Source organism: Atractosteus spatula, chromosome 9, assembly GCF_055471065.1.
Source record: "Atractosteus spatula isolate fAtrSpa1 chromosome 9, fAtrSpa1.hap1, whole genome shotgun sequence".
Classification (NCBI taxonomy): domain Eukaryota; kingdom Metazoa; phylum Chordata; class Actinopteri; order Semionotiformes; family Lepisosteidae; genus Atractosteus; species Atractosteus spatula.
In genome coordinates this window covers 44,720,947-44,852,810 of record NC_142714.1, presented here as the reverse complement: position 1 = coordinate 44,852,810, position 131,864 = coordinate 44,720,947, and the positions used below count along the sequence as shown (strand labels likewise).

At 35.4% G+C, this 131,864-nt stretch overlaps 3 protein-coding genes and 1 long non-coding RNA gene across 5 annotated transcripts; 1 reads left to right on the top strand and 3 right to left on the bottom strand.

The window, feature by feature from the left end:
- Positions 1-10,749: 10,749 nt before the first annotated feature.
- LOC148828636 (uncharacterized) lies at positions 10,750-13,777 on the bottom strand. The gene is made up of 2 exons (XR_016091618.1): positions 12,182-13,777; positions 10,750-11,392 (listed from the first exon to the last, which is right to left on the bottom strand). It is a non-coding gene; the product is annotated as an uncharacterized LOC148828636 (long non-coding RNA).
- Positions 13,778-47,626: 33,849 nt separating this feature from the next.
- On the top strand, positions 47,627-76,798 carry arhgap20b (Rho GTPase activating protein 20b). Its single transcript, XM_088924512.1, has 15 exons — positions 47,627-47,954; positions 57,325-57,407; positions 61,713-61,883; positions 62,365-62,514; positions 63,225-63,266; positions 63,678-63,762; positions 63,866-63,943; positions 64,559-64,625; positions 66,068-66,250; positions 67,182-67,354; positions 68,530-68,691; positions 69,118-69,227; positions 69,764-69,953; positions 71,186-71,303; positions 72,655-76,798. The coding sequence occupies exons 1-15, from the start codon at positions 47,874-47,876 to the stop codon at positions 74,376-74,378; spliced, it is 3,417 nt and encodes a 1,138-aa protein (XP_088780638.1). The 5' UTR covers positions 47,627-47,873; the 3' UTR covers positions 74,379-76,798.
- A 2,150-nt stretch (positions 76,799-78,948) lies between these two features.
- Positions 78,949-81,011, bottom strand: fdx1b (ferredoxin 1b). The gene is made up of 4 exons (XM_088925945.1): positions 80,839-81,011; positions 79,824-79,951; positions 79,435-79,564; positions 78,949-79,101 (listed from the first exon to the last, which is right to left on the bottom strand). Exons 1-4 carry the CDS (start codon positions 81,009-81,011, stop codon positions 78,987-78,989), a joined length of 546 nt encoding a protein of 181 aa, XP_088782071.1. The 3' UTR covers positions 78,949-78,986.
- Positions 81,012-84,897: 3,886 nt separating this feature from the next.
- msna (moesin a) lies at positions 84,898-125,899 on the bottom strand. Of its 2 annotated transcripts, none has more exons than XM_088924510.1 (13): positions 125,549-125,899; positions 108,190-108,273; positions 98,628-98,723; positions 97,895-98,169; positions 96,858-96,941; positions 95,438-95,584; positions 95,044-95,140; positions 94,173-94,336; positions 93,550-93,680; positions 93,105-93,265; positions 92,114-92,206; positions 90,138-90,368; positions 84,898-86,649 (listed from the first exon to the last, which is right to left on the bottom strand). In XM_088924510.1, the coding sequence occupies exons 1-13, from the start codon at positions 125,558-125,560 to the stop codon at positions 86,485-86,487; spliced, it is 1,740 nt and encodes a 579-aa protein (XP_088780636.1). In that variant the 5' UTR covers positions 125,561-125,899; the 3' UTR covers positions 84,898-86,484. The 2 variants fall into 2 exon arrangements, with proteins under 2 accessions (XP_088780636.1, XP_088780637.1); XM_088924511.1 differs by lacking the exon at positions 125,549-125,899 and adding an exon at positions 114,093-114,172.
- Between the last annotated feature and the right edge of the window lie 5,965 nt (positions 125,900-131,864).

Genomic DNA, 131,864 nt, shown 5'->3' with positions numbered 1-131,864 from the left:
TTTTAATTTTTTAATGCATGGAATAGAATATTCAAAAACTTTAAGACTGATCTTAAGAAGATGCATTAGCAGTCAAGGTGGTGTTGTAGTGTATGCATCTTATTTACTGATCAAATTAAAATTACTAATTGTCATGTGCTCATTTTGATTAACCGTTTTCATTGATTCGATCCTCCCTACTAAGAGTAAAAATGCAGATGTGTTACCTAAAAAAATGTCATTTTCAGTAAAACTTCTCAAATCATTAAGTGAAAACAGTAGAATAATGCAAAATGTCTTAGACTAACCAAAATAAATCTCAGAAATGCATTGATTACAAGTGTGCAATAATAGGTTTAAAGTTTATTCTTAATTTGGATGCAGAATATGAATTTTTCATTTGCAAAATATGAAACCCATGTCTACTAGTTTGTCTACTAAAAGTTTTGTATGCATTCTGAAAGCTCAAAATTGGATGCTTTACACATTTTACACATATACTGTACCATAGGGATTTCAAAGACTATTTCAAAGTTACCTTCTTCAGGTGTCATCAGGACACAGCTCCACAGCCAAAACTTTACACTTGTACCAAAAGGTAGCTGGCAAATGGTATTGAAAAAAAAAAGATTATTTTCCTCTCTTTTCAACATGGAATAAACCTTTACTTGTTCCCTTGTAGCCTATGCATGCTGATGCAGCTACCTACTTGAACCATAAGTGTAATGTCACGTATTTGCCTATGTGTATGGTTTAGATGTTTTTTATGACCCTTGTAGTTAAACATTATACTACTCTTGCAGTTACTGTATGTCTTGTACTTCATAGTGAAGAAACACTGATCAACATTTATTTTCACCATGTTGCTGAAACTAGAAGGCTTATTAAGCAATCCGTGATGTTTGAAATTATACTGCTCTATTGATATCTATGGGAAGGCCCCTTTCCTTTAATGAAAAGAAAAGGAGAACCTCCTTACAACAGTGCTCTTAATTTGTTTTTCTCATAGAGGGTTTTGTCTCATAACATTCACGCAAAGATGATGTTTGCTGTCATTTTACTTCTACTGTGTTCAGGCATGGGTAGGTATTGTTCTTGGAAGTCTTTACCTTTTGTCTATCCAGAATACTTCACATGAATGCACTGTAGAATAGTATAATTCTGCAGTAATGAAAAGTTGAGATTGCCATTTTTATCATCACCTGAATCTTGGTAAGTGTTTGGTTCATGTTTCTTAAAACGTGTTATCTTTTAAAATATATGCATTTCTTTAAGTTCAGTCTCAGAAATTTACGTTTCAGACGTTTTGGACAGTTGCTCTGCTTTTGTGAATTCACACAATACAGAAAATGTCTTTGTAGCTACAAATATCTTGAATTTCCATTTTATAAAAAATAGGTAAATTGCAATTCTGGACACTGAAGAATGTCATTGATTTCATTATTCTAATTATTATAATAGCTAAGAAATATTTTATGAAAATTAAACTTAATTAAAAGAATATTTTTTCCAATACTTCTGTTTTAAAATAAACTTACAAAATAAGTTTTGCATATTTTAACACATGTGTAACATAATACAGGAGAATTCATAGATAATTTGAAAGAATGTTTTCAGTTTTCATTTTTGTACATCAGTAAATGAAATAGTTTATCACATTTATTTTCAAAAGTAAAAATCATTTTCATGGCCTACTGTTTTAGCATCATAATTGTTATTTTTTGTAAAATACATGCAGATTGGATGTACAGTAACAATTTGTGGAATGAAAAGGTTCAAAATATATAATTGGTATTACTAACTGAGATATGATTCATACAGTAGGAGTATTGTAAGTGGTTTTAAAAATAAAATATGATTAATTGATTACAAAATGTTAGGTGCAATTTGAGACACCCTTTAAAATGATGAATCATTTTAAACTTTGAAGAACACACCCCTTTAAACACATCTTTATAATATGTATCTTAAAGTGAACTTCTTCAAGTTCTCAAATTCAATGTGCAAATATGCAAGATAATTTATGAATATTGTGACTGATTGCCTTATATATCAATGGATAGTATACAGTATATTACAGTATCCATGTGAAATGACCAGCATTCACAGCATGTTCACGTAGATAAACTAGTATTGTTTGTGCAGCAACTTGTATGGGAGTCTTCTGAGTCATGGGATTTTTCAGAAGAAAATATAAAGTGGTCATATACAATTTTAAGGGTATGAAATGTAAACATATTTGTAAGTGAATATTTTAATCAAAACCTGAATCTAAATCTTTCTTCCTTCATATTTTTTGTTTAGTTTGTGTTCTTTTGATCTCATGTATGTAATGTTATAATTAGTAATGTAGAAAATAATGTGAATTGAATGATCTACAGTAATTGTCTTGTTAACTAATCTGATGTGGTCTGCAATATCTGTTTTGTATTCATTTCAGCAGAAGAATTTTCCTCTCTAGATCCCTGCCTAGAAATAAGTACCGAACAAGGTAATCTATTAATGTCTTAATTGTATTTTTGTGACACCTGTATAAATATTTCCCTCTTAACGAAATGTAACTGAACACTGATTTTTTAACATGTTACCTTTCACAAAGCAGGATTTCATCTCTACTATAAAGTAGTAGTATTTGTCAATTCCTTATTTCGCAGTTCCTTATTTTTCGCTAATTAGCACCAAGGAGAAAAACATACAATACACGTTTACATTTTCTTCTTGAGAAACTATTACAAAGCTTTGTAGTATAGAAAGTATGTTTAGAACAGGATGCTGTTTTGTGCAGTTTATCACTGTTGCTTGAGTTTTGAAGGGTGTCAAAGGAGTTTGATGATGAGGTTTGGGTAATGTGATGATTTGTGGCTGCTTTGCAAACTTGCTTGTTTATTTTATGACACTTATTTTACAGTGGTACAGTATGTTCATCTTGCAAACAGTACGAGAGCACCTTAAAATTATAAATAGAATCACAACTAATATCTGTAGTGATGAAAAAACATTTTCTATTTCCTTAAACATTTAATGACAAATGTAAAAAAACATAGTCCTGTATGGTGATTGAAGCGTTTGCTGTAGAAAACGCATACACTACTGTACATTTCATCAGATGAGATGTTAAACTGAAAGTCCAGAGTACTTGGTAAATAATCATTGCATGTCACTTATCAAAAGTATAGGAATGTTAATCCTGGCAAATTTCTACTCTGGGCTTTTACAAATCTGACCTTGTTAACATTCTCCTTTAATTCAATTGGTGAAGCAATTTCTTACTGTTCTACATGACCAATAGTAGAGTGGAGCTGCTCGTCACTTTCAATAGCAGTTCATCACTAGTTCTGGGCTACAAGCTGTGTACTTTTCAATTAAAATTTCACAAGTCAAAATGCCCTTTAGCTCAGAAGCCACACTTGTTTGTATGCCAACTACTGGCTTCTGTTAGTTGCCTTGACTCTTGCTACTAATTTTCCATCACTTAATCATTAGATTTCTAGTAGAATTTAGCTGGAGAGCATAGAGGTCCAGTTTATACCATTACATATCAGTTCAGACCATTTAAAACCAGTTGCTAATATGTACTACTGATCAGACTAAATATGAGCTAAATGAATTCTTATTCCAATTATCAGTTCATTTCACAAATTTAGATTAGATGTGGAATGGACCACACAAATGGACCTTTACTGAGCCCTGAAGTCTTTTATAGAAATAATAAACTATGCAGTGGATAGGAATTCATTATATTCTAGGTTCTTTCTCTATTTGTATTATAATAGATTTATATTATATATAAATAACTATGCATAACTTATTGACAACAGTATTTTTCATTAATATTTTAGGAGAAATTCATTCCAAACTAACAGATTTGGTTAATGACTTGCCGGTGAATGATGAATGAAAAAGGTAAATATTGGAAACCTTTTATCTTACAAAATAGTTTTAACTAAAAAAATAAAATGTGTTGTGTAGCTAGCCAGTATATTAATGCAAGGATCCACATAAAACTAATATAATATTTTAAAGAAATATTTTGAAGAAAACATTTACAGAGTAACATCAGTGTGTCTACACTATTGCGAATACCGTAAACTTTGTGATTGTACCCAATTAAAAAAATCAAAGCGTTATTTTAGTTTAAGAGTGATCAATGCAGAGAAAATAAAATTGCATTATTCCCAGATTTGAAATGTAAACATATTTTTTTATTTCTTTCAAGGTAATACAGTAAAAAATCACTACAGTGGAAATGACATTGCTTGATATATCTAAGTACATCACAACATCTTTTTATCATCAGTCATTATATCATCAGGCATCAGTCAATTCAGTTGACAGTCATAATGGATTATCAGAGGGTTAGAATATGTAAGAAAGATGAAAGAAAGTTAATGCCATTACAGCTGTAGAATCTAAATTTTGAAGAAAACGTTTCGTGGACTCCACACACTTCTTAATATCTGCAGGGTAATTGTAATTACTTGTAATAACAATTAATAGTAATTACTAATTATGTAGTTACTAATAGTAGTAATTCTGAAATGAACCCACTTTCACATAAAATGCAGTAGGTTGAAAACCATCTTGTTAATTTCCTTCAAGTAGTTGATGTATATTTTCTTAGAATTACTCCCTCAATTTAACTAAAGAGTAGGCCTGAGTTTTGTTCTTAAAGCTTCATTTCTACCAACAGAGTTCGCTATAGAGCAATGTTTGTAGGCATTATTTCAAGTATGACTCAGCTTAATGCATCCTGTACTTAATGATTGCTATACAGACTGCTATACAGTAAATAACATGATTCAATAACCCATGTGCCCAAAATCCATGTGCCTTTTGTAATATTTTGATATAAAACTAAATATTTGACAGAATAAGTGTCATGTACACTTAAATAAATAAATATATTGGTCAGAATATCTATTTATTCTAAATAGCAGCTTTTCAATTGCGCTAACCTTGTAATACTATAATTGATAATATGATGCAGACCTCCTAAAGACCTCAAGCATAAAATCATTTTCCAAATGACTGTATGTAAAGCCTCGATTATAGAAAATATACAATTACTGTATGACCATCAACTGAATACTGTATACTGAACATCAAAACAAAGGTATCACTTAGAATTGCCACAAATTCACAAAGATATCAGGAACATCATAGCAATTATTTTGCAGCAGGTGCACTGACATTTTATTGAACAGACATGACATATGTAGATGCATTATGCTGATTGACATTTTTGTTCACAGCAGAGTTGATTGACAGGAGCTATACAACGAAAGTGTACTAGTGGTACTAGCCAGTAGCACATGTGACCATTGTTGGAAGCAATATCGCATTCTTATTCTGCAAGAAAGCAATAGTTAGGCATCAAGGGGCTAGGCATTGTCCTTCTGTAATGTTATGTCATGTCAGGACATTGACCATGTAAGGTCCCAGGAGCTGATCAAGATCCTGGGAAGGTGTTATGGCTTGTGATCTCCCAGGTCATGGCCTATCTTTGGGAGACTGCATCTGATTATTATAGTACATCACACCAGATGAGAAATTACACCCCAGATGGCTTGAGCAGGGACATGATACGGTATCTACCAGGCTTGCCAATCAGTGAGTTAAAAGACCTCTTTACATGTTACATGTTAATAAGTTTATTTAGTGCTTATAGAACAATCTCATGTATCTGACTGTCAGCCATGACCAAAATGGACACATTTTAGTTTCCTATTTTTTGGTATAAATACTATATTATAATATATATATATTATATTCATCCTTTGTGTAGTTGTTTTAATCTGTTTATTCAATAATTATGTTTTTGTTGTTATTTTCAGGAAATGTCTATGATATGGAAAAGTAAGTATGATTGTATACTGTACTGTTAAGAATGCAAATATTAGTACTAGAATGTAAATGTACAGTAGAAAAATAGCTAATTTTCTTCCACTGTAACTGAAAGACTAGTGTTAGCATTTTTTTTAAACCATTTTAAAAGACCTGTAATTTGGTGCCTTTCAATTTACTGGTGAACACTTTTACATTCAACATTTTCATCTCCTTTTCCACTCATTTATTTTTTCCTGTACAGGCCGGCAAATAACACAGAGTACTGTATGAATCCTGAGAACAGACCACTGTCTGACACAGCTGCAGGGGCTTTTCAACACCAATTCTCCCTTATTCATTAAGTATTCTAATTCACCTTGTTACACAAAATGTGTTCTACTTTATAGCCATTGAAATTGAGATGAGAGTGAAATTAGAATATATATATATGTTAAAATGTTTATAATTTAACTAAACAAAGAAGAAAGCCTCCTACATGGGCCATTAAAATAATTAACCTTTTTTTCTTAGCAAGGGAAATGGTTATTCATGGAGAAACCAAGAAATGAATGAATATTTCTAAGAATGAGTAGCACTAATTATTGAAATAATTATTGAAATAAGAAGTTTTATCACCAGTTTCATTAAATATTAATTAGGTTTTATTTGCAATTATCACCTAAAATCTGCAAACCTCAAGGATCTCAAAGACAGGAATCGACTATCCCTGATACAGTACCTGAATAAAACCATTTTGAACAGCGTGACCACCTTGTAGTCTGATCTTCTCAGAAGCTAAAGCTGGTCCAGCTCAGTACTGGGATTTGAGACCAAGGTAACTGATGTAAATGGTATTTGTGGACTAACAGGATACACATTCTCCGCTGTATTAGAATTTCCAGGGTCAAAGCCCCAAGGGAGTGACAGGGGACACTGTGTTATAGGAGGTGTGGTCAAAGGAAGAGTTAAATAGAGGTCCTGAGTGTTTGGCCATTAAACATTTCATGGCACTGAATCCAAGAGTAGGGATGTTGACCATGGTGTCTTTTCTAATCTGTGATCTGTCTATAACGTCACTCACCTGACCTACCCCCTAGAGGAATTGATAAAGCAATTTCTCACTTTTTCACTTGATCTGCTGTGTAGCTGAGCTATCGAATAAAATGGCTGCCATACATCACTTACTGTAGGTTGGTGCTGCATTTTCCATAATGGACGAAGGGATTCCCCTCAAATGTGTCAAGCTCTTTGGGATCGTTTCGGAATGCAAGCAAGTAATTATTATTGAAGTACTACTTTTAGGAACTTTAGAAGGACAAATATGAGTTAATATTACTGAAAAACAAATGTTTCAGTTACCACATCATTATTACTCTCCCTATCCCTTTCTACAATAAAAATGTGGGTAGTATTCCTTATTATTAGCATTGGTACTGTATTAGTGATGATTGTATCACTAATTAAAATTAAAAAAGTGGAAAATAAAATAAAATAAGTTAAAAATCAAATCGAAAACGAGCATCAGACAGTTTAACATTAACATTGTACACTTTATTCTGTTTTTCATCATTACAAACCATGACATTACACTCAGTCCTCACTTTAGCTTAAAAGAGACCATATGAAATATGAATACCTGAAGCATGCAGGAGAATGATTTGAGAAGAAATGTGTGCATATACAGCATATACAGTAATTACTACAGTATGTAACACTTGATCAAACTTTAGCTCATACAGTTAAAGAAACTGAAATTTAAACGGAAAGATTTTTTTATCAAGACCAGTAGAAATGAAAGGAGGAAGAAAGTTGTAATCACAACCCTTTGTGATGGACACACCCTAGATAAAGAATTCTGTACCATATTAAATCTACAGTTTCTGTACAAACACTAAAGCACGTTAATGTAGAATAAAGAAAACAGTGTACATGAATTAGTTCGCATGATGTAATTGGTGATTAAATTAGTAGTAGTATTATAAGTTAAGGTTGCACTATAATACTATTAGTTAATTGTATATTTTGCTTACATATTGCAACAGAGCAATCAGTTACAGTATATGAAAGAAGAGTATAAACTAATACTGCTCCTGCTTCAATAAATTATATTAAATGTAAGTATGGCTGCACAAAAATGTTTAAAGCTACTGTATGTCAGACATAGATGTATTTAAATGCTATGTATACTAATAATATGTCAGAAATGTGTTAATATGGTAAAACCAATAAATATAGTGACATGTCCAACTGACACTTTTTAAAAATAGTTTTATCGTAAGGCCCCTCCTATGGTTAAAGCAAAATGTATAAGGACAGCAAATTTAATCTAAGATCCCCACACTTAAAGCAACTTAGAGATTCAAAGATGCATTTCCCTTAGATTATCCTAAGATCCATATCTTAAATTATTCTAAACTCCCTGGCCCAAATGTGTGAATACATTGTTGGAGTTTGAAACCTTTTATTTAGATGGTTTAATTTTATTGCTGGTGATTCACATTATTTAAACTTTAGCAGCTAGTGGTTTGCCTCATGTCTCTGAATAACCATTAGACAAGTAGCCATGCCAAACACTGCTGACACATTTGCCATATATAGCTATCAGATCACAGGATATCGCACATCCTCTCTTACTCAAACCATATTCAGTTAAGAGGGGAAGTCATGAGGAACACTGACATTCACTGATAGCTTTACTAAGTTTTTGCAAATAACATGTGCTTACTAATATTTTTTAAATTTGTTGGTTTCATTTCAGTTGTGACTTAAAATGTCATTGTCTGCTCTGGATAAAACTGAGACTTTTTATAATAATACAAATTAATGACAAGTAAAATCTGTGACTTTAGGTTTATGTTAAGAATGAATAGACCACCATTTATTTTTTGTAGAGTTTCCAAAGTTCTGTTTTATTTTTAAATGTTATAATGGTATCCTTGTAACATTTTGTGATTTCTAATAGTTTCTGAGGGCTAAATTAACAGTTACACCTGCCTTGCAGTCAATTACCAAGGTTATTTCCCAAGGCTGGATCAAACTCATTCTATTCAAAGGACCTTAATAAAACTCATATAATTTGTATATGATTTACGATCCATTGTGATTAATTCGTGTTCTTAATTAAGAGACTACAGATAAATTATTATACACTGTTTTTTCATCATACAATTACCACTCTAAGTTACTCTTTTTGTCCATACTGATCTCCATTTAAGATCTCACAGCTTTTTACTTCAAACTGCACATTTTGTCAATTGAGTTTGTTTTGTTAGTTGAGTTGAGCAAATAGTATCACAGTCCTAATTTAAAGGATTCAAGAAATTCTCAGGTATGTTTTTTCAGAGTTCAGCATTTTTTCTATGAAACATTCTCCTTGGGGTAGTTTTTTGTTCTTTTTAGCCACAGAAAGATGTTTTGACAAGGGTGGCTGAAACAAACTCCAGCAAAAAGATATATGGAGTGAGAAAATAGATACCAAATGAACTTCTATATATTCTTTAGTAGGAGACACAAAATCCTCACTACAGTATTTGAATGTGCTCCCAAAGCCAAGGACTCACACTAGAAACGCACATCAGAACTCATGGATGTGCATTAGCCGTTGCAGCAAATTAATAAGTGCTTTAAGATTTTCTTAAGCATTCATTGCCACAGAAGCCGTAAAAACCATATCATAGCACATTATTTATGTGGCATCCCAAATACATTTACATTTGTCACAGAAGCATGAAACCCTCAGTTTCCTCTTTTCACGATACACAACAACTGTGTTATTCATGACCATTAATATCAAACTAACATTTCTGAGAGTAATTATTTCCCCGTAACATTTTCTCTTGCATTACTTACTGTACCTGTTGCAAACGATTTCCTGTTTTCTTTCCTGGTGTATAGTATTCTCTTTATAGACCGCTTGTTCAATGTTTGCTTTTTACCAGGTCAGCAATATAAAATAGACTTTTTATTTCATTTCTTTCTCTTCACATTTATTCAGATTTTCTAAGTTTGAATTGTTCTGTATCTATGAACCCCATAAGGGAGAGAGGACCAGATCCGTCCACAGCAATCAGACAGGGATTGAACTTTGGCAGGGACACTATTTGTATAGATTATATGATACTACTGTATATACTGTAGATTACTTTAAATTGACATTCTATTGCCTCCAAGCCACTATATCTGTCTTTAATTGAACCAAAAAAACAAAAAGAAGATTCAAGTAAGGTCTCATTTGACAAAGAACACATTTATGCAAATAATCATGATAGTTTTTTCACATAAGAAGATAAGAAAGGTTGCAAATGAGATGAGGCCATTCAGTCTGACTAGATCATTTGGCTGCTATAAACTAATCCATCCAAATATTTGTTTTCATCCCGCTGTTTCTTGTACAGGCCAGGGTATTGGCTTAACCAATACGGACCAATATAGACCCAGTTCCAGACCAGCACAGCACTTTTTGTAAATTGTGCCTCTTGTTCTCAGTTTTTAGAGTACTTTCTTGTAGTTTCTAAATGGATTCTCCTTTATTTCACTTTTTTCTATATGTTTTGTTCTAAATCTATGAATTCCGTTGTACATCTCATTATAACTATGTTTACTGTGAAGCTATGCTACAGTTAACCAAATGAACAGTAGGCAAATGACTCACTCTTCATGATATACTCATTTTGTACTTAATATGTCACAGAACAGGCTGTTTTTATGAGTTCATGCATCTTTCAAGAAACTCAGACATGAAAAAAATGTTAACAGCCCACAATAGCCTTGATCCTATGACTACAGGAAAAAAGAAACAGTACCTCTTGATTATGTATTGTACATAATTTGCATAAGCAAATTTTACTTCAGTGGATCTCTGGACCTATATTTTAGCCACAAAATTATTATTTAATCTTCACAAGTCTGTTATTTTGAATAATAAAAATTACGAATACAGTTACTGTAGATATAAATTTTATTTTGCTTAGCTCTCATTGTCTTTCATTTACATCATTAATATCCCAATATTCTTAAACAGAAAAAAAAAATATATTAACCAGTGTACAGGATAATACAATGAGCCGTATATACAGTATAGTAAGTTTCTTTATCAGAAATGCTAAGTCTTGTACTAAACACATAAAAAGGTACAAAAGTCAATTTAAATAAGCAATAATTTTTAGGTAGACAATTACTTATCCTTTCAATTTTATTCTGTCTTCTGTATACACAACATACACACATTAAAATAATTTCAATTACCTTCTGTTTTATTTTGCTTACATATTTTTTGCTTAAATAAAAGTCAAAATGGCTGAATATGCAACTGTTTAGCATCATTGTAGATGCTGAGTGCATAACATTTTTGCTTTATACTCGAAAAACGTTGTAGAGAAGATTACTTTATCTATCCTCTTAGATGCGAAGAGCTGTTGATTGAGGCACATGTGGACTTGGAGAACATTCAGATGTCAGACAGCCTCTCACTTGGGGTATTTGACAAACTGACACCCTGCTAAATTGAGTGTCGAACTCAGCTTGTCAAATACACTGAGTGGAAGGCCTCAAATTCAAAAGTAGAAATGGCCACCATGTGCAAAAACTTCTGGAAGAACAAAAAACACTTTGGTTTAATACAGAGAGGAAAACAACATACAGTCCATTGATGAGAGACTATAAATCATTGCATTAAACATTATCTTAACAAAAAACATCGTTGTATTTTGACTGTCTTATTGAAAGCTGCCTGCTCTGATGACTAAAGAAAAATCTACAGTTTCAAACTGCAGTGTCAGTTCTCTAAGTAGACAAAATCAACACAAAGGCCACTGAAATGCTAGCAATATTAGTCTGTGTACTTAATGCTTTCTTTAAATTTTACATGAATTTCTAAAATATAAGCAGGAGAACAAGCATTATACTTCTTTAAATGCTTTTTTTAAAAAATAAGAACACTGAAAGGATGGAATTTAATGTCTAAGTCTACATATTAAGTCTAATATGAAATTAAAGTGACCCCCCCCCCAAAATTGAGAAAATGTTGAGAAATAAATCTAACAGGACTGCATCAATAAAAATAAGATCCTTTTGGCATATTAATATCCATCATGAAATTAAGTTAGAAGAATAATCTAATGGTTACCAAGATTTATTAATTTTATTCAGAATACTAATCATTTGCATTTTTCAGAGCAGACAGATTGGGAAAAAAACATGCAATCCATAACCAAAGGCAAATTAATAGTAAAAACATTTTAACCCGCTTAATTGTCAAGGTCTTTCTAGGATAAACATTAACTTTGCCAAATATCTTTAGGACTTTTTTTTCTGTCCATTATATCACACCCTATAGTGACATCTATAAAAGTAAAAATACAAGTCAAAATGTACTCACAAAAATTGCTCGTCTCTTCATTTTGGGAGATCTGCATTATGTTCTTTAACTAGACAGCACAAATTTGTAACTCATCAAGTTGCTTTCAAATGCGCCTGACATTAACAAGGAGATTTATTTGCAATCTAAGTACTATTCTTTAATTAAAATCAGTAACTTTGTTTGCAGTGACAGTAGCCTAATGGAATAGCTAAGGCCCTTAACTTTAACTCACATGTAGACTCTTTTGATTCTGAGCCTACTTATAGCCACAAGCTCTTGCTGGGCTTCCTGTATATCAGACAGCCCTGTAGATGCTAAATGCGTCACATCTGATGTAAAAGAAAGCTAATTGTGAGCTTTGAACATCCCCCCGGAAAGCTTTCTACAGTCCTTCTGTTTTATCATTGTGGATTTATAGAGGTGAATTTGCTACAAAATGTCTTCGCTGTTATTGCTATAGGAAAAGTCCATTCCTTTTTTACATTATATCAAATTTAAATACATGAAAAACATTTCACTTTTAATCCTGAAATTCATACATTCATACTTTATAAGTTGAACCTACTATTGTTGAAGCTGCTTTACAAATTCTATGGGAGAGGTGGCATATCACAGTATGTTCCTTTCATTTTTATTAATCTGTTGAGTAACACGTACCACATATTTGTGTTCCTAGTATGATTAATTGCTTTGATCTCAACTTTTGAATTACTCATATAAAAAAATGAAATGTAAGAAATCTGTTTTTATCTCTAAGGTTGTGTGATCTGTAGAGCTCATTCATATATTCGTATACACAATATGTTCAAGTCTATCGAAGTTTTTTTTTTTTAATCTTGTAGCTGAAGACCAGTCTCATTCTTAGTCAAGTTGGCTAATGGATCTGGTATGGTTTTGTTCCAAGGAAAATATATATTTGTCATAGGTTCCCTTTCTAGTAATGTTCTTACTAATTACGAAAATGAGTTTGATTTTTTTTAATGTGTTGCAAATATATATCATTGAAAGATACTAAGTTTATTATCCCTTGATTTTTAATATCTTAAAAAATAGGAAATTGTAAACGACAGATAAACGTATTTTGAATAGGTCAGACTGAAGCTACGTAGCTGGCAATAGTAGAAAACAGAATATGAAGTGTTACCTTTGAACACTTTTCTTTTCCAAAATATTACCACTGCTGTTTAAAATAATTACATTTATACAGTTTTTGTCTTCTTTGTTTTTTTAATTAGTTTTTGTCTTCTTTGTTTTGTTAAAATAATCCCATGGATTTTTTACTCATTAAAAAATCCATGGGATTATAGACCTGGACCAGACTGCCTATGTGAAATCTACACACCTCTAAGTTTCAATTTCATTTATCAACTAGTGGAAAAAGATACAGAAGTATATTTTAACTATATTTTATCTATAACATGGCAGATCAGAAAACTGACCACAAATATAATTAATATAGGTAATATTTACAATTTCTAAGACATACAAAACAAGACTTGTATCTTGTACATACCTGTTTGGCCTTAACCCTGCCAGAAATGTTTGACCATTTCCATTAGGCCTCAGTGCTGAGGACAGCAAAGCAGGGCTTCATCTTTTGCTTGTATCAATGACAAGTGCAGTAAAGGCAGGAAGGCTGATCATTTTCAAGGTTTGAAATTGCTAAGAGGAAGCTGAAAATGGGGAAGATAACTGTGAGGTTAGCTAGCAGGAAATATCTGGGATTCAAGTGACAAAATGTCACAGTTGTGAAACACCCCAGAAGCTTTTAACTGTTTGCTCTGGTGTCCAGTTTACGGTATGTGCTAAAACCATCCCCCGGTCTAGATGCATTCATACATTACAGACAACCTCTCTTCCTCCTGTTTCTGGTATTTTTTCCAGACCTTCACTTTCTTAACTCTTTATTTAAAAGTATTAAAGCAATTTATAGAGTTTGTGAAGCATGTGTTAATTCATAACAGTGCCATAGCAGGTCAATACCGAAACATTTTCTAATATTTAATGAGTTAGAAGCAAGCAGCAATACTTCCCCAAGCATTTTATGAGTTTTAATGTTACACTTTTATAGCATTTACTGTATTAGAAAAGTATCTTTGAATTTCAGGCTTATCACTTCTAAATGTTTTGTCTTTAAGTATAATACTATAGTTGTAATTTATTTCATTGAATGCCATTACCTGTAAGGCACCATATCAGCAATTGCATAATTTTGATTCCTCTTGTGGAAATGGGAAAGCTCTTGGGAACGAGACCAGGGAAGAAGGACAGACCACAGTGGAGCTTGGGGAAGCTGCCACTTTGAGCACAACGATAGATTGGTACAATTGCCCGATTGCTATATTGTTGAGTTACAGCTGGAAGGCCTGGAGGCTACAGTACCATGGAATTGACCTGAGGTTTGCCTCTCTCCTGGAGAGTGACTCTACCAAGATCCAAAACGGTCTGTTTCAACCATGTATGAGTACACTGATATCAGTACTCTAGAAGTACTGATGCTGCTTATTTCTGTTCTTTATGTACTGTAGTTCTTTATGTAGTGTTGGGTTTTACATCACATTTGCAATGTAATAACTGCTATGCACAGTACATTTTTCAGAACTGCTAAAAGTATGATTTGTGGGGTAAAATGGCATTCACATAAGCCAAAGTAAGAAATGCAGAAACCAGGAAACCTCAAATATTATCTTGCATTGGCAGACAGCTCGTCGTGATGTTCAGGTAGTAATGCTGTTCATGATACTATTTCAGTTCCCTTCTATTCAGGACAGCTCACATCTACATATATGATATAAAAGAGAAGACAACAAATATAAAAAAATATTGTTTAATTTATTTGAAATAAACATGGCAAATCTAGGAAGAGTGAGCTTTTAACAGATGTAGTGGTTTACTGTATATTCAAGAAATATAGATTTGGTTCTAGGATATATTTTGTATAAAGATATTTGCAAAATTGCTTATTGGCAGTTATTTATTGTCTAATTTCAACACAGGATCCTACAACTCTCTTAGACATTTATAGTGTTATCTGTCATAGAATCCCTTCAAGCCCTAGGTGAACAATCATTTTCAAAGGCCTTCGGCATTCTACATTGGAAACAACTGTACAGTAAAACTAAGCCTGAATAATAAATTAGCTGGCACTACTCCAAGGTCACTGATAGCTGTGAACAAAATAATTTTTGCTACATTAGGAAACAAAATGTCCACATGTAAGACATTTTGTCCTGAAAGTCCATTAATTTAAACAATACAATTGCATGTCATTCTTGGGAGTCCTCTTGAAAATATTTTGAATGTAATAAGCAGGAGGCCTACTTCATCCATTTAGTTTCTAAACCACTTTATCCAGTACAGGACTGCGAAGTAAGCTGGAGCCTAACCCGGCAAGCAATGGGTGTAAGCCAGAATGCACCCTGGATGGGATGCCAGTCCATCGCAGGAGGCCTACTTCAATACAATTTTTGTTTTTACATTTTCGATTAAGGATGTGTCTTGCACTGAATCCCCTGGTTTAGTGTGTCAGGTGGGGTTGGTTGGTTCCTCATATTAGGGTGTAGGAATTTAATCTTTTATGGGTGTGAACTTAAAAAAATACACTAACCTCCAACTATTAAAAGGCTACAGAATATAATTTGGACCACTACACCACATACTTCCCTTAATCGACTGAGGTGTTGTTCAGAATATAACAGTGATAAGAATATCTTATCAGTTTTGGTTTTGCTGTCAAACTTTACATGCCAGAGTGACAAATAGTATTTTTCCAGCATGCGCCACTATGTAGCATAACCAAGTTTTTGCCTAAAAAATACAGTATTCTTTAGGGTTTGTGAATATTGTTCTCTTCCTCAAAATAAGATATTTTCTGTACTTTCCATTAGTGCATTGCTGTATGCAATGTGAGCACCATTCATTTCATATATGAAGCGAAACTATTTTAAATCAAAACAAATATCGGACCAACTATTAAAAATGTAGAAGAGTAATGTCTATATCTTAATTGTAATTTCACCAAGATGAGAGTTGTTCTTCGGTTTTTAAACTGGTTTGGGGCTGCACCCAAATTCCTTGACTTGTGAAAAACGTTTTCTTCCTTTCATTGAAATTGATTAATCTGAGTTCTATTGAATCACCTCCTGTTTATTTCCCTACATTTCTATCTCAAATACTCATTTCAAGGAATGCAACAATTATTTACTGTTAATGACTTTGTAAACTCAGAGCAAGGTCTAATTTAGCTTTTAATAATTGAAGTCAAATGCTACAAGTGGTTATTGTGACTTGTCATTCAAAAGACAAGGTGACAGCTATCAAAAGTGGAACTATTTGTATCTGTCTATTTGGATTAATAAGCTTTAAAGGATGTGAAAATGCTTTCTCTTTCTTTATAAACATCTAAAACCATCAGGGAGCCAATTTCAAACTTGAACATTGAATTTACACATAGCAATGGTAGCAGTAGTTCCAGATGAAGATTTCTCCTGACCCTCGTTGCCACAGATACTGTATATTCGGGATGTACTGTACATGAACCCAGTACCCATTTACACATGTTTTAAGAGTGCACTGTGATAAGGCGATTTTGGGTGTGGCTGTGTTGCAGAGTCCACAACTGCTTCTTCTCAATGACAATCTCCAAGATGCTCTCAATGTTCTGGCATGATGTTTTTTGTTTGTGCAGAAAATATTTTTATAGAAAGAAGAAAATTAGGTTATGTTTTGACAGGGCAGTCAGATGCATTTTCACATCTTGCAAATTTAGGCTCCTTTTCCACTTTTTAGAGTTTGTTCATTTTTGTGTTTTTTAGGTATGAAATTATTTTTTTATTAACTTAAATTGCACCTTTGACCACTCACACAGTATTCACTTCTGTGCAGATCTTACACACTTTGTATTGCACTGTTTTCACTTTCATTCAATTTTTTTCATCTTTCTTCTTTAGAAACATATTTCACACAACATTATGCCATATCCATGGCTTAATGGCATTCCTAAAGTGAAGCTTTAGCCTTTTTGTTTTAAGATAACAGTTAGTGCTAAATGATTTGTATTTTTGTAGTTGAAAAAGCAACATTTTAGCTTCATGGAGTTTTCAAATTAGCTCAAATTAAGGTGTTGAGATCAGCTTTTTGAAGATTATGATTAATGTGAATTAAAGACATCAAACGTGGTTTCTTCCCACCCAAACATAATTCAAAACAAATGAGTTGTTTTTAATATAGACACATTGCTGTAAACGGGTTTCCTTGAACCCTGCCAGAGAAACATTTTAATTATTCTTCCTGGAGCACATTTATGCACATTAGTTACAAAGAACCACAGGCAATATTGCAGAACATGATTTCTGATCATGTCCATGCAATGTGTAACTGGATTGCTAGATTGCACAACATTATGAGTAAGCAGTTATATAAGCAGTTTATGCCACCAGTATAGTGATGGGGACACTATACTGTAAAAGGACACAGTACTTTACATAAAACCAGGTTCTGACTCTCCGTGGTCATTAAAAATCTCAGGGTGTTTCTCAAAAAGAATAGGAATGTTACCCCAGTGCCCTGGCCTACTTTTCCCCCTGGCCTTTACCAATCATGGCCTCTTCATAATCCTCATCTAACAATTACAGTAGCTTTATTTCTCTGTTGTCCTCCCCAGTGAGAGCTGATGTGTGGTGAGCTTACTGGTGCACTTTGGCAGCTGACACATCATCAAAGTGGAGCTACACGTTGCTAGTGGTGGAGTGCCCAAAAAAGTGTTTTCTACTGTAAGTGTAAGAAATTATTATTAAAATTTTAAATATTGTTATGTCTCTGTTTTGTGTTGTTGCAGGGAAGAAAAAGAGCTAATTATCCACTCACATCATGTTTCTGTACATGTACAGTACAAACCCCTAATAACAAAGTATCTCCAAATAATTGAACATAATTTATTGCATTTTCACAACAGCTTCACATCTGTGGTATCGATAGCTGCCTTCTGCACAAGTTTCTGCATTATTCTCTGGTACATGCAGAAGATACAAGCTATTTGCATGTGTCCTTCCTCGTGTGCTTCATGTTGCACTACAGTAGATACACCACTTTGTATCGAGACAATCCATTTTAAGATTTTTACAGCATGTTAAATCCATTTATTTTAGTTTCATGTGTATATAGTTCTATCATCCATTTTGAGCTAAAATTTATATATTAGTCTTTTCATCTATTATGCATTGCTGAATGTAACAAAAAGCCTTGCACCCATTGCTTTAAAACTGCTTCTTTACTTTAACCACAGACACATTTTTGTTTGTAGTTATCAACCATTATTAAATCTTACTAGAACAGATTGTATGCCATTATATGAAAAGTGCTTTCAGAAAATTGTATAAAATATTATTGAAACTATTTGTCACTTTTTGTCTTTTACATCAGGATTTGTTTTCAGGTGTGGAAACTACTGTTGTTGTTTTAATCAGCTATACATTTCAGAACTTCTATGATCCTCTCACAGATCTTATGAAAAGCAATGCTATTGCCTTCTAACCCGATCTTGTCAAATCTCAGAAGCTAAACAAGTCTGGGCCTGGCCAGTCCGAAATTGGCAGACTCTTAAAAAAAAGGCTGCTGCTGTGAGAGCCATCAGTGGACCAGAAGGTGGCGCTCTTCCCTATGGACCAGAATTTCAAAACTTACTTTAGATTGCTTTCATATTCTAGCCTGGCTAAATGGTCTCCTTAATTTAATTGGTAGAGCAATTTCTAACTTCTCTACCTAATTTACTGCTACTATATGTGTCACACAGGTGGATCCTGCATTTTAGTTGTGTATGAAGTAGACTCCCGTCTTCTGTACTTACAAAGCAAACTTCTGGATCCCCTGGGTTGTCAGTCCTGTAAACACACTCCCTCATACTTTCTACTTCTTTAGTGTCTTTGAGTCCTTAATTTGACTCCTTAATATACTATTAGAACACTAGAACACAACAAATCAGACAGAGATCACAATCCAGTGATCTTCAGAAGACCTCTGCAAGAGTCTTCATCTTTCAGGTATCTGTTGGTAAGGTGATTGGAGCAGTAAATGACAAATGGGTCATCAATGAACTTTTAAAGGTCAAATATAAAAAAGGGGGCACCCAAAAATGCTTATATGTATTAAATATCCTATAACATCAGTTTCATATGAGTGATATTGAGATCAAATTAATAGAAAAAATAATTTTGTGGACATGTTTTTTTTTTATAAATCAGGATTTACTATATGGATTTTGACAAGTTAAGGCCAGATATAAAACTGTTCAACATGAAACATGAAAAAAGCAAAAGGGACCTCAGTAAATTTGAAAATTTCATCACTTTTGCTTTTAGTTGCTAAGTCAGTTTAAAGGGGAACTGCCTAACCACCACCACTCTCCACAAAGTTGCTTAAGAGAGTCAGTTTAGTTTTCATCAGCCTCACTGCAATGTGGAAATTGGCTTTATAACTATGAAACAAATGAAAGCTTTTAATATTAGAGATCAAAACCACTATGCATAAATTACATCTGGTTTAAATACGTCAAAAGTCTGTAAATCATGCTGTATGATTCTTAAATGCATGTAACGTAAATGTATTATTCCCCAAAAAATAAATCTATTGGTAAATTGAATGAGGAAATCTCATTAAATTGTTCCAAAGCAATTATTACTGTTTTCAGCTTTTGTTATTTTTAAAAACATAGTCCCATTGTACAAAATTTATGCAAAACAGAAAAGATATGGAAAATTGTTAGTCTGAGAATTTTCTAGTAAGTTAAATTTGAAAGCCAAAGTACAAAGCTTTACTTTAAGTACTAGGTGCCACTCTACAAGGCCCCAGGTAAATTAATTTGCCAACTTTTTACAATGAACATTCTATAACATTCGCAGGAATCATATATAATAGTAAAACTACACTTAACATATAAAAAGATCTAGGGAAAAAATCAATATGAAACGAATAATCTTCACAGCTACAAATAAGAGACTGCATGCATAGGAGAGACCTACTGAAACGGAAGGCTATATGTTTCCTTATTGATAGGTAGGTAGGTACTTTATTAATCCCATGCGGGAAATTCAAGAGCTACAGCAGCCAGGCACAATCAACACAGTACAGTACAAATGTAGTAATACAGTAATACAATACAATATTTTTTTTAATAGTCAATGTGCAAGCTGTTTTTGCAATCCACTGTTACACTTTATGCATTAGAGTATAAAAAGGCGTGAGCTGATCACTTATTATAGTGTTAGTTTTTCATCTCACAATCATCTTAACTCTCAAATGTTATTGTTATAAGTCTCTTTTTAGACATCTAACTCTTGCATCTGTGTGCCAGTTCTGTGTCATTTATCTATGAGGGTGAAATGAAGGTTGTCATTCTTCCCAGTGTATGCAAAGTACTCTAGGGGTTGGAGGAATATGAAGCAACTTTCCTAATCCATTGCTCAGTTGGATTGCATTAGAGCCCATCCCTTGATTTCCAAATCAAGATAGATATTTCTAGGGCTGCTTGATAAGATATTGCTGCTCTGGAATCAGTCCAGAAAAGAGCAACCAGATGCATTCTGGGACAAATCTTAACCTTATAAGTACAAAAATAGATTAGAGAAGACTATGAGGGGACTGATGCTAGTATTCAAAATCCACTTTGAATTTGTAACCTTTATTGTGTTCTTATGTTCAAAGAATATAGTCATGATTTTCCTCAATTTTCTTTTATGTATCCTACTTTGATATCAGTAACAGAACTAAAAAAGATTATTCAAAAAGGCCATATTGTTCATGCATTGTTAAATATCTTCTTAAGTCTTTCAGCATCAAAATGAAATGTTTTGCCACATTTAACAGCAAAATTAGCAACCAAATCCGAATTAAATTAAACAATATTTTTTTATCTATGGATATTACTTATCATTGCCACTGGCACAGATTTTAAGATTTGGCTTGAGGAAAGGTAAAATCTAAATGATACATTTATGATTTATATTCTGCTCTAGTGAGTCTACGTTGTTCCTTAAACGAGCATGTGAAATCAATCACAGCAAATGCCCCCTGCTGGAAATGATGTGAGTTTATCTAGACCACAGGAAGTAGTTCAGCATTTAACTCTAAAGTACTTTTATTTAATTTCAAGAAGTCAGTATTACTGTATAACCTGGTTTCTTGAATGATTTCTGGCCTTCATGAATAAAAAAATGCTGAAAAAGACAGTGAATAAAAGCAGCATGATGGTGGGTTTTAAGTAGAAAAGGCTAACATACATTACTTAGAAAACAAAAATACAGGAATTAAAGGCTGATTGCTTTGGAATCAACTCTCAGATGATAATTAATGATCAGTACTCCTCTCAGAGTGAAGTTTTCTCAGAAAATGACAGAAAGCTTTATCTAGCTTTGATTCCATTTCTCCACGGCCATTGAACTCTTAATGTTTATGTACTGTAAGCTTTGAATGACTGTCTTCTTTCACTGTTACTAATGGAATCACAACTTCCCTATAGCTGAAATCAAGTGATTTGATTTTATTTAAAGATGCCTCACACTAAATCATGTCACACATTTCACAACATATACTGCAAACCCATGATGTCCAGTAAGTTTGCATCTCATTTGTGTTGTTATTTTGTTTGGGAAACTTTAGGCCTCTGTACTCTCCCTTGACAGTTCTTTGGACTTTGAGGAATGTTCCCAGGCAGTTTTCTTTTTTTCAAGCAGTGTTCATGGGAATGGTGTCTCTACAACTGCTGCACAGGGGAAAAATAGAATGCAGAGTGACTTTAGAGGGCAGCAAACTGACATCAACAAAACTGCACCAGTGTTAGATAAGGACATTGCATGTTTAAGCATTTACCTCCTGTAGAAAAGATGGTTGCTTAAACATAAAGTTAATTTGATTACACATTGTAATAAAGTTTAAAGTCCTTAAATAACTGGCCAGTTATAGTGAAGCTTAATGGAAAATGAAAATGTAGTGTAATGTTCACACTTTAAAAGAATAGAACATACTATTAATTTTCCTCATGTAAAGATTAAGCCTTAATTTCAAACTGCCAACAAATCAAGAATTCTAAGCCTGAAATCTGATAGAGATTCATAGGGTTCATCTCATGGAAAGCATGAAGTACTGGGTTCAATTCCACGACCGATGAAGTGGGTCAAAAACCCGATTTAATCTGGGGCGTTTAAATAATACAAATATTTAGTAAAATATTTTTTTAAAGATGCTTCTTTGTTTCAGTGCAGTGAACAGGACAGTACATGTGCTTTGTGAGTCCCTTGACTTTTAAAGAGTTTAGAAGTCAAGGGACAACAAAAGTTCAGAAGGGATAACTGCAGTCAACTTCAATTGGCCTCAAATGTCCTTAACCGTAATCATTCCTTATGTCATTTTCTCAAATTAAAAAGATAAACATTGTATAAGCCCCTTCACTCCCTGACATTTGTCTCTTGCATCCCTCCTCCACTCCATCTCCACCTCTACAGCTGCCCTCTGGTCACTACTCATTCTGCAGGTGTGTCCCACCTTTCTCATCCTTTGCCCCAGAGGTTGGCCTTCAGCAACTTGTTTAAGCCAAATTTGCTATGAATAAAATGTTCAATAAACATTTTCAATGCACTTAATTTTAGAGTGTTGTTACGCCTAGTGAAATGCAATTACTATCAAACTGCCACCTCTTTTTTTTAGAAATACCAGGGCAAAGGAAGCTTTTAAAACCTTTACGCCTGTTGCTAATTGTTGCCGACCACCCCCAAAAAGCAGAAAGAGTTTCACATTCGTTTATAATTCAAGTCAGTGTCTAATAATAACCTGAAAGCAAGATGCAGTGCAGCATCGTACAGAGAATATTGTGTAAAAATAAATATGGAAAAAAATGTTTGTATTCAGCTATTGAAAAAAAAATTGTTTCAGATATAGGCTCTTGACTATTCTGTTGTTGTGTATCTACATTTGGCATGACATTAAATTCACTAACAGCAACAAACAAATCAGAATCAACTGTTCAGACAAAACACATTAAAACATGGAGTGGTTTGATGTCAGCATACATAGAGTATGCAGCTAAAATCTGCAATTATTTGTTCCAGTGTGAAATGTAATAATTTTCACATGTACATTTACTATACATATTGTATTTACTGTACATACCAACGATAAGTTTTGGATATTTTCTCTTGGTTTCCCAATTATTTTTACAAAACTATAGAGCTAGTATTGTTCAGGGGTACAAAACGTTGAGAATTGTCTTGTGCATGTCACAACAAAAGTCTGCTATGAATAGCAAACCAAATTAAAAGTTAATACAAATAAGTTAATAAATAAAATATAATAAAAAAGCTTAAGAACCTGGACCAGGGCTTCTAATATGAATACTATTACATTTCTACATGCAAGTAAAAAAGGTTTAAGTACTATGATGATTAAATATCTTCAAATTAATTCTGTAGCAGTCATGTTTTTAATCAGTCACCAACATCTACCAAGCATTTGCATAAAAACAAGGTTATTTTTCACTAAAATGCATAATTTGTGAAAATGAAACCTAGTCTGATGATACAACCAAAGCCACAATATGGAGTTCAATCCCAGTTTACAAAAATGCCACTGCAGCCTCATACAGTATGTTCATGGATATGTTGCTTTTAGTGACAGAAAGAGATCATTTTAGAGAATAATCCTACCTAATTTCACAAGGCTTTGCAGATTCTGGGTAGAAAGATTAACATGATGTTATTCTGTAAAATCCCAAAGGTTTACGGAAACAGGAAATTACATTGCTGTTGTGTAAACTTTGAAAGCTTAGCATTCTCTGAGGTGTTATTGATGTAAGGAGTATTAATGCAATGCAGTTGTAGTAGCAGGTTTTTCACTATTCTGCATATACATTTTCTCAATTTCTATGCCTTTGCTTTGCTTATATTCTTTTGTTTTTCCAACAGTATTTTGATTAGTTACAATAATAATCACTGAGGGTGATTAAGAATTTATCTATTGAACTATTGTTGTTCACTTGAAAATTAAAACCAGAATGCTAAAACCAGACTCCAGAGCCGTACTAAAATGAAATGTGTATAAATAGACAATAAAAAACAAAACAGCCAAAATGCCTATGAAGCTACACTACACTATTTTAAGTTACAGATTTCAACTTTATTTGTGGTTATGTCACTGTGTACTAAACACATTTGCTATAATGTTGTATTAAACTTAAGTTTGTCACTGTTAGAGACATACTGTACTGACAACTGAACCATGTTATAAAATTTATTAAAGAATCTAATTTAATTTTGTATGTACAGTACGACCTTAATACCGTCTCATTATTCTTCCTCTTTCAATGGGAAAGATTTCAAGCTTTTCATCTTATTTTTATTCTCGGGGGAGTTTCTTGTAAATCAAGATCTACTGTATAGGCACTCCATTAGTCTTCCTAGTCTGTGGGAAAGTTTATTTTAAAAGGATTAATTCTTTACATTATGAAAAGTGTTACCATTGTATATGCAGTATGTCCTGGAGTCAGCCCAAGAACAATGCAAATAATTCGAATGAAAAATATACGTTACAACTATTCTATACTGTAATAGTACAGTACATATCCTTTAACATGCAAACAAAAGGCTGTAAAAACGTATGTTCAGTTATCCCATTAACCAGCAATTGATGGATAAAAAGTTCAGTCCAAATCCTGTCTATACTAGTTAGTTTAAGCAGTACAAAATCTGTCTTTAATTTGATTCAAAAACAGAAACATAGTTCAAACAAAAATCTGTGTGACAGCTCAGATTGTGCTTAGCCCTCTTAAATATCATTTTGTAAATTTACATTTTTCTAGTACTGTATAAATCCAGTAGGTGGGGATTTCTGGAAAGGATTTTGGTGTGTGTTGCCAAAGAGAAAAGAAGTAAAAGCTAAGAGGTGAAAGACAAGTGGCCTTAATATGAGCCTGAATTTCATAAGGCAGAGTTAGAAGACTTGTTTTTTGTTCTGTTATTGTTTGGTTTCCAAATGACCACACAGTAAACAAACAACTAACAGCAAACAACAGTGCAGTATGTCAGTGCATTGCCTCTGCAAACACAATTGGGATTCAGTATGTATGATCTTGAGGAAATAGAGTTTTGCACCACTCTGTATTAAAACTTGTATAACTGGGTTCACGGTTACATGATTGGGCAGCCCAGCATAGTCATAGTCTGTTTTTGTCACCATAAACTGCTCAGATCATTCCAGCAATTTTAGAGGTGTCAGGGGAGGTTGAACCACAGAGTACAAAATGAATAACCTGAAAAAGAAAAGAGTTTCAGGGATATACACAAGCTTTAAATGATTAAAAATGTGTTTGTTACAGGACATTTCAGGCAACAGCTTTTTTCTTGGACCTTTGACACAAATGATCTAATAACTGACTTTTTAGGCATTTAAATACTATGAATTGCTCAGCAGAAAGCTTTTAAGAAAAAATGAAACAAATGAGAGGAGCCCATTTGGCCTTTTCTTCTGCCTTCTTAAATCAGTTTGTTATTGTTATTAATTTTAAATACTACCTGGATAGTTTTAGGTGTATAAAAATTGCAATAACACTCAAATGTTAAAGACTAATGTAAGTAAATGGAATAAATAAAATAATATTTTATCATTAGCACAATCTCAAAGTACTGAAAACCTAGATCATGGAATTACTTCATTGTACACAGACTCTTTTGCTTCACTTTTTAGCTTTGTCTCTTAAAGTGTTCTTCTTTCTAACATTCATCATTGTTGTGTTTATGACTCTGTTGAGTGAAGGCCTTGCAGCACAAAAAGCATCACAAATACAGCTTCAAAACTGTGAAAGACATAAAATATGCAATTTATAGAAAGTCATTTAATCAATTTCAAACTGCTTCATTTTAATTTGATAATAGTTCCATTAAATAATTTGGATATATACAGGTCACAAAAATGATTAAGATTCTGGTAGTTAGGCCATTAGTGAAGCACCTATTCAACTAACATAAAAAACTATGTTCTAGGATGCTGATTAGCAAACTGTTGACTGAATTGCTCTCTTCACACAAAAATGCTAAAATCATAGGGTTAAAATCAAGGTTTTAACTAATCCAAACAAAGGATTTTACATCTGTAATAATGTACACAAAGGGAACCAAAGTAATAAAATATAAAGCAAAAAATGTTCATAATAACATCAGTTTGTAAATTCAAACATGGGTTGCACAATCACATTGTAAGAATGACAGATTTAATTTTATGTGTTTATTCTTACGTGTTGTGCAAGTTATGTTCACCATATGTTTCTGGATAGTAGCATGTCAAGACTGTGTTTCATAGCGAAAGAATCCATGCTTTGGAGCTCATTCAAAAACACTATTACAGAAAAACATTCCACTTTTGCTTCTATTGTATTTTGGAAAAAAAAAGATTATATTGGATTAGGAGGAAACCAAAGAAAAAAACTCCTTAATTTCTGCAACTCTTAAGAAGTGGTAATTCTTACCAACACAAGTCTGTATTTTAAAGCTTTAACAAATGAATTACTGTAAACAGAAACACATTTTAATTTTTTGTTGAACAAGACATTGCAAGAAAATTATATGGAAACATACTTTATATAGAAAGAAGTTGTAACGGGAGTAGGTTCACACTCCTGTGTACAGCATATTTAGGACATTATGCAGACGGTAAAATCCGGAAGAGACTAGAGAAGGGCAAAATGGAAACACGATACGATTAGGACGGGATGACTGACAGGGGGACATGACGGCAGTGTTCTGGTGCTCGGGGAGCGTGGTGCAGGGGAACAAGTCCAAATAATCCTGAAGGGAAACCAGGAAGAAGTCCAAAGTCCATTGCCGGGAGATCCATCTAAACAGACACAGGAACAGGGACAAGGAATCAGGAACGGAAGTAAAATCATAAAGGAGCCGGGTGCTCCGAGCGACGGGCCCAGGGGAGTAAGACCTTCCCTCTGGCTACCCGCGAGCCCGGGGGATAGGCAAGCCTTGTGGCATTCATCTTAAGATGGAGATGCCAAACTTAAGTAGTGACAGGAAAATAGGAGACAGGCGCACGTACTGTAATAATGAAACTAAAATACAAAAAAGGTCGGAGCGCCCTCTAGAGGAGGGATGACAATTCTGCAAAGACAAATTTAAGGATTTAGCTTGTAAACAGGAAGTGGATGTCTATTGGTCTCAGGAATTCTGCCTGTACCACATGCAAGGCCAAAGAAGCAAGAGAAAATATGGAGATTAAAGTAATGGTGCAGAGAAAACAAGTTTGGGTTTACGGGTTTATCTGGAACTGTGATGAAGGGCTTGTACACACCCTCTTCACTTGACCTTTCGTGAGGTCAATCACATCCTTTTCATTTATTCACCCATTGCCATTATACAAGAACAAATTATCCTCTTTGAATTTTGTGTAAGTATTGTAAATATGTTAACCTGTATTAGTTGTTTTGTATTTGACTCAGCTGTTGTGGACCTATCATGTTGTGTTAGGATTACAGAGCCTGTCTCACCCCTGGTTTAAATGGAGACTTTCTGTCCATCAATTGAATCTATGAGTGAAGCTCAGAGTATTTAACCTGGCACTCATGGTTGTAGCAGTTAGGCTTTTCTTGAGTGTTTGGGTAGGATGACCTGTTTATTGTACCCTGTCTCTGATATTCCACAGTCTGGTGATTACTAAGTCTTGAAACCGCAAGTGGGAACTTTCCTTGAAAGACTGCAGTTTGCTCCTTTTTGTTGAATGTTTTGTTCACTTTTTGGTAATTTTTTTTCAACACAGAGCCCTTTTTAGTAAATACCTTTTTACCCAATCTTTTTGTTGGTGTTTTTATGAAATTTGTGACCACCCCTGAATTTCCTCACGGGTGGTTTTGTCATAGAAAAGAACTGAGACTTGTCCAAGCAGAATTAATTTAATTAAAGTAGTCCATATACTGTATACTGTATGCATAGAGTAGTTGCAGACTATTTAAATTCGAGAACTAGGAAGTATTGTACGAACCTCTCAGCAGGTCCATTTTAGTGGAATCAGGAAAGCTCTGAGCAACACTTACTGTAAAAGAAAACTGATTTAAGTGATTATAGCCTTAGTCTGTGTAATGACAGCAACATCAGACTTGCATTTTACTATTTGTGATTATGTGTTTCTTTCTGTTTCCTCCTTCAAATCAATTGCCTGAACAGCGTATTGAAGGCATAGTTTGTATTTGTACAACAGTAGCTGACTAAAAGCAACTCCATTTTTTGACTAACAATCCCCAGATCCCAAACTACCTTTATGGCAGGAAACACTGAGAGTACTTGGAAAAGCACTCCCCCACAAGCTCCCTTCGGCTTAAGGACAGGCCAGGAATAATTATCAATTTCCTCACAGCTAGAAAGTTAGTTTGGTCCTCATTATCAAACATGCCTTGTTTGCATTTTGCAGATTAAAGGGGAGTAATGATTTCCTCTGTAGCATTCCAGTAGAAATGAACAGTAGTACCCTTTGGGTTTTTGAAGTTTAAAATTACTTAATCTTAATAGTCTCTCTCTCTAGTAGGTATAATTAAATTGCACTTTTCCACTAACATACAGTATCATTTCTAACCTCATTACATGAAGGACTATTTACAGTAGATATTTTTTATATTCAGTCATTGTAGTCACACTGTCAAATACAGATAAATAACTCAATGTAGTACAACAAGAAGCAAGTATTATTTAATAGATTTCTATGGAGTCTTTCAGTTAAGAAAATAATTACATTATACTTGTTAGCTCGAATTCTCCTACTATTTGGGAAAAAAATATACACCAAAAATACATTATTGATACAAACGTAAAAAGGATAAAGTATAATTATTTAAGACTGTCTGTATACACTATATACAGTACATTAGTGGTAATGCATTTTGATTCTTATAGTAGCTATGAAATATTCCGTGACAACAGCTGTACTTCAGCCTTGAACATAATCTCAAAGGGAGCTAAAAAACAAGGGCTCCAGTTTGTGCCCACACCCAAAATCTGCATATTTTCAACCCCTACTGGGACACCCTTTGCCTATCTATTTGTTTACTTATCCACATTCCCTAGCTTTTTTTAGATTTATGAAACCATTGACAACAATGAGTGATAACACCAGCAGGACATTTGCTATAAAACTGTAAAATAAGCTAAAAGCTGAATAAACATCTGAAATTTTAAATAAGGACTTGGTATACAATTTACAACAGATGTGTTTATGTTGTAGTAGCTTCAGCATGTTTCTTATTCTTTTTATTTTATGGCTGTACACCTCAGTTAAACTTGCTGTAATTTTACCTTTGGTGCTGTTAAATTGTTTTTGCCATACAATAGAAGAGCCTAATTTTCCTTTGTAACTAATGATATAAGACAGTATAACAATATATGCTACACTATAAATGCTATTATACATAGCACGAGTCAGAGAAGCTCAAGAATAAATAGTCAAGCAATGAAAATCCACCATAATAAAAAGTGGTAAAAAGTAAAAGGTTTCTGTATATTTACATGGCTTGCTTTTGATTAATTGTAATTGGAAAGTAATTGGAAAGCCCACACTCACATCATGGTCACAGCAGGAAATTGAATACGGGTGTTATACTATTTGTTTTCTGATTATTTTGCAACAACATGGCCTATGAGTGAAAACAGGAAATGGGTGTGGAAAATTAATCTTTGCACCAAACGTAGCTTGTTTTCAAGACTCAGCCCTCTCACTGTTTTAGAGTGAAAAAATAAATAAAAAGGAAGGTGCTGTTAACAATACTTTAGGCTGCATTCAAATGAATGTACTGTAGTACAGGAACATTTCAAAATGTCAGATATAGTGCACTCAAATAATCACAACATTTGATATGAATAATTTTCATGGCATTATTCTCTTGAAAGCACATCATTTTGATTAAATTAAGCAAAATGAAATGTATTTTACTGAAAAATGTTGTCAAGACTGCTTTCTGAAGAATGTCCTTCAGTCTGGCACAGCTGAATTTCATATCAAACAACACAAGTTCTTCTTTTAAAGTATAAATACTTCATTACTTGATTTCCAGAGTTCCTCCTGAGGCTTTACAGGATGTAAAGGAACAAGTAATAGGTTTATTCCATGCTGAAAAAAAGAAGAAAGAAAACACAATGTTTCGGCCATGGAGCCTTCTTCAGGTGTGAGAAAGACAAGGCAGTAAGCAAAGGTAATGTAGTGGGAAAACAAAGGCTGGGAGAGAGGAGGAGCGAGAGGCGGGAGCAGGGGACAGAAAGAGAGGCCAGTCAAGAGGTGTGAAATGAAACCTCCAATGAATGGAGAAAATTTAGAAGAAAAGTAGTCTGTCGTTAAGAGAAGGGGGAAGGTGTGATCCTAGCTGCAGGACAATTTTGGTTTCTGTAGTCTTTCTGATGTTTGAGTTCGGAAAACCGTCTTTGAGAACAAAGAAGGAGAGATTAGAGTGGTCATGGCCGTCAGAGGTGAAATGGGAAACAATGGGCTCGGAGAGATCTTTAATCTTCACAGCCCTAACATGTTCGCTCAAGTGGTCTCCAAGTCTCCTTCCTGTTTCGCCAATGTAGATGGCTGGGCATTTACTGCAAGAGATACAGTAAATAAGGTTGCTGGAGGTACAAGATGCCATCTGGGTGATCCGGAATTATCCCGAGGGGCCTTGAATTGAGTGCGGTGTTAGGTGTGTACTTGCAGGTGATACAGCGAGCTCTGCTGCAAGAGAAAGTGCCTGGTGTGGATGGTTGCTGAGGGCGGTCAAGGGAGCTGTGAACAAGAAGGTTGCGCAGATTAGGTGGTCGGCGGTATGAGATGATGGGGCGGTCAGAAAAGAGGGCCCCAATGGAGGGATCATCCAAGGAGATACTGAACATTTTTTTTATTCTTAAGCCATTCCAGTGTTACTTGTGCTGCCATGTTTTTGTTTTCAGTAATGCCCTCTTTCTTTTCTCTCTGTCATACAAGTGAGCTTTGACACATGAACATTTTTTCCCCATCTCAGCCATTGGACTCTGCCTGTCTGTTTCCGTTGACCTCCCACAGGCATGGCACGGCTACAAAATATGTAGGGACACCTTGATCTAGGTCTGGTACAATACACAGTACCTTCATGTTCTTAATGATCAGCTTCACTGATCTCTGAGTTGTTCTGAAAACTTCCAGGTTGTATTTATTCTGAAATCATGTGACCCACTTATTGCACAAAGAGGCCATTCAACTAATTGAGTGGCCTGCTAAATTACCTAATTTAGGATTTAATTTAACCTCATAAATTAATGATTTACTACAGCAAAAGGAAAAATGAATACTTCCACAATTGCGAATTGCAATTTTTTTTTCATATGAACTATTTACTCCTTTCTGTTTTTTGCTTGCATGTGTGGAGTAGCATGTATATAAAAATTTTAATTGCTACTTCAAAGTGTTGTGGCTACAAACTTAAGTCATTAAAAATGTCAACACTCTGAATATATTTCAAGGCACTTATGAGACCACAGATCTTTTCCTTTTCCCCATCTTGACTCATCACAATAGTAACAAACAAGATCTGACTTCAATCTCTTGAATTTGCTAATTAGGGTGCATGGAGAAATAATAAGGAAACTCTTAAAAAGGATGAGAACACAGCAAAGAAATTTAAACTCTTAGAAAAATCTCTCACAAAATTAACTTATGTCATTGAAAACTTTGCATTACTCATTGATCTGTATTTTTTTACTGTGTAACGTTGCCATAGCCAAAATGTAAATGTAGTGGCTCTCTGAAGGCACCAGTTCTGTAGGGTTTGGGCATTTACTGAGACAATTATTAATTGTAGCAGTAAATCACAAAGTTGATTCTTTTGATGGCTTTAGAGTCCAACCATGCGACATAACTCAAACAACGCACACACACAGGTACTAATACACGAGGATACATTTATTAATACATAGAATATGCCTTAAACCTAACAGATCTTATCGAGAGGGTTATCAGAATACAAAAGATATATATTCAATCAGTTACGAAGTGTTACACATATCAAGAGGACATACATTCAGTATATCATTCATTAAGACCGTTTCATAAATGAACTTGGTTATAACTTCTACATTAGATATTCAAAACAAGTACATAACTCTTAGGAATTAAATTGATATCAACTGGTTGGGATAACAATTGAATTCTCGAGCTGTAATGCATTGAAGTTGAATACTCATCCAATCTTTGGGGATTCAGATCTCCTGCGGGCACAAAGAAACAGTTGCAGGCTGTTGCTGTCCAATCCGCGCTCTCTGGCTGTGTGCCAGGCTGTGCTGTGCGGCTTGCGACGGTGCGCTGCTGATGCTCACTGACCGGCTAGTTAGTGTTGGCTTTAACTAGCAAAGTTTGTGCACAGGAGAAAAGATGACTGTGGGTCCCAGCAAGTCAGGAAGAGGACCGGTTCGTTCCTGATGAAGAGCTAGTTCTGAATAGTGATTCAGCTGTCCACAGTTCCGACCTGTTCACGAGGCCTGCTGCTGTTGCTAACCTCGGGTGGATCCTCTGGTTACTCTCTGGCAACCTCCGCTCTAGACTCTTAGAACAAAGGAAAGTTCTGGCACTCGGACACACTGGCCGTTCCGTGGTTGTCCGGGCTGAGTCTCAGGATGGTCAGGAGGCTGTCCTGCCCTGGAATTCTCCTTTGAATTCCCTTTAGAAAAGTCCACAGAAGTCCACTGAATCTCTTGAATCTCCCAGGCTCTCTGTGTTGCCTGTTTTTACCTGGAGGAACTTCAGCTCGTTGATTGGCTGAAAGTTCCATGGGCATCAGAGTCCCACGTGGGTTACTCGGCCCTACCAGTCCCTGATTGGTTGATCAAGGTGAGATATGAGTCATTTACTCCTGACACTTAGGAATGCAGTCCAGATGTCCATCTGGCACTCCCTAGACAGATAGGCGCCAATGGATGACCATTGATCATGATAGCCAGGCTTAGCTAAGTGCATCCCCCTTTGGGAGCTGTCCTAGGAAACCTTATCAGCTTGCATGAATAGTTTCTCTGTGGCTGCACCACAGAGATGAACAGAGAGATGAGGCCTAATTTGGGAAAGCTCAGAAACACTTAATTCTTTCTTATTAATAAGCCTCGCCGCTACAACTGCAATGGCACAATGGTATTTTTAGTGAGCATGTGATATTTGGCCAACCTACACCTGTATTTCAATTCAAACATTCATCTGTACAACTGAAAAATGTCTAGTACAAAAAAAAAATCCTGTTTCTGAGAGGACACATTGCAGAAGAAGCTCACCTCTTACCATTTTGAAAGCAGGTAGTCAAAAGGTGAGCTCTTGGTGATGGAGAAGAGTTTTGTGTCAATGAACTGTCACGGACGTCCAAAGGGACTAACCGTGGGGAGCAGGAGAGCGGAAAAAGACCCATATGCATAGCGGCGAGATGGGAAAAAGGCCCGGGCTCATTAGTGCAAAGAGTTCGGGAATGCCGTATAGAAACCTATGCCCTCAGGGAGCGGACGTGGGGCGCCCTGGTGCTAGGCGGGTCTCAGGACATCCGAATGTCAATGCTGAGCGAGGACAGAGTGCAAGACCCGGAAATATATAGCCCAAGGGAAAGAGAGGGACAGGAAGGACAGCAGACCAGAAACTAGGGACAGGACAGAGAAGGAGCGCCCTCTGGCTGCAGAGGGCGTTACATGAACTTTAATGAAAATTACAGTAGGAAGGAATTACACAGTGAGCCCCTCTTCTCCTGAAATTTGTTTTTATTTTGCATCACTCAACTCCACCTTCCCAGCAACCCCTTGGTTAATTTCACTCTCCATAGGTTCCTAACTTCCTTGTCCTTGTCCCTCTGCCAGGCAGATTGAGCCAAAACTCTTTATGCCTAACATTTCAAATACACATTATAATAAAGAAATTGCATTTGCTCATGAAAAGTGCTTATGCATGATCAAAAACTGGACCATTTTTCTTTCTGAGAGAACTTTTGGCGATTGATTTCATCAGTTACACTTAAATCAGTTACACTTGTAATAAACTACATAAAATGTAATTAGAATTATTCATGGATATGGGATGTAATATGAATAGCCCATACATTCAGATAATTTTATATGAAGTCCATAACAAATTTTGGGTTACTCCATATCTAATAACATAAAAATCCACTCACATCTTTAATTTCCCTAAAGCAGTTAATGCAATTTTTAAAAGGGACCCGGAACTGAAAATAATATAGAAAACTTTACTTCTGTAAGTTGCTTAGCTTTACTTTCCTGAAAGCTGCAGTTTTATCATTTTTACTCTTTGTAGTTAGATTAAACACTTGGTGTGCCAAGATTAGGTCTATGACTTTTCCAAATCAATCAGACTTTACCACAGTTAATTACCGTCAAAAGAGCAAGAGATCAAACTACGGTATAGCCTGTTATGACATTGTATGCTTAATGCTTCTTCTAAGGAACAGCAAGGCCTCATTATCTCACATAAATACTTTTGTACACTTTTGTTTCAAGTCTGTGAAAGAAGGAATAAAGCTAATTGAATCTTCAATCCAGACAGGTCTTTAAATACATAAAGACTTAAATAAAAGGAAGAGTGACAGTACCTTGCAGCACTAGGGCCTGTATTCAGTCCCCAACCTGGGACACTATCTTGCAAAGTTTAAACAGTAACATGGGAAATAATTATGCAGAGAAGTAGTAATAGAAGTGCTATTTTATTAATCAGAATAGCATAGTTACACAGTCCTTAAAAGGACTGCTCTCACCAGCCAGCAGGAAGTGAAGTGGGTGAAGGTGTGGCATCCTGACTAACACAGGCCAGACAGGTCAGGGTGAGAACCCAAGACCACGGATCAGGATGGGGAAACATGGAACAGTCACACACGTACACTCACATTACAGTACATGTACACAAAGCCCTGTCTTCCTCTATCCTTCAAGACCCAGGAGTTAACATTTTTTATTTTTTAAAAACATACAGAGAAGCATCTTAATGCCTCCCAGTATACAGTACGTATTTAAATGCTTAAATTCACATTACAAGACTTGAAAACATGTACAGTATGTCTGTGTAAAACATTCTGAAGACGTGCAGTGTAAAAATACATTGCACTTCTTGTGAAAACATTCTTCTGGTGTGGGCCAACAATGTTACTGCTTAGAACTGATAAGACCTAAGCACTAAAGAAAATGGTACAGAAACAGAAACATAAAAACTTGTTTTTTTCTCACACTTCACTGCTTGTCTTATTCTCCTCCTTTTTTGCTGATTTTGTTCATTCTTCCTTCCATTGTCTACTCCAGATTGGGAGACCGCTGATGTCACCTCCTTGCCCAAACCTTTCACAACAGCTGTGCTGTTATATGGTAGGATATTGACAAGGAAGTCTTGTGTTTATTTGTTTTTTCTCTTTCTCATTTTTAACTGCTGTGGATATGACTTTTCAGGGTGTTCTATAGGTGTATATCTATGGCATATTTTGACTGGCTGTATCAGTGATTCCCATAAGTAGCAAGTTAAAAAGGGCTGGTCTGAATGTTAGAAGAAGGCCAATATAAATAGGATCTAATATAAAATAAGGGCATGAGAAAAGTCAAGGTTTAGAGTAACACATTCAGTCCATCTACTGTATGCTCACTCATTTCTAAAAATGAAAGCAGAGAAAACCTTAATTCTGGTCTTGTAGATGTGCAGGGTCTTCTGTTTCTTTCTTAAATTTTAAAATTTTTGAATCGGTTGTTCACTTTATTGGGTTTTTCTACAACTGTTTCACATATCTTTATTATACTGAATCTTCATTCAATGAGGTCCCTATTATGCCCACATACAGTATATGTGTTGCTCATTTGGAAAGGCAGTATAATTCAGTATAATTTGTGGGAAGAAGTTGAGTGGTGTGACTTGCAGACATATTCCAGCATAGGTTCCATCCTTTAAGGTATTTTTTTCCTATTTATAGTTACAGTATTACATAATGTACTAATTTTTTTAAACTCCAGCTTGCACTTAAAATGTTATATATGTTAGATATATAATGTTTTCGTGGGGAAAAGTGATTTCTTTTTAATGTAAAAGTTAATCAGAAACAGTCAGATATGCAAAGCAGAAGAATGTGCAGCAGATTTTATATAAAGCTGAGTTATTTTCAAACCTTGGGAAATAAATCCCAGAACCTTGGGATTTAATTATTATTGATTCTTCCATAAAATTACCTTGAAAGCTGCATTAATGTTCATTATTATATACTCACCTACAGTACATTAGCTGTATGATGACAATAATTTGTATGAAGTTATATGCCCCTTCAGTCATATATACTGTATATTTCAGATAGCTACAAACTAAAAGGGAAGTTTTTTTAAAAAAAGTAATAATTTTCTAAACACATGAGAATTGTTACATATACTGTAGAAGGTGCCCTTTTAGCTCCAGATGTTTGTTTGGCTGTTAGTAGTTAATTGTTTTTTAGAATCTCAATCATTACAAAAGCATTATACACTTAACTGACATTGAGTGAAACAAATTGAATGTGAAGAAGTACAAAATATTAAATGTTGATATTAAGGTTGAACATGAAAAACACCAGAGTGAGGGAACAGAAGGGGAAATGATGTTAAAAGGAAATTATGTTAATTTAAGTACTTACAGGTATGTGGACTCATTTACAGTATGTCCTCATCCAGACAATGTGGTGAAGCAATTAAAAAAGCCATCAAACCATTAGGCTATATTGGGAAAAGTGCAGAAATTAAGTTAAGGAACACTATGTTAAAATTATACTGTATACTGCCTTAGTAAGACTTAATTTAAAGTATTCATTTTAAGTTTGGCCACCATACTATAAAATAGGACCTTTGTGCTCTAGAATCAGTTTACAGTAAGGCAGAAAGGTTAAACCCTGTCCTAAATTAAAGTCTTCCACAAATTGGCTAAAAGACACCTCTTTAGTCTTGAACAGAGACTGTGGGGGAACTTGATTGAAGAAATGACAGAAATTCTGATAGGTATTGAGAAAGACATGTCTTTCTGCAATAAACTTCCCATCTTTTAGAACTAATTTTATTGCAATTGAACTTAAAGTCTATATTGTGATAGAAAAAGACAGGAGTGACAATTCCTGAATCAGTCCAACTTTTCAAGTCATGACTTGAGATTCACTCAGTTTATTTTCACATCCACTCAGTACATTATAAACGCTATACATTATTTTTCTTTTGAAAATAAAGGAACTATTCTATTCGTAGACTTTTTTTCATTCTTGTGTGCAAGAGGGCTCCACATGTCAGGTCCTCTGTTATGTCCCTGCACCAGAGGAGGGAAAGAGGGAAGAAAATGTCCATCCAACTGACAGGCTGAGGAATCATTGACACATATGGAGTGTGAATTTTTCAAAGAGGGCTTTTGGTTACGGTTTGCAGATTTGCAAAAGGGGAGTTTGTTCTTTGGATGCTCAAAGAAGCATAGCTAGGATAGAGCCAGTTTTTTTTTCTGTTTTTCATTGCAATGTATGTTTTAACTTTACAGATCCTGTTGAGTTATGCACAAAGCTCCAAGGCTAATTAATCAGTAAGAGTCTGTTAGGAAAGTGCAACTTTAGTCCTACATCCAGCTAGTGGTCCAGAATTCCTCATCCTTAGGTGGTGGGAGCTCACTCCTTATTGGACTGGCTGGAGTCAGACAGAACAGTGCTATAAGTGAGTTTCTCCCAATTTATCTTAGGATATTGTAGTCAGACACCATATTGGAATTGCAGTACCCAATTTGCAATGCCCAGAAAAGCATGATGCCAAAAGGTCCAGCCATAGCTGCATACGGTAGGTTCAATCACCGTAACAATCTTGCCTTTATGTCACAAGTCTCTTTACGGGGCACTGTGTAATTGACGACTTTATAATTTAGTTCGGCCCAATACCTGTTTCAGAGGTAAGGGACCTCACCAACCCTTCTCTATCCCTGTAGATACAAGTAAAAGACAGTGTGAAAACCAAGTTAAATGAGATTGACTGATGGTTGAAGACCAAGTGAGACCTGGTTAAATATGAGAAAATAACTACTAATTCAATTGTATTTTTAAAAATGAAATAAGACTGTATTATTGCGTGCCGTCTAATTTGTATAGCATTAAAATTAAAGAATGGATATTGAAAGACAGATATTGTACATTGTATTCTTGTTTCTTTGGAATGTATTGACTCTGGGTTATTTTTTTCACATGGAAGTTTATGGACTTCCTTTGTGGAAGAAAGCTTGAGTGGGATGATTCATTTTTGTGCTTAGAGCTGAAAACGTTTATTTTTTCTGATGCATTTTTGTGCCGCAAATGAAAAAGTGTCTTGTTTTTGTTTTTTTTAAAGATGGTAGAACCTTTGCTTCATAAACAAGGAACACAATACCAAAAGGTGGTTTGAGCTATGTATAATTACATGCTTATTCAAGTTTAATAAGGTACATGTGAACTGTAATTTAGCAGGTTTTTGCATTCTTATGCAGGACACTCACTATGCTTAGCCATGCCCCTCAATACTTGGCTGTAATTGCATTGTGGTTAACTAAATTTCATTGTGCTTTTAACCAAATAACCTAATACATGTAGAGATGTCATTTAAAAGTCAATATTTTCTACAGCCTCTTTTAACAGCAAAAAAAAAGTATGTTCATCTGACGTTGGTGGAATGACAAGGGCTTTCCAAATTATAAACAGTCCCATTTTCCATGAAGTGTTTATGCTTAATAGGGTCTGTAGAAATGCATCAAAGTGACAGACTGCTAAGACATTTCCGAAGGAAAGACTAACAATTTGTCTTTTAAAAACAGTGTTCTTGAACTTTTGTTGTTCTAATTCTCATAATGTTAACAATTATCAGTCCATTTAGTATTCACTGGTCAAACCTAATCCCGTTTAGTGAGTATGAGGAGTATTCAATTACAATACAATTCTAAGAGCAGGACAAATGTACTAGGGACTTGTCAGAAATCCAGATCTATAAATTAGTAATTGAATATTTACAGTGTTCAAAGCCACTAACACATTTTGATATATTTTTATAAAGCTTTTAAAAATAAGTAATAAGATAGTAAAGGCCATTTTTGTACATTTGTATTATCATAAGGTGTTGTCTATCAGGATGTTTCCTTTTCTATTAACAAATGACCACTAGCCCATGGAACAGAAGCACTATTTATAAAATATATAATAATATATATAATATCACACGTATACTTATTAAATTTATTAATACTGTGACATCTTTAAATATCTATGCAACAGAGCAGAATGATCCTTCATTTCTGCATTGAGAATTTTCCAGGTTTCATTGTTTTTAGCGGAACACATGTGGTAGCACGCATTGACCTAAAAGGAAAATAGGAGAAAGACCTTCCCACACCAGCTATTTCCTGTCATTGAACTCAAATAAATAGTTTTGTTGTGCTTCACATCCAGCTCTTTGATCTGAGACCTTTAGGTCAGGTCGAATCTTTACTATTCATCACATGACCAGGCTAATCTGATGTGTTCCACACCTGTAACATGGAACTTCGTTTGAAAAAATATATCTAACCAATAATATCAATATTTTGGGAACACAATTATACAAATTCTAAAGGAAAGGCACACTTGTTATATATAAACTACAGTTTTTTTTTAGTTTACTATGAACTAACAATTCCACAAAGGCAATGACCACCTCCTTATTCATTTGAATGGATTGTGAGACGTCAGCACTATGACTGTGTCCCATGGTATTAAGCAACACGCCTCACAAACACACCACATTTCCTCTTGAATTTGTAATAGAAAAGCTTCCCTGGAATGTTCATAAATGAATTGCATTGTACTGCCTGCTGCACAAAACAACTTTTGAGTTTATTAAAATGTTACATTTTCATATTAAAATATACAGTTGTATATTTTCAATTAAATTAGTATTGTAAATGTTCACAAATGAAACAGGAGAGTTCTATAGTTTTGAGGTTGATATTTTTTGTTATTGGATATTTATTATCTATGAAGTATTTAATGGCAGAAACTACATTTTAAGCAGAATGTTATTCCATACATTTTTCTAGTGGTGTAGATTCTAAAAAAGTGGTATTGTGCTGCTTGTATTACAGTGACAGTCTGGTTTATAATAAAAACCCTGATTATACAAGCTCATTGTAAATGTGTGGAGTTTTATTGTATATCATAATGCGGATACGTTAAACAACGGCTCAGCTTTTTGACACTAATTTTCACTGGCAAATCTTGCCAACTTTGATTAATGAATTAAATCTTTGCAAAGCAATTTTATTATATATCCTAAAACTATTTAGCTCAACCATATTGAATCTATTTACTGTAGATTCAATAACAAGCAACTTTCTAAGGCAAAAGTACCAAAAATACCCTCCTTATTCCATTTTATAGAATGCAGTGTTTATAAAGAAAATTAGGTAGCATGAGCTCAAGTACTGGTGTGAGAAACTGATATGACTATGTTGATGAACAAGGTGCCGTTTTGCAGGGAAGTCTGTTTTTTCAGTTGCAGAAGTGTTTGCTTAGTTAACAAATGTAATTTTGTAGATGGAGCAATGACAGTGCAGGAAAATATTATGCCTTTTTTGTCCAAATATCAATTCCTCCATCACACCACCAGCTTGAAACTTGAGCCCCCTTCCTGCTCCCCACCCCTGTCCTGGAATGAAGCTATATTTATGTTAACGTTCTTCATTATGGCTTAATTCACGTCACCGTTTCCACACAGAATTCCCGCTGAAGTGCATGAACTCTAGAATCACTGTAAGTAATATAAAATACAAAACCGCTTAAAAACTAACTAAGAAAGTGCATTTATAGAAGTGTTATTAAATAGCATGCACCATCAATTAAGGGATATTGAAGGAGGTTGTAACAGCTGTATAGCATAATAAAAAAAGAGATGAAGAAATTTGGGATGTTTTGTTTACAGTCATGGGGAGGCATGGTGGTCCTGGGTTCAATTCTGGACCTCAGGAGTGGAGTTTGTATGTTCTCTGTGTGGATTCCTTACAGGTGCTCGGCTTTCCTCCCACAGTCCAAAGGCACACTGGTAGTTTAATTGGCTTCTGGTAGGAGTGTGTGCGTGTCTGTGTCTGCCTGTACTGTGCAATGAGCTGGCATCCCATGCCTTGCACCCTTGCCTGTGGAGAGGTCTCCCGCAACCCTGAATTCGATGAAGCTGTTAGAAAATGGATAGATGGACATTTACAGTCATATTCTTGACATATTTGTTCTGTAATTCAATAGAATAACATACAGTCGTATTCAAAAACACAGAAACACTCTGCGTAACATTATTTGGGTTGTAAAATACCAGTTGGGGATTTACTAGCAATGATAACCAAGTATGCATTTATAAATTACCCTCAGATATGCTTAAACAACCCACAATTTGTCATGCACTAATGCACACAGGAAAGAACGTTTTTAGTATTAATAATGTATTATCCGTGACCCTCACCAGGAAAAGTGGAGTGAAAATGGATGGGTGGATAGATAATGTATTATTTTTCACTAAGATGTAAATACATTACGTGCTAAGGTGTTGTTTGTCATTTTGGTATTTTCTCAAGTTTCTGTTTGATAGTTTATGCTTAGATAATTAGTACACAACTTTTAATTTTTTGGTAAAATTTGCATTCAGCCTGCATGCTCTTTTCAGGACACCATCTGTTCAAAACTATTGTACTAAAAGGCTTTACTAAAACATTACAGAAGTGATCAAAACAATTAACATAATAGACCTGCTAAAATGTCTAACCTTCTGACATCTGACTTGACCAAGAACAAAAACTGGGACCTCCAGTTGCAAATTTTACCTTCTCAGTGATATCCTATATTTCAAATTCTTTTTACTTTAACTCAGACATTCTTTTCTTTTGGGAAATGATGTACTGTTTCCATGGAATTTGTCCATTGGCAACATATAATTTACTGCTCTTTTATAGATGAAATTCATAATCCTTCAGAAAAATAAGGGGAAAATTGTTTCCAAAATTGACCCCATGTAGTAATTTATAGAAAAGGCTCCAGTGTCATGTTATTTACCAGAAAAAATGAATATATAAGTTTTAACATGCATTCGTCTTGGTGAAATGGTATCTTTTTCATCTATTTCAGAAGCAGTACAGTTCAGGAGGCCATGGCAGGCTAAACCTTCAGCTGTAAAATCATCCCTGTGCTGCCCCACACAACATCCTGCAGAGAAGTCAGGGGTTCCAGCTGCAAAATATTTTCGTTTCTTATTGTTTCTAAGCAGCTTCTTCCCACTGTTCCTGCAGCTGCTTGCTGATGTACCCTCACATGGTACACTTAAAAGTATTTTGTAAAGTATTTTAAAAAATATTTTCCAAAACTAGGGTTATCCAGTTGAAGAAGGGCTTTAAAACCCTTTGTAGTTCTGCTTGAAATGTTTGAAGCTTTTTCTGAAAAAACAATTAAAAAAAATATTTAAGTTTGTTTTTTTTTTGGTTTGGTACTTTAGATGAAACCTTAGATGGTGCCATATTTTGAATTGTAGCAAAATTGGTATACTGCAGTTTATTAGACAGGCTTCGTTTTACTTATCTTATTTCATAATGCAGGGGAGCAGCCGGAGTCCTAAAAATACCTTGTTACAGTAGCTGAACATTTCTGAAATAAGAAGAAATAAAAACACTTCTTATTTTTTGTATGGTTTTACACTTACAATTATAATTTGCCCTTTGACATATATTTTTCAATTATTCTAATACATAAATCAATTATGGCCATTAAGGCTATTGGTGCAAATTGGAAATTGAAAATATGATAACATATTTTCTGGTGCAAACAAAAGATGGAAGGACTTCAACAGATAATCAAACAAGTTAAACCAAAAATCTTTTTTGACAAAAAAACAATAATTAAACTTAGGTGAAAAGTGTTCTTTGTATGCACACAGAAGAAAACAGATGCTGTATGTTTTTAAAACATATGTTGTATGGCTTTAAATGTTATTGTACTACTGCCTTCTGATGCTGTAGATTGAGGCAGAAAATATCTCGGCCTGCACAGCGCTGTCAGGGTGTAGCAATCAGAACTACTGCCTCACAATGTGCAAGTACTACAGTATGTTTGATTGCAGACTAAGGCACCTTCTCTGTGAATTTTGCAGGTGTTGGTGGTTTTTTTTCGTCTGTGGATTTTCAGTGAGCACACTGGTTTTCAACCACTTTCCAAAGACATGCTGGCTACGATAACTCTTTATCCCTGAGTTGCAGTGCCCTGCAACTGATTGGTGTCCTGTCCAGGGTATAATTCCAACTTGTTACTACCCATCTAGGAAAAACTCCACATTGGCATTACTGTTAACAGGAATGAATAGCTTATAAAGGATGGATATTCTTACTGTATATAATGGGTATACTGTATATTGTTCCACTGGAATTATTACATTTATTTCAATGCTTTTCGTGATTTTATGTTATTTTATTGGGTCAGTCTTTGATCCAATTGAGAAAAAAATGTATAGTGGCAAGGAAAAACTTCTTTAAATCCACTATTAGGTATTATATGCAATATTCATTTTCATCTTCTTATAGTTTGGAGACTCAAAAGTATAGAAATAGTGTATGAGTAATATCAGCTTGGTAAAATTATTTCTGTGTAAAATTACCAGATATTTGATTAATTTAAAGGTGACTTGGAATATATTCATACACAACCATTGACTTCAAACACAAAATAAAATGCAACCATAGTAAATGGTAGAATGTGGAAAGTTCAATGGTTTTCATATCCTCTCAGATATAAATGAGCTGGATTTTGGCCCAAAGAAAACAATATTCTAACTTCAAATTCCTAGTGAAATGTGAAGAATTGACACCCTGGTGTGCTGAGTTGTTTTCATAGCTGGGAAGTTTAATAATATCAGCACCATGAGTCAAATCTACACAAGGGTCATAGGCAGCCATCAAACTGTTAAGATTAACTTATTTTCTTAAAAAGAGAAAATCAAAACCATTGTTGTTCCCATTTCACAATTTAGCAATGAGTGCAGTATGTTCAATTTTTATGCAACAGCACACAGCAGAATAGATAATTCAGGAGACCTGTGTATTTCTAAGATTGGTCTATATTTCTAATACTGTGCTCTAACACTGTGCAGAATAGATTTCAGGAATGAAGTGAACTTACTCTTAAGATAACCAATAGAAAGTATTTTGAGCCTGGATATTGCAAAAATCACATGTTGTCCAACTCAATTCAATTTACAAGACTATACACTATTAAACACTGTGAGAGAAATCAAGTTCATCAGTTTGTTCTAATTGTCAATATGGTGTCAGAAATAGTCTAAAGAACTAGTTGGGATGAAGATAATTGTTTTATTGATTATAACCACATAAATTAAAGTTTGTATGTATTAGTATTTTTCTTGCACTGGCGCAACCCAAATTAAGCTTTTAATCAAAATAACTTTAATACTCGAATACTTTAAGCATTTAATACAAAATAACTCTTCTACTCACAATACATATTGTGGTAAATATATGGTACATACTGTTCGACGGTTCTATTTCTCTTCAAGACAGAATTTATCTGGAGTATGATAGCTCTGCATATGTACAAGTTTTTTTTTCTTTCTTGTTAAATGAAATCAAGAGTCCCCTTGTCCTTTGTTTCTATAGTAACTAGCATGAACCTGCCTTGCAGAACACGCCTTAAATTCTAATGAACAATAAAAAACCAAAGCATATTCATTTATGCCACAGTTACTGTGCAACAGATAACAGGAAAGATATGTGTTAAGATAGCCTGTACATTTCACTTCCATTATTGTCTTTGTTTATAGGGGCATTGAAAATTTTTAAATGGTGAATGTGTACTTATCCTTCAGAAAAATGGATCTGCGTCTCATTCATAGATAAGACAAAGTAATTACAGGTAATTCAACCCTTGAAAAGTGTCAAGTGAAAGTTTTATTTTACAGTTAATAGAACCTGTCCCTCCATTAAATGAGATGTATTACATATGGCTCATTATTCTGAACGTTTGCTTAGTACTGACACAACAGAACTGTTCAATGTCACCTTGGATGTAATTAAAAGAAGCACTTAGGCTAAATGTTGAATCTGTTGGAAGTCTTATTTGGAAAGATAAGTATGCTTCTATATAAAGATTTTTGAACTGAACAAAAAACAATCTGTTTTTGAACTGAACAATCTGTTTTTTTGTAATACTTGTCTTTTATTTTTCTATGCGCATGTGGGGGGCTTTAATAAATATTTTAACTTTTGGTTATCTTGCCGTTCTGGGACATAGAAAAAATGTTAGTTTGTTACAACTTCAGTGGATGTCCTGGGGTTTTAGCTCTTGTTCTTGTCATGCAATATGACACTTGGGATGTGCATTAGGCATAGTAGACAAACATTATTTTGCATGGTATAGGGGAAATGAGTTAAGATTTGGAGAATGTTAACTTTGCTTTATAATAAACATGCATCTATATTCAATATTTGCCTGGAACAATCTTCAAGTTTTGCATTTTGAACAGTTCCAAAGTTCTAATCCAAAATTAAATGTCATAGCAAAATGATCACTTGTCCTGATAGAAAGCACAGTTGATTTGCAGTATTAAGGTAATCAGATCCCAGGTTCAACACCTACAAACTCCAATTATTTTCATAAGATTGGTGAAACAATGAAAATGGGACTGCTGTGCCCTTGATCAACCCAGGTTTGGTTACTGCTATATACTGTACATTTACTGTACATTAAATTAATTAAATATATTGTGGGATATTTTACAATGATATTGACTATTCTGAGCTTGACTATAAAATGCCTGAACTAATGTGCTTTCTCTTTAGTTATTTTGATTCAAGTTTTATTTATAACATTTCAACTTAAATACACTTTATACATAATGTACATATACTTAAATACAATACTTCAATTTTAAAACATCTATGATGCAAAATTTGCGTTAACCCTGTAATGGAGTTAAAATATATAGTAAAGTCCTTATTTGCATTTCTCCTTGCTTGGGGAATGCCTGCATCTTCTTGCGGGTCAATAGTACAAGACATCAAAGTCTCCTATGATTCTCAAGTTAAACAAATACCCTCTGCCTCTGTGTATGGTCTGGTTCTTTTCCAAGTGGGTTAATCTACAACATGCAAATTCTCCAGTGAATTTCACTTCCACTGTCTCTTCCCAAGTGGGGAAATGGGTCCCATGGTCATTCCCTTTATTAATCCATAAGAAATTAGGCTGAAAAGCAAAATACTCTCTTGGTAAAATTCTTTTTAGGTTTTGTGAAAGTTCATATCTGGCATTTTAAAATCCATGTTTTTCATTTCAAACTTTTTTTATATATACTTGACATTAACAGTGAAGAGGAGAATTTTGGAATGTTGCCTTAGATTTTAAACAAATCTGCAAAAATTAAAATATAAAAATGCTATGAAGTGTGTAGACTTGGACAAAAGAATTTTGGGCTTTTGATTTTTATATGTATTGACTAGCCAAAAAATTACACATTGGCTTGCTGAATCCCTCTGTGAACAATAAGCTCTAGGCATAATTTATATTTTGAACTAGGTGTGTCATGTGTGGAGTTGAGTGTTTCTGTAATTTAGGCCCCTCTAATACATCTGACATCTGTTGCTCATCACAATAAGTTCCATATGTCTGTGGGCTCAAGACATGCATGACTCATTTGCAAAGAAAGTTCAGCAATCTGTTGATTTTCTGCAAATGCTGCTATCCATATAATCTTTATAAGGATTTTGACAAATACACGTATTGTGGTGCTGTTGACTCCCATTAGAGCTAATTTAGAAAAAAAAAAGATATTTTACATAAAATATTAATTTTATTTCTCCTTATACTCCAGTGTTATTTTATTTGGTCATTTAGCATCGGTTTTCTAACACTTTAGGTAATTTATCAAACTGTATTATTTAACTTTAATTTAACTACCGCCAGTATTAATATAACTAGAATAGTGAAGTAATATGCATGAGCAAATTTCAAAGTTAACCAGCAATAACTAATAATTAAAAAGAATCAGCACTAATACACCATAAGTAGTTCTAAAACAGGCATATGTTTAATTGAAATAGGTTATAAGGTTATGTTTTGTGTGTGATACTTAAACATCTTACTTAAAAAAGAAGAATCAGCAGAAGAATAAAAAGAAGATATATTTAAAAAAATAAAATAAATCTGCCAACCTGCACTATGCTAGAGCAGGAAATCCAGTCACTAAGAGCACAATGCATTTTTTTTGTGCTCTGAAACTTGTGCAGGATCCCTGAACTTGGAGAAATGTCTTCTCTAGCCTTATGCTCTGTAGCTGTGCAGGGGACTCCTGTGGGCAGTGAAAAGAGAATGACTGTGTTGGGATGTCCTTATTTAGTCAATGAGGAGGAACAGCACTCATTCTAGACCCTCTTTGGAGCACTGATAGAGGTGAACAGTCAGTGAGCAGTCTATGAGGGAACAGGCATAGCCCACTGCTCACTGTGGGCCGTCGGGGAAATTTTATAGAATGTTATTTTAGCTTTTTTGTTTCTTTTTCAACACTTTTTTTCACTTCTTACATCCCCTCTGCTGTTTTTTTCCTCTCTCTCTTTCTCTTTTAATTCCTGAAAATTGGATATCGTCAGATTTGGAAAATAATGGTTCTGCGTTTAGGACTCCTTCCCTGGACTTAAGATGACACCTCAACAGAATAACAACCAGCACCTGAAGGAAGACCGTGATGAAGTAAGGGCAAGAATACAAGAGAGAGAGAAGGCAAGTAGTAATAAGCAAGTTGTAAACCTGCTTGTGCTAAATTTGTGTAAAGTCCAATAGATATTGACCGTGGTTGATTATTATTCTGTACATTTTCTAATGTGTCTGCCGGGTTCTGTTCATGACAATAAACACTCAAAGGAAAATGTTGTTTTTTTTATATTTAAAATTATGTTTCTTCCTCTTGCTATCCAGGCTAGCAGACTGCAGAGCTGTTGACAAGAGTAGGGATGTTTTTAAAATAAAGGGTTTAGCTATTGGAAGGAATCAATGAAATAGCTGTGTCCTCTATCCCCTATATTTGTGTCTTCTCTTTTTGTAGTTCCTTTTTTCAAACCTGTTCGTTTGATTTTGAGAGAGATACTTCTTCTGTGCTTCCCTAGCAACAAAAATATGAAGTCTGGAAGAGTTACAAAAATTGTACTTTGTAAACTACTTACATAGCTGCATTTTAAACACATTGTGTGTACTTATATCAAAAGTCACAAGGTCAATGTATTCCTTTACTTTTCCATTAAGTACAGTATGTTTATGTAAAAGACTGATGTTTTGTAAATGGTTACAGTACTTATGGTTATGATTGTTGTTATGAAAACTTTTATAAAAAACAACTTATAAGTCAGTTTCAGGCTTTTTTGGAGTATGCATATTTATTCTTGTATGATACTGTCATTGAGAATTGTTAATGCCCATGATTCATATGTATATTACTTATTATTATTATTATTATTATTATTATTATTATTATTGAAGTTTACACGAGTTTTGAAAGAATGGTATTTTTTTAATTACATTGCAATGTTCAGACATTGACTGTGCCAGACATTTGATGCTGTTTTGCTTGCCACTATCAGCAACAGCATTAGGACAGGTTGATGATATTGGCTGAGAAATGTTACTATGTTGCACCATTGTGTATTTTTGAAAAGGGAATTGCATATTAATACAATGTTGTGATGGTATTGTATGAAACTGAGGTCACATAATGATACTTGATACTGCAAAGCAGTGGATGTGCTGCAGTAATGGATTAAATATGTTTCTATGATGTACTGTACATCTTGTTCAGTTCTTGAAACTTAATTAAATAAAAGACCACAGCTGAAAACAATAACAAAACTATCATCTGAAATACATGCTCGTTTCAATTTCCATAAAAAAACTCTCTTTTTTTATTTGTGCAAATTGACTTGAAAACTTAAGTGAATTTGATATGTGTGCTTCCTTTAAATTAAAATAAAGACTGTAGAAAGCATAGTGGGTGTAAAAGGTAAAGTCTACATGGTCTTAGTGCTTCCCATTCCAAGTTGATGCAGGGGCAAGATATTGCAATTAGCAAGAAATTGCAAAGAAAATATCAAGTATCTTTAATTAGGTCTGTGAATCCTTCCCATACTGTACTGCATTGCAGTAGTAAAATTAATAGTTGCATAGTAGAGATAATTACTCCTTGTGCTACAAAGCTACATGTCCACTTGAAAGTATCTTTAAATGTCACAAGGTTGGGTCTTATCTAGGTGAAAATTCCATCTTGCTTGTGTTGTGTGTGAAAGTTAACAGGAGAAAACCTTTGATATGCTGACATTCTGAAATACTGGAACACATTCCAGCTGGCTAACATTCAACCATTTTAAGGGTACTACAAAAGCCAACAGGCATTTGTAAGGCAGGTTATAAATGAGAGGAGGCCATTTGATCTTTACTGCTTTTTTGCTTGTTAGTAGCTTAATGATCCAAGGATACAACAAAGTGAGCTCAACTACATGCTAGGAAGTTGTATTAGATTCCCAGAGGTCCTTCATGTAATGAAGTTGCATTTTTTGCCCTTACTGCTCCTCAGGTTCAATCCCACCTTGTGTCCCAAGGTTTTTGCATTGCTACTTGATCTGGAAGAAATCCCCAGAAGTGACTTGGTCAATGCCTTTTAGAATCAAGTCCCCATGTAATGCTTTCTGTCCCGGGCTAAATGATTCAGACTCTTCAATCCATTGGTTTGGAACAATGGTTCCAGAGAACAGTAGTCCCACAGGTTTTCCAGATATCTTTAAATGTCCAACAGACAGTGATCAGGAAAGCTTCTTAACTTCTTAGGTTATAGGCTGAATAATATCACCCACACCATGCTAAAAACAATAGTGCTAGCATGTCACCTTAATTTTTCTCAATTTTAGTGGTCTGACATTAAGTCTCACAGACAGAGCCCCTCCAGGCTGCTAGTCAATTGATTGTTCCCCTCTTGTCGTACTCTCAGGATTTAGATCTGAGTGAGAGAGAACCCCATCACCATAACCTCACTAATCTCTCTCCCCCCCCCAACTAGCTAGGGAGAAGTTATGGTGCTATCTTTCTACTTGCTGCCCTGCTCCTTCAGGTGCTAATGCCTTCCATCAGTCCAGGTTCATCTTGCCAGCCCTGTTCCTTGATAGAACACTTCAACCCTTTTGATCCTAGCAAATGAGTCTCCCAGTCAGACAGCCTGTCCAGCATTTGTAATACCCCTCAGTATAGTGTAAGATATATTTTTAATAAGCCTATAAGCCAGCTCAACCTGTTGCTATGGCAGACTCCTTTAGGAGCTCTTTCATGCTAGAACCTACAGACAGCGTAAAAATCCTTTTTTTTCTCCTGACTGCTTTTATAACCCTCTCAGTTAGTCCAGGGGAGTGGCCAGTTCTACACAAAGCCTATTCTATAAGGTTGTTTCCTCATGTGGCATCTCACTCCCTCTGGATGCCAATTATTTAATTAGCACAGGTATGCCTTGTTTTTACAGATTTATCTTATTAGATACAGCCTAATAATGTGGCTACATATTCATTTTATAAATGATTTCTCATCCTTTATAAATGATAAAAGTATAAATATTGTGCCTATAGCCTTGAACAAACTAATGTATAATAAGGATTGTTTGATTATGATTTATTAATGCATAATTGGGTATTAATATCCACAAGTGACAACTAATTACCCCTAATATGTAGGAGGTAACTAATGAATGTGTGACTCAATTACCTTTCTAGTCAAATCTTAATGCATTATCTATCGATTTTTTAGGATATTAATTAAATTCATCAATGTTTATGTATGATTTTGTCTATGGTTTGTTAGTGTTATTTATGAATAACTGACAAATGCTCCTACTGTATGCTTGAAATTCATGAAATGCCATTTGGTGTGAAGATATTGTGATGCACACATACTGTACTGTTCAAATCACAGCTCTATAAAAACAAGACATTAGAGAGGAACCAGGCACTTGGGATGATTAATGGAATGGAATGTCCTAACACATGGTTGGATGTTGTTTTAATGTCCATCCAGAAACCATTTCTCATATTTTAGACTGCATTAAAACAACATTTATTGTAATCATTCCCACCCTGGTACACTGTGTCACCAAAGCTAAACAATCACCCAGAGTTACAGAAAATGTTATCATCAAGAAAGGCTAATTTGCAACAAAACAATCCAAAGACATCTGACAGACTATTCATTAGCTTTCAGAGCCTTTCATGACCAAATCATTAGTCATCAACATTGACTTACAGTACCTGGCAATGTTGAAAAGCAACTGAAGAAGATGGGACAATGTCATTCCCATTGATGAATATAGGTTTAATCTGTGTTTTACTGATATCCAATTCCATGTCTATCAGTGCCAGAGAGAGTAATTTTTGTTATTGTATTGCTAACCAAGATCAGTTTGATAAAGGTATAATAATGGGATTCAAAGTACTCTCAATTCCAGTCAGAATTAGTTGTCGCACAGGTTACTCCCATTGCCCAGTGATAAGTGGAGACGTTGCAACCAGAAGCCGTCCCACTAGTAGTGGAACCTGGCAGGCACAGACAGCTCATTTTCCCACATAGCAGTGCATGCTCTACACAGGCACTTACACAGGAATTCTGTCAAGCACACAGTGTTCAAGTATAGGATTGGCCCTCATGATCACCTGACATGATCCTAATTGACTCTTGTTGGGTAATCATGTTCAACAGCAACATTCTCAACCACAGACCATTGTAAAGTTCTTACTGGACTTGTAGCATCTTTGGACAGTCATCCCAAAAGCACTAGTGAGACATCAATATCTTGGACCTGCAACTAAATGCCAGGGCACAAGCTGGTTACACCTATTAATTGCCATTAATGGGAATACTCTATATGTATTCATGACACCTGTTGAGTTACAGCCAGTCATTTATTTCCTTTTTATGTCTAATAATAAACTAAACCTGCAATATCACCCAACATGACTTCATAAACTGATATTTTATGTTTACATATTCATAATCATGGAACTGCATTTTGTGCCTCTCAGTATACATGTCATAAATGAGAAGAAATAGTAAACTTGCAGAAATACACTCTGTTGTTTGGGTACCACTCTCTAATAGCTGGCAAAATTCTTAAAAGAAGCCTTATAGTCCTGTATTGGAAAGAGTGGGAGTCATCTAAATCCTACATTTTAGTCATTTGTCTGCTAAAAAGCTCTTAATAAAAATGTGTAACTCGTTTTTATATTAACTTCTAGTTTGATTAATGACCAAATGTACTAGAATTCTACTGTACATGCATTATGCCCCCACATTGCTATAAATATTGTATAAAATATCTCCATATTTGGCAGCACATTGGTGTACAGTTTATTCCAGATGTGTAAAACCCATTTACCCCAGATGTTGCCAATGTACTGTAGACTATAATCTGATCATAGAGTTTGGACTGAAATTTAAAAAATAAAAGGCTCCAGTTTTAACTCTATGTTATCATGGCAGCAAATGTATACACTTTTTGTAATGTCATTTGAGAGATAATCACTTTAAGGATTAAAGTAAAATGAAAAATTGAACATTGCAAAATGCTAAGGAAGGAGATAGTAATGTACTGGTAGGGCTTCTAGCCATGTCCGGTCTGGATATAAACTACATACAGAAGGAAGTAAAAAGAGAGGGAAGATTTGTCACTCATTACTGAGCTTCAAGTCACAAAGAGAAAGAAAACAAATGGAGCTGCTGAGTTTTTATGTCACATTTTAGAACAACAGGGGCCAACTACAATCAAAAACTGCAGAAATGTCAGTCTTGAACAGGATGTTTATCTGTTTAAAGCAGTAAAGCCAGTTTAAAAATGCACAGGCCTCTGAAAGTGGAATTATTACAGAACCAGAGTAATTTAAAATGAACAATGAAAAGAATATAGCTCCAAGAACCCCTATTCCATCATAACGTTAATCAGCTGGGTGTATTCAAAGACTGATGACCACCTGCTAAAGCAAATATGCTATAATTACACATTTGATTTGTTTTCTACATTTATTATCTTGAATTTCCAATGCAGGACAAGTCAAAAGCAAAACAACACAACAGTTCCTATAACAAGACTAAAATATTCTATCCAGCTGTGCCTTGGATCAGGCATCTTTTTTCTTTCAGATTTGTCATAGATTGTGACATTCTAGCTTAAATTGACTGTCTGTCCTAGAAAGGTATGTTCAGTTCAGTTATGGTTTGTAGTGTGTATGTCAATGTAGTGTGTATGAGATGGGTTATTTTTAAGAGAACCACCCTAATTTAGTTCTAAATTAAGCAGTAGGTCTAAATAATAAAATTCTATTTGTGTGGTTTTACATGGGTAAGTACATATTTTAAAGACATAAGTTTATAAATACATGACCTACAATTTTAGTAAAGCAGAAATCATGGTAACCACACAGAAAGGAAGAGAGAAGTGTGATAGTAATTATCTGTGAGAAATAATTGTGAAGCAAAGTGAATCCATGTTAGAAGTAGATAAAAAAACCTGCTCAGATTCCAATTAAATGTATTGTGTTAAACTTTTGTAATGCATATTCCTACAATATTCAAATTTTATACAACCTAACTCTTGGAGACTCTCCTCAGTTACAGTGTGAAGATATGCAAATCAAAGAAGGTGATGGAAGCAACAGTAATTAAGAGGTTATTTGCCTTTAATTCCACTTGGTCTGGCACACAAAGTGTAATTTATATACACCAGAAACCCCAAACCTCTTTTGAAATAACAGTCTTGGAGTTAGTTTGATAGATACAGATAAGTATAATTGGATGAATGTGTTTACTGCTCTACTGTTGCCATAGCAGTGCAGGCAGAGTGTCTGACTGTCTAGTTCAACCTTTACTTCATAGTCATGTACAGTATAAGGAGGATTAATATAAGCAATTCTTTATGACTGGAAAAGGCTCCAGAGTTCAATGACCCTCTTTTCTTCTCCTTCTAACCCTGGAGATTATTCCTACAAAAACTACAAGTAAAAAATGCCATATTAAAAAATGACTGAAATTAGGCATAAAGTACCTCATAGTAAACATTGTATTTGTTGTTATGTATTTGTGTTTGTGTTGTTCTGTATTTGTTTTTACTTTTGCCTGTGTAATATTTTTTGTCTTCTCTGAAAATCCAATACATACATTGAAAGCAGAAATACCCAGTTATTAAGGATAAGCCAAAGAGAAAGAATAAAATCTCTCTGAAAGCACATAATAATTAATGATTAAAAGTAATAAAGACCAGATGCAGAAAAGTTTAGACTACATATATTTGTTCCATGCCAAATGTGTAATTAGCAATCATTGCTATTTCAAACATATCAGGTAAAATGGTGAAGGTTGTTGTTTTCTCATTAGACATTATTTATGCTAGGGAAGATTGGCTTCTGTTTTCTTTGATCTACTGTAGGTTAAAAACCCTTAATTTCAGTTCCCAAATGACATTTGAGTGGCATAAATAATTGAGTAGAAAATACAGGAGTATAGAAACCTCCAGTTATATTATGTATGATCTAGATTCTAGAGCATGAAAATGAAACAGTATCCAAAATATAAAATTTATTTAGCTTTTACTATAGCTCTGCTGGATGGAGAATTTTATTTTGCATAAGTTCTAGAATACATTTAGAGCCCCATAGTGTCTGAACACCTGTATGTACCTAGTAAGTAGAATATTTTTATGTGGGTTTCTGTTTTTTCCATTACACTAATCTAATCTCCTTTATAGTGGCTTTGAAAAATATTTTAGCTCCAGGTACTATTTGGTACAAATTAAGAGAGAAGCACCATTTTATGTTTCTTTGCTCTTTTTGTATCTATTTAGAATAATTATACATATATTTTTTTCATCATAGCACTTCAATATAACTCTGGATTACTCTGTGATTTTGTACAAAGTACCAAATCCATGGTATTGTTACACAGCATTTTATTCAATTTAAATATATTGTTTCTGGCAAATATATTTTCTACTTTATCAAATAACTAAGTTAATAAAACTAATGAGTTGTTGGCAAACTATTGCTCTATACTTTTAATGCTAAAATACATGTGAACAAACAACCAATCACAAACAGTCTATTTTTAATGCACCTGGGCTAATAATGGCACTGGAATAGAGGGAGTTTCCTTTAAAAATTACTAGCCATTCAGGAACAGGAAACAGATGTTTCTATGGTAGATATTATTCCCTTGCAAAACATAAAAAACACAAAATTATACCACTAAAAAATAAAAGTACAATAATAAATAAACTAATGGTACTGAACTGAGATGTACCATTTTCATTTTTCAGGAGAATTTACAATTCTTATTCTGAATTTTTAAATGGTTTCAACTGAGAATGGTGCCCTAACTTGTTCAATAAAAGCTGGAGAACTGCTTTCCACTGCTACATCAATTTTGGTACTGCAGCACAGACTTATCTGTATGTAAAGCATTTCTAGCCTGAACCATAGAGATGTTTTCATACACACATATAACAAAATTTTCTTACAAAAGAAATGTGATATTTTGATATTTTTTCAATATTAGCTGCTCAGTCATTAACACCAGATCCCAGAAAAATTCTAGCTTTGCTGTGTGTGCCAAAAGTTTATACAAACCCTTAGCTATTATTACATTCATTGAATTTTCAATTTGTGGCTGGAGCGTGTGGTCATCAGTATGATATTTGAAATGGTACTACTTAATCACACTAAATAACAGGCCCACCACCAAAAGAGGACATCCCGTAGGATCCATTTGATTATTCTTTTCATCGTCAGACTTGTTTTGGAAAGAACTAGAAATAAATTCTAAGCAGTGTCCATTTCCAGGAACGTTAGATATCTCTGGTGTTGTTTCTCAGACACTGTATGTTTTAAATCAGGTTCTCACTCCCACCATTTGTGATCAAGCACCTGCTTCCCTAATAAAGATATACTGTGTAAATAATGTAAGAGCTTTGGTACTCTAGTCCTATTGAACAAACAAAGATAAGTGATGGGTACATCCTTTGGTGTGTGTCCAAGGGTGCGCATAGCAGCCAGCTACAGTACAGTACCACTTTAAAAGTAGAAGGACAAGACACAACTTTTCAGATATTCAAACTTCTTCAGGGTTGTAAGGCTCAACGGAACGGTCAAAACGCTATGTTCCTTCCTTCTGCTTTTCATGGTGGATTTAACCTTTGACTGTTCCTCTGCAATCAATAAATGCCAAAGCCAATCCCAACTTAAACTTCTATTTACCATTTTCTCTGTGCTGAGATAAGTAACCCTTCCTGTCAGCGATCCAGGTTAAAGTTCAATCCCTGAGTGTTCTATCCTTCCTGTATCTCAGACAGATATATGAAAAGATGTTCATACTTTAAATTTTTTTTGAGAGTTCTGAGTTAATTCTGGACACCTACTGTAGCTTACTCATTCTCATATGTCAAAAGTCAATTTCAGAAAAGTGACTAATTTTATATCAAGGTCTGTTGTTCAACCTCAACTAGACAAGACTGCAAAAAATGTCAACGTAAGCAAGCTATTAGTGATTAAGCCACACATCTGTAACCTGCACCATTTCAAAAACAAATGTTTTAATGACAGGGTTTACCTTCTGATCATTAACACAAGAGCCAGAGTAATATCATATACACATTTGACATCTCAATGCATTGGCTCTGGGGTTTTTCACTTAGTTCAGTTAACTCCAATAACCGGAAATATTCCTATTCCAATAAATAGGCAAGTTCACCACTATCTATGGTATTGGAATTCAGTAGAAAAGTCATGGGCAGAGCATGGTACACTAGTAAAACAATGTACTCTTCCATTATAAATAGACTAAAAGACCAAAAAATGTTCACTGTTATTTGTGCAGCTGAATTAATATATACTCTCCAGTAGGGTTACCACTATCAGACTTATCGTAGGAGCTTCTTAAAATAGAGGAAGCTATTCAATCTGTCTTGATCATTTGCATGTTAGGAACTTGCCCATGCAAAAATCTCTGAATTACTAGCTTTTACTTCACATGAAATATGACTGCCTAGGCCCTTGTGCAAGTGTTTACGGTGATCTGTTCTTTTCAGAAGATGAAGACGACCATACAGAGAAGACGCTCTGCCCCTTCAGCCATCACTAAGGCCCTCAGCAAATCCAGAACATCAAGCAGGTCAGATTTCAACCATTTCAGTCTTACACTGTAAAAACCATCACAATGAAATACTTTACTTGTAGGTGTAAAACTATAGTGATGCACAAAACACACACAATAATTTACATTTCAAATCAATAGCTCGTTGGGCACATATGTAATGCACACATCTCATCCCTGTCAAAATTCAATCTTGGTATCTCATGCATATACCAGCTTTGAACCACACAATGCCTCCTCCCACCGTGGGAGACTTTGAGACAGTTGAAGTCTTGCTATGGCCAGCTTACTCTTCTGATGGGAGTCCAATTGGGTATCTAATTGTATGAGACCAACTTACCAATACCATCTACAGGAGCCAATCACAACCAACCAACCTTTGCCAGTTGTTGGCTGAACCAGCACTGCGAGAGAGACAGTGCATTCCACTATGTATCCAAAGGTTTATTGAGTGTGCATACACCAGGATTGTTTAGTGCTCAAAGACATCATATCCCATACTAACATTGTGATGGACATCTGGTCTCATGTTGCATTTCATAATGGAAAACATTTTCCATTTTCTGTGATTTTGTTCTGTATAAAATCATATCGTTATTGTGTTTTCTTTTGTGCAGCAGTATATACTGTACTGTACGGTACAGTATATATCGGTTTTAAAATAATTAGAATTTTGAGCTTGGAAACCTTTATTCTGCTTAATTTAATTTTTTTATCAACAGTCAAATTGTGACGTTTTCTGAGACAGAAAATCAATACCCTTTAATTCACAGGTTATGAGCTTTGACCTTTGTCCTAATTCAGGTCTTGAAAAAGCACTGCAATAATTTCATACCATCATACCATTTCTTCACTTTTCAGTAAATGTGCAACTGATAATAACACAGTAAAGTACTGGGCAATTTACGTCTTTAGCCAGCCTGTGCTTTATGTTACATTTAGTGCTTTTAGTGGTTGTTTTAACTTTTTTATGCTGCACTTAACAAGTTTTAGCTTCAGTGGAATTCCAGCACTATTTCTGATAGATAGAAAGACAAATAATGGCGTGTATAGGTATGAAACAAACAGGTGTCTTATATGCCAAGACCCTCTTTTGTCATATCACAAGAGCTGTGTTCTGTGTAACACACCACCAAAGTTTATACACAAATGCCCTGGAACTGTAAAACTTATTAACCTCCAAATTCTTTATCCCCCACACAAAGCTCTGTTCAAACTCAATGTCTTCATGGGACTTTTCTCTCTTCAGACCCAGTGTCCCTTTCTCTGAGGAATTCCTGCCTTTATTTGGCGGCAGAGATGTTCTATCATGGAAACTGCAACTAAATAATGAAAAAAAAATCTAAACAGTGGCTTTGAAATATAGCCTTGGAATTCTAACTGTTATGCCATCTTGACTTTGTCCTGAAAGAAAATGAGTGGAATTTTTTTTTCATGTGTCTCTGTGTTTACAAAAGCTTAACATTTATCCAGCGTAGTTTGGATCCCTCATTGTGATCATTTGTGTTTCACATTGACGCACAAAGCTGTAAGAGTAATCCCGTAATCAATCAGTATTACAAGAGCTGGCAATTAACCCAAAAATTGCTTCTAAGCACTTGAAATGGAAAAGTGATACATATTAACAGATTTCATGCTTAATGTGCAGCTAAATGTAAGTATATCCATTTGACACAGTCTGTTCTATTATTTGAATGGATTTGAAGAGCTTCTGTCTGGGTTAATGTTTAGTGAGACTTTGCTAAAGACTAAATATACCAATTGAGTTTCTCACATTAAAACAAGACGTATTTCACACCAATTCTGATTTTTTTCCAATATGCATTTATTCCTATGCTGAAAAAATCTTTGATTGTTTAATGTTAGTCTCAGTATATGGGTCCTAAAAATTGTTTATGGTTATTGATTTAGTCTTCTGAAAGCCACTGTAAAACTGTTAATCATCTGTAAAACATTTAAAAACTAGCTGTAATTTCAAACGGTTTGACTGGGGAGCTGTAAAGGACCCAACAGAGGTTAATTCCATGCAGGAAAGTAAAATGTAAAAACAAGGTTTGAGTTGCAGAGCCTTCTTTCATTACTTTTGATTTTTTTCAGAGTGGAATTGACCTGTATTTCCACCATAATAACAAATAACTTTAAATAAATGCTACCTAAATAGCATGTTCACTTCTCTGCATCTACTGTATTCTCATTTATTTTAAATTTCTTCAGATAATTTGTCTACAACAGATAAAACTGAGAGTGTTAAATGCGCTAAATTAAAGTAAAAACTGAATTGAACACAGAAACTTTTCAAGTTTTATCCATATTCATCTGATCAAGAATTCCAATATTATAATCAAGAATTGGAACACATTTCACAGGACTTTAAGTGTTATTCCAGTAACAGTACTTTGGAATGCATTAGGACATAGCGTCAATTGTTCTTAAGTGGTTACAAATTCCCCTGTATCTGTGATAGTGGAACCATTTCTAAGACAGTTCAAAACTAACACCCTGTTATCTCTTCAAAGTTCTGTTTGTTAATATGTTATAATTATCAGAACACTGAATTTTTCATTTAACACAGTATTGCCAGATGTGTTCTTATACAGTACAGTACATTTAAAATGTTCAAAGTTAAATGACACAGTCATACACAGACTTTTTTCACTCAGTCTCAAGTGCTGACAGACAGGAATATTTCTATATGGACTTTCTTGTTCCTCTTGTTTCATCCTTGGTACCTGATACCCTGTCTTATCCACACAAAAAAACCTTCAAGCAGCTTATTTTTTTGTACAAATTTGTACAAATAAATACTGTACATGAAATTTGTACAAATAAATACTGTACATGCAAACAAAGACAAATGTGTACATGATACTGTATATTGCTTTGCAAGAGTATTCAGACTCTTCCTATGGTTTCTAGTTTTGTGAAATTACATACTAATCCATACACGTTTCTAAATAATATTTTAATTTAAAAAATTAAATGCTCTAACTGAAGACTTGTAAGGGTAAACTAAGTTATAATTAATGTCAACAAAAACACACGGACATTCACTTCCTTATTCTTAAATTAATCTAGTATAGCTCTGACCTTGCACTTTAAATCAATGTCCTATTTGTGCCTCAGTTTTAAGTCCTTAGAAGAATTTTTCCTTTCCATTTTTCCTTCAATCCTAAAAAGTTTACAGTCACTTTTGAGCAGAAGCATCCCCATAGCATGATCCTGCCACCACAATGCTTGACTATATGGATTGTTAAGGAACAAGTAATAGGTTTATTCCATGCTGAAAAAAAGAAGAAAGAGAACACAACGTTTTGGCCGTGGAGCCTTCTTCAGGTCTTCACACCTGAAGAAGGCTCCACGGCCGAAACGTTGTGTTCTCTTTCTTCTTTTTTTCAGCATGGAATAAACCTATTACTTGTTCCTTTGCAGCCTACGCATGCTGACGCAGCTACCCACCTGAACTATATGGATTGTTGACTGGGAGATGCTGTGCTAGGTCTGAGCTAAATGTAATTCTTGGCTTTAGACCACAAAGTTCCAATTTGGTGCCATCTGACTACAAAACCCTTTGCCATATGTTTATAATATCATATAAATGCTTTGTTGCAAACTCCATGCACAATGTGAGATGACTTTTCCACTCTGCCATAGAGGTCATCTATGTGGACTGAACTCTTCGAAAACCCTGATCTAGGCAGTGTCTTGGTGGTACAATATACCTTCCACTTCACTGTATTCAAAGGAATATTCTTTCAAAAATCTTTATATTCTTCTTATGATCTGTGCCTTTCTGCAATTTTATCTCTGAGTTGTTTTGAAAGCTCTTTGCTCTTCATGGTTAAATGTTTGCTTGTAATTCACTACCTGTCTGTAGGGCCTTATAGAGACAGGTACAAATAATATTAACCTCTATTATTACTTAAGCAATCATAGCTTTGCCATTTTTCTTCCATATTAATTATCTATTTACTTCTGTCTTTTTATTGTTTTGGAATGTGTGGAGTAGGTTGCATATATAACAAATAGTTATCACTGCTTCAAAGTGTCATGAATGAAAGCTTTATAGCAACAAAATGTGAAAACCGTACCGAGTCTGAATATTTCTGTAAAGCACTCTAATAATCTGGCTGTTGTAAGACTATGAGGTAAGATATTTGCTCTACTAATTAATGGTGAGCTAAAAAAACAATATATGTCACTGTGAGCTAAAGCAATTGTTTTAATATATTCCCACAACACAAATAAAATGTAAAAAACTAAGGGAGTGTAAGAAGCAGACTGCCAAAGAGAACTATCAACTTTATGTCTTTTTTGTATCTCCAGAGATGGGCATCTCTTGACAGTCCCCTCCAACAATGGCTCTTTCATCCAGGCCTTTACATCCCAGACATCAACTTTCATCATGGAGGAACATGTTCACCTCACCACAGGCCTACAGACTCAAGAGAGGCACCTCTTCCTTTTCAGTGACATCCTTATTATAGCCAAGTCAAAGTGAGTGCGCATTTTGTTTTTATTCCAGTGATCAGTAATGCCATCTATTTTGGAGAGGGGAAGGGAACTCTTTGGTCACACCCTGCTTTTCATCAATTTAATGATAATGCCAAAATTACAGATGCAGCTGATGTAGTGTATTAGTGAGATTCCTACAAAATCGTATCTCAGCCCTCATTACTTTCAAATAACTTTCCACAAGCTATCATGACTACAGAATTAAAAACATTAAAAACGATAAAAGGTAAAAAGGTTGAAGTAACGTATTTTAAAACGTTCCATTTTCTTGAAATATGTTAACCTCTTGGAATTTAGTAACCTTGATGATGAAAAACATTAATGTGAAAAAATATTCTTTGGCATCTGCAAATTTTTAATATTATAGAATTACATGGTCAACAAAAGCATTGATATTTCCAACCCTGAATTTAATTGCTAAAGAAAAAGAGCTGATTACCTCATTTTGTGTTTCACAATGTAGGTCCTCATCTAACCTAAAGCTGAAACATCAGGTGCGTCTCTCTGAGATGTGGATTGCATCTTGCATGGATGAGGTAGCAGAGAGGAAGCTGAGCCTAAAGAACTCCTTCGTCATCGGCTGGCCGACCACAAATTATGTGGTTACACTAAGGTAAGATATTTGTTCAAGGTCTGAGCAAATGTTTTGCAAAAATTAACGTGTTGTGCTCTATTAAGCACAGAATTGGTATGTACTGTGCAAGCTCATTGTCCACATTGAAGTAGAGTAGAAACCCACCTCCTAAAATGAAAACTGTCAACAAACTGTCCGTCTAATTGATTTAGTTCAGAGTAAAGAGTCACCTCTGAGGTTAGAAAAAAACATCCTGTGTTTCCCTGTGTTTGTGTGTTTTTTCTCCCACAATCCAAAAACATACTGGTAGGCTAATTGGCTGGTAGGAAATGTGACCCTGGTATGAGTGTGTGCATGTCTGTGTTTTTGTCTGCCTGTCCTGTGATGGACTGGCATCCCATCCAGGGTGTATCCTGCCTTGTGTCTATTGCTTGCTCGAATAGGCTTGTGATCCTTAATTGGAAGAAATGGTTAGAAAATGAATGGATGTCTTGAATTTCTTTTACTTAAATAACAAGCTTTAATATTTCTCTTTAAGACCCTTACATTGTATAACATTGTAAATGCTGTGGAGTTAACTTTCTATAAAAGGATTAACAATGATACACTGTGCAGGCCTCAGGCACTTTGAGGCCTTAGACATTCTGTTTGACCTTGCTTCAGAAGGAGATTCATACTACTGAGACTAGAGAGTACAAACTATGCATTTTTAATTTTACATTTTTTTAATGCCCTGTATTTAATTCCAGCTCCTCTGAAGCTAAAGAGAAATGGCTTTCAACTCTGCAATGGTAAGATTTACTTCACCTAGTATAGTCATTTAAGTTTTGTTATTTTTGGAATAGTTAAACTGTTACATCATTAAAATTATGATTACAGTTGAAAGTGTTATTTCAACTATAACATATTGTCACGTACATATTTCCACAAGAATATATTGTCTGCTTTGTTGGTGGGAAAAAAATATTATGGCAATATTATGACAACTAAAAATATTCAGACAGAATATGCAGCAACTTAAAAAGAGCAGCTTTGCATATTCTTTTCAGAACTTCATTTTTTTATGCAGTTTATTCTCTGAAAGCAAATGACAGGGAAAAAAAATAAATGCACAGACTTGGAACAGTAGTGTGACTATACATTCTGTATAATGATGATGGAGTGGGATCAGATCTCAATATCCTTGCCTTTTCATCTCACAGGCAGATCAACGAAATGAAACAAGACGAGTATCCAAAGAAAATAGCCATGAAAATAATGCTTTTGGATGTTGGAAACTGCACATCTGTAAGTGCAATTCATCAGCATTAAGAAAGCTAATTCAAAATACTCTTACTAAGCAGTTATTAATACTATACTTTTTATTTGTTGCTATTTTATTTGCCTTTAGACAACAACCATAGATGTGAGCAATAAAGATACAGTGGAAAAAGTGATAATGATCGCCATACAGCAGCTTGGATTTTTGGTGAGTAGTTCATCAAATGCTTTATAGATTCTACACTTCATTTTGAAATGTGTATTAGGAGTTTTATGGTATTGACATGATTACGTAAAGAAGTAGAACAGGTCTGTGGAGGTGTTTGTAACTAAAGAAAGATAGTACAGGTGCAATTTTATGTATTTACAGGTGCATCTACAGTATTTCGGTTTTTGGTCATAAAAGATTCAAAGACTATCCATCACTTTCTGATATCTGGCATTATGCACATTTTCTTTGTGTCACTCACCCCAGATTTAGTGGACAAGTTTGTTTTATTTTCTCTGAACAATACCTGTGGCCAAACAGTCTGAAATAAACAAAAACTGTAATGTGCCTCATAGATTAAAAAAGACTATGTCAATTACTTGATTACTTTATTAGAAATATTATTTAGATATGATGCCTAAAAGCTGTTCTATTAGTCTCCCCCAGAAAGGAAGTCCCCAGCCCATCTGTCTTCATCTGTAAAAGCCATGGAAAACAAAATGACTAACAGTGTTTTTTTTGTTACCCAACAGGAATTTCCTCTTCTCTCCCATGACTGTCACCCCAGTTATCTGTTTCCCTTCTGAGACATAATATTCATTTCTCACCCCACAGGGCAGGCCGACTGATTACCATCTCTGGGTAATTTCAGGGAAAGAGGAAGCCCCATACCCTCTCATTGGTAAGAAAATGTACTATCCTGTACCTAGGATAACACAGATGCCAGAACAGGAACAACAAAAGGAATCAGTCTGTTTTCTTTGCCCCCACATGGCCTTACAACCAGAATTTGGGATAATAGCAAATGCACAAAGGAGATTTTCTTAGGCCACCATAACTTTAATAAATGCTTAATTGTTGGGGTAACTCTTTCCAATTTCAACAAACCGCTTAATGAAGGGTATAGTGCTCTAAATATAACTTTGAAATCGTTTCACCTTTTAGGAAAGCAAGGTTTAATCCTTGAATCCTAAAGATTTCAGACATATTGACCTTATAAGAGCTTAAGAATGTCTGAAATGTATGTTTAATAAAACAGTGTCAGCTCTTTGCGTCAGAATGATACTGAGATTATACACTGTGATTACAAATAAAATGAAAATCTAGTGGTAATGATAACAAAACTGCTGTATGTAGAACATACCTTATAGGTTCAGTTTTTAGAAAGTTAAACTGAATGCTATCCCTGGCTTATGCAATGGATAATGTATTTTTAAGTAAATTACTTCCACAGAATGGTGATGTAACTGACATTTCAGGACTTGGTCAGACATTCTTGTCTTGCTTATGAATTATTTACTATTACATAGTTTACTTTTCCATACTTCATTTCAGTCTTTTAAAAGGTTGTGATATATTGTGTTATTATTTCCATGAAAAATACTGTATAAGCAACCCTTTAATGCAGTACTTTGAGATATTTGCCTGTTAGGAATGGGTTTTGGGCAAATGTAGAAATTAATGCTTTATTTTAAAAAACGGAAAAAATCAGAGGACTTTAACTTGATAGTAAAAACACATATTGGCAGTGACAAGGTTGAAAATGATCAATTCAGTAGTATTATGGCATGATGATTGTCTGGTCTATATCTTTATATAACATTGGAGTTTAGTCTTGAATTAACAAGAAGTATAGATGCTATAAATGTTCAATATGGAAAATATGTTTATACAGTATATGTTACATACAATATAAATATGTTTATAAGTTATTTTTCAAATATATTCTGGTAAATGCAAAGATAATCAGCAATAGATTTAGCTGCACAATATGCTATCATACTGTATATAAAAATTCTACTTGAGAACAAAATCTTAATCTCTTTAGACATTGTTCCACCTGTTAGTGGCTCATTCCTCCTGCTGCATTAGAACTGAGTAGAAAGTCCATGATTTTTCTGACAAGACGTCTGTGCTATTTTTATAGTCTGGCACCATTTTTCCCTTGCACAAGTCTTTTAAGGCAACAATGCACACAAAATGTGAGTTTTCTGTCAAGAGCAAACAAGGTAAAAGATAGAAAAATAATGTATTATAGATTTAACCTTGATTTTAGATTAGGCATACAGTAAATTAATTAACTCCATTATTGTATGACTCATTACGTAGCTTTCTTCTGAACAGGCCATGAGTACCCATTTAGTATTATAATGAACTGCGTGCGAGAGTCTGTGGACCAGTGCTACCTGGCCAACAACAACATCATAACACCAGATGGGACACTTCTACCAGAGCAGATTCCCAAGGATCAGCAATGCCAGTTCATTCTGAAGCCCAGAAAGGCAGTACGTAGCCACATGAGGACAGGTGTGTACAAGCACGAAAATGGAATTCATTCTGTGCCTTTCACACAAGGAAGCAAAAGATCACATTCAAGTTCAGTCAAAGGCAGGAAAGACCACATTTCATTAGAATTCGGCATGTAATATTTAATAATTTAAAAAAAAACAATTTTGGGTGCACTTTTTTGTTTCTTTTTAATAATCTGTTCAGCATAAATAGTCTGCCAGCAAATTATACATTTTACAGCAATTTGTGAAAAAACAAATAATTTTAAACAAAGAAAAAGGTCATTTTCAAGAACAAGCATAATGTAAGGTAGTTACACTAGAACATTAACATATAATGGAACATTAACAAATGCATAATGTTTGTATCAAGGCAGTGTAACAGATTTTACAGTAAATCTTTCTATCCTTGTAGGATTCTCAAACTATCATCACCGCAATGTTTTCATTTAACAGACCTTGGCCACATGAGACATTTCATTTCCATATCGAATTTACAAAGCATGTTTGCCTTGTTAATGTTTCTCAAGATGAAATATACCTCCCACATAATTTATTCTCTGATTTATTTACTTATGTACAGTAATTATGGACATAATCCTTGTGTTCACAACAAACTAGATCCTTTCTCTAGGTACAAGGAAATGCTTTGGAAATTAAAAACATTATCTTAGCCTCCTGAAGGAAGAAGTTAATTTAAACTGTAGACAGTAAACAACTTCCTCTCACGCTAGTACTCTTAGTACATGGCACAGGAAACACAATTTTTATACTTCCTGTAATTATGCCCTTCTTTGCACTCTTCGCTATGTTATTTTCAAGAATTGCTGATAATGTCACTTCAGTTCAGTACATTAGGAAGTAATCTACTCACCCCACTTTTTTCTCAGATTTTTTGTAATCAAATTTTATGCATTAAGGTTTTTTGTGTTCTAAATTTCTTTTCCTAGATTACTTTCAAAAACACTTCAAAAGAAAAAAGTCCCTAATAGACTGGGCTCTGAGGAGAGGAAATACCAGCAACTCAAGCAGCCAAGGAGAATCTCCAAGCACTCCCCGAAAGCTCTTCGGTCACTCCCTGTCCACAATCTGTCAAAATGGAAACCTTCCAAAACCCATCATGGTGAGAATTAGTCTAGGGTTTGTGTTGTTAGGTAATGTAGAACAGAAAAACCTTAATTGATACCAGTCAGGCAAAAATGAAAGCTAAGTTCATCTGTCCCACAGATCAAGTGACTGGTTTCAAATCTGTCTCTGTTGAGTTTGCATGTTCCCCCCAGATTTTTATCCAGGTACTCTGGTTTCCATCTACAGTCCAAAGACATGATGTCCAGGTTAATTTACATCCCCAAATAGCTCCTCCCCATCCCTGAGTGAGAGTGAATGTGTGTGTGCCCTCAGACACACTGGAGTCCTATCTGATGTAGAGGAAGACGGCAGCTCACCACAACACACTGCTGTGAATTACTGGAAGGATGAATTACTATGAAAGATTCCCATCCTGTGTAAATGTCACTGAACCATGCTACCAATGAAAACTCCACTTTCACATGTAAAGTAAAGGTCCAGCTTTATTCTTTAACACAAATCTTAAAAATTGGAGCCAGAAGTTCCTAAAACACCATCATAAATACTTCTTCTCAGACTCCCACTCTATTGCTGAGTAACATATCCTTTTCATAGAAACGAATCCCATGTGAAAATCCTCACATTCCACTCTGGACAAACTGTTGTCCACCAGTGTTCTACTTGCGAGGGGCGAGATCCAATTACGAATGTATTGTTGCCGTCTACATGGCGGCCTCTAGTGGTCGTGCTATGTTCATTGCAATTCTTTCTGCAAAGAAGTACCCTGCTACACTACTTACTGTGTATAACAGTTCATATTATCCGTTTGGTCACAGTTTACTGTACATTCAGAGGCTTTTCATGATTAATTCATGAGAAATGTGGAAAGTGAATATCTCTTGAATAAGCCATGAATTAAGGTGCATTTCGAATTAACTCCATAGAAAATTACGAACTGTGAATTAAAAATAAATTAAGAAGTATGGAAGCATTGTCAATTATATGAAGTATTTATCATCATTATGCAGCCATATCATTTGCAATGTAATAATTATATTTTAAAATAAATCTGAGGTTTATGAATCTTTATTCTGATGGCAAATATGAAGTTGCACATGGTAGTTTGCAAAATAGATTATGATGATGCAATTGTGAAAATGAAATCATGTATTTTAAACAGCAGACCATGATGATATCCTCACTTTATTTACTGTTTCTTCTCCTTTCCAGGACATGCTCTGCCTGCTGTACCATGAAGGTTCAACAACAAAGGGAATCTTCAGACGTTCAGCAAATGCCAAAACATGCAAAGAGTTAAAAGAAAGACTTAATTCAGGGGGCAGTGTCCAAGTGGAAGGAGAGTCTGTATTTGTGGCTGCAGCTGTCATCACTGTAAGACATCTATATGAACTGGTTTTTACTGTACCTTATTCCTAGTGAAACCCAGATATTTACTGAGGCAAATCTAGGACATCTGTTTAAATGTCAGTCTGAATATTCTTTGTTGCTGTGAAATAAGAACCTGTTGCTTTTAATTACTTTGAGCCAATATTTTTCAGTTGGCGTGCTTTTTAGTAACTATACAAAATTGCATATGAGGTCTATACTTTAACATCTCTAAATAAAAGCAGTTTCTATATTAGGGTGTTTTTGACAAGCTGAGGTACCTACATTAGCTAACGCAGGATTACAAAATGAAATCAGAAATGAAATGGTAAAAATAGATTATTTGTGAAAACCAGTTAAACAAACATCAAAGCTATTTGTGTCAAAATTAAGATGATTTTATGTTCACCTCTATTATAACGTTTTTTTTAGGATTTTCTGCGTAATATCCCTGGCAGTGTCCTCTCGACAGAATTGTATGAAAAGTGGATGGAAGTCATAGAGATTGAAGAGCACGACGATAAGATTGAGGCCATGAAAAGGTTAGTGATTTTTTTGTCTAGTCCAAGGAGTGTCTGGTTTTTTGCTTCTCTGCAAGACAGGAAGACAGGCTTTTCATTTACACCTCAATGCTCTGGGTGCTGGAATAACGGTTTACTATGTCATAAGGATGGAGTAAGGTTTTTTTTTTGCTTTGTTAAGATAACAGCACCTTTTCAACCCTATAATGGCCCTGAACTGTTTGGGTAATATATCAGACTTCTAAAATTGAGCTTCTGTTACATTTCCCTGTTCCATTTTATTAAACTTTAATGTCCACAGTGTATACAAAACACTTGTTACCATTAGATACCTATAAAATTGTGTCCATCTTAGATGAAATATAAGCCATATAAAAAGGATGTACAGGACAACTGTTTTTCAATCATGATGAAATATTTATGACCATAAGTATTTTTAAATGTACAAATTGCATTCTTTATTTTTCATAAAATAATCCATAGAGTTTTTCTCATGTGTTATAGTAATTATAATAGATAAAAAGACATACAGTAAGCCTCTTTATTTCCCATGCTAGATTGGTAGACAATTTGCCTGAAGCAAATGTCACCTTACTCCGTCACCTTTTCGGCCTGCTTCACCATATAGAGAAGAAGTCAGAGGAGAACCAAATGACTGCCTTCAATCTGGCCCTTTGTATTGCTCCCAACATGCTGTGGCTCCCAGTACCTGCAGGCCCTGAGGAAGAGAGCAAATCCACCAGAAAGGTGAGATGCAATGAAGATGCCCTACCTTACTGTAAGCCCACGTGGGACTCAACGTCCAAGACCACAATCAGGTTACAAAAGAAATAATTCCAGAGGTGGAAACTGAAATGCATAACCCTGTGTGGGCAGAATATATTATTTATTTAAAATAATGTACTGTACTGTAGTTCAGGTGGGTAGCTGTGTCAGCATCTGTAGGCTGCAAAGGAACAAGTAATAGGTGTATTCCATGTCTATTCCAAAGAGAAGAAAGAAAACACAACATTTCGGGCGTGGAGCCTTCTTCAGGTGTGCTGTTTTCTTTCCTCACTTTTCAGCATGGAATAAACCTATTACTTGTTCCTTTAAAATAATAATCTGGGTATCTGTGTTCTTTATGTTCTAGACTTTTTTTGTCCCCCATTACAACTGCTTTTCATCTAAGCAAACAATCATACAAATTGATCACCCTTTATATTTAGACAGATTTTGTGAATATTGTGTGCATATAGTTAGCCCTATTTTATCCTGCTGCATAATTTGCATATATTAGCCCGCATCTTCAGCCTCTGTAAATTAACATTGAATTTTGTGATTTTACACATGCATGTGTAAAGCCTTACATGCTTACATGCTTACATGCTTCTTATCTCATTAGAATCTTTTGTGAATGCGGTCCGTATTCTTCACGAAGTAAAAGCTCAAGTCATAAAGCATTCATATAACACATGGAAAATATTGTCTCGCTTCCATAAAAATTATATTAGTTAACATAACAAAGCCAGGAAAAAAATATGGTTAGAGTTAGAAGATACACTGTGACCATCTTGGTTCTGTGATCTTTTTTAATTATGATTATATTTTGGAGGGGGGTTTGTTGTTGTTTTTAATTTATGAACAAATCCGTGCTGTGGTACATGGGAGCCTGGGTTTTTGATTATCTGAGGATGTGAATTCCAAAGATAATGAGGCCTCCCCTGAGAGAAACGGAATGCAGTGTAGAGCAAGGGAACTTGGCAATTAGTAACATTAGACATTAGTGAAGATATAGCTTCCAGCTTGCTACATAGCACAGATGAGCCTCGTATCTATTTGTATCCATTTTAAAAACCTAATGCAGAGGTCACAACAACAGACGTTTGTTGTACATATGACCATATATAACCTTTTTATGTTTTTTATTCAACTCCCTTGTTAAGATCTCGATCACTTATGGATATAATAAAACATGTTTTCTCAATGTTCTCTCGAAGGTGGCATCACTAGTGCAGCTCTTAATTGAAAATTCCCCAACCATTTTTGGAGATGACATTATGTCTCTGTTCAAAAACATAAACAAGAAGCAGAGAGAGAGCTCGGAGGATACCATAGGTGAGTATATTCACAGTTTGATAAGCCTAAAAAAGTGCAAAAAGTGTGGTTCAGAACAGTACAGTATATATGTTACATTCTTTAGTCAGGTAGTGAATTTCAAGCAAGGATTCAACTATGAAAGCCAAGGAGTTTTCAAAACAACATGGGGATAAAGCTGTATAAAGGCACCGATCAGTAGAAGTGCATCAAAACCTTTAAAAGCAAATATCTTTTTGAGCAAGGTGAAGTTTATCATTAAGAAGTGGAAAGCAGCAGACACTACTTAGATCAGGCTGTCCTTACAAACTAAGCAGCCAAGCAAGGTAGAAACTGGTTAGGGAGGGAACAGTGTTGCCAAAGGTCACCTTGAAAGAGCTGAAGTTCAATGGCTGAGATGGGAGAAAATCTTCATGAGTCAGCAAAAACCCAGTCACTCCACAAAGCAGGTCTGTATGGCAGAGTCGAACACCCATCTCAAATCCCCTGTGGAGATTACAACAAAGCATTTAAGTGATACTGCAAATCCTGTATGTGACAAAAGGATTGTAAGAAAACAAAAAAGTACAGCACATCTGATACAAACTCAACGTAGTGCATCACTTAGTCAACATCATTTCCACTGTTAAGCGTAGCGGTCGCAGCATTTTGTTTTAGTCCTGCTTCTTATCCGCAGGGACTAGGAAACTTGACAAGATTGGTGGAAAAATAGAGCAAAGTTGTGAGAAATCTTAGGGGAAAACTTGATTCAGTCAGCTAAAGATTTATACCTTGAACAGAAGTTCACCTTTCTGTAGGGCAATGAACAAAGCAATACTGGATTAATTTAAGAATAAGAAAGTGAATGTCCTTGAGTGGCACAGTGAAGTCCTCACTTGAATTCTGTTGAGAATTGGTGGAAAGACTTGAAATGCAACCAAGAACCTTGAGAGACCTTGAGCAAATCTGTCAAGAGGTATGGGCAAACATTTCACCAAACCAGTGTGTTAAATTGGTAGACATTTATCTGGAGCTGTAATTGCTCCCAAAGTAGCTTCCACCAAATATTGAGTCATGTGTCAGAAAAATGTATTCGATCAATTTATTTAAGCTATTTCTCTTTAGTTTTTGCTAATATTTACGGTAACCTTTCTTGTTGTTTGAAGTATTCACTTTGAGCATTCAGGTTCTGTGAAAATATTGCGTTTTAAAAAAATGTGTACTGTATGTATCATACACATTTGCATACAATGGGTTGAAATACTTTTGTTTGGCGTTGTATCTGATTTGTTTAGTATTTTTTAATTAATTATCAGCTGTATCTATTCTGTTCTTTTGCTCAAAATAAGCAATGATTCTACCTAATGTAATATGCATGTTACATTTTTTTTAGATGGGGATACTTTGCAGCAGCAGTACTCTTCTGATGAATTTGATTCTGAAGAGAGGCAGAAACTACTACATGGTCAGGAAAGGAACTCTTACTTCTTGCCCTTAAATGATTTGGTACTGAAGGAGGATAAGGAGGGCTGGGGGCTTTTGGATGCAATTGACACATATAAAAAGGAAGTCCTAACCGAGGACAGTGCTTACAGCTGTGAAAACTTAGATGATGCGTCTTTCCACTCCACTGGGTCCATCTGCTGTTTGGGCACCACACAGAGTATTCAGTCTGCTAGAGACCGCTGTTCTTCAGAACCCAGTGTGTGTATGAGTTCTCAGCCCCTCACTCGGTTTCATGCTCCTGTAGCGCGTCAATCCAGCTGTGACGCTGCCATGACCCGTGGACAGACAGACTGTTTCCAGCACATGCAGAAGCTGAGGATAGAGAGTTCAAAAGTTTCAGAAGGAGACTGCAGCCCTAAGCTGAACAGCAAGTCCAAATACACCCTTTGGAGGTCACCTCAGATTGCTTCAAGGATGAGGCACTTTGGGCCACCTCGGATGAATCTGTCCAACAGGTCTAGTTTTTCCAGCTTGTCTTCTACAGCCACATCACCCTCTGCATCGTCCTTGAGCTCTCTAGACAGTGCCTTCTCATACTGTTCTGACTCAGTGTTCAGCCCCAGCGATGTGTCTTCATTGCCTTTCCTGTTTGGGACCTCGGCAAAACTTCAGCCACTTTCTCCCGATACTTCCAGTAAGTTCCCCAGAGATTGGAGCATGGCTTTACCATCCTCTATGGCCCGAGAACCTTGCGATTTGAAGTGGTATGATGAATATGATGAAAAGGATGAAGAGAACAATAACTGCAGCAGTGAGGCTGAGGATGCAGCCAATGTTCAGACCCCTGAGGAAGAACAAAGCAGCTCGGGTAGTCTGAGTGCCTTGAACATTAACAGTTATGAGACCGACCAAGACAACAATTCAGAAATTGATGGACAAGAGATGGAATCAAGTCTATCAGAGGGCAGGAATGAAATAGATCGGGCGTCTGAGACATCTAAAACTGGGACAAACATCCAGCATAGAGAACTGTCAGTGAAACACATAAAACTGGTTAGGCCTGAAGGCTCAATGCCTAATAAGGATAAGTTGAAGCGTACAAAAATTACATTCTACATGGCCCCGAGCAAACTGACGGTGAAAAGGCATTCAGACCACCATGAGAAAGAACAGCCCAGTATTTCAGTGAGTGTGTCCAGTGCAAGTGGTGCAGCTGAAGATAATGCAGACAAAACAAACCAAACATTACAGGTCCATATCCCACAGAGTGTATTTTATGGTCAAAATACACCTTTGGTTCTGCGATCTGTATCAACGAGGCAATCCTTAAATTCTGAAGAGAATGATGGGCAGGCCAAAACTGCTGTCACAGATGATCCAGTGGTCAACATTTCCACAGAACACAGTCCTGAAATTCATCCAGTGTCAAAGACTCACTGCAAAACTGCCAGCACAATACGGCATACGATTCGGATAAGGCTTCCAGCTGCTGTCAGAAACACTGTTAAGGAATATTTTCATCACAGTGACCCTAAGAACAGCCATCCAGATGTAAAAGCTGTGGAAAAAGAAATAGTAAGAAGCAAATTGGAATGGCACAGTAAGAATTACACAGCCTCACAGCAAGAGACAGTTAGAAAACTAATACATGGAGAAGAATCTTTTGTTTAATCATGCATCAAGTGTTCTTTTGTAAGCATCTATGAAATGAATATGTGAATTACACCACCGCTTTTGCACAATGGTTTATTGTTTGCATTACTGTAACAGAGAAAATATTGTAAGACGTATATTAGATATGGCAGTGGATGTTCCATGCCAAATGATGTGCTTAAACAGTGAATTCTATAAACACAACACTCCTCTGACAAACCTATGTTTTATAAAAACAGTCTGCATGTCAAAACAAGTCATGTAAATGGTTCTGAAATATTTCCTCTGACTCCTTGATCAATCCTTTAATTGTTCTATCCTTTATTTGTGTCCAGCTGCATCACTTAATTCTAGGAGAGCACTGACACATAGAGCATTTTGTTGTCTTTAACATGAGCTCTCCAGACTTCCCCGTTCATTTATGATAAAATTTGAAGAGGGCATTTTTTAATTTTCTAAGGTTAAATGAAAGACATTTCCTAAATGTTATCAACTACTTGAATCTTCAGTTGTATCAACATTACATCACAATCATAACAACTCTGGTAAATATAGTCACAAGTACAATTTGTCTCTTTCTCTTCAATGTGATATCAGTGGGCATATACATTTTTATTGCAAAAAGAGCTACAGCATCTCCAGTTACCCATGTCAACACAATATATTTATAGTTTTCAGATAAATTTGTTAAATTACACATCAATGGCGCCTAAATCTTTATATAATGAGATGAGATCTTTAAGGCAACCAAAAATAAGCTGGTTGTTGCCTTCTTTGACCTTTGTAAGTATTTATGAAGAGTGAGATGGTGTATACGGCAGCATGGTGGTGCAGTGGTTGGTATTACTTCCTTGCCGTGTTGGGGCCCTGGGTTCAATTATGGACCCCGGGTGCTCTTTGTGTGAAGTGTGGAATTCTTCCCCGTGTTTGTGTGGGTTTCATCTGGGTGTACCTGTTTCCTCCCACAGTCCAAATTACCATACAGGTAGGTTAATTGTCTTCTGGGAAATTTGGCCCTGGTTTGAGTGTATGTCTCTGTGTGTGCCCTGTGATGGACTGGCATCCTGTTCAGAGTGTATCCTGCCTTGTGTCCATTGCTTGGCACGATATTCTCCAGCTCCACAGCGACCCTGTATCAGATACAGCAGTTAGATAATGGATGAATGGATAGACATTGTGTATAGGTAAAGTGAACGAGCAAGTGAAATGTTGGCAAAAGTATGTGGTTTTCTTTGTCAGTGGATGATGCATGGCAGAGTTACCAGAAGGTGAAGAGGACATTTTTCTTTTCTGAAAGTCTGAGAGAGTACATTTCAAATATGATGGCTAGAAAAACACCATACTGGTCTGGTCCTTGAGGGCAATAGTTCTTGTAGGTGTCATAGGTCTCCTTAAATGATGAACAGCTTCACAGCAGTGCAAGAGAGTTAAATGAGTCTACCTAATTCTTAATTGAGCACATTTACCAATCTTCCTGAGTTATGCTGTTGATGATTTAAGGAGACCTACAAAACCTGCAAGGGCTGTGGCCCTCAAATTAGGAGGAGACCTGTCATAGGGCAATAAAGGAAGAAGGTCGGGAACGGACATGACCACTGAAGAAGTGTGGTCTTTGATTTTGTGAGAAGCAGAGGCTCTGGAAATCAATTAAGAAAGCCTACCTGCTCCCATATTCTAGAAACAAATTGCTGTACATTTCATGTTTCATAATTGCATAATTATGCTTTTCTTTTCAAAGGGGAAATGGGGAATTTCATTCAGCCACAAAAGATTGAGGAGAATTTTTGAATGCTTTTGTTCTTACATCAATGCAGCATTAATAGGTACTGTTACTCACTATTTTGTGGTTTATGGCAAATGTGAGTTACCACAATGATGATGCACTCCCAAGGAAAGGCTGGGAACCACTTATGTACAGTATTGCTAATGTAAATTTCTATCCCACTGTAATAGAGTTTGCTGAGGGTGCTGAGCACTTATCTGAGCTATTTTACTTTAGAAACATGCTCTATCTTTATTGAAATCTTTGAGTTAAGACTGTGAATTTTTTTTTAAAAAGAAAAGTGTACCTTGAAGTTATTTCTGTCTCTACTTTTTTTTTTAATAACTAAGAAGAAAAAACAAAATAATTCAACAAATTACCCATGGGGCATATATTTTGTCCAGGTAGGAGGAAAAATGGTTTGTCATTGTGCTTATAAATAATAGTGTTTGCAAAAACCATTTGAAAAAATACTATTTTACTACAATTGCCTTATTAATATAAAAGAGAAAATATTAGAGGAAAGAAAGAGCAGATCAAGGAAATATATTGAACTGTTCATTTATAATGTTTTAAAATGTTTTTTTTTTTCTCCAGGACACCTTGTTGCACAGGTCTGCTATATTGTATATGTTGTTTTCCCACAGTTTTTAAATAAACATCTTAATGACTAAAATACTTTTTAGTTTTTATTTTAGGAAAAAGTATGGTAATATACTACTACGTACAATGTACTCTACCTTCTTTTATATCACCTTATAATGCAAAATACAAATTATTTCTATTTTGAATAAATATTTTCCAGTTACAAAGTATTATAGATAAAATAATTTTAAAAATCAAAATTAAAAAGTACAATATGTTCTGTATTTACAGAATGTGGAAAAAACATCATACACAAACATGAAAAACACATATTTATAAGACATCTTATAAATTGTGATTACACATTCTTAACTAAGTTGTGGTTTAAATATGATGTTCACAAATGAGCCATAAGATTTAAATTGTTCATTAGTTTTCAATTGAAAAATTCACTCTGTGTCCATGCTATATTAATTGTGCATGCTTTACAAATGATGACTTTTGAAAACTCATCATAAATTCCTTTGTATGTTCCACAGAAATGGAATATCGTCAAAAGGAAATACAGTACATCAGATTATGCATTTGAGGACTGAAACATTTTGCTAAGTAACTATATTTGAAACTTAAGAGAATTATAGAACAAGATCAGAAATTAAGCCATCAAGATTTAGAAGGTATAGAATATCAAACTGAATGCACAGAGGAAGGAGAGGCAGACCCAAGAGGAAAATAGGTTCTGCCACCTGCAAGGATGATTCTTCACACACCAAAGACAGCCTATCATGCCTCCACATTTTGTGAGATGTGACAGAACAGATAAGCACAAAAACTGGTCAGTCAAAGCCAAATCACCATGTTTATTCTTAGGTCACCCCATTCTAGCAGAACTAGGGAAGAATTTGAAAAGAAGACATTAATTCACTGCACATCAGCCCTGTATGGACCCTATTGCACTGTCCTTTTTACAGTACGTAATAGTAATCACAGAGGTTTTGGTGCAAAATAAAGATTTTTGTACTATGCATTATGGATTTAGATTAGATCAAATTAGATTACAAATGTTACTTTCACATTACATTACGTGAATACATTTTCTAGACACCTTCAAAATGCAAAAATACTGTACTAGGCATTAAAATGAACTGTCCAACTTCCATGGCCACATACCGCCCCCTCGTGTACACAGAGAGTACAACAGTCTCTACAATACTAACAAAGGCAGGTGGTCAGATTTGATAACTGATGTGCGTCAGAACTTTGTAAGAAGCGACTTCAAATTATTATTATTTTACCTGCTCATCATTCCCTGTATCCAATCCAAACCCATTCCAGCATTATGCGGATAAAATTTGTGTCACCCCTACTGTACCATCCCTACTCTTTTCACATGGTGCATTTTTCACATGATTATACATGATTGCCTTTCTTTTTCTCCACATTTGAGAACTCTGAAGTAATGTATAGTTATTTCATGTTTATTTGCAATGTATAGCATGAAATTATACTTCTAAAAAGTAAAGTAATCCAATTCAGACAGCCTAGTCATACACAGAGAACATGAGTAAAATACCTCTTTGCACTTGAGTTATTACTTTGTTCTATATTTTTTTAAAATGTTGACTTAATTTGAATATTGACTACTAATGTATTTCAAAAAGGAATCACCTAACCTTTACCTAACCTACTATGTAAGCTGTAAATGTTCAAATACTGTATGCATAGGAAGCTAGTTAATAAATACATTTATTTTCAAGACACAATTAAAAATAACTGCTTCAAAATTAATTAAATTGGGTTTTATTTACTAGAAAACAAGTTATAAATATTGATAGCATTGTTTAAACAGCTTTTGTACTTGCATTTCAAAGTAGTATAGTAACTCTGAAGTATTCATCAATCAGACTTACATGCCAAACATGTTTAAATGTTTCAGAATAAACTTCTGAAGAGTCCTGGATATCAAGAAAGAACTAGCACATTCATGCTTTACTTTTCAAAATATCACCTTAGTGAGTGCTAGATGAATAAAGTAGCTTTTAGTGGTGCACATTCTGGAAGTATAAATGGAGATGCCTTCAAAACTACAGTGGTTTTAAGCAGCTAAGGAGTTCAACCAACTAAAAAGTGAGCAATAAAGAAACCAGGAAGTCTAGCCAAGACTCTAATGCAGTGTTTCAGTTTTAAACAGTGAATATTGTTAAAAGATGTTCCAAGTGGTAAAAAAGATCAAACAAGGTCTTTCAGAGCCTTCTGCTTCAGCAGAGGTTGCAGATGGTTCACTGATTCTGTCTGGACTCCATGGTCTCTCTCATGTCCTTCACGTCCTGTGGCACACGGACAGTCATGCCATCCATCCATTTCTGAACACACACTTGACAGCCCAGGCGAGATCTGACAACACAGCAGCAATTTCTATTATGTATTAACTACTGGTCTCTCCTTGGAAAAACTCAGGACATCCTACTCTTGCAAAGTGACCTGCCTTGAGGGCATTCTTGAAGACCATACAGTGTTAAGGAACTATCCTGAAATTAACTTCAGTAGTACACTTTCATATATTATACAATTTATAATGCAGATTTATCAAATGTATGGTCTTGAGAATGATTATCTCTTTGTTGACATAAGACGTTTCAACAGGCTAATCGAATTTTGTTTGCTAGCTGTCCTATTGCAATCCAGTTCAGATCTTTCAGAGTCCATTGGTTTGCATATTTAACTTACGTCTTGGTCAGCCCATAAGCCAAATCCAGCATATCTATCTCTTCATCTACCAAAGGTTCCATTTTTGCATAAATGTCCTCTTCAAATATCAGATGACATGTTGAACAAGCTAATGTACCCTCACAGGCACCTGCAAGTAAGACAAATTCATATTAAAATGAAACAACCAGAAGATATGCCCATCACTTTCTAAAGCAAAAAATAAAGTTAATCCAAAAATATTTTCTAAACATAAAATATTTGCTTATTTATCTATCCATCACATCTGTACTTTTTCTTAAATATTCTAGATGCTCAAAGTTTGTTAAAAATTGGAAAATGTGTAAGAATCCATCAGTCTGCAAAAGTATGTTCAGTATGCATTTTAGAATTTGAAACAATAAACTTACCAAACCCACTGATGTCCAAATTCATGTTAATCACAACATCCAATAAGGTTTCACCTTCTGTCACTGTAGTAGTAGTTCTATCTCCTTTTTGGTTCACAAAGTGTACTACAACCTTGTCACTTGACTTGCTGGTAAAAAAAAAGTGCTGTTAGAAAACCACAATCTTTTTTACCATTTAAAAAATGCGTTCTGGTTATCAGTGTTAGAATATAACAGTCCTCTACTAATCCAATAAATGATCTTTAGAAATTGCATAATTCTGTTTAATAGTAGTATTGTATCTAATTTTCTGACAATACATGGTATAAATTCTCTCTTTAATTTCATTTGTCTGTAGGGGCTAAAGATACCATATCAAATTACATGTTAAAGCTCTTGCTTTATGCAAATGCATACAACCATAGCGTATTTAAATTGTAGCTCTTTAGAATTGCAGAATTGTATTACAGTTAATCATAAATGTGCACCTGATAAATATTATCAGCATTCAATTTGCTACAAGTAGTACTTGAATTCAGAATTAACCTTTACGCTTACACTTTCACATTATGAATTATTTGTTAAGTTGTCTCCAAACCTTGAACAACTAGCTGTTATCTTAAATCAAAGACCAAATGTGAAGGTCACATTCAGATTTATTGTTATATTGCCAAAACCATTGATTTTTAAGGGGTACAATTCTAATTTGAACTATGCAACTAGAAACCTCAACTGCCTCTACTTAAAATGCCTGTTTTTTAAAGAAAATGTGATTGCAGTATAGTTCAAAGCAGAAAAAAAAGACCATTAGCTTCATTTTGGAGCACCATATGGTCTTCTGTGTTTATTTTTATCAGCATCAGAAAGATTTAGTTATTTAATTGAACCAACTAGTTACCACATAAAGCTCAATATAAAACTGAGATGATTCAGGTTCTCTGCCACAAATGTTACAAACCCTCTGTTGCAAAGACAAGTATATGAGCTATAGCTATAGACATATATGTCAAAGTTTAATGTTTTGTTGAACACTCACCATTCCTCTGCTGAACTGTTGTAAGACACTGGGTTTGTGCTAACAGCCCTGTTTTGTAAAGTTGAGAGCTGTGGAGTGTTAGTTAAATATCTTGCCACTTTCAATCCCATAAAGCCAGGTTTTCCAGAGACGAATGCAGAAAGGAAAGAGTAGAGTTTAACACACCTTGCCATGTTGCCTGTGCTTCTCTTAAAACTTGCACTGTCAGGAAGGACTCAATACAGATAAAGTCAAATGGCCTTGAAATTAGCTCACACCTCTGGGCTGGTTCTAATGATCAAGCTTTCTTAACTTGGTTGAAGTTATATTACATATAATACAAGACATCTAATATAAATAATTTTGAATATCACTTTAAAATCACATTATTATTTATTACAATTACATATAATTTCTGATATTGCATTTTTGTTTTATAATTTATTACTTGTTTACTTATTATTTATATACGTCATTCTTTATAGGATATAACATTTTCATATAAAGAAATCAAGATCTATATTGGCATTCATAGACAACAGAAATTCCTTTCTAATTATTTTGTCTTTGCATTATTTTGTAAAACATACAAAACTTTATTTTAAGTGACTTCATATGTTGGATATCAGCATCGCAGAAAAGATTTTGTCACAATGAATGTAGAACATAATGTATTTAACACAACATTTTATAGTTACATACTGATTATCGATATTACAAATGTTCTGAAGACATGGAGTTTTCAAAAACGTATTTCTTTCATAAGACAGCTGAAACAGACGGTTTAAGTAAGGTAGTAAAAATACTCACCAGGCTCATTGATACTAAAAAGAATTCTGTCCTTCATCACCAAGGTCTTCAAATCTTTCCATCAATCATCCAGTCAGCTCAGGGTCATCCGAGTTCATTTAAAGACACCAGCCAAGCAGTGTAAGGAATCAATCCTTCATTCATGGTGTTTCAATTCATGACCTTTTCCAGCATGTTTACTTCTGTCTCTGCTCTGCATTCAGTGACATATTTTCAAGAAATGTCTTCAAATTACCCTAACCAAGCGCCCAGGGAGAGCAAAATGGCTTTATGTAAAGGTTTTAACTATTGAATTGCACTGGGACAAATGTGAATAAAATTCTGTGTTTTAAATACACTGTTTTCTTTTTTAAGAGGTTTAGAGCTTTTAAAATGCTGCAAGGTTACAGAGGAGGAAGAAAAATGTGTGGTCTGTGCTTATAGCTGCTGATGTTAAAACTTCCACCAAATAGTTTAGAAAATATCCTTACTACCAGAGAACAGCTGATAGTCTGAATCCAGCACAGTGAATGAAAGGTTGGTCAACACTAATTGCTTTCAAATGTTTATAATGCTGTGGGGGCTGTGCACCAAGGCCTGGAAATGGATATTTGTAACAACAAAAAGCTGTTACTGGGCAGGTTCTATGATTCTGATATACACAATGGTGGGGGTGCGTCTTTAAGGAAGTAAAGGCTTTGTAACATGGACTTATGCATGTAGTTTCAGGAAACAGGACTTGATCACTGTTCACCTCTGTTCAAGAACTCCTTGTGCCATTGGCTCCTTTCTCTCTTATTTATAGCGTCTAGAGCTCTAAAACTATACAGAACCCTCTAAAGAGAATTCTCCCATTAAAGAGAATATGCTACAGTATATCTGCTGAGTATTTTTTTTCCCCAGAAGAAAACTGCAAATAACATTAGAAATTCCTTTTATACTTATTGTCCAAATAACTGATGTTTCCATAAATCGGATACCTCCTTTAAAAAAAAAGATTTAAATCTTCCGATATGGATTTTTTAGATAAGATTCTACATACTGAATGTTCTACAGCTGTTAAGCAAGGACACAAACATGTTTTTGTAACATTCAGGAGTTCAGTATTTGATAACCCACAAGACCTAGAAGAAATGTTAGTGAAGCGAGCAAAAACAAATGTGAATGTGTGTTTCTCGTACGCTTGCATAGACTATCCAGAAACAGACGTTTATTATTGCAACACAATAATGTTTAAAAAAAGGCACAGATAGAAGTAGCAATCAGAAAGTAGGAAGCATCATTTATAGTAAATTGGCACTTAAGACCATTTCTGGTTTAGGTCACAAAGAAAAAAGGCCACTGACTGTAACTGACCATATCCATCAGTCCACATACAGTATAATGTATATTTGCATGGTTTTATTATGATTAAATTACCATTGTCATCTTGCACTGAATTACTACTTTATAGTTTTACTGCATTTCCTGTACATTTTCTCTGTTTCTGCCAAATTGATAATTCTATAACATTTAAATGTAATTGGTGATGATGAAACTTGTTTTGCTCTGGCTGTTCTAATCAAATGCCCCTACAAAAAGATTAGCAAACTCAGTCCCATTTCAAGAGTTCTACTGTTCTGTGCCTAAAAACAAATTGCACTGTAGTTCATAGATGATCAGTAAAAGGTTTTGTGCAAAAAGTCCATAGCGCACAAAAGACACACAATTTACCTATCTAAATGCAATCAAATCATAACAGGGACACTTAACCTGTGGCACACTCCCAGTTTTACATAATTTCAGTACATGCAACCAGTGACATCTTTCCCATCACCTAAGGATATCCAGAAAAATTCTATATCACTTATAATTGAATTATTAAGCAACTAAATACTTGTGCAAATATCCCTCTCTAAATGCACACTTCCCTTGATCTGTAGAGTTTAATGGTATTAGCAACATATTGTATCCAAGTACGTGCACACATATACAGTATGTATTTAAAATGGCTGGCACATGCCATCCTGGTAAGGATGAATTAAGTGAGGCCCCACCTGTAAGCAATGTACTGTGGGATCCTTCGATGAAGAGATGAAAGTACTCAGTAAAGAAAGGTTTTCCTACATCTCACAGCTCCATCTGCTATAGAGCATCTAAGCACTCTTCAGAGATCTGTATTTGTCAGAATGTATTTCCTCATGTGCAAAAAGACTGCGGTCATGGTTCAAAATAGAACCAGTGAAAAACTGCACCTGATGTTTCAGATACACAGCATGTAGAATAAGAAAAGGGTGTAAGAGAGACCTTCAGTAAATGCTGCGGAGTGCGGTTTTATATACTGTAACAATGCGGGAGTGGGAGGAGCCACGGCGAGCACCAATAAAAGTCAGCGGCCCGTCTGAGGGGGAGGAGGCACCGGTGTGAGGTTAGTGAAAACAACGCAACGAAACTAACACAAAACGAAAAATGAAAAATAAATATAATAATAATAATAATTAATAATTTCTTACACTTATATAGCGCTTTTCTGGACACTCCACTTAAAGCGCTTTACAGGTAATGGGGACTCACCACCACCAATGTGCAGCATCCACCTGGATGTGCCGCCGTGCATCGCGGCGTCCAGTCTGGACTTACTCTACTGTACTTAATGGGGCCCAGCCTGGGAAAAAGAACCCGCTTAGCACAGCGGTTACCAGACTGGACCTATTTAACAGGGTCCAGTCTGGTAGAACAGGGAGCACAAGGCCAAAACAAAACCAAAACAAAAAACCTCAACCTGTGCAAGAAGGGTCAGCCCGCCCCAGTAGAGATGCACGGCGGGACAGGCAAAACGGAAAACAAAATGAAGGAAAAACGATGACTTGATCCTCCATCACAATCCGCTCCGGGACTATCGGAGGAATGGTCCTCCCCTTTTGGGGGTCTACTTGTCCCTCCGGGAGGTGTTCAGTGTGACTTAAAGAGCCTCCACAGCTGTGGCTCATCCTTAATTAGTCAGAACTTAGTTAATTCGTTTGTGTGCCTTCCCTGTCCAGAAGAAATCTCAGCCATCTTGCAAACTGACACAGTTCATTCTCACACACCATTATCCTCATCTAAGGGTGGTTTTCATGAGGTGAGATTGGACAGCAAATATCTGAAAATCTTTGGAACACGTTCAAGTTCCAGCTCAAACTGTTTGCACAGGCTGTGGAGGGCCAGTTAATTACTAAATGAGAACAGGTCCATATGATTGCCTGGTGTGTGCATATTCACCAGCACCCACCCTCCCACTCACAGAGGAGAGAGATGGAAGGAGAGAAAATATTACAGTCACCAGATTATTTTAAATTTTATTACAGTTTTGAAATGAAAACCTTTCAAGCAGCGAACATTTTTATTATTATGAAAACAAGGCACTGCCTGTTGCTAATACAGCAATGCAATATTAACATTCTTCTGATGTGGTGGCATTCTGTCTTTCACATAATTTAACAAAAAAGGCTAAAATGAATATTTCAATGGGCCTCTTACATTAGTAATACATACATTTCTTGCTTTTTTTTATAAAATCACAAAGCTATTTTTTTAATAAAGACAAAACAAAAATGGAAATATTCTAAGCAAGCCTTGAAACAATTAGGCTGCATACATTACTTTTATTTCAAAATAGCTGATGCTTCATATTATACAACATTTCGCAAAAGATTTGTTATATAAAAAGAAAAACCTATATATCTTTTACTTACTACTCTGCATAGCTATAAAAATCATAACAGATATATCAGAGAATAATACTCACTGAAAAATATGTAACCAACTACAAAAGGAGCAATCATGGTTTTGTAGCCTTGCCTGGACTGTGATCTAATAATGAGTCTGAAAATATAATACTGCAAATTATCAGATTTTTCACGTAACAAAGACAAGAACTGCTTTTCAAGAACACAACATTGTGGACTTACAAAAAAGTTAAAAGCTTAAAATAAAAAAAATAACTGAGAAATACAGTTTCTATTGTATCTTACTTTACTGAAATTACTAACAGTGGGGAGCCATCCAATTGAACAGACTCCTCACTACAAACCTGCTCAACCTCTTATTTAAGGCACAATATGTGAAATACTATTAAAAACAAGCCTTTTTAAACACACTACTAAATGACTGTTGAAATGCTTTATTGCTGCACAACATTTATCCTAGACATGCTTAAATGTGATATTTTACTCTATTGCATCAAAGCAGCTTTTGGGTTCAGAAAATTTGATTGAAGAGGTCAAAATTAACTTAGAACTGTTATTAGTTCTCTTATTTAACCCTGAGCATGTTTAATATTCCCCATAACATAAAATAAACACCAAGAGAAAATCAGTTCTATTTGTACAATTCCTTCATTTAACCATTAGGTGGTTCCAAGCTGGTGTTTTATTGTTTGTTGTCAATTTAAGATGGGGATCAAAACACACTAAGGTTCAATCATCAATCAGATACTTCTGAGATCTGTTTTTCTCCCAATTCCTAAATCTTTCCCAATACAGGTACCTACTATCCTGGTGTATGGTATGCAATTAGATTACTGAACACTGAAACTTTACTAGAACATTTTTATTGACACCGAATGGGAAGACTGGACCAATTAAAAATTAGTACGTGTACAAAACAAAAATTGGTCTACTGCTTTGTCAGGCAATAACCAACTATAAATTTTAACAGTACGCCCATGAAAACTGAGTCAGAATGGTTGCAATTCACATTAAATGTTCCGGTTTCAGTATTAATGTATTGTATTTACCACATCTTGAAAGGTAACTGCTGATTTGCTGATTAGTTCAAGACAGGTTTGCAGTGAAGGGGCGGCAGTGTCCAATGGGACTCCTCTGTAGTGGTTCCAGCACAGGTATCAGTGGGCACCGATCACATGGACTCAAACTCATCGATGCGCTGCTTGGTATTGCCTTGCCTGATCTGGCGCAGTGTCTTGTACTTATCCCGCCCTGCTCTCACATTCTCTGCATGGATCATATCATTCTGCGTTTTCTTGGTCTCATCCCGGGCGTTGGCCAACTCTGAACTCAAAGCCTAAAGAAAAGCAAGCAAAAAAGAAAAAAATGCAAGTTACAATTTCCATGAAACAATGCATTACCCCTGCGGAGTTGGAGAAGCTGAAAAGTCATACCACTAGAGGCCGCCATTGAAACAATTTAAGAACAGTATTTGGTTACAGGATAACTGAATTAAACTGAATGTCTAGTATGGTCTATTTTAATTCGAGATGTGGCAGGTTTTCACAGGTTGCCAACCAGGCACTGGTCTTCTTTCAAGAAATCGCTGGATGACATCCTATGATCAATCAACCACTAAAAACCAAAGGAGCAATGCGGTAGTTCATGTATTATGGTGCATATATAATTATAGTGGAGTAGCACCTAAAATGCACCAGCATACACATTACATTATTGTAGAGCTACGAGGGAGCTAGGTTTTGTTTTTACAGCCCCTCTGTTTATTTGAACCTGCACAAAGGCAGAGCCCCTGTTTCATCAGTGTGTCACACGAGTCAAGGGTCCTAGCAGCTATTCTGAAGTGGGAATCTTACACAATAATAAGGGACTGCAGTCACTGGTCTCCAATGCAACCAAGGTACTACAAAATGCTTTTAAGATCTAATTCACAGCAACATGCACATGACAACATGACCTTGCATTTTGTTACAAACAAGATACTGTATGATAAAAGGCTTGACTTTTTCTCAACCAAATTCTTGAAATCTTGCCTACTGATGAGTAGCACTTTGTACTATTAGTTTAATTCTCCAATATTATTCTGAATATTCTACATTATGCACAACCTTCAGATATTCAATAAACAGTGCAACATCAAAAATTGTGTTTAAAATCTTAGAAATAAATTGTGAAGTATACAATCAAGAATAAGCACGCAGACTAGTAGTCTTCTAATTAAGTAAACCAGTAGTTTAGCTAAGAACACGTAGGAGGATTAAACAAGGAAATCAAAACACTGGTACTTCTTTCTCTACAAGAAATGTTTTGAAAACTACTTTAGCTTGATTGCATTCAATTAAGTCTTCAACGATAGCAGAACATCTTGTAATAAGTCTAAAATAAGTCATAACTGTCAAGTATACAGTTAGACACCTACTGTATTGCAAGTAACGAGTTTTTTTTTTTTTTTAAGGTCACATCCCATCACTGCTGGCATCTTGATAGTAGAAGTGAATATTCAACCAAGAAAATGTAATGATTGGCATTACCTTCAAAACAATTTTAAATGCCATAACCTTCCATGAAAGGTTTAATCACAATTTGAAAAGTGTGCAGTGAAAAGACTGCATAAATACCAAGTCCTATCAGTTTCAAGAAAATACAAGTTATCATGACTTCTGGTCATACCAAATCAAATTGCACGTTTTTTACACATTTGTAAGGCTTAATATGTTTCCCCTGACAGACATTACACTTCAGATGCTCATTGTGAACATTCTTCTTATACCCCAAAGATGTAAGATCCACAAACTGGCAGCATTGACACTGACAGTCTCATTTAAATAAATTGAACCCAAGTCATAAAATTGTAAGAAATTAAATATCACACAACACATTATCCTGTAACAAACAGGCTTTTCTGCAGTTACTTAATGTTCTATTTTAGCCAAGAGACAAAGACTAGTGTCTAAAAACACTATAGAAATAATTGTTTGGTTATCTGTTTGAGAATCTATTATTGATCATCCATAGCGGCATACAGATTTAAACCGGAAACCATTTGAAACCAATTTTCTGATTCAGAAAGGAAATTTCTTTAAGGTTAGGAATGTAACTGACGAGTTTATTTCACATGTGTTTGCCTTTATGATGAGTCACTGTACTGAAGCAGGAATATGTCAGGAGGAGTGGTAGGTGAATTAGTTTCTTACTATGGCAAACTTAGTCAAAAGATGGTCTTTCCTTTAATAACCAAAATGGTTTATATTTACCAATTCAATATTTTCAGAGGTGCAATGGTGTACAAAAAAGAAAAAAAATAGTAATTAAGAATCAGTGTTTGTGAAATAACTGAAACCTTAGTTTATTTAGCACAATAAAGGTGATAATTAGAATTAACTAGCTAAATACTTTGGAAAAGTAAAGAAGAGTTTGAGCAGCCCTGTTCTGCATAACGGTCAGAAAGTTTGAGACCATTATGTTCACCACTATACAGGTTAAATGTTAAAACACAATGCCATGATCAAAAAAGATTTAAAAGAACCTTAGAAAAAGGGTAGTTGATGCTTATCAGTTTGGAAAATGTTTAGAAATGGTTTGTATCATCTGGGGCTCCGTCTATCAGACAGGGAGTTAACAAATGGAAAATATTCAAGGTCACGGTGACTCTACCCAGCACTGTTTGTCCTGAAAAAAAAGAGTAGCCCAGAAAATCATCCAGAAAGTCACAAAGAACACCATCATCTAAAAACCTGTAGGCTTTACTGTGGAGGAACAAACCACTGCTATCTAAAAAGAATATTGCCACCCATTTTAAGTTTGTTGAAGAGCACCAGGAAGAACCACAATACTACTGCAAGGGCACAAGTGGAAACTAAACTGTAATGCGTTTAAAACTAAGAACAGAACATTGCTGAAGCCAATACAAGGATCTCACCAAGCCTCATGGTAAGGCTGAATAAAATACTCTGAACTACTAAGTACTACTACCATAAGGGCTTGATGGGCCAAATGGCTTCTTCTTGATTCATACCTTACTTATGTTCTTACTGAAGAACACTCTCTATACAAACAAGTTAAAAGTTGAAGTTTTTGTCCACAACAGGAAATATTCTTAGTGGCCTAAACGCCACCGAAATGTTCCAGCAGAACTTGAACTGAGGTTTTTCTTACAAGGAAACCCTCCAATGTCACCAGCCTTAAGCACTTTTGTAAGCCAGAACAGGCTAAAATTCCTAAAGGTTGATCAGAGATACTTGTATATGGTCACAGGAAAAGACTAATTTAAGTCAGTGGTGCCAAAGGATGTTCTACTAGTTACTAAATGCAAGGGTTCACATACTTATTAAAAAGAGGATATTTACTGTTAGATTGTTTTATTAAATAATCCAAACATATGTCAGTGCTATACATTCATTTAGCTTATCTTCGACGGGGGTACACAAATGCCCCATTTGGTTATAATACAAGGAACTCATTGCATTTTTTGCAGTTAGGTTTTGTTTTGAATCTGATATCAAAGAAATGCAAGTGCTTCTAGTTACCAAAAGAAGCATGAATGAGAATATATTCTAAAATGGAAAATGAAGCTCACATTTTGAGCACCAAATTTATAATCTCTGGTATTGTTGTTATCATTCTTGACGCAATTAACAATATTAATGATATAGGTGGATGCAGCACATTGGTGGTGGAGTCCCCATTACCTGTAAAGAGCTTTGAGTGGAGTGTCCAGAAAAGCACTATATAAGTGTAAGAAATTATTTTTATTATATAGTCATCATAGTTCTTATTAAGAACTGCCTTCTTATATGGTATGAACATCAAACTCCAACCTCTGCTTACCAGTAGGTGCTTCTGCACACGCTCGTTCTTCTCTGCCTCTGTCATGCGCTCCTCCTCGCTACGATCCTTGTAGGTGCCTGCTGATGTGAGCTCGGCGCTGGCCTCTGCGCTGCTCTCGTCATTCTCATCATGCTCGTTCTCTTCGTGGACCGGCTCCTGTACGTGAGCAGCCATCATCTTGGCTTTCAATTCATCTTTGGTCTTCTCCAGGTCTTCCTGGACCATGGTCGCCTGACAAAATAACACAAACGTTGAGGATGAGCTGCCTTTTTGGCAAAAACTTTCCACAGTTTTCCACAATCCCTCTAGTACAATTACCTCTTCCATGACATTAGGTTTTCAGTAATACACTACCTTATCATTGTGCTTTATATCCAACAAATATGCACTCCATTGTAATTTATTTCATTTACAAAATGTTTTTATGCGACAACAACTAATGGCTTATATTTAAAAAGTTATTTTTTCAACACATAAGCTCCCAAAACACTTTCCATTATAGAAGAGGGCCTACTTCATCCACCAATGAAGTGCAGCCTCACCTGGGTAATAAGGAACAGCTATTACATACCATTCACGCATTAATATTTAATATTTACATCATATTCAGTCTAATTATGATCAGGATCTGCCTATATTTGCTGTATTATTACAAAGTAATCTACTAAATAAGTGAATTACAGTATTCTGTAAAAAAATTAAACAATTGGTGATAATATACAGTATGTATCCACCCAGTTTGACATCACCAATTGCTTAAAGACTGGGCTCTCTGTCAATGACTCCCATGCCAGATTAGGGAAAAAATAAAATGGGAACACAACTTTCTAACAACCCAACAACAGAGGCAAACAGCACTACAGCTTTGCAGACTCCTTAGTACCTGGTAGGACTGTAATTAGACTACTGAACACTGTAAGAGTAGTGTCTCTTGCTAACATCTACGCAAGACTTTTTTGCACAGCCAATTCTGTATGTATGAACTTTAAGGCTTAGCTTGCACAATGAACAACCCACAAAAAATATTTTAACCAATCTGTATTAATCTATTGGAAGATTTAACCCTGTTCTACTTTAGGAGAAACGTGACTTTTAAGCTCAACTATGACATTAGTTATGAAAATGCTGAGATGGTTGAAATCAACATCGTGATAGTTTAGTTGGAATTTCAGTGAACCTGTACTTGAAAAACCTGTGACTGCTAAACTGTTAATGAAGTAATGTAGGAAATGGTGATAGTTTCAGCTCGTATACCAAAGGAACCATCGGTGTTTATTTTAGCGAGCACAATAACAGGACATTTGGGAATTGCCATTTATAATTACACTCTTTCAAAAGCTAAAATATGGAAAAAAAATCACAATGGGGCATCAAACATCCTCCCAGGCAAACAGGATTTCCCTGCCTCAGAGAAAGCAAAGACCACCCTTTACAGACAACTGGAGCTCACCGACGCCTTGGATAGGCTGTGCATACACGCCTTTGAGGCCAAGCCCGGGTCAAGAACTTCTACTTATTCAAACTGAGCAGTCAGGACAAAACTGACACACAGGATACAAATGATACAGCAATCATAGAAAATACATCTTGGGTTAGCATTGTACTACAGGTGGGTAGCTGCGTCAGCATGCGTAGGCTGCAAAGGAACAAGTAATATGTTTATTCCATGCTGAAAACAGAAGAAAGAAAACAACGTTTCGGCTGTGGAGCCTTCTTCGTAGCATTGTACTACGACCAACAAAAGCAATGTGAGGTTGATTAAAAGCTTTGGATGCCTATTCTCACGTTAACTTTGGCATTGTAATTGGGTACATTTCTTTACCAAAATGTAATTGTTTTGCTTCATGAAGTAAAGTTAAAACCTTTTTTTAAAGAAACATTTTTCTCATTTGTGGTATATGGTCTATCCTCAGTTCATTTTTAGAAGGCCCTTGCAAGACTTATTTTAGTTACAAGGGTAGACCGGGGCACCTCACCTTCTGCTGCCACTGCAGGGCCTCATCTTCCTTCTTTTTCTTGGCGTCCTCCAGGAGGGAGATTTTCGAAGTCAGTTCAGCCAGTTCAGTGGCCTAAAAAGGAAAAAAAAAAGGAAAGGGTGGTATTTTTTTTTCCTGAACTGAAGAGTCTAAAATAACAAACGCATTCACCAGACACACCATGTGCAAACCGAAAAAGAAAAGAATTCCCCAGTTCCCTTCCAACAAGCTCACTTTATTTGAACAGTCTAATAACTGTTTCCTGTGCTGCGACATTTATAACCAAGCACTTTGAATTCTACCTATAACTGTGACCGGTGTGACTGTGATCTCCACACATGCAGCAAGAACAATTATACAAATACATTTTAGCTTTACCAATTATCCTCAAACAAAAACATTTACTCAGAAAATAACAGGAAAACAAACAAAAAATGACTGACATGAATGTGCAACAGAACAAGTTTTTTCCATGCTGAAAAGAGAAAAAAAGAAACAACGTTTTGGCAGTGGAGCCTTCTTCAGGTATTCTCTTTTCAGCATGGAATAAACCTTTACGTGTTCCTTTGCAGCCTACACATGCTGACGCAGCTACCTACATGAATGTGGAAGATGCTGTTTCACGTGTACGACCATGGGTCTAGCTTTACTAGGCCTAAGCATTTTTTCCTATTAGCAGCATGGTGGCACTTTGGTTAGCATTGCTGCCTCATAGCATTGGGGTCCAGGCCTGGGGTCTGTTAAATGTAAATATACTCTGTGTTTAAGTGGGTTTCCTCCGTGTGCTCTGGTTTCCTCCCACAGAAACACTTGTAGGTTAACTGGCCCTAGTGTGAATGTGTGTGTCTGCCCTTACGATGGGCTGGTCTTCTGTTCAGGGTGTGCCCTGCCTTGCGTCCATTGCTTCCAAGACAAGCACCAGCTCCCCCGTGACCCTGAACCAGATTAAATGGATACAAAATGGATGGATCTTTCAGTAAGTCCCACTCACTAGGTGCTCCTGGTTTTTCATCTGGTTCTCAGACTGCTGGAGGAGTGCAGCCTTAGCTTCCTCTGCCATTCGGCGATCCTTCTCCAGTCGCTCAGCCTCCTCCTGGGCACTTTTCCTCTCCTGTTCCAGCTCCAAAGCCCGACGGGTCTGCTCCTCCAGCTCTGCAGGGGCAAACACAGGCTTTCAGTAATGAAGGCAAATCCTGGAGTTTTAGAATTGTGGAGGTTTGAGCTAAAACTGTTGACCAAAATATGTATCACTGATTCAGTGTTTTTGCACAGATCCTTAATAAAACATAACAAAAAAATATATTGTCTTGTGAGGGAGAACTTTGAAAATGACAGCTGTGCTCCAGATCAAGGAAATAAGTTGAAAGCCTTTTTATCATGCCCTTTCTATGCTAATGTACTTCAATAAACTGAAGTTGGGTTTTTTTTCCTCCAACCTTGCTGAGCCTTTTTAGTTTGCTCCTCGATTTGCCTCAGTCTCTCCATCAGCTCTTCCTTTTCACGTTCAATCTTCTCTTTCTCCTTCTCAGCCAGTTCTCTCTTCTTCTTTTCATTTTCTAAAAGTGCCCTGAGTACAAGAGAAAACAACTGTCATCATGAAGACTTCACGACTTCAGTAATCCCCTCATGCCTTAACATCTTAAACACACAAAAGCTTAACTGTTGTATTTCTGAAAGCAAGTGTAGTCAACTCATTACTCATATCAGGACAGAACTGTGAAAAACTTAGTACAACAGGTAATGTTTAAGGAACAAGTAATAGGTTTATTCCATGCTGAAAAGAGAAGAAAGAAAACACAACTTTTGGCTGTGGAGCCTTCTGTTAGGGTAACTAATGTGAATCTACAGTACATATAAGCCTGTTCTCTGAGTGATCAAATAAACCTGAAACATGAATAAAACAGAACAATAGTAAGACTTCATAACAGAAACACCAGATAGGCATTTACAGTATGCATGTACGTACAGAAGTTTTGAAGATTCAGAGGCAGAAAAGTCTGAATTATTGTATGACATTTGTGAATGATTGATGGGGAACAGCTTATTGATTATAACCAACCTTTCCATCTGCTTCTGGTGCTTCTCCTCCCGAGCCTGGGCCTTCATCTGCTGTACCTCAATGGTGTCTGGTTTGCGCCGCCTCATATACAGCTCATGGTTTCCCATACAGAGGGCAAGTATGCGCTTGTTGATCCTCAGACGAGGGGCATAAAACACAAAGTCCTGAAAGAGGAAGCTGGTTTAGATCTCTTCTCTCTCAAAAGTCTGTTAATAACATCCCTAAGACACCATTTTTCCTTTTTTAATTACAGTAAAAAATATATTAACGACTTTGTTTAGCATTCTTTTCTTGAAGAGGAAAAACTGCTCAGATTTACGTCATCTAGCTCATTTTTATTCATAAAAAATTATCTTCATCTGTTTTGAGCACTTGGAACAATTCATTCATGTAGCCAATTTTTGTATTCAATAGCATAACACTGAAAAAGCAGGAGGCCAAGTTAAAATAAATCCTTTCAACAAAGGTCTGCCTTCTTTTTTTGTAAGTCTCAGGTCTGTGTGAAAAGCTCTAGGTATCTAGGACACTTTTAACAGCATAACTCCTTTAGAGGGAGAATGACATGTTCAATCTCACTTCAAATTTTATGTAATTATGTTACTTCTTTCTCCATACAGGAAAGATTTCGTTTTTCACATCAATTTAATAGCAGTAAGTGCTCTGTTTTTTCAAGACGGCACAGCTGTCTGCCTTGGAAAAAAAACTGAAGGACGATTACAAAATGGAGAAGAAAGCAATATCGGAGACTGTGAAACTGTTATTCAAATACAGAACAGCTTACTGCCCAGTGACTTTATCCAGCTCATTATTACTCAATAGCTAGCAAGTTAAATATAACAGAATGAAACAAAGGAAATGGCAGTTTACATACCGGTGCTTTCTTGTCAATTGGTTTGATGACAAACTTCTTATCATTAAAGGAAATATTTCTGATCTCACTCCATGGGAATCCAATTTTAGGAGTCATCCTTTTAAAAAGGCAAAGGCGTGTCTTAATATTAGTGGAAGCATTTATTCAGTCAATTCATTATTAGAGTCAAACTGTACAAAAAATTACATTTGATCAGTAGACATTACATTTTCAGCTCTGGAACAATGTGATCAATAATTACTAAAAGACAAGAAAAAAAGTTAATTGTTGTATGTACGGACCAATACCTCTTAAGCAGCATGCAAAATAAAAATTGAGAGACATTTGCTAAAAGAAAGTATTTCAGGCCTAAGTTTATAGAAAGAAAGAACTCTGGCTGCATTTCTCAACTTACTTGTCATTTTGCTCATATATATTAAGTCCCAGGGCATCCACTCCCAGCCACAGTTCTGATCCTTTTTTGTTCTTGATGCTGAAGTAGTTCACGCCATACATCTCCAGATCCTGTGCAATCTTCAGGTACTCCATCATAGAATCCTCCCTGTTGAACATTTTTTCCTCATCATCTTCAACAAACCACATTTAGCATTTTGAATTTGACTAGAAGTACAGATACTGCAATCCTATATGGGCTACTATTGAGAGATCTAGAATTTACCTAACTCATTAAATATATTGCATTTACAGACAATTTTAATTTAATCACCATTTTTAAGTTTGAATCTTAGTTATGACACTGTATTCTGTTTAGGCTCTTTCCTTCAGATTCCACAATCTTCACTGTAAAGCTAATGGCTTGATTGTACTGCTTTTGTTTTGGTAACTGCAGGCTATTTTTGTGTTTTCTACTTTCATTTTTATCCAGCATTTTGGTTATTTATAATGTGAGATTACTACAATAACTTTTGTTAAAATTAAGCCACTGTGCATGATTAATATGTATAGTTTACCAAAATATTTCCCTTTCAACACAGGTTTTAAACGTTTCTGTGCTGTCCAATGTCTTTACGTAATTGAACGAACATCTTTTAATGTAATTTTAAGTAGCATGTTTTTATGTTACTTATGAAAAGCAATAATTAAAAGTCAGCCTCTAACATGTTTAAAACCTGAGATCAATTAAAAATTCTCCCAGACCATGACTGGGAACCTATGGCCTAGAAAATACCCACTGATTAATCAACAGGTGCGATTAAAGTTTTTCCAGCGACACACTCTTGCATGTCTGACCAAGGTAATAATAGATGCAGAATGTTTCATATACTGTATGTTGCCTTCACATCATATAACTTAAAGCTGAGATCTCTGGTGAATGTTCCAATTTTATATGTAAATACAATTATAACCAAGGAAATTCTACTCCAAACAGACATTCTACGACAACTACTAAAAAGAAACTATTTTTTCTTAAATTTGCTTATCAAAGATGGTATTGTTTACAAAGGGAAAAAAGGTAAGCTCATATCACTGGAACAAGTGATTATTCATCCCTTTCTCCAGTATAATTTGCGCAACACTTTCAGGTTTCAAAACTGCTAGTTTTTCCACACTCCTTCACAGAAGGGCGAGGAACAGAAAACAAATTAAAATTTCGTTATTAGGCAAGCAGACTTTCTGCTTGGAAGAGATAAACTTTAAACCACTAATACTGTACATTTCTGTAATGTATACTCATAAAGAAAAAAACTCAGCAGGAAAGTTAAAAAGTTAAATATTGTAAAGATGGATGAATAAAGGCATCAGAATTGGAATTTTTATGCATTTCTAGATGACGTGAGGTATATTCACGTCCTCTCCTGTACTACTGTACATACCTCAGCATTCCTCTGTGCTCTTCGTGCCACACCTGAATACGTTCCTCCCACTGCTCCTTATTCAGTTTGTGCTGCTCCAGTACTCTGAAAACCATATGGAACAATTTGTGAACTGATCTGACAAATGTCTGGAAAAGACCTACCCAAATTCTCAGACACATGAACCATGACGTTTCTGAAAAACCTCAGAGATTCTCTAAAAAAAAGTGAATCGGGTCCCTGTTTACCATTCTGTAAATGGCTCTGCTTGTACAAGCACAACTACAAAGCCTTAACTTGAATGCTCCAGCAGAAACCAAACTATTTTACAAAAAGATCAATTCTACCTGTCCCCTTGTTCTTTAAATTATGCACCCTAGGTCTAAAAAAGGTGAGTTTATCAAACATCCTTTCACATGAGAGACGGTTCATTCTGATTTATCTAAGATTCAGTAAATTGCATCCATTAAGAAAATATTACAAAACGACCACAGTTGCAAAATATCCATATACTGTGAATGAAGAAAGGGCAAACAAAATGACCTAAAAGGGTCTGAGTTCTGTCTTGTCTATTAGCCGTTTCTCTTGTTGTTCAGTTCATTATAAAGATGATAAACAACTTACACAAGACATCTGATATCACACTGCCTTACTATTGAGTTTTGTTCAACAAAATATAGGAATATTCTTAGCCTTTTTAAAGAGTAAGTCATGTATTTTCCTTTATACTTAAAAAAAAATAAAGGACCACAATTCCATAAGTGTTCACATAGTAAATGCATGAACAACAGCTATTGGCAATCTAATGAACTTCAAATGTTGTAGATTAATCAGTTTGACTAATTAAAAAAAAACATCCAGCATTATAGAAACATGAATTAAATATAAACAGTTCCCAGTGCTAGTATACAAGTAAAACTTAAGTGGATCATATGTAGTAAGCAATTACTGTATTTACATTGTTTCAGCAAAGCAAAAATAAAGTACAATACCTTTAAAAAACACAATCTGATCCTGTTCAAGAAAGTTTTACGAAGCTTTACATGACAGGGGCGTACCTCTGTGGGAGTAGCTTGTCATTGGCCAGGTATCCTGGACTGTGGGCATCTTTGTTATAATCTCCATACTTGGCCTGCACTGCATACGAGGCCAACAGCACGGCTGTTTCAGGGGGACAATAGATATCATCATTGAGGATTCCCTCCTTGACCTGCAAGAAGAAGAGTCGCTGGGTTGTCTCCTGGATCAACTCCTCTGACACATCCTCAGGGTAGAACTTTGCCCGAAACTTGAACAGCAATGGGCTTTCCTTTCGCACATCCTGTGCTGTCACCTGGCAACAGAGAAAAAAAAAACACATTTAGCAGCTTACCTCCAGGTCATGTGAGGAGATGTGATGTAATGTAATGAAAAAGTAGTCCATCATTTTATTCTTTAATTCTTAATGATATGATCAATTAAGATATGATTCTAATGATAGGCATTTCAAATATTTCCCACTGAACACATTATCTTGTATTGCTCTCTGTTTTACTGGACACATAATATTACTTTTTACTTTACAGCAATCTGCAAGAATAATCTACTTTGTTTAAAACAGAAGCAAAATACAACAAACTAGAGAGCTGAGTGCATCAAAAGTATTAAGAATTTGTAATTCTGAAGTCCAAATCCAATTTCCTGTTCTGGAGATTACTCCCTGCAAGGCTGGATTTTAAAACTGTAAAATGAAATCCACAAACGCTATGAATTTGATCTCTTCCAAAGATCATAATTCCCCTGTAATTTTACCTTTTTATTGAGTTTGAGCCAAGTGGAGAAGCCCTTGGTATCCTGGTACTGTAGTCCAAAAAACCAAACCTCTCTCAGCCCAATAGTCTTCACCACCTAAGAACAAAAAGAAAATATTAGTTTTAACTACTAAATCATGCACATCCATTACATTTTGAAGTTTTTGTTGTTATTTTTTTGGAATTCTAAAGAAGTCAAAGTCAAAGCTGCAGGGAACATTTTAATAAACTCACTGGCAAGGCAAGAGCCCAGTTTGCAATTAACTAGGTTCTCAGCCCAGAATCTATAAAGCAATTGTGTTTTTTTCTTTGCATGTACATTTATTTGATCCCATTTTCTTCTATTTCTTCCTGTTTACTCTGTCACTGTCACTATTTATGCAAGAAATGATTACAAATCATTTGTAAATTCAGGTCAACGCCAACAACAAAGACGTGACAAAAAACTGCACTCCAGATGTGCCCAGTAACATATCCTACAAATCCTGGGAATGTCCTGTAAAAAAAGCATTTTTGGAAATGTAAACATAAATGAAAAGTGCTTCTTCTTAATGACAACACCCAAATTGCTATCAATCTTGAGGCACAGTGACTTTTTCTAGCATGGCGGGTCTAGGTAAAAAACATCTCATGGGTGTGGGCATGCGAGTCAGATACCCCTCAAGTGCACTCATTTGTAGAAACGTTACTTATGAAAAAGAAGCAAATCTGCTGTAGGTTACACTTGCCATGTGCAAAAACTACAACAGTTACAGACGTGTTTTCGTATCCGAAATATGGGTTTAATTGTAATCTTTTGTTGCATTTTGCTGCTGTATGTTGACAACTAATAGGTTTTTTTAAAAAAATATATACAAAACACAGATCATGCACACAACAGTTTTACCTTTGTTCATTGTTTGTGTCAGTAAATTGTGTCAGTAAAATGTATCTGGGCACAACAAAGTGATAGATTAAATACATCTGAGGCCCTGCAAAAAAAAATATCTGACTGCTTTCAAAATATATGCATCCTTTTAAAAAATTCCAAACTGTAGTTTCCACTTCAAAATGGATTCACAAATATAGAAATAATTTAGATATGAATCAAATTTCTAGGTTTATTTTCCAGTTTATCTGGTTAAGTTTTAACTGGACTTAACAGAGGTAAAAAGAACTACAGGGACAGAAAAGTCTGGAGTTCAAGGTTAAGATTCAATGGTTAAGAGGACAGGGCACGGCAGCTTATAGGACTGAATGCCAGCCTTGGGCTATAGCAGAAGCTTGATAACCCTGGAAAATGTAATTGGTTCAATAAGTCGTAGCCAAGGATTTTACATCTGAACCTTGCAGATTTACATGGCAGGATTAACAGAGAAAATTGCTTTCACAGTAATGACTCACTGATGGAGCATCTACGTACAGTGCATGAAATGGAAACAGCAGCACAACTTTAAGGGCAGGGTCAATCACTTTCTCACACCAAAAATAGCTTCAAAATGCTACGCAAACGTCCTCCTCTGGTCTTATTCGATCTCAGCAGTCAAGATTTTTACTAGGTGTAATATAACAGGACTTCCCAATATAAAAGCCAAACCAAGAAAAAAAGCAAAACAAACAAAATACGCACCAAATGGATGTTGAATGTATGTTGGCTATTTTTATATCAGTATTTTTTTATACATGTGTGGAGTACAAAAGCAAAAATTTACCCAAGGGTGTGATAAGAAACACACAATGCACAATGTAAGGCAACATTTAGATTATAAGAACTAGTAAATTATTTAAAACATTTATAGCAAATGTACGTGAAACATTTGTACGTGAAGTGAAGATAGGAGTTTTTATGCGATTTAGTAGCTTGTTTTCAAAATTTGAAGGCAGGAACAGACATACAGTTATAATTTACCACTTATTACCATGTATTAGTGTATTTGTTAATACACATTTCCCTTAAACAGAACTACATAGCAAAGTATTTTCAGAAGGAACTAACCAAGTCATTACACCAAAATGTTATTACTGTGTATGTACACCACCTTGTAAAAGTATTCATAAACTTCCTATGGTGTCCTGTTTTGTGAAATTATAAAATGATGCATACAAGTTTTTAGAAATACCTTATTAAACACCTGAATCTTGAAAATGAAGAATTCTAAGGGTAAGAAATGTAAAGGTCAAGAAAAACTCAAGTGAAGTAGCTTAGATATATTGATTGAATAAGTATGCTAACACATTAATTCAATATTTCGTGCAAGTTCCTTTGACAGCAATTAAAGCTCCAGATAAATTTTTACCAGCTTTGCACACTGGCTTTTGCACTGCAATTTATGATAGATAGATACTTTATTGATCCTGTGAGGGAAATTGCAGTGCAACAGCAGCTTTACACAGACAACACAGCCACAGTGTAACGAATGATACAATAATAATAATACAATACATACAATACAATCAGTACAGTGAGGGGTGCACTCAGAGTTACTCACAGTCCAGGACACACAAAGAACAAACTAGAACAGAACAGTATGCAGAAAAACCATATCAAACATACAAATATAAATATAGATGTAAATATAAATATACTGTAAATGTATTGCACAGGTCCCTGGCATATATTGCACAAAAAATGGTTGTAAACGGGAAAAGAAAAAGAACAGATGTAGCAGTAGATGTGTTCAGTCCAGAAACAGGTCACTGTCAATGTTGCCTCTGCCCAGACGCAAGATGGATGGGTTGTACAGTCTTATGGCAGAAGGCAAGAATGACCTCCTGTAGCGCTCCCTGTCGCACCGTGGATGAATCATTCTATTGCTGAACTTGCTCTTCATTTCTACAAGCCTGTCATAGAGGGGATGGGAGATTCTTGCCCATTCTTCTTGACAGATTTGCTCAAGCTCCTCTCAAGTTGCTTGGGGATTGACTGTGAACAGCAGTTTTCAGATATTTCACACAAATTCACTTCCTTATTTCCAATCCACTCCAGTGGATCTGTGGCCTTGCACTGGCTCATTGTCCTGTTGAAATGTGATTTTTTGTGCCAGTTTGAGGTCAGAGGCAGGTTTTCCTCTGTGATTTGCCAGTACATTACTCCATCTACGTTCCCATCACAATTGACAAGTTCCCCAATCCTTACTGATGCTGCCATCATCACAGCATGGCTGTGTTGATTTTTCTACTGTATATTGGATTTTCATCAGATGTAACAATAGAAGAAAAAGGTCCATTAAAATTCTGTCTTCATCTTTTTTTAGTTCGATATAAGCCCTCTTTGTTGAATGGCTAAGAAATTTAAAGCGTGGACATTTTCTCCCATCTCCCACTTAACTTTAAAATTTTCTGTTTACTTCCTTGTTTTATGTACTTTGCTTTGAATCTGTGAAATACGTTGTTTGTATAACAAATATTAAGCTTAGTACTTTTGCAAGGGACTATAAATGTCAAGAGTTTGATTCACAGAAATGAAAATGAAGTTCTCGTTAAAAAGTATCAGATATATAATCGCTGTTTTAGTTTTTCAACACCTTTTAAAGGTTTTTCAACATGTTAGTTTCTTATAAAAACAAAAAAACAAGCTTTGGCAGAATTCTGTTGTAATTTACTTTAATTAATCTAATTTCCACAAATGAATGCACTGCTGTTATCATCAGCCTCACTTAAAACAACTAGTACTAATAAGAGGAGGTCATTTAAAGGAAATTTTATCACCAACAGCAATGGGTAGTACTGAAACTAAATAACAGTGATTTCCTGATGATGTTTTTAGGTTACTATTGGAGGCATTTCTGTAAAAGCGCACTGTTCAACCAAATGGGTGAATCACTCTATGTATGTAGGGTTTCATTTTTATCAGTGGTAACCCTGGAGGCTTGCTGAAATTGAATGTATTCTTCATTGTACAGGCACAATGAATTATTTATTTTAAAAAAGTACAGATAAGTCTTGCATCCTGCGGAAGTGCGGTCTTTTTTCCTTATCTTACACTGTTTCCAGTCTTCAGATCCAACTTAAACCTAGATACCTCTCAGCTATCCCATTACAAACATCCTTATCTTTATTTAAGCATATATAACCAGGATAAACTCTCAGCACTAGTGAACTGCTTATGTCAGTCACACTACAAACTATACTATCCACAGTATGACACTGACCAGTTATAACTATGAGCATGAACCTACAGTACATAGAAAAAAAACAAGCATGTATTCAAGCACTTAATGGAAAAATTGTAAAAGTAACAGCACTAAATGCTGTCCCAACTAGTTTGGTTACCAGTGAATTCTTCATTTAAAAAACTGAATTTTAAAATAAAAGTCATAAGGCAGAAAACACTCTTACAGTTGAAGAGTTTTTTTTTTGCTACCTTCTGTGATTCACTATAAGATCTTCAATTAAGAAAGCAAGTATGGATTTCACTGTCCTTTGGAATCAAGACACAAGATACAGCCAGCCACAGCAAACTGATGTTTCCAACAGATAGTTCTGGAAAATTCAACACCCCAGGGAGTAGCATGGGTCAAACTCAACCTATCAAAAACAGCAGTACACTGCCCCCACAGCTAAATTTGGGAACATTAATAAGTTAAGTAGAGGGTTAGTAGCAATTTCGGATCTGTTCGTCTCCTATGGTAGTCACAACAATACCAAGCACTTTCATGACAGAGTAGGTTTTATTACAAGTTCCATACTGTAATTACCAGCTATATTCATTAATTAATTTATACCACAGTTTTGTCACTGCTTTTCAAATATACAGTACTAATATCTCATAAAGAACTGAATACTAAGGTGGGGGCTTAATCCTGAATCATATTGGATATATAGTGTAAAATACTTTGTTGAATACGGAGAGTCTCAGATCTTTCTGTGTCATTCATCCTCAGCTGTTAATAAATTAATTGGTTTAATTACTGGGCTCATCAACCTAAATTACAACAATGGGTCTGTATTTTGGGTTATTATGGTGAATGATAAGAGCTTTTCTAGGCCATTTTGTTCGTATGTATGTGGCTTTTTAGGAACAACTGAATAGCCTGCCCAAAAAAGAAAATCATACATATTAACTTGTTTATACACATTTCTTTTGAGGTGAAAAAGGTGAGATTTCCTTTTTTAAGGAAATATTGAAAGAAAAATTGTGTTTTAATGGACAGCTAAAGCAATTAATAGATATGTGGGTCCACAAATGCACTTTCTTCCAAACAAAATTACTGTTGAAAAGCTGAGCACAAAACATCAATACAGTATATTCTTCGTATTCCTACTACAATAATCATTTTATTGCAGACTAAGGAACAACAACCTTGGGCTGTTTAATTTTTGGAATTATTACATTTAATGTGCTCTGAAGTAACTCTAAAGACTGAATAGGTTGTGCATAAGAACATAATAAGTCTTGAATTTTTTCAATAAGCTTCCATGGTTTACAATTCAATCACAATGAGTTCCACTGGCACTCGTAATCCAGGGCTGTTTCTTAAAACAATTTTTTTTAATTAATTAACTGATTCATCTAAAAGTAATTTCTTCCATTTTTTCAAATATTGTTTCTAAATTACACTTCAAAATCAAAGTAAAAGAAAGATGAAATAAGGATGATTCACAAGGACAAACAAAGCTTGTATTCTGAGTTAGAACACAAGAGCCTTATTGCGGATCACTAGGAAGTTCACCAATGTGTCCTAAAGTAAACAGATGTCTTTAGAGAAAACCCATCTGTTTCTGTACAAACACCGGCAGATCAGTCTTGGGCTGAGCTCTATTACACTAGAATTTGTTAAATCTGAGTAGCAGCTACAATACATTAATCTGCCAAGAACACACTAAAAACCATAACTGAAAGAGTCACGAGAGCCCAAAGAAATTATGTAAACCAGTAAGTAAAATTGAAACAGTTGTCATCTCCTGTCCTATTATATTTAATCTTAAGACTCCATCATTTATCGCTGTTATATAAACATGTTCAGAGCATTTCTCCATTTTTAAACCAGTACTGAGGCAAAGCAAGCGTTTCACTATTTCAATACTGTGCCTTAACCTGTCCTTAATTTTTATAAAAAATGGTAGTCTGAAGTGTAGCTAATAAGCTTACACATTCAGTGGATATGACTAGCAATCCTGGCCTGAGATTGTAGCCATTTTTGACACTGAATCTACAGTACACTATGAAATTACAGAGTTTACAGCATCACACCTGGAATATTTATCTGAACAGCAATTGCCCTATTGTGCTCCATGCAGTTCCAATGCCCCAACTTTCTGCCCATCTATACGCTCCATAAGAAGCAAATAGCATCTTCCATAAAAATATAAAAATTCAGGGTCTAGCATTTAAAACAAGTCTGTAAAATTTTAAGGAAAATTAGATCATTTAAGACCTAGCAAGAAAGGATACTACTTTAGCCAACAATATAAACTATTACAAACTAAAAAAAAAATTAAAAACAAATTCTAGGTCTGTCTCAAACAATCTTGAAGTGCGACGAGCAATGCTTCTCAGTCCTAAACCATTGGCTGTAACTGATCTGCTTACTGGACTTTTTGTCCACTCAAATTTTTAGTTCAACAAACAGAATTTTATGTTGTCCCTAGTGAACTAGAAAATAATTAATTTATTCCCTTATTTCTGACAAAACCGCTCTCCAATAGGTACAACTAATAGCGAACAGACAAAAGTGGGAATAACACTATCAGATAACCACTGATTTATTGAGTTTCCTTCTGCTTACGTCAAATTAGTTTGATTTCAGCAGGCATAACTGAATAAGGGCCATCCTAGTACTCACTCATTAGCACAGAGTTCATACCAAAAAATAAATCTCTTTCAACATATTAAGAGCTGAAAGCATACATAAAAAACATCTCAAATAGGAAATGTAACTAAATTAGCCTATGATTAAGAACTCAGCTTGAGTGGACCAAAACCTGCAGTCAAGGGTACTTGAGCACCAAGACTAAGAACTACTACTAAGGTAGAAGATTATGTTTATTGAACCAAAGCACTGTGACCATCCACTATGTGCCCATATAAAATCTACAGCAACGAGTGCCAAGACACCCCAAGACAATAATTAGATGTACTGACTGAGATGGGTGATATCACGCTTACTCTTTTAGTTCTATGACTAATCAACAGGAAATCCTCCTACATTAGTTTTATTCTGTGCAGAACTCTAACAAAAGCCTATTTTCCATAAAATACCTTACTAACCTATTTACTTATTAATTGGTCAAGTTCAAATGTTGTAAACACAAGGCTGAAACATTGTTGTAACTATTGCTAGGCTTAACCCCAAGTTAGCACTGTGGAACAAGCTAGCATTTTCAATGGAAACCAGCCACACTTCTGTCGCTCAGAGCCTGTTACCATGGAAAGGAATGCCGACAGAAAATCTGGATCACCTGTGGCCAATTTACATCCACACCTGCATTAGTACGTGCAGAGTACTTAAGGACGTCTCCAACTCCCAGTACCCCTTGGACACTGCTCAGGGTTCTGTTATAGAGTTGCATCTAGTCCCTAGTTTTGGCTTGCTTGGAATCTCGACCTCTTCTGTGTTTTCTACCTCGATCCCGGATCACCCCTTGGCTTGTTTTCCATGTTAACTCAGCTTTGACCCTGTTTGCGATTAGAACAATGTCTTTTGGATTTGTCCTTTGTGCTTTGCTCTGTTGATGTCTCATCCACCAGATTCGCCCCCCACCCCCACTCAACCACGGATCTGAACTATATTCCCTGCCTGCAGCTTGTCTCCCAATGTACACTTCCCGATCAACCCCAGTCTCTGTGTAAATGTGCAATGCTGGTCCGTTTTCCCCTGTGCGCTCAGACACAGAGTCTCTACTGCTGCGCTACGGAGTTTCCCTGGTACACTGTTAGCCATCTTGCCCTGCGCATATTCAACCTTTTGTCTCCCCCATCCGCTGCTAGCCCCCGTCAGCAACAGGATCTGACAACTATAATTTGAAATATCCAGTAAAGAAGAGATTAAGGAATGCATTTTGACAGAACTTCTATTTTGAAGTCTGATTGTTTGAAACGTCTATATTGAAAGCTCCAGGATATTAAGGGCACAAATATCCCTGTGAGTGCAAAATTCTTTTGTAATGGAGCTGGAGCTAAAATTAAGAAGGAACTGCACACAGTTTTGCAAAGCTAACAGTTAAAGCTTATTGCAAATTTCAATAATAAAACTACCCATTTTGCAGATTCCTGTTATAGAAGGCAAGTTAGGTGTGTGGATGTCTCATTTTATTTGCTTTGGAGCTGCACAAAGGAGAAATCAAGAACTAAATACTTAAATATTCCTTTATGTCACATAATGCGTAGCATGTAGGGGAGGAGCTAGCTGCAAGCGAAAGTAATAGACACTTGTAACAAAGCCAGTCTGTATTGCCTCGGAAGCAGAAAACTGAGTCATCCCATGGACTATGAGTAAGAGTTCGTCAGCTGTCTGAATTGGACCTGTGGGACTACTGCTGGGATAGCAAACAGTCTGGAGAAAGAGGTCAAAAACAGCTGTAGATGTTCAGGTCATCTGTTTCAGTGGCTCTTAGTCTTGGCATTCCTGTCTCCTTGCTACTGTTTGGCAAATGCAGAAATGACTGCCAGCAGGTTTAAATGTCACCACACACCCCACAAGACTCCAGTAAAATAATTAAATTTGGTGGTATGTCTGAAACTTGTACCGCGACTCATTCAAAGAAGCATAAGCCATTGCTTTTCATTAAGTAAGCTTTTTAAAAGCAATATTTTATTAAAATGACACTGTATGTAGTTGCAATTTGATAATAAGGTAAAGCTGTTTCCTTCGAATTAGGTCAACTATTTTTTTCTCATATACCTTTCCTTTTCAATGGGCAACTACAAAGAAGATATAACCTTAATGGCCTTGTCTCATTTGTAAACTGTCTTATGGTTTGTACATGCAGGCATTTCCTCAGATGTTTTGATTGACCTAAATATGTGTATTTAGTGTATTTATACATCTCCTGGAAAATGTCTAGTGGTGTTAGCTCTCAAAATTGTTCCGCCTAACCTCCATTAAATAAGGTCTGGCCACCATCCTAGGAAGGTCCTTGTATATTTTCGTACTGTCAGATGATTTGCTCATTTTAGCCCTATTTTATGTTTTTCCACTTTTTTCCAATGCAGAATCTCCTTAAAATTTCCCAACCACATCAGTATTCAAAACACTAGTTAATGAACTTCGCAATCCTGTGTTTGTGGAGAATTTCACACTAAAAAAAAAAACTATAATCACTAACAAAATTTCATTGGAATGTTTTAGGTGTGTTTTGGTTGCTGTAAGTGACATTAACTGACAGATCCCACTGTCACCTGAAAATTACAACACACAACTCACTATACAGAGTCAGATGTGAGTTTTCGGAACGAATCAAAAGGGTCAAAGCACAAAATTGACATAAGTTAAGGACCGATTCCCATGTTAGTTCAAATACACTAAATCTTGTTATGACTTGATCTATGTGTTGATACCATACCATATGATACCATAGTTATATCAAATTCTGAAACAGTAAGGTCGATTTTAGACTTTCAAAACGTGTAAAAAAAAACTTACCTGGTCAAAAAGCTGTTTGCCTGTTGTGTTTGGCTGGATGGCAAACTCCAGCTCAGCATCCATAGTGGTAACTCGCACACTGATCTGTGAACAAAATGAAAACACACACATGATCATTCAAAAGTCACTGGTGTTTTTAATTCTCACTTGTCCACTTTTTGTGTCCTGGAAAATCCTTCGTATCTAAACTAGGCATTCTGGAATGAAATCCACAGGCCATAGGCTATATCTAAATTTTCTAATTTAATTTATGCTCGCCTGTACTGTATGCTCACCTCTTGGTCGAGATCTGTTACCTTCGTCAGGCCTCTTCCCACTATTCAGCCCCATTCGAACTGCATTCCCTAATCCCGTTCCTTCCAATCATCTCCTGTTAACCAGGTGGTTGTACTTTCCCCATCTCTCTCAGGCCTAATATTTCTGTTTACTCTCCTCTGTAATCCCCAGTAATTGAATGAGTTAGCAGCACCTCAGGAATGCACATTCTTTGACCACAAAATCAAAACCTAATACTGCTATAATCTTACTGCTAAGTAATGTAAAAACTGTGCTCTTCTGTGGTGCTATGCATTAAACAGCAAACTGTTTAAAAAGCAAGTTTTGTTGAACTCTGTTGCATTACATATTCTTTTCTAATTGTTCAGTACTTTACTGTGAGGCTGAATAAAATGTGTTACCAGCAGCTAAAAAGCCAAATGAAGCAGATCACTAGCGCTTTTATTGAATGCCTGAAATTCACTTACTACATTCTATCAAAAATTACCCATATTGAAGCTCAAGTCACTCTTTTGCACATTTTTTACATAGTACGAGACAGTAACAGGAAAAGCTGAAGAAAACAAATGCTGCAATGTCATGACAATTAAAGTGGCCCACAGCTATAGTGATGAATGCAAATGGAGAAGTTAAAAGCAACTTTTTTAGATGTCATATTGAAAGCATTTAGTGATGAGCTGGTACTAAAGCTACACACAATATTTGAGGACAAAAGTTCTCAAATGGTGACCCACAGAAAAGGAAATGAAAGGTCAAGCCTGGTCCAGTAACCCCCTGATTTTATTACAGCCTCGTCTATTACAGATCACCATCCTATTAGAAACAACAATAAGAAAACACAGGAACGGCTTTGCAAATGATTGAGAAATTTTCCGTGCCATAAAATGTATTACCGATTCCCATGAAGAAGAATTACAACAATGGTTAATAAACAGTACTACAAGTTCTGCACTTTAAACCTAACCATGTCAGATTTAATTTTTTATAATGATTCAAGATTATTTTGTACCTTCTTCCTTACTGTACATAGACTCCCACAAATCCAAAACAAGATATATTCTATAACGGTCTGAAAAGAATAGTTCTACATACAGATTAATTAGTTTCTTTTCAAGAAACTAAAAAAAAAAATTAAAACATTTCTTGGATTCTTATAGGAAAGAAATGAGCTGATCTGATACATGGATTGTAAAATACAGTAATTTCACTTAAGTCTAACAAAAGTCACAAATGGTATAGGTAATTACTTCTTTACACTAATATAATAGTCTTATTGTTCTGCTTCCCCCCTTTGCTATAAATTAGCCAAAATGCATTTACAAAAATGGAAAAAATAAGTAGGATTTAAAGAACATTTAAACTACTCTTAAATAAATATTGTGGAAAATGATTTCACAGGATAATTTTTGCATTGCATGGTAACTTTTGGCCACTGCCTTATAAATTATGGCTTGAGACTTTCACAGTTCATGACGAATGGCTTTGGAAATAAACTACTTATGCCTTTTTATAAATCACAAAAACACAGTGTATGGAAACAGGAAATAAAAAAATAAATAAATAATTTGGCAACATTTTATTTTCTTCTCTTTCTTCAAGAGCTGTGTTCCTGAACCTCCAATCCAAACTAAATGGAAACAAATTAAATTTTCTCCTTTGTCCAAGATGGCAATGGAGGGAAATCATTCTGGTTCCTTGTTGTCCATGTAGCCTGCTGGAGTAATGTTCTAAAAGTGCCTGAAATAAAGGGATTTCATTTTCAAAAAGAGTATGAAATTCCCTCTGACTATCGTTCAGTTTATCAAGTATAAGCTCTGTGTAAACCAACTAAATCAATTACAAGTAAATATATAAATTCAAATATCTGCATTCTAATCTTGAATATTGAAGAATACTTATTTTAAATTGACTATTAAACAGTGCTGTAGCAAGAAATATACTTTCTCAAAAAATAATCCATTAACAATATTCAGGGGAATTTTAGAGAAACTATTTACGCATATCAGATTAATCCATCCATTTTTTTCTCTCATAAATAGACTAGTCTATTACTGAATCAAATCTTAATGCCCTTGGAAAGCATAAACATGTCATCTGGAAATTTAATGTGTCTGGTTTTATCTATTCAAGAGAAGAAACCCTATGCCTGTTTGGATACTACAGAATATATCAGAAAAGGCCGTAGCATGAAAAAGTCAGAAATCTGTAAAAAGGATCTTTAAAGCTCCTTTTTGTCTCAATATATAATTTAATAGTCTTATTCTGGGGGTTGGGGGGACAGGAACCATATATCCCAGCATTTTATTCAATTTACAGACATGTAGCGCAGAATACATTCCATTGTTTAATTTTTAAACATTTTTGGTAAACCTTTTACAACAAACATTGAACACTTACAAAACAAAACAGCATAACAAAGAGCTCAAAAAACAAAAGGAAGGAAAGGGGCTAATTTAAACAGATTTTGGAAAAAATGTATCTGGCCAGGCTGACAGTTTTCACACAAAGCTCTTCTACAAACACAATTTCAAGAAATGAATGCAGTCAAATGTGAGTCAGAAGTATCAATCTCTACAAGGGCCTGCAAAATAGATTTTTGGTTGCAGTAAGACCTCAAGCAAAGAGGCATATTGGAATGGTCACACAAAATAGATGTCATAATATACTAGTTACATAATACATATTTAAACAGCTGCTAGCCATACCCTCTCTGTCATATACTGTATGTACAGAGGTGAGGTACATTTTTAATCTAAGCAGATCATTTGTATGGTGTTGCACAGCTTGCATGGATCAAATGGTGTGCTAACTTTTTAGAAGCAATTAAAGGGGAACTACAATCACACTTTCTTAGACTGGTTATTAAATCTCAGTAACAAAATAAATTCATTGACAGTATAGAAAGATTCTTACATTACATTCCAAATTAAGCACAAAATCGTGAACTTTGAGAAACTCCTGTAAGTCGCAATGTTGTCACAAACCCCTGGTCTCGAACTGTTGCCACGAATTGTGATCCGATGCAGCCCTTCCTACTCGCTAGTCACTGTAATGACTAATAATGTAATGCGATGTACAAGCGAATAAGTACAGGTTGTGCAGCAGGCATTTCACCACAGAAATGTTTCAACGTGATCTGCACGTAGAGTACTGTTGACAAAACTGTGTCAAAGTCGAGAGCAATATTTCTATTGGATTAAAATAGGTGTATTCACGGGTCCACTTGCTTACAAAGTAATAAATAAAGCCGCTTCATGTCATCTGGTGTTTTGTTGCCTCATTCTGAATCACAGAATATAGCACTGCACGTACCTGGAAATCGAATCTATTCTGTGATGTAAATTGGAGGTTTAACAAGTTACTGTGTATATTTTACTTTTAATGTGTTTTGAGATGCACTCATCAATGCTGAGTCTGTCTAACCCCCAAAATATAAAAAAAGCATTGGAGTTCCCTTTTAAATTCCTTCAGGATTACCTTCCATGTTCTCTCTTGAGTATACAGAGAAATTTGTGGGGCATAAAGTCCATACTTAGCTATCATAAGTTAATTTGGGTTCTTGACACTGGGTTTGGAGGAAGGAGAGTCTCAAGTTCCACGGACGTCGCATTATGTTTCTCCAAGAGATTGGCAAAATAGGAATGGAACTTACAGTAGATACAGTATGTTGTTTTATATGTCTTTGATTTTAAAGACCACAGGCCAAAATCTCATTTGAGAAAATGAATTTTGGTGTCTAACTTGATAAAGAGTTCTTTAAATGAAAGTAAATATAAAAAGTGACAAAACTATGATTAAAACAGCAAAAGGAAATACCTGAGCACTAACTTTCCAAGCAGTGAGGACTACAAGTATTAATGATCTGACAAGACTATTTAATACCAGGCCTTCACTGTAACATGTACGGACCAAAAACGATTCTTTTGCAAATTCCAGGACTAAATGTACAGTACTTGGGCTGGCTAATTTTGAGCAAATATTTATATCATTTGTAGAGCTATGCAATCGAAACAATCAGCCCAAGTTTATTGCTCATGTATACCTTAAGAAACTGCACAAGTACATACCAGAAATTTCAAAGCCCCTATTTTTTCTTCTTTAGAAGATTATACCGCTCCCATGACTTCCAGGCCATAGAAGGGATCATTTGTAATCTTAGCAGTTTTGTATGGGTTAAATGGCAAACAGATACATTTTCTAAGGTATTTAAACAAAATAAACTGTTATTGTTGCAGCTAATAAACAATGAATTTGAGCCAGTCTCACACTGCATATTTAACCTTTCTTTAGTGATTTATTGGAATTATCTTTTAAGAACGATTGAAAAGAGTTTTAAACAATTTACTGTATAAAAAGCAACTAGTTTATTTTTTCTCTACAAATAATTTAAAGTTTTTAATTTGACTGTCCAATTGTGACAGTATTCAGAACACAGTATAACTGTAATTTCCTTAAATCTTAAGCCACACTGAAAAGGCAAATATTTTAATGCACATTCAACAAAAATAACAGGAAGCATCATGAATGTAAGCTTTTCAATACTTACATTTTTACAATGTGAAGATCTAATTTTATAAAGTAAATAAAGAATATATTTCCAAAACTATTGCTGTGATATTAACGAAACAAAATAATCTTTACAAACAAAAGGATATTATTAAAATGAGTTTACAAAGCCTGACATAAAGGAAGTCAAAGATTTAACCATCTTTTTTTAAAAAATACCATGAACATTAACCATTTTTTGTTTTGCTGTGGTTTGTTGTCTAGTTTAAGAATTACTGTTCTGTTATTATTTTTAATAATAAAATAATAGATCATGCAGATCCGTGCTTTGTAAAAAAAAGTTTTACTGCAACATTTGTGCTTAACAGTCTTAGAATTGCTCAATTCTTCCTTAATTTTAGGGCATTCCAATGCCATAATTAGTAGAAAAATAACTATACACCGCAAAATACTGCAGGAAATGTATGCCCAAATTCCTTCTTGTAAGCCTACATTTCTTCTTATGTGTCATTTGCGATATAGTTTCATTACAGTGATTATTCCTATGCTTTTTCAGTGTAAATCTCAACTGTTCCAGAAATGCTTGCCTTCTGCCTCCAATTTTATTTAAGTTACAGATGTATATTGTGCAGGTCATCACTGTAAAGTAAATGAATATTTGTTCTTGATTGGTTCATCTAATTAAAAGGTTAATAAAAAAATAGCACAATGAAGAACAGAAAGTGTTTTCAGTATAATGCAACTACAATATGAATTAAATGAAAGACAAAATGTAGGTTTACACACAAGAAAAAATGTGGACATAAATATTCTATACTATTTTCTAGTCTGCAATTACTTTTCTCCATCTACAGAGATGCATAGGCCAGCAAATTACAGATAATAAGCCAACTGGAGAAAATCCAAGGTCATTAAAAACAAAACATGTCTGTCAAATTGTCAAAATAAAGCAAAAAATGTGCATTATCATTCTGAACATTTCAATTCAACCTTTACTTTAATCAAATTAACTTTATTTCAAGCAAATACAACATTATATAGAATCTCTAATTTCATAGGTTTTTTACATTTGGATGCAACACATTTAAATACATTTTAGGGTTTAATAAATCAATACTTACAGACATTTGTTAAGATTTCAATGCAGATGCAAACTGTTTCATAAATGTCCCCCCTCTGCCTTCAGTTTCCACCAAGTCATATGAAAGTGCTTGCAATTTTTTAAGGGATTACACTTTATTAAACCAACCCCCACTTCACCAGAGTTAAATGGGCTTTTCACAGTTATAATCCAATAATAATTCAGCACTCTTGCTAGGGTGCAGACCCCTGTTTTGTTTTAAAGTGTGACCTGTTATACACTGTAGTTACAGCAGATTTAATCACTTCAATTATTGCTACTGCAGTACTGTTAAAATACAAATGCAGCCCTAAAAGGCTCACTGTGATAAAGTTTAAATCACTTGACAGAGATGCAGTCAGTGAAGACAGGCCTAATACCCGTTGACTAGAAGCAGAACCCATCCACAAAAAGGACTGTAAATATAGATCAACAGGCTTTACTATTCCACATGTTAAGTTATGGAAATGAAAACAATTAAAACAGATGATCATCTGTAGGATGATTTTATTCTATGGTAATTACAGTTAAACAAAGTCAGAATATGTCACAATATGTTAAAATTCTATTACTAACAAGTAGTTGGCAGCTAGCTGAGCTATGCCTCCTCTTGTTTGTGACCTTTCTTATATTCTTATGAGATTAATTCACATTATATTTCAATTAACTGTGTACCACACTGTAGGACAGAATGATTTTAAGTATACCATATAAAAGTTTTATGTTACCTTCACTAAGACTCCAGTAAAATGTAATTATTGGTCTTTGTGAAGGTTTGTTTATAAATCGTCATGTCATTGGATTTTTACCATTCAGGTTATGGTTTTATATAGATTGGGTAAATAATTACAACTACAAAAGAAGAAACTATGGTTTGAGTTGTTTGAGATATTATCAGTTCAAGGTGTTGGATCATTATTTAAAATAGTTAGAAACTCAGTAGTTTAAAGTCTGTTGCAGATAAGAAATATTTTTTAAAAAAATATCCAGCAGTCTTCAATTTCTTTTTCTAATGCTGGCCAGGGGGCTTCGAGTCAAACCAGTTCCAAAAAATTCTGACCTATGTACAGTATACAAAGCTAGAATCATTTAGCAAAGGCCTCACACTTCAGTGAAGAGTTTATCTTTGTCTCCCTTTCACAATAATTCTGCCTTCAGTCTACTCTAAAAGTTGCCACACTTTGAAAAGGCACGAGTATAGAAGATAAGTGTGGAAAAAAGCTTCCAGTTCTCATTTTTGCTGTACGTAGAATTTATATGCAGTGTAACTTCCTCTACTGTATGTGTGCTCCACCATTACACTGATGCTTTTTGATTTCTTTCAAGTGAACTGTACTCACTGCTTTGCAAGTGAGCCATTAACCATTCTACTACAGGAAACAAACCACATCCTCTAGTTAGGTCCTTAGATCCAAACTGGGTGGCTCAACCTTGACTTAATTACTGCTTGTTAGAAACCGATTACTAAGACAGCATCCTGACAAGCAAAGTACTGATTGGCTAAACTCCTGTAGCCCTGCAACATGAAGTTCTGCTTTTCCGTTATATTCAGGAAATACATTCACTTTAAGGTCTTAATTCATTTTCCCCCCTTTAAAATCATTAGTTTTGTGCTAACCGTCTTAGCAATAATCAAAGTTTGATGGAGTTATAATTTACAACATGAAAAAAGTGCTAAAGTTTATACAGTCCCTGCTAACCAAGCTGTAAAATCTTGGCTAGGAACTGAAACAGATGATAAACATGAGTTGTGTTATGGGAGTGAAAGTACTAAGAGGGAAATGCATACATTAATATAAAATTAAAGCAAAATGCTGGATAAAAATGCAGATGGCTTCATTTCAGAAAAGATTAGCTACACAACTGACTAGTTCAATACTTAGTATGCTATTAAAATTGATTATTGAAGTATCTGTAAGCGGTTCAAATATTCAGGAAAAACAGAATTTAATCTTAATATGTACTTTTATATTTTAAAATAAAAACTGTTTCATGATGTTCAGGGGTTTGGGCTTGGAATTTCAGTCAAAATGTGACTGAAAACTTGAAAAGTAAACTGTGAAGTTTAATCAATACTAAAAAAACAAATAAGGGTAAAAAGTAAAATCACACTTCGGACATAACTACTGAACCTCACCACCTAACTAACCATTATATGAAAATCCACGTAATTCAAGAAAGGACCATTGCAAAGTGGAGCAAAGTGGGATTAGTCCATCCACACAGATACAGATACAAAGACATACCAATTAACCTAACCAGCATGCCTCTGGGGGTTGGAAGAAAACTCATATGGAGATGGGGAGAACATGTAAACTCTTCAATTAAGCTCCCCATTCTGGTATCAAAACCTAGCACCTAAAAGAAAACATGATAGCAGCACCATCAGTCTATCATAACTTGTTAATTTACACAATAATGGCAGGCAGCACTAGAATAGATTCAGTTCTTTGTACCTTGTATAACCCATTTTGACAACGCGTGTTTACACGGCTGCTAATGTTTGAAGAATTTAATACTTATTGTTATATAGATTATCAATATTTTACAGTTTCCACTTGCTTACATATTAGGTAAGGACCTGAAAGCTTTAAAACAATTTTGAATGTCAGGGATAGCTACAACAGAAATCTTGTAAATATGTAAAACAGGTATTTCATTTAAATGCTGTGGTCATGTGTTTTGTAATATACCCAGAAGTGGTGTTGAAATGATCTTTACATCCCAGGAAAATAAATACACAAAGGTAAAAATAGTGATTGTTATTTTACAGTGATAGGAAATTATCAAAATCACAAAAAAAAACGTAAGGTTTTCTTTGAGCTGCTAACTAGATTTCTTCATTCCCCATCATAACAAACTGGGCAGCTTTTCAAAACCCTTTCAAAAATACATACTTCAAAATTGTCAAATCCAACACTCACAAAGTCATGGGCTTCAAGCACCACAGTCGCATGGTCAGTTCTCACTCTGGTGAGCTACGTAATAGAGACTCTATATGCTGTCCAAGAGGAGAGTAATGTCCAACAGATGGACCTGTAAACCTCTACTTCCTGTTTTTTTTTAATCTTGTCCAACCAAAGGTCTTACACCAATTGATTAGTTGACTGGGCAGCAGGTCATTTCCTGCAGCTTTCTGGAGAATGTAGTAGATACAAGAGCTGCCCTTCTTGTCTGATCCGGCTGTCCTATTCGCATTTTAAATAACCACAGAATACATGAAGAAAAATCTAGATAACAGGAATATCATGACCAATTTTTAGTCTTCAACGTGCCAAATTGTAATGTTTTAATTTTGATAAAGGGTGTTTCTTGAAAAGAGTAGGGTGTGTTAACCCCAGTGTCCCGGCAAAATTTCCCTCTGGTCTTTACCAATCATGGCCTGCTAATAATTCCCATCTATGAACTGGCTTTATTACTCTGTTCTCCTCCCCACCGAGAGCTGATAAGTGATGAGCATTCTGGTGCACTTTTGCTGCTGTTGCATCATCCAGGTGGGGGCTACACACTGGTGTTGGTGAAGAGGAGTCTTTTAATGGAGTGTCCAGAAAAGTGCTCTATAAATGTAAGGATTACCATTACCAGGTGTGACCTCCCTTCATATTAAAAAAGCCTGGTAGTGCTGACATACGCACATGATCACCCTCTGTATAGACTGCTATGGGATGTTTTGCCACTCTGGTTGCAGCTGCAACTGAAGTTGGCCAAGACTGACTAGTTGTGGTTGCTATCAGTTAATGGCATTAAAAATTTTGTCCCAGAGATGTTTCTTCTGAGCTTGGTCCAGCAGAACCCTTAGTACACAGCAAGACCTACATAATTTTCTTCAGATTCTGGCATTGTAATTCTACCACTGTTTGGACATACACTGTCCTGCTGGGAAATCAACTCTTCTGAATGGGCACGCAGCAATGGAAAAAAACTTTACCTCATTATATGGCTGTGCAGTAAGGTTGCCTTCATTCTGCACCATAGGAGCCGTGTCCAAAAGAAGATTTGGAAATAATTTGTACTGTATGTCCACTGTCCTCACTATAATGAATACAAGTACACTATTAATTTGCATAGATATGAAAAATAACTGAAACCGACAGCCTGAGAGTCACAAAGGCGTGCATTTTTTCACAGCTGCATGGCAGATAATGGTTGCGTTCTTTCCCTCATGTATCAGCAGCCTGTGCTCTGTGCTTGTCGCAATGCCACTTCCTGTCATTACCAACAGTGTAACGAAGACTGCAGGTCTACAGGGTGGGGCCCACGGCAGGCCATCTCGATTCCTGCAAACTAAACACCAGCCCTCCTCATCTCAAGGCCTTGCAACTGTGAGCAACTACTGGTATTCTACCGCCAGCCCTTGGAGAAGTCCTCAGAAGAACAATTTGGTTCCTTAGTGGTGCCTTAAAAAATGGAAAAGTAAGATTTGGGGGCATCATTTTCTTCTTTTTTTGGTTCACCACCTTTTAGTAGCTGTAACACAATTTATAATTCTTTATTCCACTGTGATGGGTTCTTATGGAAAATTTTAGTCCAACACGGGGGTAAAAATCATTTTAACAAAAGGGAGGGGGTAAAAACACTTTGACAAAGCAGCACAAATACCAGGGTTGGCTTACATCTACAAAACTAATCTTATATCCTGGGATGATAAAATTCAAGAATATGGCAAACTAAAATGTATCTTTTTTTTTAAACTAGCAGGTAAATCTTCATAATTCAATAGTGCTCATATGTTTCAGAACTCTTTTGATTGTAACTGAAATAACATAATTTGTGTAGTTTTAGATATAAGTTCTTCCTATAAAAATGCTGTATGAGAAAATGAAACAAGTGTTTAAATTAGTGTAAAAATACAAACCGAGGTTGAGCTAGAAACCTTAAAACTTACAAAATCTGTTTGAATAATGATTGCCATTTCTTGCTTAATCCTTCTATAAATTTAATGCGCACAAATGAAATTTCTTATTGGAAAAACTACCCAAATTAAAATGACAGCTCTGTATGTTACACATTACTTTAATTACCCAAGAGCATGAAATTGGATTAAGTAATGTTAATTGAAATAAGGTCAGTTCATAAGTAGTATACATGAAACTATAAAAGCTCTCCAGTCACAGATTCCTGAAAATAACATAATACTACTGTATATTGGTTCAAAGATTCTCCAAAAACAATGTGTGCCATCGTAATGGTTAAATTTTGAACTAGAAATTCAAAGTAATAGGAAAATTATACGTTCCACATTCATATATGAAATCATACCCGATCATTGAACCCCAATCCACACAAAGTTGTGCTGAAAAAGCAACTCCCTCTGACTGTTTCTGAATGAGAATTCTAGCTTAAACACCTTGGTAGGACATCCCCATACTTATATCTGTAGCTAAGCAACCTTCCATGTCAAATTACCAACCAGGAACTGGTTTCTGAACCCAGTTTCCAGTGGCTTTTCTACTCAGCTTGCTGCTGAAGGAGTGGTAACTTTTTTTAATTGTGATGTAATGCAGAAAACCCACCCCGTGCAACTACACCAAAGAACACTCTGTGCTGTTCATAGTCAGGGGAGAAATTCCGTTAGCTACTGAAGCCAGCGGCTCTTTGGCCGCATTTCAAAACCCTTTTCACTAGTGACTCTTTCTGGTAAAAATAGTTCATCTCCAAATTAAAAAGGAACTAAGAATGAGCAGTTCTGCCTGGTAAGGGCGGGTCTCACCCAGGCTAGTGATCAGGGTGTTTTCCAGATACTATTATTAGCACAATTGCTGAGAGAAGAATTATTCACAGGTTCCTCAAGATACCGTTTTTCCCTTTTACAGTAATCACCTTTCACCACACCAATGGGGGCTTTATGCTGAACAAGGGTGGAGACACTTTTTCTTTCTGTTTTCTATTATAAAAAGTGTAGTTGACCCCCAGTTCTTGCTTAAATAATTACCTAGCCTATGACATAATTATTTATATAAAGATACAATAGTCATGAGTTTATAGTTTAAAGAAAATGATTAACAATGTGTCCTTTAAGAGTTAGGCTATAATTCACCATTTGGGCTCCTTGTGCTTTAAAGAGAATCCTAGGCCTTTTTGGTATTTTAAAGTCTAAATTGAGTCCCCTTAACTAAATGACCTGTATCCCTTCTCAAGAAAACAGTTTCAAATCTGCAAAATTCTGAAACCTTGTTGCTAGTTTGTAGAGTGTGCCACCACTTAGCAATATACTTCAATACAACCAGCTAAAAACAACTTCTATATTTCATCTGCATTATTAATATTATTTAAAAGGTATGTTTCCTTGGTAATAAAATATATGAATCACCCATATAAGCATTTTGGCTTCTCTACAGCAATAAAGCCAGTGTCAGTAGGCTAACAACTTACAGGGTCAACAACTAAATAGGTTTTAAAAAGTATGAAATGGGAGAGTTTTATTTTAGAAAGAATGCAGCTGACAGACATTATTTAGAACACCAGCCTACACCTCCAAAATCTCCAAGCATCTCAGCGATGAATGCAGTTAATTTACTTCTGGATGTTTCAAACCATAAACTGACTCCGACGATGATAAGTATGTAAGAGCATACAGTAAACCTAATAACTGATAAAGTGTTTCAAAAAAGATTCAGTATGTAAGCATGAAAATTAATCACAACGAGAAAAAAAATACTTAAACCCTAGAAAAAGAAATGATAGAACTTTCAAATTTGCCTCTTTCCTTATCAAAGTGTAACATACCAGCAGCAACTCTTACAAAACTTCCAGTGAGGCCTGAAAACAGAAGCTTACTTCCTGTGCTATCGAAATACTTACATTTCAAACATTTAAAATGTTGACTACAACAGAAACACAGTAGTGGAAGCATATCTAAACCAGGCAAGATACTTGTAAGTGAAAACATGACAAAAATACTGCACAATTGGCATAATTATGTTAATTTGCATTTTGAGGAACATCAGTCAGTCAGTAGGATTGTCTTTTAAATGTGACAAAAAAATTTTGACATCAAAGCTCAAGCTTTCTTTTCTCTTATTATACAAAACAGCCATTGAAGTACATCAAGCTAGGTCAAACCATTATTTGCATGAAAAACTCAAGCACCATTGCTTCTTTCTCGTTCAATCATGCCACATTTACAAAACAAATATGAAGGCTATAAAAATAAATCAGTGGTCATTAGTAAAATTGAACAAGCTAACTTCAAACTCTCAAATACTTTTTAGAAACCTAAACCATGATGACAGTCAACCTTTAAACTTCTGCCTACTGCAGAGCAATCTTTTCAGATCCTCTTTGGCAACCTATGACATTGTACAGTACTATGCTTGCTAACAAAATATTTTCCATTTCTCATGTGCTCCTTTTCACTACAGCTCCAACCCATGATGACGTACTCAACTCATGCAGATCTCCGTCTACCCTCTGCACAGTTGTCAGTCAACAAATTTCAGTCTTACACTAATCTTCCTACTCACTTTTGTAAAGTTCAGAAACAAGGCAAACAGGTAAAACTATCAGTCAAGAGATGGCAGGGCTGTACACTACAGCTTCATTTTACTTGCAGCAAAATCAATCGTACACGCTTTGCCACGTGCTCTAAGACACGGAAGAAATCCCCATCACCCCATCAAACGCTTTTGAAAAAATATTAATCAGCTCGAAACATATGCACAAATCATTCGTTGGGCTTTTAATGCCAGAAAGATAAATTTCCAAACTGCCTTCCTGCTGTCAATCTTTTTAGTAAAGGTCTGGGATAGTTCACATAATTTACCCTTTAACACTGGCGACCACCTGTAGCTTAGTTTATTACAAACTGTTAAGCCCTGCTTTGCTTTTCAAACTCCCAGTGGTACTTAATCCCCTACTTACAGTACATACCAGTGGCCTTTCCACATCAGTTCATTTTGTTGGTTCTGTTGCCTAGCATTTCAGTTTCTTGCTTATTTGCAATTAAGCCAAAGGATATATTACATTGAATCAGTGGTAAACAAAACCATCCTAATAAACTGGAATATACAGTATAGAACTATCTAGTTATCAAAAACATCCAAAGTACAAACCTGCTTCAGTTTTAACTTGGAAATCAGACAAGATTAGAGGATTTTAAAACACTGACTTGCTCCAGCTGTAAGAGAAACTACAAGAATTCCAAAAATGGACATTGTTTCTCCATTAATCAGTTATCAAAAGGCAGCTTGTCTGGATGAGGGTGATAACCTATCCAGGAAACATAAGGGGCAAGCCAAAGACCAAACACCAAGACCAAAAACACATGACAGTTCTCAACCTATATAGACCGCCAATCTGTTGCAGGGTCAGGTAGAAAGGAACAATTTGCTTATCAAAGGCAGCAAGCATATTTTTAGGGGGAGGGGGTAAACTCCTGCATCTAGAGAAAACCCATGCAATCAGGCAGAACATGCAAACCCCACAAAGTCACTCGGGCCTATGATCAAACCTAGAAACCAAAAGTTAAAAAGAATATGGTTTCTAAAGTTTAAATGCAACTGTTCATTCACATGAAATTTTAAAGAAAAAGAATAAGATTTAAATGGAAGGTTCATGGAAGTATTTTTTCTAAAATTATTTTCCTAAAAAGAAAGGAACTAACATTTGTATACATACAATCTCTATTCTGCTCAATGTTGTTATAATCTGTGAGCGTCTGTGAATTCTTATCATAAATAAATCAATCATATTTTCTACATTATGTCGCACCAATATAACTTTAAAGTGTTATCTAATCACATGGCGATCAGTCATGTAAAGTGATGCTAGGTCTAAGTCTCTAAAGAATGACTTCTTAGGAAAACTTGTATGAACTGGTAGAAGTGATTCCTGGAAAACTCTGCTCAGAAACCCAAAGGTCTGCCTGGAAACCAGTTTGGTATTAAATTCTTCATGTGTCACACACATCACAATCAGGGGGGAATCATTATCATTACGAAAAGAAAATATCTAAAATGAAACTTTAGAAAAGAGCAGAGATTATCTAAAAGTAATGTAGCTTTTGTCAAAAATAATTTGTGAAAATGACTCCTGACTTTCAATTCCCTTTGACAAGCTTGCTATAATTAGACAGCTGAGTTCACCCCAAAGCATGGAATTTCCCACCATTACCTCATTTCAGCCTTTCAGTATTTTCATAAAGCTTAGACAGTGAGTAACAGTGTGAACTACAGAGGACTTGAGGTGGGGGCTGTGTGTTGTTTTTTTACACAAAGCAATGAAAAAAGCAGCGCAGACTTTTAATGGTGGTGAGGAGATAAGGAAATAACTACAGAGCTTTCTGATGCAGTGGCAGAGGGGGAGTCTAGCTTTCTAAATCCCCAAATAAGGCTGTCAGAGGCAGTGTCAAGTGACTGGAAGCCAGGAAAGAGTCGACAGGGAGCTGACGTAGGACCGGAAGCTTTGAGTCATTTCACTGCAGTTCCTTGGGAAGCTGAACCAATGCCAACAAGGATTTAGAAGGAATTTAATTACAATCTCTGGTAGTACCACAAAAGTAAGCTGTACAACTACACCATTTTAACCAGAAAAAAAGTACCCCAATGATGAAAACACAACTTTTATGAAAAATAAAGCAACACCCCTAATTAAATATCTATACAGTATTATGCACATAGAAATAAAACTTACAGTATGAGGAAATGCTAGTTTTTTCATCTCAAACATTTTCTTGCCCTCTCTGCCACCTCAAAATGTATTTACAAAAGTATCATAACGCAAACTTAGTAACATAGTGCAATAAAAAGAAAAGCAGTCAGTAATACCACCAACCTACAGATTCTACTATTCAAAATGCTGTGATAAAAAAGGCTTTTTTTTTGCTTATCAGAGAGGAAATCCAGGTCAGAAGTTAACCTGGTATCTGTACAGTATGTGTGTTGATGTCTCATTTGTATTCAGCAGGGTATACTGTACAGTACTTTAACTTTCTGGCCGGGTTCTACAATTTTGAGAGCCACAACCCTGCAGGCTTTCTAGCTTTCTAGCCATAAATTGCTATCGGTTGAAGACCTTGCAACATGTTAATTTGGTATTTAGGATCATTAAACGTAGAGGTGGAACAACACTTCACAGACACTGTGGCCAGAGTTGTGCATGGAAAGCACAGCAGATAATGTAAGAAGAGCAATAATGCCTGGAAGAGGCTAAATTAAAATTCTCAGTCATGCCATTCTTCTATCAGAAGAATTTCAGATAGGAAAATCAGCATAGGTAATTAGTATTAGAAGGAAAAATTACATTACTAAAGGACAAAAAAAGATAACTGGACCAAAGATTGTGTTCTGATGTGAATAAGACTAAATTCATGTTTGAAAAATCTAGCTGACTCCTATACAACAGGTAAATGTGCCAGACTAGGTAATACAGTAATCATATAGAATATTTATTAATCAATAGCTCAGTTTCATCTTGCCAAACTGCTATTTGCACAGTGACAAACTGATTTATTTTTACAGGGCTAGAAGCTTTCAAGAGAACCTCCACAAATAAAAGCATATCATTAAGTTAATTTTGTCAATGAATTGATAAATATGTACTTTTCATTTGATAAACTGATACATGGTATGTGAAAGGTACCTCTACTATTAATATTTTCATCAACAAGATTATCAATTTAAATGTTAAATACAAAATAAGCACAGAATAGAAAAAATCCATAACTATTGCCTTTGTACAGTTTGAAGGCCATGCAATTCATGTGCACAGACAACCACGCCTAAAGTTTAGCAAATTACCGGGGAACTTGGTCAGAAATACTCTGCACTTTATTTTGTGGTTCTCTGTAGAAGTAGGTATGGATATTTAAAATAGATGAATGATCTGGATTACAACGTTTCACACAGGAAATTGCAATGTACAAGAGCTTGTATAAAATATGAACGCCGCAGGCCTAGGCTGTAAGAATAGACGCAACCCAGACCATTCAATTTTCAAGAAGCTCTCTTTCCTGGCCAATCACATAACAGAAGAACGGATTCTTTAAGGCACATAGGTCGATACAGAATAACTGTTTGAGGCGTACGCAACTAACTTGTACCGCATTGCAATGAACTTGGAGCTGCTTGATAAATATAAAAAAGCGTTACAAGTCTTCACTAAGTTGTTACTGAAATAGCTCAGCTCACACAAGACATCATTTCACGATAATCAGCGTGCACATTAGTTAGAAAAATAAGAAAATAAAGAAACGTTATCCTAGATCTTGTAGTTTTTTATCACTAGAATATTTCACGATTGTTTCACTTAGGTTTCTAATAATCAAACGCTATCCTGATTCACAAATGCATTAATTGTGGGTAAAAACGGATTGAATTAAGTTATATTAAACCCAGCGTCTTTTTCCCCATTACCGTGAACCAAGATTCGATACAGTATTATCATTTTTCCATTTGTAACACAGCACTATGACGTATAATCATTTAAATTAAGTTAAAATGTAAATTGTCGGGTACTCACCGTTTTCGGCATCTTTTCACTCTAGTTTGGAGCCAGATAACAAGCCTTTAGGAAATGTACGATACAATCGAAACTTTTTAAGAATCAAAACTTTTTTTCCAGCAGCTGCCACATGCACGACTAAAGCAAAACCGGATACAGCCCGGAGAAGCTACCGTTAACCAGTTTACCGAATAAAAACGATTTTGAAGAAACTTTTCTTTTTTTACTTATTTGTGACTGCTGTGTGTTTCTTGCAGCTCTGAATGAGTCTAGAGTTTGATTTCCTGCTAACGGAACTCTAATGTCTGAAAACCACACCCAGGCAAAATGAAGACATACAAGTTGAGTTTGCACATAGACCCCGCCTGTGTTTTCAATGACCCGTATTTCATCAATGCCCTTGTCAAACCCCCCCAAACGAGAAAAAGGAATTCTTAAAGTTTCCAAAGAGTTAAATTGGGGGATGCCCTAACCTACTTTGACTCCGCATGGTACGTAAAAAAATCGCCACATTCCAGTCCTAGTTCTTTATTTTAATGCTGGAAAGTATGTCGACATAAATTATCGTTTGCCCTGCCACGAGAGACACCAAATGACAGTTAGAATTTCTATTCTTTTTCTTTTTCATTAATAGTACTCCTGCGTGTATTTTCAATGGATTCACCAACGAATTAAAATCCACAGTTATAAACAAAAAAAAACACTTTTGCAACAGTAAAATGTGGCTATTGGTCATTATCAAACCAGATGTGCAAAAAAGCATCACAATTACCATGAATTTAATGTCCCCGAAGTTTTCAAAGTAGTGATCATTTATATTTTTGTTCTAAAAGATAACTTTATTAGTGGACTTCAATATCCTGTTTGTACGTAGGCAGCTTTGTGGTTACAAATAAGGGCTAGGATGAAATAACTGAAATATTAGTCTGGCATGTTGTTTCAATTCTTCTGTTCTTCTGAACATTTTATTTGCCTTTTTTGTAGCTATGGTCCTGTCATTTTTCATATTTATGTTTCTAAACAATTAAAAGCGAAAAGGACGCAACATTAAAACAGAAAAAACATACAGGAAATAATGGGTGTGACTTGAAACGTTTAGTTTCGTCTGTACATCACAACATAGCACTACTGAGAAAAGAAAAAGCACTTTGTAATTAGCGCTTTGGCTACTTTTTATTGTCAACTTTCGGTTAGATAATTGGAAGACAATACACAACACATACCCAGTAATGAAAATACCTTGAAAATTGTATATGCAAGTAATGATAAAGCACTTCACGTCTTTGAATGGTGTTATTTTAAAATATTATTCCACCTGAAAGGCTTAACGATAATTTGATTTAACAATAGTTTATAGTTAATAGTTTATATATTAAACAATTCTGTCCTGTCTTCAAAGATTCTTTTACAGACATAAGAAAATGAGAAGGGAAGTTGTTACAATTTAGATAGTCATGTTTCTTTAATTATTTCTTATTTTGTTGGGGTCTTATGTTTAAACTTGAACTACTTTACCCAGCTTTGACCCTTTCTGAATTATCTGGTGTACTTGTTAAAATTACGAACAAAACTGAAACTGGTAAAACAACAAATTTAGAGTACTTCCTCCTCATGTGAACATTTTTAGGAAGTACCACCTCAGGAGCTTCACCTCAGTTTGTAAATGTACAAACATGAAAACCTTTTTTAGATTGTAATGAATGTAATTCATGTACTGTATCTAATTATATTACACCTCTTACACTATGTAAGTTTGTTTCACAGTAATGCAGTATATGCCAGTCATCAGTGAGACAATGAAAGGTCAGGTCAAAAGTGTTACATTCTGAGTTTCTGTTGATAGGTTATGCCAGTGGTTCTCAAACTGTGGTACACGTACCAGTTGTGGTACGCGAAGCGCCGCCAGGCGGTACACCATATGACCCTGGAACTTTGTTGTGTGCACTGAAAAATTAGGACGGGTTTTCATATTTTCTATTTTAATAAAATTAGTTTGTGCCTACATATTACGATACAGCGCGTGCTAATACTTGAGTGGACACAAGAGCTACAATGTAATACTATACCATTGTATAGGAATGTGTGCTATGAACAAAAGCTGCCAATTGTATTTAAGAAAAGTTATCTCCAGCAAATAGGAAGGTAGGAGAATGTGCGCGATTTTGGAACAATGCCAATGTTGTAAGCACAGGAAAGCATAGAAATGTGTGCTACGAATGCTGGCAATCTTGTGAGCACAGGAAAGCGTGATAGATAACAGAAAAATATTTAAGAACTGTTCTAAATTAATTTGAGAAAAATACACCGAGCGTCTCTGTGTTTCACTCCCATGCACATGAAATAAAAACTTCTTTTAACTTCTGAGACAAACTCCTGAAATTGAAACAGGGAAAAATGCAAGCTTGCGGATTGCTAAAGCAGGTAAGCCCCACACTACTTGTGAAGAACTTTGTTTACGATTGGCAAAAGAGCTGACACGTATTATATGTGGAGAAAAACCTGCTAAACAGCTCGACCTACTGCCCCCAAAGCGATGACAAGCCGACACAGTGGTGTAGTTGCACGAATCAGAGAGGTTGCTCCAGATATGAAGTAGATGCACTGCAGCATTCACCGCGAGGCCTTGCCCGTCAAGAAAATGCCTGAGGATTTAATATCTGTTAGACTCTGTTGTGAATTGTATCAAGGCTCGACAAATGAATTCACATCCACTTTGCTCGACTAAACAGGCTCATCCCTCTCACTGAAATGGTGTTTTTTTTTATTCTTTATTTTTAATTGTTGTTGTTCCTGTTGTCATTTTGTAAAGCGCTTTGAGAAGCAACCTTTAAAAGTGCTATATCAAATAAAGTTTATTATAATGTTTATTATATGTGTATGTGAGTGTGTGCTGAACGCGCACTCATGTTGGTCATTGAGATTTACTGGGGTTCCTATGAGAAGATGATTTTGTACAGTAGGTGGTACTTGGATGCTTTGGTTTGATCAGGGGTGGTACTTGGTCCAAAAAGTTTCAGAACCACTGGGTTAGGCTATCAACTGAAGAAGACTGAGCTTCTAGTGTTGAGTGGGGAAAATGGCTTTTTTATTTCAGTATACCCAGGCCTTCTTTGACACTGTACAACCAGAAAATATTTCATCTGCTATTCAAGTGTTTAATTTTATCAAAATATGAGATACAGTACTGAAGATTTTGACTGACCTCAGGAACTTTGCATCTTTCCTTGCCAGGAGTAAAAAACTTTAATCATTGCTGCAATTTTTAATTCTGGGGCAACTGAGGGGAAACAATTAAGGTTTCATGGTCAAAATGGTAGCTTTTAATACACATTATGCTAGAACATCTAGAGATTCAGTATTTTATATCAGGAAGGACCTAATGATTTTACAGCAATGTAAACTGAAGACATGAAGACATCTACATGAAGACAGAATACTATTTCACATTAAACACATTAGATTTAGATAAATTCTACTTCTGGAGGCAAATCAAAAATGGTAAATATGAGCTTGAATATAGTCATCATTGAAATGTAGCAAATCATGAAATGTAACAAATTTAGTGTTGTGTTGTAACAGTAAATTGATGGCCCTATATGTCCTTGCTCCATTCCTGTTCACCTTTTACACCTCTGACTTCAGGTACAACTCAGAGACATGTCATCTGCAGACGTTTTCGGATGACTCTGCAATTGTGGGGTGCATTAGAGAGGGGAGGGGGGAGGAATATAGGAGCTTGATTACCAATTTTGTGGAGTGGTGTCATCTTAACCATCTCCAGCTTAACACCAGCAAGACCAAAGAAATGATCTTCGACTTTCGAAGGAATAAGTCTCCGCTGAACCCTGTTTCCATCCAGGGTGAGGACATAGAGGGTGTACATTCCTACAAGTACTTAGGGGTACACCTGGATGATAAGCTAGAGTGGTCTGGTAACACTGACGCCCTGTACAAGAAAGGTCACAGCCAACTTTATTTTCTTAGGAGACTCAGGTCCTTTGGTGTGTGTGGAACACTGCTACACATTTTTTATGAATCAGTGGTGGCGGCGGCCATCTTCTACGCTGTTGTGTGCTGGGGCAGCAGCATCATGACAAAAGATGCAAATAGGCTCAATAAACTTATCAAGAAGGCTGGCACTCTGTTGGGGATGAGCCTTGACCCCATGGAGGTGGTGGCTGAGAGGAGAATGCTGACCAAGCTCACAGCCATCATGAACAACACCTCTCATCCACTTCATGGGACTGTTACTGGGCAGTGGAGCACTTTTAGCAACAGACTGCTCCAGCTACGGTGTTCAAGGGAACGTTTCCGCAGGTCTTTCCTCACGGCGGCTGTCAGGGTGTATAACGCTGCCCTAGGCTAGGACTGTTAGCCCTTCATTTGCTCGTCTATGGACACCATGTTTGCTCCATTGTACTTTTTGGACAATCAGTCTATATAAACCTATGCACATTTTGCACATAATTTATTGTTTTTACAGTGACTATGATCAGCACATTTTGCACACACCTATGTATTTATTTATTTTTATTTATTTTGTTGTCTTTTGTTTTATAACTATTCTGATGTCTGTTTTGCTTGTCTTGGGCTGGACTGCTGTAATACATCAATTTCCCTGCGGGATTAATAAAGTATTATCTATCTATCTATATTTGAATTTCTCGGGTTCTCTTTAAGAGTCTATATAGTTAATTTGTGCCTCTCCCTTTCAAACAATAATTAAACAATATACTTTTGCTCACCATTTTTAATAAAGTTTCTGTCCATTTTGTTCATGTGCCATATGCTTATTTTAATCAGGGGAAGCAGATATTGGCCAGGAAGTGAAAAATCACCCTGTGACAGAGTCAGCCAGAGTAAACTCTTAAACATTTCCTGTTATTGAAATTTTAAAAGTACCATGACATTGGTTAGTTCTGAGTCTACAACTAAAAAAATCAGATTTACATCACAGAAAGGAACAATCCCTTTTGCTCCTTGATCTTTCAGTAGGCTTTCCATGAATTCCATGAAAGTTCAGCATAGGATTCGAGTAACTGTCCCTCCTGGAGCTTGGTTTGTCTTTATTATTGGCATTTAAGAATTTAATTGTAAATCATTTGCTTAATCATACCACTACAGATGTATTCCATTGTGTAATAAAATATTTTGTTTGTTTAATATTTGTTTTATAAATACCATGCTTATTGTGGAAATCTTTCAGTATTGAATGTTGGGACCTTTGTGAAATGTTTTCAAATAATTTAGTGTTCAGGATATTTACTGTACATAAAAACATATTTATATAGAAATTATCAGGAAATTTGTTGTCATATAAAAGAAGACACAGATTATATTAAATGTTCTCATTCGTTTCATTTTCCTTAGATTGGTGTTGTTGAGGACAATGGGCTTTTTTCATAGATGCAGTCTACAATGTAGTTGCAGCACAACTGTTTATTGCCAAGAGGGTGTTATAAAATCTAAAGCCATCAGAAATACAAAAATAAGGATGTGATATTTAGCTGTGGTAGCAAGTATGCATTTATGTTAAACATGTCAGTGTGTGAATACCATACATGACATGCTCACACTTCCTAAATTTTTTTAGTGGTATAAAAGCTTGTCTAAAACTATATTGAAGCTCTATATTAAACTATATTGAAAATATATTAAAGACTAAAATAATAATAAAAAGAATTGCTTACACTTACAGTATATAGCGCTTTTCTGGACACTCCACTCAAAGCATTTTACAGGTAATGGGGACTCCCCTCCACTACCAATGTGCAGCATCCACCTGGAAGATGCGACGGCAGCCATAGTGTGCCAGAACGCTCAGCACACATCAGCTACAGTGGTGCTAGACATTTAATGTTGGATCATTTTGATCAATAAATGTATGAAAAAGTATATCCTTTTGTGTGTTATTTGTTTTATTGGGTTCTCTATTTTTGACTTAGATGAAGATCTGATCACATTTTAGGTCAAATTTATTCAGAAATTCAAAAAATTCCAAGCACCACTGTATAGATGGGGATTATTAGGAGACCATGATTGGTAATGGCTAATGGGAAATTTAGCCAGGACACCAGGGTTACACCCCTACACTTTTCAAGAAATGCCCTGGGATTTTTAATGACCATAGAGAGTCAGGGCCTCAGTTTTAAGTCTCATCCAAAGGACAGCCCCTTTTTACACTATAGTGCCCCTGTCACTATACTGGGGCCTTAGGTCCCACATAGGCCACAAGGTGAGCACCCCCTGCTGGCCCCACTAACACCTCTTCCAGCAGCAACCTTAGGTTTTCCTAGGAGGTCTCCCAACCAGATACTGACCAGGCTCACACCTG

Excerpts from the sequence above, each read along its gene's own strand:
- arhgap20b (XM_088924512.1), top strand. The coding sequence starts at position 47,874 with ATGACACCTCAACAGAATAACAACCAGCACCTGAAGGAAGACCGTGAT. Across the intron at positions 47,955-57,324 it reads GAATACAAGAGAGAGAGAAG|AAGATGAAGACGACCATACA; the intron begins GCAAGTAGTAAT and ends TGTTCTTTTCAG. Across the intron at positions 68,692-69,117 it reads TGGCTGCAGCTGTCATCACT|GATTTTCTGCGTAATATCCC; the intron begins GTAAGACATCTA and ends CGTTTTTTTTAG.
- fdx1b (XM_088925945.1), bottom strand. The coding sequence starts at position 81,011 with ATGGCAAGGTGTGTTAAACTCTACTCTTTCCTTTCTGCATTCGTCTCT. Across the intron at positions 79,952-80,838 it reads AACAGTTCAGCAGAGGAATG|CAAGTCAAGTGACAAGGTTG; the intron begins GTGAGTGTTCAA and ends TTTTTTTACCAG. Across the intron at positions 79,565-79,823 it reads TTTGGACATCAGTGGGTTTG|GTGCCTGTGAGGGTACATTA; the intron begins GTAAGTTTATTG and ends TCTTACTTGCAG.
- msna (XM_088924510.1), bottom strand. Across the intron at positions 96,942-97,894 it reads GACAAGCTACTCCCACAGAG|AGTACTGGAGCAGCACAAAC; the intron begins GTACGCCCCTGT and ends TATGGTTTTCAG. Across the intron at positions 95,141-95,437 it reads ATATATGAGCAAAATGACAA|GATGACTCCTAAAATTGGAT; the intron begins GTAAGTTGAGAA and ends CCTTTTTAAAAG.